Source organism: Arachis ipaensis, chromosome B9 (assembly GCF_059453495.1).
Source record: "Arachis ipaensis isolate K30076 ecotype BB chromosome B9, ASM5945349v1, whole genome shotgun sequence".
Taxonomy (NCBI): Eukaryota; Viridiplantae; Streptophyta; class Magnoliopsida; order Fabales; family Fabaceae; genus Arachis; species Arachis ipaensis.
In genome coordinates this window covers 116,189,128-116,333,306 of record NC_142444.1, presented here as the reverse complement: position 1 = coordinate 116,333,306, position 144,179 = coordinate 116,189,128, and the positions used below count along the sequence as shown (strand labels likewise).

Genomic DNA, 144,179 nt, shown 5'->3' with positions numbered 1-144,179 from the left:
CAAAAAGGAAAAGTTGAAAGAAAAATGTTGATTGAGCCTTGGTGCCGACTGTATAGTAAGAACGACGATACGTAATGCTCACTTGAATCATTGAGTACGATCTAGTGAGGACGGCGAATACAAGATGCTCATGGAGGGAATGTTTTGGTTTTCGTATGAGGACGACGAATACTAAACACTCATAGAGGGAATGATTTCCGAATATAGAGATGGCAATGCGTAGTGCTTATTTCAGAGATGTGGTCGAGTGCAGGTAGCTAACTGACACATGAGCTCATGACCTGCTGGTACGGAATTTATAATTCACAAACTAACCGGCAAGTGCACCGGGTCGTACCAAGTAATACCTCAGGTGAGTGAGGGTCGATCCCACGAGAATTGATGGATCAAGCAACAATAATTGAGTGATAGGCTTAGTAAGGCAAACAGAAAGTAATATTTGGAATTCAAAAGACATTAAACAATATAAAGAATATTGAAGAAAGACAAGTAAGTGAATTGGGAATAAACTATGGAGAAAACAGTTAAGGTTTCAGAGTTATCTAATTTTCCGGATTAACTTTTCTTACTAACTATTTTAATCATATAGGATTTAATTTATGACAAACTATATGTGACTAGACCCTAATTCCTTAGACCTTTCTAGTCTCCTCTAAAATTCATCAACAGCCAATTCTTTGGTCAATTAATTCCAATTAGAGGGTGATAATCAAATTACAGTTTATATGCCATAAAAACTCTAATTACCCAAAAATAAAAGGATTATATGTCACGTATCCCGTTAAATCCAGATAATTAAAATTTAGGAGAATATGTTTTCAAGCTGTTGTTCAAGTAAAGAGTTTTTCCAAGTTATACAAGAACTCAAATATAAAGAGGGTCATACTTCCGTTCCACCTAAATTCATAAGATAAAGAGCGAAAACAATTCTTAAATTATAAATCCATACATGAATTAAAATAGAAAAAGCAATAAAATCAATCCATACAAATAGACAGAGCTCCTAACCTTAACAATGGAGGTTTAGTTGCTCATGGTTAAGAGAATAATAAGGATTGTAAATTGGAATAGAATAATGTTGTGTTGGAATCACCCTGTTGGCATCCCTTTTTATATCTAATCCTAATTAATTTAAAATCTATCTTCTAAAATAATATCTTTTCCTATTTTTAAAATTAAAGTTTAAATCAGAATTAATTAAAGCAATCAGCATGTCTTCAATTGATGGATGGGGAACACTTGCTTCGTAGGGTCCGCGCCTAACTTGGAGTGGGCATAACCATTCTTATGTGAATCTCCCTTGAGTTTCTGCTATGCTCTGGCTCTAGTCTGTGTTTCTGGGCCGAAAATTGGGTCGAAACTCGGCCTGAAATCGCCTCCAGTGTTTTTTTTTGTTTTCTGCATGTTGCGCATGTCACGCATATGCATCAGTCACGCGTACGCGTCGATATCCTTTTTCGCGTGTCACGCGTATGCGTCAGGTACGCGCACGCGTCGCTGAGCAACTTTGCTTTTCACGCGTACGTGTCAAGTACGCGCACGCGCCGCCATGGATAGCTCCAAATCACGCGTACGCGTCAGGCACGCGCACGCGTCGCTCTTCGCTGGTCAGCTCCTTGGTTTCTTCTCTTTCTCTGCAGAAACTCCATCAAATTCATCCGAATGCTACCTAAAATAAACAAAATTGCACAAGACTCAAAGTAGCATCCATAGTGGCTGAAAGATAATAAATTCTTGATAAAACTTAACAAATTAAATGCAAATTCACTAGGAAAAGATAGGAAAGATGCTCACGCATCACAACACCAAACTTGAATTGTTGCTTGTCCTCAAGCGACCAAAATAATATAACTTTAGGATGTGAATTTGCACGAGAATGAGTGTTCATTTAAGCTCATGTCTCTTCTTATAGTGGGGTTTACAACTGCAATCCTGAATAGTTTTGGCATCTCACTCTCCTTTGAATTAAAAGGATGTTAGTGTCATTCGGAATTAGAATCCGGATAATATTATGAGTCCTCTGATCTTTTGTAACTCAATTTAACCCTTGAACACAGCAATTTTTTCTTTTCTTTGGTGCTTTGCACCTTGAGCCTAGCCGTGACTTTAAATGTTTTATCTCAAGCTTTACTTGACACAGAAACACTACAAGCACTTAACTGGGGAACTGATGAGCGGATAATTTATACGTTTTTTGGCATTGTTTTTAGTATCTTTTTATTATATTTTAATTAGTTTTTATTATATTTTTATTAGTTTTTAAATAAAAATCACATTTCTGAACTTTACTATGAGTTTGTGTGTTTTTCTGTGATTTCAGGTATTTTCTGGCTGAAATTGAGGGACCTGAGCAAAAATCTGATTCAGAGGCTGAAAAAGAACTGCAGATGCTGTTGGATTCTGACCTCCCTGCACTCGAAGTGGATTTTCTGGAGCTACAGAAGTCCAATTGGCGCGCTCTCAATTGCGTTGAAAAGTAGACATTCTGGGCTTTCCATCAATATATAATAGTTCATACTTTGTCCGAGATTTGATGGCCCAAACAGGCGTTCTAAGTCAGCTCAAGAATTCTAGCATTTAACTCCAAAACTAGCACAAAAGCTGGCGTTTAACTCCAAGAAAAGTCTCTACACATGGAAGCTTCAATGCTCAGCCCAAGCACACACCAAGTGGGCCCGGAAGAAGATTTATGCATTAATGACTTATTTCTGTAACCCTAGGCTACTAGTTCTCTATAAATAGGACCTTTTACTATTGTATTTTCACACTTTTTTTCATCTTGGTTCTTCTGGTTCCCTCTCTGGGGCCAAAGCCAATGACCTCCATTATCACTTTTATATTTTCAACGGTGGAGTTTCTACACACCATAGATTAAGGTGTGGAGCTCTGCTGTTCTTCATGAATTAATACAATTACTATTGTTTTTCTATTCAACTCAAGTCTATTTCTTCTCCAAGATATTCATTCGTACCCAAGAACATGATGAATGTGATGATTATGTGACACTCATCACCATTCTCACCTATGAACGCGTGACTGACAACCACTTCCGTTCTACATGCAAACAAGCTTGAATGTGTATCTCTTGGGTTTCTAATATAAGATTAGAACCTTCGTGGTATAGGCTAGAATTATTGGCGGCCATTCCTGAGATCCGAAATGTCTAAACCTTGTCTGTGGTATTCTGAGTAGGATCTGGGAAGGGATGACTGTGACGAGCTTCAAACTCGCGAGTGTTGGGCGTGTGACAGACACAAAAGGATCAATGGATCCTATTCCAACATGATCGAGAACCAACAGATGATTAGCCGTACGGTGACAGTGCATTTGGAATGTTTTCACTGAGAGGACGGGAAGTAGCCATTGAAAACGGTGATGTCCAACATAAAGCTTTCCATGGAAAGGAGTATGAATGATTGGAAGAAGGCAATAGGAAAGCAGAGGTTCAGGAGGAACAAAACATCTTCATACGCTTATCTGAAATTCCAACCAAAGAATTACATAAGTATCTCTATCTTTATTTTATGTTTTATTTAATTATCAATTCTCCATCACCATCTGAATCCGCCTGACAGAGATTTACAAGGTGACCATAGCTTGCTTCAAGCCGACAGTCTCCGTGGGATCGACCCTTACTCACGTAAGGTATTACTTGGACGACCCAGTGCACTTGCTGGTTAGTTGTGCAGAATTGTGACAAAGTGTGATTCACGTTTGAGAGCTCCAAGTCATTTGGCGCCATTGTTGATGATCACACTTTCGTGCACCAGGAACTCTTTTTGGAGTTTTGATTTTTCTTTCAGCTACTCTCAGACAGTGGTGCTCAAAGCTTTTGGCATACTCTTCTAATTGCAATTGATCTCGACTCTAAATGTTTTGTCTCAAGGATTACTTGACATAAGAACACCACAAGCATATAAATAGGGAAACAACTCTTTGAGCTTTTAATCATGTTTGACCTCCCTAGTCATTGATGTTCAGAGCCTTGGACCTTCCCCCTTTTTTTTTCAATACTGTTTCTTTTGCTTCAAGGATTAAATTTTTGTTTATTTTAGAGAAATCATAATAATTCTCTAAATCCTTGTTTCTTGTACATTAACATTCTTTGATTCAAATTTAAATATGCACTGTTCATGTCATGCATTCAGAATCACAGAAAATACCACCACATCTAAGTAAATAAGACTATTCTTCAATATAAACTCACTTTCTCATGCAATATATCACTTCTGTATTTTTTATTTGAATTCAAGCTCAGTGAGTAATACATGAGACATCTTTTCGGAATTAAAGCAATTAAGAGAAAACTAAACTAGACCTAGGATTCTAACTAATAAAGGATCATGCAACAAACAAAGCAAAATAGCAGAAAACCGGAACATAATATAGTAAAAGTGGGAAAGAATATAGAATGAAAGGAACTCAACCACCTTAGTTATCCTAGCGGTCGTTTTATTCTTCAGGTTGTGCTCCTCCTGTGAAGATGATTCGCCTCCCTTTGGTGCCATAAGAATAAACAGAAAACTTCTAAGCGAAGCGTCAACACCAAACTTAAAGGTTTGCTTGTCCTCAAGCAAAGAAGAACTGAAAACAGAAAGAAACAACTATTATGATGAAAGAAGAATAAAAGGATAAAAGAACAAGAGAGAATTAGGATTGGGAGAGAGAGAAAGAAAATTAAAACTGGGTGGCGAACTAGTGTAGTTGTGAGGCGAAGGTGACGCGTACGCGTACAGCACGTGTACGCGTGGGTCACGAATTTTCCTTAATGACGCGTGAGCGTCAAGCACGCGTCCGCGTGCCCATGATTTGTGCGATTCACGCGAAGCCAACCACGCGCACGCACAACTCTCTGTTCGCGTGGCTTGGGAACCAATAATTTCATGTGACGCGTGCGCGTCAAGCACGCGCACGCGCGGATGGCCATTTGTGCAGATGACGCGCACGCGTCAGGAACGCGTACGCGTGAACAAGTTTTGTGTTTCTAGCACACTTCCAGCCCCAAACTAGCATAACTCTTTGCCAAACATTTATTTACGTCAATTTTTAAGGTCACGCGTACGCGTCGATGACGCGTACGCGTGGGCTTAGCTTGTTTGTGCGAAAGGCATCATTCCTGTGCCACGCCCGCGCAACTCTCTATTTATTTTTATTTTTCATGCACACCCATCTGACGCATACGCGTCAGCAACGCTTGCGCGTCGGGTGCTCTCTCTTTTTTTTTTGTCCGGCTCCTGTTCTAAGATAGCTGCATGATCTGAAAAATAGTGAAAACTTAGTAAAAATCAAATAAGGAAGAAAACTTCTACTACGAAAAATAGCTAAGGATACGAATTTATCGGGTTGCCTCCCAACAAGTGATAAACCTCGATTTCGTGGTTTATCTTGCGCTTATTTTGGGGAATTTTATCAATATTTCTCACACTTATTCACAAGAAATGCATGGTTTTGTGTTCATTTCCCAATATTACTCTATGATGAAAAACATGCTTATTTTGCCTTGAAATTGCCATATTTTAATCCTCTTCTATTGCCATTAGATGCCGTGATGTTTTTGTTGAGTAATTTCAGGAATTATAGGGTAGGAATGACTTAGAAGAGAGGGAGAAAGCATGTACAAAAAGGGAGGGACATGAAGAATTGAAGTCTTGAGAGCAGCAGCATCGGCGTGCCCGCGCACTCCACGCGAACGCGTGGATGAGATTGGCTGGAAGCGGCACGAAAGGATGGACGCATCCGCACAGATTGGAAGATTCCTATCGACGCGCACGCGCAACTGGCACGCACACGTGGATCACAAAAGTAATCGGCGCGCGCGCACGCATGGCGCGCACGCGTGGGAAGCTGCACGTGACCTCATTAAGAGAAATCGTGCCTGGCGATTTCTGAGGCTAAGGAGGCCCAAATTCAAGTTGTTTCTGCATGGAAAAGACCCAAGGATGCTAGGGAAAAAGGGAGAGATGACTCATTTTACACTAGGACACAATTTTAGCTAGTTTTTGGTTCTTTGGTTATTCTAGAGAGAGAAACCCTTGTTCCTCTCTAGATCTAGTTTCCATTTTGATCTTCCCTTGTTGATTTGTGAATTGGATCTTGTTAATTACAGTTTTAATTGTTCAATTTGAATTCCTTGTTACAATCTTGCTTACATTTAGTGATAATTTTATGATTCTTGTCAATTGTCATTTTATGCCCATTTCATGAATGTTGTGAATCTTGACTTGTTGATGTTACATTGATGATTTCTATGTTTAATCTTGTTGATTACTTAATTGTATGTTGATAATTGTTAGTGGGTATTTGTGGAATTCAATTTAATTGCTATTTTGAACATGTCTTTTATTAATGCTTACCAAGTGTTTGATGAATTGTTTACTTTGATTATGGAGTAGTCTTTTCCACTCTTGGCCTAGGTCAAGGGAATTGGGTAAACTTGAGTCATTGGGTCTAATAGATTTGATAATTTCGGAGCCCTTGGTGGTCAATTTGATACTCATTGACGCCAACCCACTACTAATTTAATTAGTAGGTAGGTTGGGACTTATGGGTTGATGTGGCCAAAGCCATTTGACATACCTCAAGTCTAGGGATAGATATCACATACCTAAGACTTTGGGGGTAGACTTAATGAGCTTGGTTCCTCATAATTGTCAAGATATAGTTGTTGGACAAGGATTGTGATCCCAATTCCCATGCCTAGTCAAGAGTTGCTTTTGTCATTCATATTTGAAAACCAATTTCCAATTTCAATTGCCTTAGTTATAGTTACTTGTTTGGTTTAAAGTAGAATTGAGTAGAACATTGCTTGTTCATTGGAATTGCTCAAGTTTTGCGTAGGTAGTTGAATTAGTTTATTGCAATTTAAGATTACTTGCTTGTTAAGATTTCCATTTATTTTCATGCTCATAACTCACAACCCCGGATTTCTAACCAATGTCGAAGCACATGTTTGCCCATTCCTTGTGAGACGACCCGAGGTTTGAATACTTCGGTTATTTCTATTGGGGTTGAACTTGTGACAACCAAATCCCTCTTCTAAATTTGACCCCCCGAAGATTGTTGTTGGTAGAGCTATACTCACGACGAGGTGTTATTAAAGAGAAATCTACCAACACACCGCTGGGGCGTTGTCAAATTTTTGGCGCCGTTGCCGGGGAATGGTTGCAACATATGCCTTGATATTGGTTATGTGAATATGTGAATATTGTAGACATTTTGTTCTTTCAATACTTAGCTATAGTTTAAAATTCCTTTGCATTTGTACTATGACTTTCAAGTTTGATGACTCGATCTCAACCGAATTCTAGCTTAGCCAACTTTGATCCCGAGATTGAAAGAACTTTGTTACACACTCGGCAAGCTAGAAGGCGATTGGACTACACGCCTAGTACTTCGGCCTCTCTTGAGGAAAACACCGAATCACTAGACATTACCGAGAGTGACTTGGAGTTCGCTACTTCCTATTCTTCTGTTAGCACTACTAATACATTTTTGCATCCTACAGGTGAGCCACACATGGCGGAGTCACGCCGGATCACTTTGCATGAGCAAGGAGCTCCGGATATCATACTTCAACCATTACAAGCAAGGTATCCTAACCTTGATCCAAACTTTGAGTTGAAGAGTAGCTTGATAAATCTACTTCCTAAGTATCATGGGTTGCCGGGTCAAGACTCCATCCGACATTTGAAGGATTTTCATGTTGCTTGTTCTACGGCTCGAAGGCATGGAGCCGATGAGGTAGCCATCATGGTTTTTGCCTTTCCTTTCTCTCTTGAAGCGCAAGCAAAAACATGGTTCTATTCGCTACCAGATGATATTGTGACTAATTGGGATTTCTTGAGAAGAGAGTTTCTTGACAAGTTCTTCCCACCGGAGAAGACCAAGTACATCCGGAAAGAGATTTCGGGCATAATGCAAAGAGACCAAGAGAGCATGTATGAGTATTGGTCTCGATTCAAGAGGTTATTGGAGTCATGTCCACATCACGGAATGACCACTCGCTTGCTCATTAGCTACTTTACCGGAGGTCTTTGTGCGGAAGATAGAAGATTGCTTATTGCCTCTAGTGGCGGATCCCTTTCGAAAAACAAGACGGAAGGAGAAGCTTGGGATTTGATAAAAGATGTCGCCGAATATACACAACACACAAGAGTGAGGAGTAACCCCTTTAAGGGTGTGGTAGAACCGCCCCCCTCCGAAGCAAGTCTAACCAAGGCACTTGGGGATATGACCACCATCCTTACACAAATTCAAAGAGATCAAAGGGAGTACTGCTCCATCAAGGCCATCCAAGCCCCTCCTCTGGTTGCTCAACTTGAAGGCCCTCCTAGGATTTGTGGTTTGTGCTCTAGCACCACACATTACACCGACCAATGCCATCAAATCCAAGAGGAACATGCTCTTGTGGTAGCCAATGTGAATTACAACAATCGCCCACCATACCCTCCTCAAGGTCAAAACAACTACCATCAAGGTAGTAATCAACATCAAGGGTGGAGAGACAATGCGCAAGGAAGCAATCAGAACCAAAGATGGAACAACCCTTCTTCTCATCACAACAACAACCAATCTTCATCCCAATACCACCATAACAACACCAACTACCAAGCCAACCAAAACCAAAATAACTACACCAAGTACCAAACACCACACCATAGACAACAAAACCAAACTCCTACATCTTCCAACAATCAAGTTGATGAGCTTAGAGCCGCTATGGAAAAACGAGATGAGATCAACAAGGCTCAATTCGAGGCCTTGAACACTCAATTGGCCAACCTCACCAACATGCTCTCAAAGATGAACATGTCAAGCCAACCACCAACTCCCAATAACAACACCACTCAACCCTCAAGTTCCTCCAACCTTCCATCACAACCCCAACCAAACCCAAGAGGCGGGCTCAATGCCATTACTCTACAGTCGGGAACTACATTGGAGGAGATACCCCCAAGAGTCATGGGAGAAATGCATGAGGAAGAGGTAGTTGTTGGAACTCCACATGAAGAAGAGGTGGTAGACAAAAGGCATGAGGAAGAAGGAGTAAACCTCAAGGAACCCAAGAGGAAAGCTATAGTCGATGAATCAATTCCTATTCCATTTCCTTCCATGGTGAAGAAAGCAAAGAAGATACCGGAATTTGATTTAGACATGCTCCGAGTGTTCAAAAAGGTCGAGGTAATCATACCACTCCTTGACGCTATTCAACAAATCCCCAAGTATGCAAAATTTTTGAAAGACTTGTGTACACACAAGGATAGAATAGGGGAATTGGAAACACTATCCTTGGGTAGCTCAATTTCTTCCTTGATGGAGCCTATTCCAAGAAAATGTGGTGACCCTGGACCGTGCTTAGTGTCTTGTTGTATTGGTGGATACACTTTTCATGATTGTATGTGTGACTTGGGAGCTTGTGTTAGCATCATGTCGCTTTCCATCTATGTGCGGTTGAATTTAGATCCATTGAAGAAATCGGCGGCGAGGTTTGCCTTAGCCAATAAAAGTGTGATCACAGTAATGAGGATAGCTGAAGATGTACTTGTGGCAATTAAGGTTTTGGTTTTTCCGGTTGACTTTTACATCCTTGAGATGCCTCCAATGAAAGGTAAAAGCTCATCCTCGGTCCTACTTGGTAGACCCTTCCTCAAAACCTCCAAGTTCAAGCTAGATGCCTTCACCGGTATATATTCCTTTGGGGTTGGAGACAAGACTATCAAGTTCAATTTAGAGGAAGCCATGAAACATCCTCCCGAAGAACACTCTATGCTCCGATGCGATATAATTGATGAAGTGGTAGCGAAAGTACAAGAAGAAGATCATGACAAGTTGTGCTACCCTACCGTTGAGGAGATGGATGACCAAGAGGATGAACCTAAAGAAGTTGTCAAGAATGAGTCCCATGAGCTTGATGAAAAGGAACCTCATCTTGAGGTAACAAGTGAATTGAAGCCCCTTCCCTCCCATCTGAAATATGCGTTCTTAGAAGACAACTGTGGGTTTCCAGTTATTATTGCTAGCGAGCTCTCAAGTGAAGAAGAGGAAAAGCTCCTAGACGTTCTAAGAAAGTACAAGAAAGCAATAGGATAGAGCCTTGCAGATATTGTGGGAATTGACCCACGTAAGTGCATGCATAGGATATTTCTCCAAGATGGAGCCAAGCCGGTTCGGCAACCGCAAAGGAGGCTCAACCCAACCATCCTCGACGTAGTGAAGAAAGAGGTCACCTGACTACTGGATGCGGATATCATATACCCTATTTCCGACAGTGAGTGGGTGAGCCCGGTTTAAGTTGTCCCCAAGAAGTCGGGCATCACAACGGTCAAGAAGGAAGACGGAGAAATGGTCACTAAAAGAGTACAAAATGCGTGGCGAGTATGTATTGACTACAGAAGATTGAACGCCGCCACACGGAAGGACCATTACCCCTTACCCTTCATCGATCAGATGTTAGACCGCTTGGCAGGTAAATCTCACTACTGTTTTCTTGATGGATTTACTGGATATTTTCAGATACATATTGCTTCTGAAGATCAGGAGAAGACCACATTTACATGTCCGTTTGGCACCTTTGCCTATAAAAGGATGCCATTTGGACTATGTAACGCACCCGCTACTTTTCAGAGGTGCATGATGAGTGTCTTCTCCGATCTAATGGAGAATTGTCTAGAAGTTTTTATGGACGACTTCAGCGTTTATGGTATCTCATTCGATTGTTGTTTAGAGAGCTTGGCCAAGGTCCTAGCTAGATGTGTTGACACCAACCTTGTCTTAAATTTTGAAAAATGTCATTTTATGGTACGACAAGGCATAGTGTTAGGACATGTAGTCTCTAGTGAAGGCATTTCTGTGGACCCGGACAAGGTCGATGTTATCACTACTTTGCCTCACCCCTCATCCGTGAGGGAGGTCCGCTCGTTTTTGGGACATGCAGGATTTTACAGGCGCTTTATCAAGGACTTCAGCAAGATTGCTTTGCCATTGTCGCGCCTACTCCAAAAAGATGTGGATTTTGAGTTTGACAGTGAATGTGTAAAAGCTTTTGAAGAGTTGAGGAAAGTTCTCACCATAGCACCGATTGTGCGAGGCCCCAACTGGACGTTGCCGTTTGAGATAATGTGCGATGCGTCAAACTATGCTGTGGGTGCCGCGCTTGCACAGTGCGAGGGTAAACTTCCTTACGTCATTGCTTACTCTTCTAAGACACTAGATGCCGCACAATTCAACTATACCACTACCGAAAAAGAACTCTTAGCCATTGTTCATGCTTTAGATAAATTCAGATCTTATTTGCTAGGTTCAAAGATAGTGGTATACACGGATCATGCAGCTTTGAAGTATTTATTGACAAAGAATGAGTCAAAGCCTAGACTCATACGTTGGATCTTGCTTTTGCAAGAATTCGACATTGAGATTAGGGACTGGAGTGGATCTCAAAACCTAGTTGCGGATCACTTAAGCCGCATTGAGAATTTAAAAACCGATCCATTTCCGATCAATAACTCATTCCCATTGGATAGTTTGCATGCTGTGTCGGCTAGTTTTCCTTGGTTTGCTCCAATGGCGAACTACTTGGTTGCAAGAATCTTCCCTCCTAACTTTTCAAAAAAACAAAGGGACAAGTTGAGGAGTGATTCCAAATACTATATTTGGGATGACCCTCACTTGTGGAAGAGAGGTGTAGACCAAGTACTCCGAAGGTGTGTCCCGGAATCCGAATTTCAACCAATTCTGGAAGCTTGTCATTCGTCCGACTGTGGTGGCCACTTTGGCCCACAAAGGACTGCTAAAAAGGTGTTGGATTGCGGATTCTGGTGGCCAACCTTATTCAAGGATGCTAACCGGTTATGTGTGTCTTGCCATCAGTGTCAGAAGTCAGGAAACACATCCCAAAGGGATGAAATGCCTCAGCAACCTATGTTGTTCTGTGAGATATTCGATGTATGGGGCATTGACTTTATGGGACCGTTTCCCAACTCTAGTGGGTATCTATATATTCTATTAGCGGTTGACTACGTGTCAAAGTGGGTGGAGGCCGTGCCTACCCGCCTTGACGACGCCAATACCGTTGTTTCTTTCATTAGGAATCACATTGTATGCCGTTATGGGTCGCCACGAGCAATCGTGAGCGACCAAGGATCCCACTTTTGTAACAGGAAGGTAGAAGAATTGCTCAAGCGCTATGGAGTGTCGCATAAAGTTACTACTGCTTATCATCCGCAAACAAATGGGCAAGCGGAAGTGTCCAACCAGAAAATCAAGAGAATCTTGGAAAAAAGTGGTCAATCCACAAAGAAAGGATTGGAGCCTCCGGTTAGGAGATGCACTATGGGCATACAGAACAGCCTACAAGACTCCGATAGGGATGAGTCCCTTCCGGATCGTCTATGTTAAGGTATGCCATCTTCCGGTGGAGATTGAGCATCGAGCATATTGGGCGGTAAAGCAGTGCAACATGGATTTAGCCAAGGCGGGTGAAGCTAGGAAGTTACAACTAGAAGAGCTTGAGTGTTTGAGGAACGAGTCATATGAGAATGCCCGAATTTACAAGGAAAAGACTAAAGCATTCCATGACCATCACATTCGGAAGAAGGACTTTCAAGAAGGAGATGAAGTCCTCCTCTACAACTCAAGGCTCCGATTTATGCCTGACAAGCTCTGTTCTAGATGGGAAGGACCTTTTAAGGTGAAAGAAATGAAGCCCTACGGAGTGGTGGAATTGTTTGATCCCAAAAGTGAAGCAACTTTCAAGGTGAACGGGCATAGAGTGAAGAAATATCATGGTTGCAAACCTCCAAGGGAGCTAGAGGTGTACATATTGGAGGATGCACCAGGTAGAGATGAAGCTTAAGAAGAGGACCGTCCAACTTAAGGACGTTAAAGAAAAGTGCTTGGTGGGAGGCACCCCACCGTGGTAAGATCTTCCTTGTTTATACCATCTTTTAGTATCTTCAGTTCTTTGAATTTTATGATCTTTTGATGATTGATTGAGTGCTTAGGAATGCTAGCTTTGTTGATTCTATTAGATAGGTAGAATGTTCATATAGATAGGTTGTGAAAAGAGATAAAGAAAACAAAAAATTTTCTATGAAAAAGGGCACCGACGCGCAAGCGCACAGTGCGCGCGCGCGCCGGTTGCGAATTCCCATTTTCAGGCCAAAAACCCGAGAGTCAGGCCAACTTTGTGCCCAACTCGCGCCAGGCACCCACGCGTTCGCGTACATGCCGCCTGCGCGCACCATTGCCAGTTGACCATCGACGCGCAAGCGCACAGTGCGCACGCGCGCCGATGGAGCTATATGGAATCTCTGGTACAAAAACTAGAGAGTTGTGCCACGATTGGGCCAACTTTGTGCCAAAACTGACGCGTCCGCGCGTAGTGTGCGCCCGCGCCAGCTGTAGAATACCACAAGCACGCGTCTGCGCATGGTGCGCGTCCGCGCGCATGCCTCCCTGGGTCACCCTGGTACAAAAACCAGAGACTTGAGCCAGGTTTGTGCCACTTTTATGCCTGGGGCACAACTCCTCTCGCGCGCGCGTGCCACTGATGCGCACCCGCCCTCAACTCATACCTTCACCGACGCGTCAGCGCACCTTGCGCGCGCGCGCCGGTTGCGCGAGTCAGTTTTATACTTCGCGCCGTTTCACTTCCTTTCTCACTCACACTTCTTTTTCTTTCTTAGTTCATTCTCCCACTCTCTCCATCATTTCTCTTATCTTCTTCTTCTTACACAAACCACCACCATTGTCTCCAGCCACTCACCGGTGACAACCACCCTTTTCCGGTGGCGCTACACTTCTCCTATTTCCTCTCTCATCTTCGCAAAAGAAGATTCAACCTTGCTTTTTCATACTCCTCAAGGTTTAACTTCTTTCTTTCCTTTACTTCCACTTTTCCTTATACTATTTCTTTTAAGTAGATGCTTATTGTTACCTTACTTAGTTTCTCTTTTACTTGATGATGATGTTTCTTGTTTTTGTTTGCTTATTTTCCCTCTCTTTTCTTTATTTCTCCATGGATGTTGAATTTGAACTTAATTTGCATTACTAGATCTTTTGTCACTCTTTTACCGTTGTGTGATGTTTATGTGATGATTGATGTTCTATTATGGGCTTTGAATTGGTTTGGTATCTCATAATTGCTCATTGCTTGATTATTGCACGCCAAGTGTTCGAGAAGATGCACACATACCATTTTGGCTCAATTTAGCCATGTACTTTCAATTGGGTGCTCCCTCCTCATTCACTTGTTTCTTCTTGAATGCATTGAGTCTAATTTGTGTGTTTCAAGTTTATACTTACCAATTCCATATTAATTGAACTTGACTTGTTTTTTATTAAGGATGCTTGAGACTACTCTTCTCATGCCTTTGCATGCCTTACTTTCTCTTGTATCCCATAACAAGTGACATACCTCTTGCTTTCATAGTCATCATGGGCATTACAAGTCACTTGCATGTTTTCATCAAATTGTTTCTTGGGTTTAATATTTTTCTTCTTTCTCTTCCTTTTTAGGATGGCCACCAAGAAAGGCAAAGAGATAGCTCCAAGGAAACCGGCCACAAAGAGGGCACCCCAAAAATCAAATTCTAAGGTGCGTTCTTCAATAGGAGCCAAACCCTTATCAAAGAACGGAAAAACACCCGCTCCTATTGATGAGAATGACAAGGGCAAACTGGCAAGAGACTCTTCAAAGTTCCCCAACTGCTTCTGTGAACTTAAGTTCCCTTCCATAGCCGTAAGGAACTATCATCCTGAGCATCTACTAGCTCCACCGGACAAGGTTGTGCCTTATATTCTACCCCGAATTGAACAGCGAGGATGGGAGTTTCTCTTGAGGAAACCAAGAGAAATCAACCTCTCTTAGGTGGAAGAATTTTATACTAACTACCACCTTCCCTCTCTTCAATCGGTATACGTGTGCCGTAAGCAAGTCTCAGTTTTAGAAGAGGCTATTCAGCAAGTACTTAATGTTTTACCAGTGCCAGGTGCCATGGATGGCTACCAAAAAGTCCTACGCCAGCGAGAAGAGTATGGATTCGATTGGGACTCGATCCTCCGAGTCATTGCTGAGCCAGAATCTTTTTGGATCCAAGGTCGACTGCGGATGAGGCCCAAGAGTATTGACGCTCGCTTCCTCACTGTGGAAGCTAGAGCTTGGGCCCAGATCATATCTCATGATGTGCTAGCTAGCACTCACAAGTCGTCCATCACGGCGGACCTTGCCTTGCTTGTTTGGTGTATTCTCACGGAGAAGCCGGTGAACATCCCACCTCTTGTCAAGCAAGCAATGAGTCAAGTTCACGACCGGGGTAACCTGCCATTTCCAGCTTTGGTATCTGACTTAGTCGCTGCTGCAGGTGTTTCTTGGGAAGCCAAGGATAAGAAGATTATGGTTCCGGCTAAGGGCGATGTGGTCCCAAGCGAAAAATATATATATCTTCCCATGAACAAACCAAGCCTCGATATGGTCCCGCCACTTCTTTTTCCTTCTAGCTCATCATCACCACCACTGAGATCCACACATCAAAGGATAGAAGATCTTCACCGGAAGCTTGATAGATATGAGAGGCGTAACCACCGCCGATATACTTACATCAAGAAACTTCTGCATTGTGTTACCCCTAGCATGGATGAACCTGAGATATTCACATACACCTCGAACCCAAGCGATGAAAATTCTGATGGAGGGGATAGTGAAGACTCCGGTCCCGACCGTCCCTTGCGTATCATTCGTAGCACGGAGGACCGTGCTAATTTCTAAAGTGTGGGGAGGTCGTTCGACTGATCTCCATGGGTAACACTCTCTTCCCCTTAATACCCATGGATTTATCTTTCTCTTTTTATATATTGCATGTGTAGTTAGTCTTGCTTGTAAATACTCTTTGCATGATGGTTAGGTTCTATAGAGTTACTTGGTCAAAACAATAACTTTCTTTCCAAGAAACTGTGTTCTGGGTGACCTACCAAAATTTTAAAAATTTCTGCAGTAAACTTGCTTTAAGAATGTATTTTGGAACAAAGTGATTGAGTTAAGAACACAAGCATGAAAGTTTTGAGCCTATTGCATGGTTACATCTTTTAACCATTATTTCCATTCTTGTGTGCATATCTCTCTCTCTATGAGTGTGATCCTTGCTTTGTCTAATTCTATATGTCCATTGCTTTGTGTATGAATGCATTTGCATGATTGAGGCCATCATTTCAACAGTCACTTTTCCCAAATAGTCTTAACCCTTATATCTACCATTGCTAACCAATTTTGAGCCTTTGATAAACCCTCTTGTTCTTAAACAGAGCACATCAACAACCCTAAGTGAAAAACCATGAATGTCCCTGAATTTGAATCCTTGATTGGCTTAGGTAAGTTAGGATGTGTATCATTCAAATAAGGGGGGTACACTTTAGAAATTCGGGTAGATATATAGGCATGTAATTGTAGTGTAATTGAAAATTTTAGGATTTTGGGAACATACTCATGTGCTAAATGATTACACCATATGCATTGACACTTTGGTTCACAAAGAAACCCCAAAGAAAAGGGGATGATGATAATGTCAAAAAAAAAAAGAGAGAAAGAAAGCAATGAAAGGGGACAAAAATGCCCCAAGATAAAGTAATAAAAATAATGCATATAGTAGGAGGATTGAAAGAATGCATGAGTATGTAAAAAGGGTAAAATTCAAGGGTAGCTAGGAATGTATTGTAGTTGTATAGGTTGTTTTAGGTGTCTAGTGGGATCTGAGGTTGATCAAGGACTCAAATTTTAAGCCTAATTAGCCATATACATCCTTACCTTCACCCTAGCCCCATTACAACCCATGAATAAGACCTCATGATACTTGTAAGCATGCATTATGTAATTGTTGATTGATTAGATGAAAGACAAATCTTGGAAAGCATGATTAGGAGGAGATTAAGTGATGAACCCTATACACTTGAGCGAATAGAGCGGATACACTTCCGGTGAGGGTTCGAGGCTCAATGCTTGCTCCCGGCTTTCACAAGCGTTCGTTTAGCAAGTTATAAGCACTCCATGGTGATGTTCAATTTGGTAGGATTCATGAATTGCATACTATTTTCACCCTATATGCTCACATGTATTCTTGAAGGATGGATTCACTTTTGACCAAGTAGGTAGATGATTTTACACTAGTTGCATGCATTCGTTTAGGTACTTAGCATTTCATAAACTCTTTCCCATCATAATCTTTGGTCTTTTTATTTTAAGCATGAGGACATGCTTGGTTTAAGTGTGGGGAGATTTGATAAATCCCGATTTCGTGGTTTATCTTGCGCTTATTTTGGGGGATTTTATCAATATTTCTCACACTTATTCACAAGAAATGCATGGTTTTGTGTTCACTTCCCAATATTACTCTATGATGAAAAACATGCTTATTTTGCCTTGAAATTGCCATATTTTAATCCTCTTCTATTGTCATTCGATGCCGTGATATTTTTGTTGAGTAATTTCAGGAATTATAGGGTAGGAATGACTTAGAAGAGAGGGAGAAAGCATGTACAAAAAGGGAGGGACATGAAGAATTGAAGTCTTGAGAGCAGCAGCATCGGCGCGCCCGCGCACTCCACGCGCACGCGTGGATGGGATTGGCTGGAAGCAGCGCGAAAGGATGGACGCATCCGCGCAGATTGGAAGATTCCTATCGACGCGCACGCGCAACTGGCGCGCACGGGTGGATCACAAAAGTAATCGGCGCGTGCGCACGCATGGCGCGCACGCGTGGGAAGCTGCACGTGACCTCATTAAGAGAAATCGTGCCTGGCGATTTCTGAGGCCAAGGAGGCCCAAATTCAAGTTGTTTCTGCATGGAAAAGACCCAAGGATGCTAGGGAAAAAGGGAGAGATGACTCATTTTACACTAGGACACAATTTTAGCTAGTTTTTGGTTCTTTGGTTATTCTAGAGAGAGAAACCCTTGTTCCTTTCTAGATCTAGTTTCCATTTTGATCTTCCCTTGTTGATTTGTGAATTGGATCTTGTTAATTACAGTTTTAATTGTTCAATTTGAATTCCTTGTTACAATCTTGCTTACATTTAGTGATAGTTTTATGATTCTTGTCAATTGTCATTTTATGCCCATTTCATGAATGTTGTGAATCTTGACTTGTTGATGTTACATTGATGATTTCTATGTTTAATCTTGTTGATTACTTAATTGTATGTTGATAATTGTTAGTGGGTATTTGTGGAATTCAATTTAATTGCTATTTTGAACATGTCTTTTATTAATGCTTACCAAGTGTTTGATGAATTGTTTACTTTGATTATGGAGTAGTCTTTTCCACTCTTGGCCTAGGTCAAGGGAATTGGGTAAACTTGAGTCATTGGGTCTAACAGATTTGATGATTTCGGAGCCCTTGGTGGTCAATTTGATAATCATTGACGCCAACCCACTACTAATTTAATTAGTAGGTAGGTTGGGACTTATGGGTTGATGTGGCCAAAGCCATTTGACATACCTCAAGTCTAGGGGTAGATATCACGTACCTAAGACTTTGGGGGTAGACTTAATGAGCTTGGTTCCTCATAATTGTCAAGATATAGTTGTTGGACAAGGATTGTGATCCCAATTCCCATGCCTAGTCAAGAGTTACTTTTGTCATTCATATTTGAAAACCAATTTCCAATTTCAATTACCTTAGTTATAGTTACTTGTTTGGTTTAAAGTAGAATTGAGTAGAACATTGCTTGTTCATTGGAATTGCTCAAGTTTTGCGTAGGTAGTTGAATTAGTTTATTGCAATTTAAGATTACTTGCTTGTTAAGATTTCCATTTATTTTCATGCTCATAACTCACAACCCTGGATTTCTAACCAATGTCGAAGCACATGTTTGCCCATTCCTTGTGAGATGACCCGAGGTTTGAATACTTCGGTTATTTCTATTGGGGTTGAACTTGTGACAACCAAATCCCTCTTCTAAATTTGACCCCCCGAGGATTGTTGTTGGTAGAGCTATACTCACGACGAGGTGTTATTAAAGAGAAATCTACCAACACACCGCTGGGGCGTTGTCAACAAGCGCTTCTTTACCGTCACTAGCTTGACGGTCAACTCCTCTAAGGAGGAGGATCATAGGAGCTCAGCTCTTCACCCCTTACTTTGAACTTCTTTCCTGTGTCTCCATAAATCAGTTCAATATACTCTAGAGAGAGGATTCTGTTTACTGTATAAGTCCGCACTGGATTGCTAGTCAACACCACCTTCATTCCTGGGGAGAAACCTTCAGTGGGATCTTTTTGTTTCTCCATCCCCTGGGTATTTTCTTCTTTTTGGGAACCTCCTCCTTAGTGGATGATGCATTCCCAACACCAAACTTAGGTTTGATGTCAGGAGGAATTTTATTGTTTGTCACCAAAGGAGGTTTGAGCTGCAGATTCTGCTGTCCGTCATCAGGGGGTTCTTGAAGGTTTGGATCAATAAGTTTAGTCTGCATGCACCTCTCTTCTTCACCTGTTGAATGTATATCTTTGAAGCATGAAAGACCAGTTGCTCATTATGCACTCTAAGCACTAATTCACCCACTTCTACATCAATCAGAGCTCTCCCAGTGGCTAGGAATGGTCTTCCTAGAATTATAGAGGCATTCTCATCCTCTCCTGTGTCAAAAATCACAAAATCTGCTGGGAGGAAGAACTTACCCACTTTGACTAAGATATTCTCCACTAATCCGTATGCAGACTTCATAGATTTGTCTGCCATCTGTAATGCTATCTTCATGGGTTGTGCCTCTTGGATTTGTAGCTTCTTCATCATAGACAGGGGCATTAAATTGATGCTTGCTCCCAGATCACATAACGCTTTCTCAAAGGTTGTACTCCCAATGGTGCATGGAATTTGAAAGCTCCCTGGATCTGGTATCTTTCTTAGTAAGTGATTCTGAATGATGGCACTGCATTCTTTAGTCAAGACCACTGTCTCATCTCCCTTTAAAGGCTTCTTCTTTGACAACAACTCCTTCATGAACTTGACATAAATAGGCATTTGCTCCAAAACCTCAGCAAAAGGAATATTGATTTGCAACTTTCTGAAGATTTCCAAGAACTTTGAAAACTGCTTGTCATTGGTCTCCTTTTGAAGTCTCTGAGGATATGGCAATTTAGGCTTGTACTCAGAAGCCTTTGGCAGTGTGGGATAAGTGTCAAGGGAGTATGGAAATGGGTTGTCCGCACGCTTTGGAGGGACGTGCTCTACTTCTTCATTCTTCTCCTCTGGAGCTTCTTTTTCCACTAACTCTCCATTGACCTTGGTCTCAGAGCCAGCTACTTTACCACTTCTCAATTGAATAACCTTGCAATCATCTTTTTCAATTAGCTCCTTATTAACTTGTGCTTTAATACTGGCCACTTGTCCACTTATCAAGGTGATAGCCTTGCATTCCTCTCTTGGATTTGGAATTGTGTTACCAGGAAGGCTATTAGTAGTCCTCTGATCAATTTCATTAACTCTTGTGGCTATTTGACCCATCTGAATCTCCAAATTCTTGATTGATGCTCTGGTTTCCTGCACAAAACTCTTCATCATTTCCCAATTAGAATCTTCTTGGGATTTAGAATTTGTCTGTAGAGGTGGTTGTTGCTGCTGAGACTGAAATTGGCGGTTATTGTAATTGTTCTGTTGGAAGCCACCCTGAGAATTATTGTTGAAGTTCTGAGGTCTCTGAGGTTGGTCTCTCCATCCAAAATTTGGGTAATTTCTCCACCCCTGGTTGTAGGTCTGAGAAGAGGGATCATTATTGGGATTCCTAGGACCACTCCCCATGTAATTGACCTGTTCAAAAGAGGGTTGAGCATAATCATAAGTATTATTTTGCATAAAGTTACCTGCCATGTCATAGGAGACTTCCTGTGGTGGATTTTGGGTGTTGATAGCTGAGACTTGCATGCCACCCATCTGTTGAGTAAGTAGATTTATTTGCTGAGACATAAGCTTGTTCTGAGCAAGAAGAGCATTAACAGCTTCTACTTCTAACACGCCTCTCTTCTGAGAGGTCTCAGAGTTCACAGGATTCCTGTTAGATGAGTATAAATATTGGTTGCTAGCAACCAATTCAATAAGCTCAATAGTCTCCTCTGGTGTCTTCTTCTTGTGCAATGAACCCCCTGCAGAGGTATCTAAGCTCATCTTGGACATCTCACCAAAGCCTTCATAAAAGATATCTAGTTGGGTCCATTTGGAGAACATGTCCGGAGGGCATTGCCTAGTCAGTAGCTTGTATCTCTCCCAAGCTTCATAAAGAGTTTCACCCTCTTTCTGCCTGAAGGTCTGAACCTCCAACCTAAGCTTAGTCAGCTTCTTTGGTGGGAAAAATTTAGTGAGAAACTCAGTAACAACCTTTTTCCAAGTATTCAAACTCTCCTTTGATTGTGAATCTAGCCATAGCTTTGCTTTATCCCTCAAAGCAAACGGGAAGAGCATGAGCCTGTACACCTCTGGGTTCACTCCATTTGTCTTCACGGTATCACAAATCTGCAGAAAATCAGATATAAACTGATTTGGATCTTCATGAGGAAGCCCATGATACTGGCAGTTCTGTTGCACCAGGGTGACCAATTGTGGCTTCAACTCAAAGTTGTTTGCAGCTATAGGGGGTACCACAATGCTTTTTCTATAAAGATCCGTAGTAGGGGCAGAGTAAGAGCCAAGCACTCTCCTTTGTTGATCATCCCCATTCGGATTTGCCACATTTGCATTACCAGCAATATTATAATCCATAGTGGACTCTGCAGCCTTGTAAAGTCTTGCTTGTTGTAAATGTCACCTACAAGTCCTTTCAGGTTCAGGATTAAAGTCTAACAATGGTTCCTTGTCCCTGTTCCTACTCATAAATAGCCAAAAGACAAGAAAAAATGAGATTCTCTACGTCAGAGTGCAGAGAACTCCCAGTGAGGTAACCTATTTAAAATAATCAAATAAAATTACTAAATAAATAAATAAAAATTTGAAAATTAACAGGAAAAATAAATAGGAAAAATAAAATTAACTAGGTGACACCAAACTTAATTTCAGAAATTAAGAAAAAATATTAATACTGTTATTAGAGAAAATTTTGAAATTAATGAGGCAAAATTTAAATAAAATTAAAACTAAAACGCCTAATCTAAGCAATCAAACAACTGATAGTTGTTAATCACAATCAATCCCCGGAAACGGCACCAAAAACTTGGTGCGGAATTTATAACCACAAACTAACCGGCAAGTACACCGGGTCGTACCAAGTAATACCTCAGGTGAGTGAGGGTCAATCCCACGAGGATTGATGGATCAAGCAACAATAATTGAGTGATAGGCTTAGTCAGGCAAACAGAAAGTAATATTTGGAAATTCAAAAGACATTAAACAATATAAAGAATATTGAAAAAAGACAAGTAAGTGAATTGGGAATAAACTATGGAGAAAACAGTTAAGGTTTCAGAGTTATCTAATTTTCCGGATTAACTTTTCTTACTAACTATTTTAATCATAGGATTTAATTTATGGCAAACTATATGTGACCAGACCCTAATTCCTTAGACCTTTCTAGTCTCCTCTAAAATTTATCAACAACCAATTCCTTGGTCAATTAATTCTAATTAGAGGGTGATGATCAAATTCCAGTTTATATGCCACAAAAACTCTAATTACCCAAAAATAAAAGGATTATATGTCACGTATCCCATTAAATCCAGATAATTAAAATTTAGGAGAATATGTTTTCAAGCTGTTGTTTAAGTAAAGAGCTTTTCTAAGTTATATAAGAACTCAAATAGAAAGAGGGTCATACTTCCGTTCCACCCAAATTCATAAGATAAAGAGCGAAAACAATTCTTAAATTATAAATCCATACATGAATTAAAATAGAAAAAGCAATAAAATCAATCCATACAAATAGACAGAGCTCCTAACCTTAACAATGGAGGTTTAGTTGCTCATGGTTAAGAGAATAATAAGGATTGTAAATTGGAATAGAATAATGTTGTGTTGGAAAAGAATTATAAAGTTCTTTAATTAAGTCTGCGTTCTCTCCTTTTTCTTTTCGTTGTTTCTTTCTTTTAAAACCAAAATCAGCTCTTTGTGACATTCTCCAAAACCTTTTAAAATAATTTCTCTTAAACCAATTCTTCTTTTAAAAGACAAAGGGAAACTATTTATTAGTTAAACCTGTTAGCAAGGTCTCAAGACTTTAGGGGAGCGACAACCAATCTCATTTTCTTGAGTTCATTATAAATCCTTAACAATCACTGTTTTCTTAAACTGATGAATTTAATCAAATAAAGTTTCTAAATCAAATCAAAATCAAGTCATACAAATTAGAAGTTTCGAACCAATTTCAAAACCAAAACCAATCCCAATTTCATCCTTAAAACTAATTCTTCAACTTTTTCCAAGACGTCGCAAAATGAAACCATTCAATCGAAATTCAATTACTTTTAAAGTTCACTAAAACTCCTCCAAATAAAATTTTTATGTCAAATTCAAAACATAAGCTCTTTTCATATTTAAATTAACTTTAAAACATAATACTCTTTTTTTCTAAATAATTTAAAGTCGTAAAATAATTCTTTTCAAAATAAATCGAACTCAAAATATATACTTTTCTTAAATGGATTAAACTCGAAACATAAGTATTTTCTTAATCAATCAAACAATATAGCTTCTTAAATCTAATATTTTTCTAAATAACATTTCAAATAAAGTCTTAAATTTTATAACAAAACTTCGGCAGCATCTCCTCTAAAACTTGGACTTTGCTACCCTTCTTGGGTCCCATCCTAACTATTTCTCAAACTCTTTCAAATCATTTCCAATAAATCAAAATCATTTTTAATATAAAAAATATTTATAAAATCAAACCAATTAAAAATCAAACCGCCTCCAAAATCAAACCATTTTCATATCTTAATCATATTATCAATTCATCAATTCTTTTCTTATTAAATCTCAATGCCATCATCAAATTTCACTGATTCTACTTGATCACCAACAACATTTCAGCCCCAAATTTATCAAAATAATTTGGTTCTTGGCTTCATTTAAACCGACCAATCCCAAACTAATCACAAATATCAATATATCACAAAATTCAACATAAATTCAGTCAAATTCAATCAATAATCAATGAAACAAATATTCACTTATCAAATTCATATTTAATTATTATAAAGTTACCAAAACCCTACCTCCATATGAAATCAAACCAACGGGACCTCCGGAGAAACTTTCTGACCGTGGTGCTAAAGAGAAAAACGTCAGGAATCGTCTGTGCCTCCTAGAACTCCAGTTGGCCGAACTCAAGGGGTAGAGGAGTTACGTCATCGTCGAATTCCACCGATCAAAAGTGACACCAACACATAGAGAAGGAGAATACGAACACTTTTACCAGATTAGATTTTTTATTGGAGTTACAGATCGCAAGAAATCAAAGCCGGAAGTTCAGTGGGAGTTACGGATCTCTCTCTCGGTCACTCTTCTCTCTTGTCACCATTTGCATGCAAATGAGCTTAATAATAATAATAACCTCATATGATATATATATATATATATATATACATACACTAAGGAGCTTTACTTAAAGTAACTTAGGAACTTTATGTAATAGTAATAGTAATAGTAATGATAGTAGCGTAGTAGTAATAATAATAACAAGAGTATATAAAGTTAAATGTATATGAGTTACTAATATAAATGACATTAGTAACTTAGGAATATAAAGATATTTGATGGAGCTTTAGTAACTCTAAGCTCATCAAGAAATAACAATAATTAATATTTATAATAAAGTAATTTCTAAAATTAAGAAATTCTAATTTATAAAATAAATTATAACTTATATTTATATTTTTAGAATTGAGGGTCGTTACATTCTACCCACCTTACAAAAATTTTTGCCTTCGAAAATTGATACATGATGAAAGAAGTTCAAATTAGTTTTACTTTTGAACACATTAGAAAAAAAGCAAAATATTTTGGCATATATAATACGTAAATATAAGGAAGAAGCTTTAAGGTTTCAACATATATATATATATATATACACACACACTTATACAGTTTTCAAATCCAGAATATTCTTATAGCTTAAAAATATAGGGAAAAAATCTAGCGCAAAGCGGAAAATACAAGATAGTTGACAAACCCCAATTTGACGGTTTGTTTTGCATTGAATTTAGAGCATTTTGATAACCTTTTGTCACATTTAGCCTAGGAATTAGCATGATTTTGTTATCTCTCCCATATTTGTACTTAAGTGTAAAAACATGCTTTTCAAGCCTTATCTTGATGAATTCCAATTCTTCTTTGATTCCATAAAGATGCCTTGATGTGTTTGCTAGTAATTCCAGGATTGAAATAGGCTAGGCAGGAATCAAAGGAAGCAAGGAAGAAAGCATGCAAGTGGAGAGAAGCACAAAAAGTCAAAGAAGCAAAGTCAGCCGTGCACGCGTACGCGCACAAGGCGCTCGCGCGCACATTGCGAAACAGGCCAAGGACGCGCACGCGTACCATGCGCGCACGCGCCAATGATAGCACATGACCTCATTAATGCAACACGTGCCTGGCGATTTGAGAGGGTTTCTGAACCCATTTTTGGCGCCAAATTGCTAAGGGAAAGGAATAAAAGGATGAAGGATTAAGGGGAAATGAATAATCATCATCATCATGGAAGGAGAATAACCATCACTTCCAACTAACTAATCACTTTAGTTTAGGGTTTTAGAGAGAGAAGCTCTCACTTCTCTCTAGAATTAGGATTAAGGTTAGGTTTAGTTCTTAGATCTAGGTTTTAATCTTTGCTTTCTTCCACTTCTATCTCTCAATTCTTTGTTGCTACATTCAATCTTCTTTTACTCTTTTGTTGTAATTTCCTTTATGTTGTTCTTATATTTTGTTGTAGATCTAGTATTGTTCTTTCTACATTCTTCCAATTCAATAAGAGGTAATTCATAATAAATGTGTCTTCTTTACTTTTCTATTGTTGATCTCTTGTTTTTGTAGTTGTAGATTCCTTTAATTCTTGCAATTAATAATGTTTACCTCTATTGCACTCTGTGTGTTTGTTGAAATGTCTCCTTCAGTTTTAGTATAGATTTTGTTCCTCTTGGCTATGGTAGAGTAATTAGGGACGCTTGAGTTATCTAATTCCTTTGTTGATTGATAATTGGAGAGACTGCTAATTGGTTTGCAGTGCACTAAAGCTAGTCTTTCCTTGGGAGTTGGCTAGGACTTGTGGCTTAAGTCAATCCATCCACTTGACTTTCCTTTAATTAGTAAGGGTTAACTAAGTGGTAGCAATGAACAATTCTCATCACAATTGAGAAGGATAACTAGGATAGGACTTCTAGTTCTCACACCTTTCCAAGAGCCTTTTGTAGTTTTTAGTTTATTTTCATTGCCATTTACTTTTCGTGCTCCCTATCCAAAACCCCAAAATAACTCATAACCAATAACAAGACACTTTATTGTAATTCCTAGGGAGAACGACCCGAGGTCCAATACTTCGGGTTATAAATTTTAGGGGTTTGTACTAGTGACAAACAACTTTTTGTATGAAAGGATTATTGCTTGGTTTAGAAACTATACTTTACAACGAGAATTCATTTGTGAAATTCTAAACCGTCAAAAATCCATTCGTCAAAATGGCGCCGTTGCCGGGGATTTGCAATGGTGTTATGTTATTGGTTATTGTACATATGTGAATAGTGTAAATAGTTTGTCTTTTGCTTGTTTACTAGATTTTGTTAGTTTTATTTTGTTTTTTTCATAATGAATTCTCACTTTGGCTATGAGTTTGGCTCTAAGTGTGTTGTAGGAAATGTGGACTTTAATGGCAACATGTACCAAGGATGGAACACTCCAAGATGGGAGGAGCCTCAAGGAATTGATCACTCCTATTGGCATCAACCTCCGGACACTTATAGGTATAATTCTCATCCTAATGCATGTCAATTCAATGGCTATGGTGACTCCTTTTATGACAATCAACCACCACCATATGCCTATGAATCTTATCCTCAACATGATGCTCAACCATACTCACAAGCCCCTTTCTACCAAGTACCTTTATGTGACCCTTATCCATCATATAACCAATCACCCATACCACATCCTTGTGATCATTATGAGCAAGAACCTTTAGAACCACCACAACCTTATCAAGATTACTACCATGAACCACCTCAACCCTCACCATATCCATACCCTTACCAAGAAGAACCACCTTCCTACTATGAAACCTCTCTCCAAAATAATGAACCTTCCTATTCACCCCAAGCCCCAATAGACGATCCTCTCACTTTATTACTCCAAGGACAAGAAGCCATGAAACGGGATACACTTGAGTTTGTGACCAATTTGACCAAGGTAGTGCACACTTTAGCCCACCAATGCTTGAATACTCAAGGTACTTCCATAACCACACGTGAAAAGTCAAAAGAAGAGCAAAGCATGAAGGAAAAATTGGAAAATTCGGTGGAAAAAGAGGAGTCAAATTTTGTATTGGAGCAACTAGAGGAAGCTATAAACAGTGAAGAAAAGGAAGAAGTGGTTGAAGATCTCGGAGATGTTGAAAGTCCAAGGGAATGTAGCACCATGGAGAACTCTTCCAAGAAGCTTGATATTGATGTTGAGGAGGGTGCGCAATCTCCAAGACATATCATCGTTGGAGACTTGGAAGAGGTTTATCAAGAAATGGATTCAATCATAGATGAATTGCTCTCTACAATGGAATCGTCCCCCATTGGACATGGAGTTGAAATTATAGAAGAGTGTGCACAACCTCCCAAGGAAGATGAGAAGGGCATGGTGTATATTGAAATTGAAGAATATGAAGAGGTTGATCAAGAGATGACCTCGTTCATTAATGAATTTCTATCCAAAATTGAATCGCCTCTCATTAAACAAGATGAAGTTCTTGAAGATAACACCAAGCCACATAACAAGAAGGGAAAGGTTGAAATCAAGGAAGCCCGCAAAGAGGTGGAAATACATAAAGAAGAGCACAAGGAAGTAGACCTTGCATTGTCTAAGTGTGGGGAGGTCTCCCTTCCCAAGTCACCATCCAACACAACATTCAAGTGGGTAAAATTCTTATCCATAAGCTTCACTTTCTCGCTTGAATATGGTTTGATTGAAACGGATGGACAACTTAGAGTTCTTTGTGGAATTAAAAGCAAGAATGAGTTGTGTAGTGGTTGCAAGTTAGGAATTAGGCTCATTAAGGTCAAGGCCTCAAGGTATAGGGATGATGTTGGGACAAGGATTGCTTTATATGGATCTAGGAGGAAGCATTGGTGGAGTAAGGAGAATTCTCTGTGTCAATCACCTTTATGTCAACCGCTCATCCGACAAAACCATGAAACTCAACTAACGGATGGGTGTGAAGACAAGATATGGGATCCCGGTTCGCTATGTGAAGACCAACTATGGGGACTCATATCTTGGGTAGAACTTTTCCCAAGCTTGATGAATATGGTTGGAAATTCTGTCAACCAATTGAGAAGCAAGGATCCTTAGAGATTCAAGGATGAGTACAAACATAAGCCACCATGACAATAAGCTTCTCAAAATGTCCAACTTAAGGACTTAAACTAAAAGTGCTAGGTGGGAGAAACTCCACCATGGTAAACTCTTTCCATTCTCTTTTAAATTTACCTAATAAGTGACTTGAGTTACCATTGTAGGTAGATGTTTCATACAAATTTGTTTGTACAATTTAATTGTTAGCTTAGTCACATGCATGTTGTGTTTAGTAGTAGATGAATAATACCAAAAAAAAATTGCATTTTGTGAATTGTATGATGGTTGAGTGAATAAGAGTTGGGAACACTAAGGGGAGCACCCAGCAAGTTTTTTTTTTCTGAAAAAAAAAAAAAAGAAGAGGAAGAAAGGGCGTGGACGCGCGCGCACACCGTACGCGTACGCGTCCCTACGCGCATGCACCACGAGCCACACTCCCGAGAGTTGGGCCTCTCTTGGGCAAACATTATGCCTTGAGCCCAACCTGACCCACGCGGACGCGCACTACGCGCGGGTGCGCCACCTATTAGAACATGGAAGTTCGCGCGGACGCGCACCTGCCGCGTCCGCGCCGATTTGCTGTTGCAAATGACTGGGCCAAACCCCAGAGAGTTGAGCCAATTCTGGGCTAGCTCTAGGCCCCAGGCCCAACCCGATCTGCGCAAGCGCATGCATCGCGCCAGCGCGCCACTTCACAATTCGTCAATATACGCGGACGCGCACTTGCCGCGCGCGCGTCCTTGCGTGGTGCCACCAAACTAGGCCATGGACCAGAGAGTTGGGCGTGCCTCAGGCCCATTCTAAGCCTCAGGCCCAATCTCATGTACGCGTGCGCGCAAGGTATGCGCACGCGCCCCTGCCTAATATGCCACCCCACGTTAGCGCGCACTGTACGCTCACGCGTGGTTCTCCATTCTCCTCAATGGGCGCGGATGCGTACTTGCCGCGTGCGCGCAAATCTAGTGGCGCGACTCCCAGGCCATTCTCCAGAGAGTTAGGCCTGAGTTGGGCCAACTCTAAGCCCCTGGCCCAACTCCATGCACGCGTGCGCGCACGGTACGCGCACGCGTCCTTTCCTATTTCTGCTCATCCCCGCTTAAGCGCGTTGTACGCACACGCGTAGGGGTCCACATTCTCTCCATGGGCGCGGACGCGCAAGGTGCGCGTGCGCGCCGATTCAAAAATAAGGATAACTCTAGCTCGCGAGGCACACTGCGCAGTCGCGCACCCCCAACTCTCTCTTCCTCTAACGTTCCATTTTCCCCACCATTCTTCACCTTCTTCTTCTCCCGACCGGCCGTCCTCCGGCGAGCACTCCGTCCCCGTCGCCGCCGCTGCCGTAGCCTCGTCCTTCCCCCCTTCTCTCTCACCACCGGTGTTCTCTCTCTCTTTCTCACTCCTCTCTTCCTCCCCCCGGCCAAACCGTCACCGCGCCACCATCTCCGCCGCCGCGCCATCATCACCGCCGGCTACTCACCCTCAACCTCTCTCCCTCTCTCACTCACCCATTTCAACTCCGCCGCCCCTCTGCCATAATCGCCGCCGCCCCTCTGCCATCACCGCCACCGTTGACGGCGGCGCAATTTCTGATTCTGTGGCCCCCTGCTCCCGAATTCCCTTTCCATTCTTAGTTCCCTTCTGCCCCCAGGTTCCTGTTCCATTTCTGCTATCTCTGTTTCTATTTTTCCTTTTTATTTGTTCGATTATGTTAGTTCCTGGAAATTGCATGTTAGTTAGCTAAATTCAAATTTTGTATGTTAGGTTAGATAGATATAACTGCTATTAGGTAGCTAGGGCTGGATAGAGAATTCTAGGCCTGATAATTGCTCCGTATGTGCCTATCTGCTGCTTGTTTCCTTGGGTACGGTATGTTGGTTTTGGGTTGATATTCCATGCAATCTGTGTTGCCAAATAATATCTGTTTGTTGCTGTGCGTGATTGATGTTAATTTTTGTGCTAATTGTGCTATTTTGCTATCCGGGAACGTCCAATTTTAAGCCGGAATGCTGCCCGATTTTCAAGGAAATTAATTTTACTTTGGTCTTTATTTCAATTTTGGGCAATCTCCACTTCCTTTTGACTTCCCGGACTTGCATCAATCATCGTGAACATAAACCACAACTTTTCTTTTCATGACGCATAAATATCATCATATCACTAACCTACTTTTCTAACTTACTAACTTCTTTAACCATTCCACTTCCACTCACCTTTAACCATCTTTAACAAATTCCTTCAACTATATGATGATATTATTGCCTTGTGAATATGAGTTGTTGACTTTCATGAAGCTTGCATTTTTGGTTTACTTGTTCACTTTTGCATATTCATTGCAACATCATGATTGTTCTTTGTCATTTATGACCTGACCATGTTTCTTTGCTACATGCTAATTGTTATATATATTCTATCACATTTTTCAGGATGTCGGATAAAGGCAAAGCCATAGCCACCGCCTCTAAGAAGAGAAAACACTCTACCCCCTCCATTCCTTCCATCTACAAGAACTATGCTAAGAATTCACTGCATGACGAGGATAAAGAGAATCAGCAGTTGCCTTCTACCAATCCTGACAAATTCCCCAATCTCTACTGTGAGCTTCGGTTCTCTAGATATCGAACCACGAAGCTAAATATTGAGAAGAAGTTGCTCCTACCTAATGATGTGAGACGGCGTATTAACGGTCGGATCCTTGAGTTAGGTATTGACTTTGTTGACCGGGATTTGGGTGACATCAATATATCTTGGGTGAAGGAATTCTACTGCAATTTTTTCCGTCCGACCTTGGATTCAGTTCAGGTGCGGGGTAGAGAGATTATGCTCACCAAGACCGCCATTGGGGAGGCATTACATTGCCGTCACATTCCGCATGACCAGTGTGCCCATCATCAGGCTGAGATAGCCATCCATACCATGACTTTTGATTATGAGGCGCTTCGGCGCGTGATTGGGTTACCGGATGCTTCATGGGTTATGGATGCGGGCAACACCAAGCCAAAGGGGATGTTATTCACTCATTTGACTAGGGAGGCCAGGACTTGGCAGATGATCTTCGCCCACTACGTCCTGCCTACCACCCACTTTTCTGAGGTCCCCATGGAGATGCTTCTGCTGATCGGGTGTGTTATGGAGGGGAAGGATGTCTCCTTCCCTAGACTTATCCGACAGTGCATGTGGCGGGCGCATATTCGTGGCCTACTTCCATTTCCTACATTGGTCACGAGTATGGCAGCCTTAGTTGATGTCCCGTGGTCAGATGATGATGTGCGACCACCACCAGTTGATGCAGATGACAGGGAGGTTACTATCCCTTGGGGTGTTTGGGTGCACGAGAAGCCACCTGCTAGCCGCCGCTCTCGGGCTAGAGCTGTCATAGGGACACCCTCACCACCAGCCCCTACAGCTGGCCCATCATCTTCTACGACCGCAGCTCCTTCACCATCTACAGACCCTCCAGCAGCACCTGAGCCTACCTATCTCCTAGTCCAGCGTCTCTTCCGGTTCTTAGAGCGAGAGCGACACCATGTCAGACGCCGGTTGGATCGGATGGACCAGGCACTTATCTCTCTGGGCGCTGAGCTACCTCCGCTTCCCGATTCTCCGGCCTCCGATGAGCAGGATCATCAGGAGGAGGACGCGGAGGCGCCGGTTCAGCAGGATGCCCCTGACACTACAGAGCCACCTCAGACTCAGGAGGAGCCCGTCCCTCAGCCGGTCCCACAGCCACAGTCAGAGCCGGAGCCTATCGTTGTACCTCCCACTGATCCTCCGGTTTAGCATCGAGGACGATGCTTGGTTTTAAGTGTGGGGAGGGCACCGGTAGCATTATTTGGGAACCGGTGAACTTTTCGGCCTAGTTATCTCATTTTGCACATTTTTGTATATATTTTGATGCATTTCTAGTTTGCTTTGGATACTTTTATTGCTTATTTTGATGCTTTTGGATATTTTTAGATGTTTTGGATGAGAAATTCCGTACTTTTAGTTGGATTCTTCTTTATACATTTTGTTTATCTTGTTTTTAGTTTGTGGTTGTGATTAGAAATCATGTTTTAAGTGAAACTTAGCCACCCTTTTTGTATAAGAAATTGGTTCTAAGTGAAAAAGAAAAGGGTGAACTAAGAAAATTTTTGAATTTTTCAATCACAACAATGCTTAGTCAAACATTGAGGTTTTTCAAGGAGCTTAAATATAGGGCATTAACCCAATTGATTGAAAAAGAAAATTTTTTGAAACTTGCTTGAATTTCATACCTTGTGAAGCATGTATTGAATTGAGAACACAAGCTTGTGAGACTTGAGCCTATTGATGTGGTTACATTTTATAACCACTTATTTTCCATTCTTGTGTGAAATTGTTCTCTTTCCATGATTGTGATCCTTAATTTGCTTGATTCTATATATCCGTTTAATTCTTGTGTTTGTGCATTTATATGATTGAGGCCATTATTTCATTTGCCACTTACCCAAATAGCCAACCTTTTACTCTCCATTGTTAGCCAATTTTGAGCCTATACTTGACCAACTCATTCTTATTTTAGCTCATTACAAGCCCAAGGCGGAAAACCAATGAAAAGTCCTTGTTTGGATCTTTGATTAGCCTAGGCTAGTGAGAGTGTGTATTATTCAAGTTGGTGAGGCTTGGGAACATTGGATGGGATAAAAAAGGGCAATACACTTTTATGTTTAGGAATTGGGCACATATTCATGTATTAATCAAATGTAGAGACCTTATGCATTGATGTTCTTGTATTTAGTTTGAAAGAAGAAAAAGAAAAAATATATATATAAAGGAAAGAAAAAAAATGATGAAAAGAAAAATAAAATAATAGAAAAATAAAGGGAATAAAAAAAAAGAAAAAAAAAAGAGAAAAAAAATGAAAGGGGACAAAATGCCCCAAAGTGATGTCAATGAAAAGGAATCAATGCATAGGTGTTGTGAATCAAATAAAAAATGCATGAGTATGTAAGAAAAAGTGAAGAATGGGTAGTTAGAATAGCTCGCATTTGTATAGGTCATTAAATAGGTTAGGTGGGAAAGCCTATGCTAATCAAAGATTCAAATCCTAGTCCACTTGACCATAAATGATCCTACCTTGACCCTAACCCCATTACAACCTAAATGAAAGACCTCATGATGAATGTATGCATGCATTGAATGAATGTTGATTGTTAGAAGAAAATCAAATTTTGGAAAACATGATTAGAAGAGAATTGAGTGAATTAACCCTTAAACACTTGAGTGAATAGAGCAGATACACATCCGGTAAGGGTTCAAAAGTTCAATCACATGTGTTCACCCATATTATCCATATTCTTGCAAGTTTGAACTCTTTTTGACAATTCAATACAATTGTGGGTTGGACTTAGTTCCTATATGCCTAGCTCTTGTGCTTATGCATGCTCTCTTGGGAATTGATTTGTTTGAACTAAGCATTTCCAATTGCTTTAGATAATTGCATTTAGATAGGACTCATATAGTTTAGTTGCATTCAATAAATGTCATAACCCTTAGTCCCTTCTTATTTTAGCATGAGGACATGCTAAGGCCTAAGTGTGGGGAGGTTGACAAACCCTAATTTGACGGTTTGTTTTGCATTGAATTTAGAGCATTTTGATAACCTTTTGTCACATTTAGCCTAGGAATTAGCATGATTTTGTTATCTCTCCCATATTTGTACTTAAGTGTAAAAACATGCTTTTCAAGCCTTATCTTGATGAATTCCAATTCTTCTTTGATTCCATAAAGATGCCTTGATGTGTTTGCTAGTAATTCCAGGATTGAAATAGGCTAGGCAGGAATCAAAGGAAGCAAGGAAGAAAGCATGCAAGTGGAGAGAAGCACAAAAAGTCAAAGAAGCAAAGTCAGCCGTGCACGCGTACGCGCACAAGGCGCTCGCGCGCACATTGCGAAACAGGCCAAGGACGCGCACGCGTACCATGCGCGCACGCGCCAATGATAGCACATGACCTCATTAATGCAACACGTGCCTGGCGATTTGAGAGGGTTTCTGAACCCATTTTTGGCGCCAAATTGCTAAGGGAAAGGAATAAAAGGATGAAGGATTAAGGGGAAATGAATAATCATCATCATCATGGAAGGAGAATAACCATCACTTCCAACTAACTAATCACTTTAGTTTAGGGTTTTAGAGAGAGAAGCTCTCACTTCTCTCTAGAATTAGGATTAAGGTTAGGTTTAGTTCTTAGATCTAGGTTTTAATCTTTGCTTTCTTCCACTTCTATCTCTCAATTCTTTGTTGCTACATTCAATCTTCTTTTACTCTTTTGTTGTAATTTCCTTTATGTTGTTCTTATATTTTGTTGTAGATCTAGTATTGTTCTTTCTACATTCTTCCAATTCAATAAGAGGTAATTCATAATAAATGTGTCTTCTTTGCTTTTCTATTGTTGATCTCTTGTTTTTGTAGTTGTAGATTCCTTTAATTCTTGCAATTAATAATGTTTACCTCTATTGCACTCTGTGTGTTTGTTGAAATGTCTCCTTCAGTTTTAGTATAGATTTTGTTCCTCTTGGCTATGGTAGAGTAATTAGGGACGCTTGAGTTATCTAATTCCTTTGTTGATTGATAATTGGAGAGACTGCTAATTGGTTTGCAGTGCACTAAAGCTAGTCTTTCCTTGGGAGTTGGCTAGGACTTGTGGCTTAAGTCAATCCATCCACTTGACTTTCCTTTAATTAGTAAGGGTTAACTAAGTGGTAGCAATGAACAATTCTCATCACAATTGAGAAGGATAACTAGGATAGGACTTCTAGTTCTCACACCTTTCCAAGAGCCTTTTGTAGTTTTTAGTTTATTTTCATTGCCATTTACTTTTCGTGCTCCCTATCCAAAACCCCAAAATAACTCATAACCAATAACAAGACACTTTATTGTAATTCCTAGGGAGAACGACCCGAGGTCCAATACTTCGGTTTATAAATTTTAGGGGTTTGTACTAGTGACAAACAACTTTTTGTATGAAAGGATTATTGCTTGGTTTAGAAACTATACTTTACAACGAGAATTCATTTGTGAAATTCTAAACCGTCAAAAATCCATTCGTCAATAGGCTCGATGTAGAAAGGTTACAAGGCAGGTTGGTATTAGAACGACGGGTATATCGTTTGCACACTGAACTCATACCAACTTTAGAGTTTCATCTGCCTAAGCTTCAACATGACGTAACTTCACCATTTCCAACCATACCATATTAAACAGATTCTCGCGAATTCTCAACCTCATCAAACACTCCGCAACCCACTAACAAGCACAAGTCTAACATCAACTAAACTCCATCGCAAGAATCAAGCTCTTCAAAATCCTGTGACGTCGCACACTTACAAACTCCACCTTTCGCATCCACACAACGTATCCTAAAGAACTAACATATCGCTTGCTATATCTAACGATCGCACATGTCACCAAAACAAGTCTCAAGTCACTCAAAAGGATACAAGACTTCAGAGAAAGGACAAGCAATAAGGACAATGTTCACAAAGATTTCTACGTTTCTCTTTGATGCATCAACAAGTCCAAAGTTACATCAGAGAATACATACGCCAAGAAAAGGAGTTTAAACAGCACAAGGCAGATGTCCAAGGAATCGCACGTTACTCTAAAACAAGCTTGAGTTACCTAAAAGGATATCAAACTTAGGAAAAGAAGAACAAAATTTATGGACGGGGTTCATAGGAATTCAAGAGAATGTTTAAGAATACTATCAACCAGGGAATAATTCAAAATGTAAGGTTCGAAATAAGAATTTCAAAAGAACCAAATTCAATCGGAATGAGATATACATAAGATGCAAGACATGAGGCAAAAGAACCAAACTGCATCTTAAGAAAAGTAGATATCTCAGGGAATTCAAGTAAACGTATGCAGTTAAGATCAAATGAAAATAGCATATGAACAAGGAATAAGATTGGGGAATAATTAGTTCACTCTTCAAGAAAGAAACCCCAAATAAAACTTTAAGATAAACCATGGAAGAACAAGATACGTGACCAAGCAACCCCAAGATGCAACTTCTAACGTTCCCAAAACCCATAATTCGCATCACCTATTAATTCCATTTTGTCTATGACAATCCATTAGTGTTTCTGTATACACAAATCATCAGTATTAAGTTGGCCAAACCTGATACCATGAGAGATGCAATGGTCGACTAACAGCATTAATCAATAGACAATCATGCATTTGAAACTCAAACTCTTGTCATTAGGACAAGTCCTACTGCATGACAGACACCCAGAGTATGCAGTAAAGCATAGTCAGTCCATTTCCAAGGCTCTAACGGGAATAGACTGCTCTGATACCATAATGTAACACCCTAACTTTAAGCACCTCATGATCGTACTAAAAGTCCAAGCGCTACTAACCTCTATTCCTTTAATTATTTACTATGTTTATTTAATATTGAGCTTTCGCGAATACGAAACAAAACTTTAATTAAGAAAATCAAATAGTTTTTACTTTCACTTACTTAATCACAAAGATATATATTCACATAGCATAATATACATAGACTTATTCAAAGACCCTCAAATACAATTCTTACCCCTCTAAAAACCAAAACAATAAATGACGAGGAAAAAATAAAATCTAAGAACTCAATTTGTAAACAGAATCTTCTATGCTCTTGTAGTTCCACACTAAACCTTCGTACCTGTAGCTGAAAGGGGTGGAAATAGGGGGTAAGAACTGGGGAGTTTCTTGTAGGGTCGGGGTGTATAGTTATATCCATTTTATATATACTTGGTCAGCAACAACAGTCAACAAAGTACGAGCCAATTCAACAATTATAGAACACAAAACCTAATCACAAGCACACACAATCATAGAAAATACACTCACAAACAAATATGCGCAAACAAGTATGATGCATGTCTATCCCTAGTGCAGGTAATGAGCTCATCTGTCGGTTTCGACCAGCTCCTGACGCAACTCAGCAACCTTTGTCTGAGTTTGGTTTTCAGTGTCATAACCTCTGTAAGCAACCTCTGTCTTATAGGTGCGACTCTCTTGAGCCAGTGTATGCAAATATAACCTCTGTAAGCAACCTCTGTCTTACAGGTGCGACCATCCCCTAAATTGGCCGATGTATCTCTGGAAGCAAATCTCGGTGGACTCACCACCATATCTCTACTTGTTTTCAGCAGGTACATAATCATCTTAGCTCATTCTTTCTTTCGTTTCTTTTATTCCTACTCTCTGCTCTCCTGTGGGAGAGGTTCTTTAGATTCTTTTAATCTGTTCTCTCTGCTCTTCTGTGGTAGAGGTTTCTTTAATATTTTTCTATCCTTTTCTTTTCTTTTTTCTCCTTTCTTTCTTATCGTTCATAATATAAATCATCCTCACATTGTTCCCTCGCCTTTTCCTAAATTTCTTATGGAAAAGAATTATAAAGTTATTTAATTAAGTCTGCGTTCTCTCCTTTTCTTTTCGTTCTTTCTTACTTTTAAAACCAAAATCAGCTCTTTGTGACATTCTCCAAAACCTTTTAAAACAATTTCACTTAAACTAATTCTTCTTTGAAAAGACAAAGGAAACTATTTATTAGTTAAACCCATCAGCAAGGCCTCTAGACTTTAGGGGAGCGACAACCAATCTTATTTTCTTGAGTTCATTATAAATCCTTAACAATCATTATCTTCTTAAACTGAATTTAATCAAATCAAAATCAAGTCATACAAATTAGAAGTTTCGAACAAATTTCAAAACCAAAACCAATCCCAATTTCATCCTTAAAACCAATTCTTCAACTTTTTCCAAGACGTCACAAAACGAAACCATTCAATTGAAATTCAATTACTTTTAAAGTTCACTAAAACTCCTCCAAATGAAATTCTTAAGTCAAATTCAAAACAGAAGATCTTTTCATATTTAAATCAACTTTAAAACATAATACTCTTTTTTTCTAAATAATTTAAAGTCGTAAAATAATTCTTTTCAAAATAAATCGAACTCAAAAGAAGTACTTTTCTTAAATGAATTAAACTCAAAACATAAGTATTTTCTTAATCAATCAAACAATATAGCTTCTCAAATCCAATCTTTTTTTAAATAACATTTCAAACAAAGTCTTAAATTTTATAACAAAACTTTAGCAGCATCTCCTCTAAAACTTGGACTTTGCCACCCTTCTTGGGTTCCATCCTAACTATTTTTCAAACTCTTTCAAATCATTTCCAATAAATCAAAACCATTTCTAATATCAAAATATTTATAAAATCAAACCAATTAAAAATCAAACCGCCTCTAAAATCAAACAATTTTCATATCTTAAATCATATTATCAATTCATCAATTCATTTCTTATTAAATCTCAATGCCATCATCAAATTTTGCTAATTCTACTTGATCACCAACAACATTCCAGCCCCGAATTCATCAAAATAATTCGGTTCTTGGCTGTATTTAAACCGACCAAACTCCAAACTAATCACAAATATTAATATATCATTAAATTCAATATAAATTCAGTCAAATTCAATCAATAATCAATGAAATAAATATTCAATTATCAAATTCATATTTAATTATTATAAAGTTACCAAAACCCTAGCTCCGTACGAAATCAAACCAACGGGACCTTCAGAGAAACTTTCTGACCGTGCTGGTAAAGAGGAAAACGTCAGAAATCGTTTGTACCTCCTAGAACTCCAATTGGCCGAAATCAAGAGGTAGGGAAGCTACGTCACCGTCGACTTCCACCGATCAAAAGTGATGCCAACACGTAGAGGAGGAGGATACAAACACTTTTACCGGATTAGATTTTTTATTGGAGTTACGGATCGCAAGAAATCGAAGCTGGAAGTTTAGTGGGGTTACGGTTCTCTATCTATCTCTCTCTGTCACTCTTCTCTTTTCTCACAGTTTGCATGCAAATGAGCTTAATAATAATAGCCTCATAATAATAATAATAATAATAATAATAATAATAATAATAATAATAATAATAATAATAATAATAATAATAATAATAATATAAAGTTAAATGTATATGAGTTACTAATATAAATGACATTAGTAACTTAGGAATATAAAGATATTTGATGGAGTTTTAGCAACTCTAAACTCATCAAGAAATAACAATAATTAATATTTATAATAAAATTATTTCTAAAAATAAGGAACTCCAATTTATAAAATAAATTATAACTTATTTATACTTATATTTTTAAAATTGAGGGTCGTTACATGTTATTTATGAATTTCTTGTTGTGTGATTTATGTGTGAATTGCTTGTGTGTTCATATTGTGTGTTTTGCTTGTGCTTGTTACTATATCAATAGGATAAAACTGACGTGGATTGGGTTTGTACGTGTTAAGAATTTAAAAAAAGTAATTAATTATCTAAAGTAAAATCAAAAGCATTTTTAAAGGCTTGATAAAAATAATTTTCTTGAGTAAGTTAATTATTTGCATTTTATTCTTTACTTTTACGGCATTCACATTCTCTACTGAAAATGTGTGGATCTGTTCTCAGTCCAAATTTTTTAACTCTTTTAGTGACAGATGTGAAGACTTATTATGAAGTTGTGAAAGCATATAAGAGCTAATTGCGAGTTAAGTTGTTGTAGAATTTATTGTTCCCTTGCCTTTATTACTTGAGGTTTTTATTTCTCTACAGAAGAGTAGGTATTGTATTTGAGTTATATCTAAATTTATTGGAATAACTATAATATATTATTATTAGTAATTATGTGAATATATATTTGCATGAACATATTTCGCCTAATGAATAGATGTTATAATGTATTATTAATAATTCTATGTATATATATTTATTTGAATATATTTGTGGCCGATGGTTGATGAAAAAGAAAAACAAAATTTATGGACTTTTTCTTAAATCTATAAATAACTTAACGTTGTAAAGGCTCAATAAATAGATAATTAAATAAAAATATGTTAGTAAAACCTTTCTTTTAGTATGATTATGACACGCCAGAGGTTGTGTCGTTACATAAATCACTATAGAAGAATGATGTGTTCACATCCAATTGGTGTAAATGCCACTGCTTTACAATTGAAATTGCCATCACAACTGTGAAAGTATTCATTTTCACAATAGGACTAAATGTATCTTTATATTCCATTCCATGAGTTTGAGAAAATCCTATACCACAACCCGTGCCTTGTACCTCTCTATGGACCATCTGGGTTGAGCTTGAGTTTAAAAACCCATTTGCACCCCGTTACTTTCTTACCATCAGAGAACTTAGTCAGAATCCAGGTCTTATTTTTCTTTAGAGCAAGAAGTTCATTATCTATGGTTAACTTTCAATTATCATCTGTAACAGTTTCATCATAATTCCTATGTTCTACATGCATGAGTTTATCTAATGCATATGTTTTAGGTACAAGTGACACCATTTTTGATGTAACTACTTGTGAGATGGGATTTTGTAGTGATAGATTGGGAGTAACTGAATCAGTTATAGAAGTTATCATGCAATGAAAATCTTTTAAGTATGTTGGTGACCTTTTTGTCCAATTTGATCTTTTAAGATCAGTATGGTATGGATAAATTATTCTTGAGACATCAAATGTTGAGCCTCTAAGGATGAATCTAAGTGAGTATTATTATAATCATTTGGAGCTAATTGATTTATGATAAACTCACTTGAGTCAGAAACAATGGCTATGAGATGCAACACTTGGTGTATCATTGTGTGATGTCGTATCTAATATAACATTATGTGATATAGGTGCATATGTGAAAGTGTTCTACAATGTTTTACCAAAATAGTCATTGTAAGTGATGTCAAAAGGGTCTGTAAATGCAGGTATGCTAGTTGGTGTGTGCTTTAGGTCTTGGCCTGGTTTAGATAATACACTTGATGTAAAAGGCATGACATTTTCAGAAAAAGTAACATTTCTAAAAAGAAAATTTTCTCCCTTTGATAGATCATATAACAAATAACTTTTTATCCCTGTTTTATATCCAAGATGTACACATTTTTTGGCCTTCTTATCAAGTTTTTTCTCATGAGCAGTCAAAGTTGCAGCATATACCAAATAGTCAAACATCCTAATGTATTCAATTTCAGGTAATTTTTCTTTCAAATTTTCATAAGGAGACACATTTTGCAAAAGAGTGTTTGGTATATGATTAAGAATGTGTATCGCTTGTGCTCCTGTATATGCCCAGAAATATTTTGGCACATTTGCTTGAAATATTAGTGCTTTATTTAGTTATTTTTAAAATGTGTTGATGTTTCTTTTCTACAATTTTGTTTTGTTGAGGAGTCTCAACACATGTTGTTTGATGCACTATGCCTTTAGAATTGTAAAAAGAATTTAACTTAAATTCAAGGTCATTATCTATTCTAATTTTTTTTACAGAAACATTGAATTGTGTTTGGAGAAGATTTACAAAATTTTTCAAAAGAAAAGCTGTCTCAACCTTTGATTTCATGAAAAAAGTCAAATTATATCTACTTTTGTCATTAATTATAGTAAAAAAATATTTGTGTCCTCCAATGGAGACAGTTCCAATGTGGCCCTAATATCTATATGTACTAACTAAAGCAAATTCATAGACTTAGACATATTAGAAGGAATAATTTTTTTTTTGTTTTGCATAGTGACATGAGTCACATGGTCCAAAGGATCCTTTATTTTCAAAAAATTATTAAGATTTTTGCATCACATTTATTCTCTAAGGTGGGATGTATCTTAATCTAAGATACCAAATTGCTTCTGAATCATCTTTGTTGGAGTTGCAAGGCAATACCATAGATGACAATGCTAATATAACGTTTGTTGCTGTGATTGGTTTTAACTCCTCAAATGCATATAATCACTTTTTTGTTCATCTATTCCAATCTTCTTCTTAAAAATTTTATCCTATATATCACTGTTAGAATCATCGAAAATAATTTTGCATTTTAGATCACCAGTTAACTTTGACACCAAAATTAGCTTGAACTTAAATTTTGGAACAAACAATGCATATACTAAATGAAATTGTGTAGTGAACTCTATGGCTGTATTTGTTTCTAAGAACAGGACAAAACAAGACATAAATGACAGCGACACAAAATTTAGTGTCCTTGTATTCTGTTTAGTAATAAAATAGAATAAATTATGAAAATTTAATTTATTCTCATTTTTTTTCATTCAAAAAATTTGAGAAGAAAAATATAATAATAAAAAGTATAATTATAAAAAATTAACAAGCATAATAAAAAAAATAAAAAATAAATTATGTCCCTTGTTAGTGTCTCTGTGTCCTTCCTGTTAGGATGGACACAAAATACACTAATTCAGTGTCTCTGAACATAATGTCTTTGTTTATATCTCATCTGTCAAATACGATTTTGTATCTATGTGTCCTTGTCTTAATGTTCTGTCTCTGTAAACAAACGCAACCTATGATACTAGTTATATCTGTGACAGTTTGAGTTCCACAGGTATGTTTATATGCACATATTTAATGTAGTAGAGACTTTTAATTGCTTGAATTGAATATGAAACATAGTCAATGGCTCCTGAGTCAATGACCCAAGAGTTGTGGCTAATGGCATGAGAAATGCAATACATTGGCTACATGGTAATGTAATGGTTTGATTATGACTTTGCTGTTGCGATTTTTGCTTCTCTAAAAATGCCAATAATGCCAACTTTTGGTCTGCAGAAAATATTATCTTAAAGTCATTCTGAACTTCCTGAGGTACATTGTTGATTTCTTCATCTTGCTCATTAGTAATTATATTGTTCATTATACTTCCCCATTTCTAGCTCTCATATGGTGTGAAAGACCATTTTTTTGTAATATGTGTCCTCTGTATGACCATTTTTGTTACAAAAAACATATTGCTTGTATCATTGAGTTCTGCCTTCTTTTCCATATGAGGTTCTACCACCTCTATCCCATCTCATATTCTGGCTTGCTTAGGGTTCATAGTAAAATTTGACTTTGCACCTGTACTGGCCATCTAAGTTTTACATTCAATTGGTTCTACATTCTATTTTTTTTTTGCTGCAGAAGTAATAAGAAGGCAACATCAACATGGGAAAGCAGCTTCATGTGCATTACTTGTGATCTTACAACAGCATATTGATTACTGAGGCCTCTCAACAGTCTTACCACACACATATTTTATTTGTACTTCCTCACAATTTCAAGTCCAGACCTCTTCAACACATAACTTGCATGTTGGTACGGGAGAAAAATGATCAATTCTTCCCAGAATTCCTTCAATTTGTTGAAGTATGCAGTGATGCTCAAATCACCTTGCTTGGTCGCAAACAACTCTTCTTGCAACTCAATTATTCAAATCATCCTACCAATATCTGTGCTTTAAAGTTCCATATGTCAGCAGCAATGTTTATCTACATGACACTTCTTGCTATCTCATCCTGCTCGGCCGCTCTGCTTAACGTCGGGTTAGCGAACTAAGTCTGTCAAATCTCTTTTTTTATAAATTATTAAATATTAAACAATATATATAATTTCACAACCATTTCAATAAATTTATAATTTCTAAAGACATAAAAAAATTATAATTTCTAAATTCACAAATATTAAAGTATTTATCATTAGAAATATGTAATAAACATAATCATAAACCAAGTTTTTAAAACAAAATAATAAAACTAACATTGTCCAAAGCAAAACAAATAATTGTCCAAAACATATAATTAAACATTTTCAAGTTTATAATCAATTAAATATAAAACATAATCTAAAATATAATTTAAAACATCTTTAATTATCATCTTCATCCTCTTGTAGATCAATAACATTATAGAAATTTTTAAAAAAATGGCCCTGACAAAAAAATTCCTGGCCCGGTGGAAAAGTCCATCCTGCCCGCCGAAGCCCACCAAAGTTCATGGATTAGGCGGTACGAGTTAGACAAATTTTTTAAATTTACCGGATTCAAATTTTTAGTCCAATCCGTCTTTTTCGATGAATTATGCAGACCGGCCCAGCAAATTTTGGCCCGTTTGCTACCCCTAATGCCAACCATCAAAAGTTAAAAAAATAAAGGTAATATGTACCCAAAAAAAAAATAAAGGTAACAAAGATCAATCTTATTATCAAGGTTGTGAGAACCAGACCGGTCAATAAACCGGTGAGGTCACTGGTTCAATGGTTCACTGGTTCGATCGAGTTCAACCGGGTTTAACCGGTTTAATTAAATATTAAATAAAATTATTAAAAAATCTAAAAATAATTTTAAATATATAAATTCAATAATTTCTAACTTAATAAAATTTAAAATTTCACATAATAAATTATCCATAACTTAATATTAGAGGTTCATAAATAACTTCAAACATCAAAGTTTATAATTAAACAACTTCATAGATCATTAAGGAAGAGAAATATAGTGATACTAAAAATTTGAAAAGTGCCACGTTCAATTCTTAAGTAGCAAGTTTAAAAACAGAGCAATTTCTAGAAATTTGAGCAGCAAGTAGCAGCAAAATACAAGCACATGAATCCAAAAATTGTAATTAACATGAGAAAAGCATGGATTGCATGTACAGAGGCAGCATCAAAACTTAATTTCACAAGTACAGTTCAGCAGGACAACAGGTAGAATCAGGTCACATGAAACAGAAACAGCACAGCAATGATCACACCAACATCATTCAGTAAACAAGCAGTATTAAGCCATGTTGGATAATCAAGAACGGAGCAATTATCAGGCCTAGAATCCTCTAACCACAACCTAGCTACCTAACAGTATATATATCTATCTAACTTAACAAACAGAATTAATCAGCAATCTAACTAAAATTAACAACAGAATTAATAAAAGAAAGTAAAGAAATAGAGCAGGAAGCAGGGATGAGGCAGGGGACCTGGAATGTAGCAGAGACAGATTGGAAAATGGAAAGGGGAAGAAGAGCAGAAGTAGTGCCGCCCAGAGTTGGTGGTGGCGGCGCAGAGAGCGGCGGAACGATGCAGGGCAAAGAGATTCAACTTCTCTCTGTGGCAGTGACGAGAGCTGGGGGGGTGCAGAAAATCATGAACAAATAACCTCAGCAAATCAAAAATCAAAATCAATTCATCATGAACAAATAACCTCAGAAAATCAAAAACCAAAATAATGAAGCAGCAAACAAATTCATCATGAACAAATAACCTCAGCAAATAAAAAAACAAAATCAAGCACAGAAAATCAAAATCAGAAGGCAGCAAATAAATCAAAATCGCAAACAAATAAATCATAAAAACAAGCACAGAAAATCAGAAGGAGGCGAGCTCATAAATCAAAATCAGAAGGCAGTAAATAAATCAAGAACAGAATATTACCGGGGGCGAGTAACGGCGACGAAAGAGGACGCGGTGTCGGCGACGACCAACGAGTAGGCGAGCTCGGCGACGACCAAGGAGGAGGCGAGCTCGGCGACGACGAAAGAGGAGGCGAGCTCGGTGACGAAGCAGGGCGCGGTGGTGGTTGCAATGGTCAACGTCGTCGCTGCTGCGGCTGCGGGATGCGGCGGCGATGGCGGTGGGCTGCTCGATTGGTGGTGGTGGGCTGGTGGCAGGCTGATGTCTATGAGACTACGAAGAGGGCTGATGGCTATGGGTGCTGAACTGCTTGGGTGATTTCTGGAAACTGATTAGGATTTAGGGCTTCGTTTACGTTTAGGTGTTTTCTTTCTTTTTTTTTAAAAGAGCCAAAACGACGCCGTTTAGCATTTCAACTTTCAAATCAAAAACCGCTAAAAAACTGGACGGTTCTCCCGGTTTACCAGTTAACTGTCGATTTGACCAATTTTTTACCAATTTTTGTCAGACGGTTTCTGACCTTACTCGGACCGACTAAGTGACCAGTTCCTGGTTAATCCGATTAAACCGGCCGGTCCGGTTCGATTTTCAGAACCATGCTTATTATACAAAGATCTAAAATAAAAGATTGTAAATGACGTGGGTCGCCACGCTGTCGGCACAATTTAAGATTCCTACGCTGTTCTCTTCCCTGGAAAAGAAAAAACACTACACAAGCACACGACAAAATCGTGAATTGGTGCACGCAAAATAGGAAATTTGGGGTTCCTTCCGTCTGGATTCCAATTCCGTCGACCAATTCCGATTCTATTCGCAATCTCCTTGGAACCGGTTTCAGGTTTGATCGATTTCTTCGTTCTTTCTTTTCCCGCACTTTTATCGATACCCATACCCTTGACATTGATTTGATCCAACGGAAGTTGGGTTCTTTTTTGGTTGAAATTTAGATTTTTAGATACCCTTTTCTCTCAAAGTTAATGGGATTTCATTGGAATAGCTAATTGGTTTGCGTGATTATTGATTAAGTGATTAATCTGAAGAAGATGGGGGCAATGGCATCGCGGTTCTGGTTCATGTTGTTCCCTGCAAAGGAGTATAAGATTGTTGTTGTTGGTTTGGATAATGCTGGGAAGACCACTACCCTTTACAAGTTGCATCTTGGTGAGGTTGTCACTACCAACCCTACTGTTGGTAGCAATGTTGAAGAGGTTGTCTACAAAAACATTCGATTCGAGGTGCCTTTCACTTACTTAACCTTCTTTCATCAATTCACACCATTCACTTTGTTTTAATGTGCTTATCTTGCTTCAATGCTTCCCTTTCATGTAGCTGTTGTTTACTTATTTAGTATTGTTGGTGATTGGGTAGGGGTTTGTGTATCTGTATAAATGTTTCTTCTCAGTCTTTCATTTGATAGAACATATACAGCAAAAAGCCTTATAAATATTTTACATTTTCTGGGTGGGATTGAGTGGGGGTAGTATGCTACACTAGAAGCCTTATTTAGAGTTGGTTAGATATAGTTACCAGTTGTTACTCACTTTTCTCGTCGTCAGTAAAATTCACTTCTAGTTTTTTGTTTTTTATATTGAAAATCTTGTTCTGGAGATAGTTGGATGAAACATGTGTACTGAAGATAGTTCTTGACGAAATTTGTGGATATTAATCAGTTTTCATGTGTTATTTCTCTGTTTTCTAAGACTGTTTTGGATACTCTTAAGTCTTATGTCTCAAAATATCAAATCACCATTTTTGGCCTACTAAATTGAATGCTGGGTGTTTCTGTTTGTGTGGGAATGATCTCCTCTCAATAGTTTACATACAAAAGAGGGTCATCCTTGCATGGATACAAAAGGTATTAGCCAAGAATCAAGATGGAAAAAAAAAAGCTTACTTAGCTATAACAGTGCATGCCAATCTCTGAATATTCGCTAAAGAAACATTTCATGAGCACTGAAGTGATCCCAAATTAAATCAACAGTTGAAAAGGAAGACATCTCCTTATGGCTTAAAACTATGTTTCTACTTCTATTCTTTTGGTTTTGTAAAGGCTGACAGTTTCAACCTTCGTTTGAGTTCTTGCTAATTATTTTTCAAATTTGTCCTGTATTCCTGGTGACAATTTTACATTGTGCATATTTTCATGAAGTTAGCATGTTGTAAAACAGTTCCAAGCTTTGCCACTGTACATGTTGACCGTATTACTCACTCTGTTTTCTTCATTTCAGGTTTGGGATCTAGGCGGACAAGAAAGACTCCGGACATCATGGGCAACATATTATCGAGGAACACATGCTGTGATTGCGGTGATAGATAGTAGCGATAGAGCAAGGATCTCTATTATGAAGGATGAACTTTTCAGGTTGCTGGGGCACGACGAATTGCAGCACTCAGTCATCCTCGTCTTTGCCAATAAACAAGATATCAAGGATGCCATGACACCTGCTGAGATCACCGATGCGCTATCTCTTCACAGCATCAAGGATCATGATTGGCATATACAAGCGTGTTGTGCCCTCACTGGAGAAGGGTTGTATGATGGTCTCGGATGGATTGCCGGGCGAGTAACCGGCAAGGCACCATCATGATTGTAGGATTTGCGGGAGTCTTTTCAACGAGATGCATTTTTCATGTACTGAATTGATGTGATTACTGATCAGTTACAAAAGTATATGTATCATTTATACCTTGAAGAGTCGACCATTCAAGCCAAACAAGTGTCTTTGGATTAGTTATGAAAGATTATTCAATAGTTGACTATATATGTATACAATATACTTGAAATTTTAAAATCGATTATGATAGAATTTGTTTTATGTTTGGATGTTAAATAGCTAGAATACTTTAAAAAAAAAAAACGTACTCTCTTTTTTACTTTATTTTATTTTATTTTTTGAAGCTAGAAGGAGAAAATTCCTTGATGGACTTTTATCATGGTCAGTTAAAGTACAATGATCCATACCAATTCTTTATCTAATGTCATTATATGGTTGCAAAATTATACAAATACACCTTCAAATGCCTATTCTAAAATTACACAAATTACAATTTAAATTTCTATTCCAAAATAACACAAATTACAAAACTATCAAGCTTCTTCAATTCTCCGGATTCAACATTATGTGGGTCAATACCACCATCTTGGAAGTTTTGTTCAACTAGGTCCTTTGTAGCTGCAACAGGTTGATGCTGGAATTGAGTATGCAATGAAACTAAATCATGCTCCTTTTGCACATGCAACAATGTACAGAGTCAGATGGAGGAAGCATCATGACTAGTCTGTAAAATACATTACTACATTGCTGTCATTCACCTGAGATGTTGGTTACTATTTCCTTACTGCTGTTAGGCTTTCTTCTTTACACTTAGACAGAGATCCACCCAAATGAAGAGGCAAGTATTGGAATAATAAAGCAAAGTGGAGATTGGGAATCAACATTTGCAATTTATTTATAATTGTCATTACTAAACCCTAAAACCTAAACACACATGCACAAAACAATGTCAGTTGGACAACTTGATCATGCCGAACTTGTTTTGAGAACTACCAACCCTGGACTTGTAACCCTATAAATTATGCAGCATGGCATAATAGAACAAAGGATCACATTAGAGTGAGAAAATCACCATAATTGACCAATTTTTTTTACCTAAACCAGATTTACTCGATTCTGGTTTTAATATAACATCTTATCCAAATAATCTTAATCTTCAACTTTAATTATAAAACCTAACAAACGCTGTTTGGTCTGCCAGTCTGCAAGGACCAAGTTTGGATTAAGAACAAACTAAGCATCATACACAACAAATTTCCACTAGTTTCAAATAATGCAAAATTAAGACGATCTATTAATAAATTAACAATATTACCAGAAACGCCAAGAAACCTCTAAGTATGATTTTGAATGTTATAAAAGGTATTAGCTAATTATTAGCTAGTTATAATTATTGGCAATGGCAACCATTGTTAAACCAAACTAGATTTTTTCAAAATTAAGGTGGTGGGAAGCACCATTCCTGCTGCACCATTGTTAAATATGGCTTATTTCTGTGTACTCTTGTCTATTTCTATATACTCTTGGAGACGATGATAATAATTGCCAACTTGCCATTGACCGCCGGCGGTATTGTCCAATATTCAACTTTCCAATTTTTTTTTCTCACCCAGTCTGATATTTATGGAGGGTGCGACGAACTCTAACTAAATGCCAAAAAAAAATGAAAATTAAAGTTTGATTACTTTTTTTTTGATAAAATAATGATTTCTTTTAATTTAAAGTAGAAAAAAAAAATCCATAATTTGACCCTTAACAAAGAGAAAAGAGAAAGAAGAAAAATATAATATATATTTGTTACAAGGCAAGTCTGCAAACAAAAGTTTTGTATAATTCAATTGTGTTATTGATAACAAATATAATAAAAAACAAGGATTGAAGAAAAGAAAGTAAAAGAAGCTAGACTACTGAAATTCCATCTCCTCATCCAAAGCAAACAATTCAGTTTGAGAAATCCTCCTCTGTAGCAGCCTTGAGAACAGAGAAATCAAAGCGGTTGGCATAAGGATCCCAGTGGAAACCAACCTCATGGCCGGACTTGAGAGACCTTCTTTTGACAAAGTCTTTAATCCAATTGGCCATGAAGACATAGCTTCTAGAAGAACCCCATCTCTTGAACACAAGACTGTGCATTGACTGTGTGTCAACGTCCCATATCTCGACCTCCATTCCTTCTTTCTGGTTCTCGTCGTACCCCAACACCGCTGCCACCAGCGGCTCCGCCATCTCCTTCGGAAGCAACAGCCTACTCAAGCTCCCCACGTCGCTGCTGTTCAGCACCTTCTTCAGCTTCCATGGATCGTCATACATCATTAGCTCAGTTGAACATCCCCATGAAAACGACGGTTTCTTGTTTTCTTCCCTTTTTCTCTTCTTGATTCTCTCCAAACATGAAGAGGTTTGTTCACGACATGCATCCACCGCCATTGATAAGCAAGTGAAAGAATCATAATTTTCTTGATCACAAGAATCGCATTCCGCTCCACTTCTCAATCTCAAATGCAAGCAGCAACTCTTTCTCTTCTTTATCATCATTCTTGGATTATAATTATCACTTTGCATTTCTTATTTGAAAGAACCCATACTCTCCTATATATACTAATTTTAAGGAAGTCAAGTTTCAAGTACCATTTCATTTATCATTCATATCTAAATCTTTTAATCAGTTATATCATTTATCTAAGTAATGATATCAATCATTTAATATCTTATCTTTTTTTAAAATGAATACATCTTTTGAGTTTTATCAAAGATAAATTTTTTCTGTTAAGAGGTTTCAGTTTCCCGTTTTTGCTTTTGGGGTCTTCGACCCTCCTTTCTCTGAAAAAAAAAAAAAAATTATTTATATTGAAACACAATTAAACATATTCATTGAATTAAAAAATTTCTTTTGATTTTTTGTTTATTTTATCTTATTTTATAATTATCAGTTTATTAAAATTAATACCATATTATGAAAAATGTGTAAGAAAATTTTATTACGTTTTATATAAAAATTTGATTATTCAACTATGATAGATTTAATCATTCTATTTGATTATCCTGGTAATTAGTAATTTTATTAAAAAATATATAAAATAATATGTATAATATATTTAAATACATGATGTCAAATTTGGTAATTATTTTTGTGTTTCTAAAATATTTTTTCTGTTTTTTTTAATTAAAAACAAAAAACAAAAATAAATGTAAATACTATTTGAATCCGTTTAAAATTCAAAAAGAAAAAGAAAATTCATCTTCAACTCTTATAGTTATATATGCGGTAATATTTGTTCAAAGAAACTTACTTTTCATATCTCTTATTTTTTTGATGTTTAATTTATTTCAATTATCCTATGGTATTTTAGATTCACATATTTATTTTCGTAAAATTTTTCAATGTCTCTCGTGTTAAAATTTAATGGTTTTATTCTAAAAATTTGATTACAAGTAGACTTTTGCAGACTTCAAATATACATAAATACGTGCCAATGCGTAAAACTCGGGTTCGAGTCTTCTATCTTTGGTAAAAAAAAAAAAAAATACATAAATACGTAATATATATAAATACATGACTAATTTGATAATTGATATTTATCAAATATTTGTGTAAATCAAAATACATATTTTTGCAGACTTTTTTATTGTATTTTAATTGGTATAAATATGCTATTTTTCATAATTATCTTAATAATATACCACTTGCAAATTAAGATTCCTATAAAAATAATGAGAAAGGTTTACAAACAAGTTAAAAGGATTTTTCCCTAATAATTGTCTTTCTCCTTGTAGTTGAACATTAAGTCAATTATATTGCAAATAGAACTGTCTTCTACATGCCTAAAACGGGGAACAAAAAGGACATCTGTATTGTATATACATTTCCCCTTGCTTTCCTGAATTATCTTTTATCTTTCTAATTTACAGAATTTCCATAATAAAACTATGTTAGATGTTACTTATTTTACAGTTTTACTAACTATCATCCAAAGTAAGTCACTGTTACTCTTCGCCATTCCTGTCAAATACTACTCAACAGGCTGTGGTTGACTGCTACCACCATCACCAGTCTGTTCCGAGTATGCCAAAATAATGAGCAAACCATCAGACCAAACAACTATTTTGTACTGCTTTCGAACTTGGTGACCTCTAACATGAGCCTGTAAAAGAAGAAGCAAGTCAAATGAGGAAGCAAATAAACTGAATTGATGAAATGCTAATGCAAACTGACCAACCCGACACCGAGGACAGAGGCAGTAAGAATTGACTCTGCAAGGCAAATCAAGGAAATGCCTAATACTAAATGAAATAACAGTATGTTACATTTAAAGAAAAGCTACAGCCATCACAACAATTTGAGGGTTGTATATAAAGAAGCATATACTATGGAGAAACGAAAGGAAAGAATTGTAAAAACTCAAAAAAAAATAAAAAAATAAAAAAATAAAAAATAAAAAATCACCTACAAGACAAGCATGACCTTGCTGCTAGTAAAATACATTCTATGTGCACAAGTACCTGAACTTTTACAATGCGGTTGCATATTCTCGAAAAATCTTTTCTTCCCTTCCACCCGCGGTATCTCTTTTGAATCTTTAAAGCTGCAGAATGCAGATAATCCTCAAAATGACCCATCTTCTGAACCTTGTTCAAAGAATCAGCAACTTGGTCAAGTGCATCTTCAGAAATATCACTGCTATTCTTGGCTAGTTGTCTTTGACAGAATGATCTTGCTCTAAAGGCTGCTTAGATTGAAGCAGCAGCATAAGCTGATTTTTGAAAAGCAGCGAGCGACTCTCTTAGATAGCACTGCTCATCCATTGTCATCTTTGATGAATCAGTATCAGCAGATTCAAATGCATTGTCAGTTGCTAAGTTTGTGGCAATGTTGTCCTTCTCATTTTCATTAACAGTTAATCTAGACAATTGATTTACAAGATCTGCCTCAGCCAGGTATCCAGCAATACCTTTATATCCTCTACTTGAATCTAAATCAGCTGCTGTTTTCCCTCGAGGAAAGGCTGATTTTGGGTCATCAACAAGACCTGGGACTGCACCTAATTTGACTAGTGCAATTACAGTTTCCTCTCTGAAGAGAATGAAAAGAAAACAGAGTCAAGATGCATAGTCATTATACTAATATAGATATACCACAAAATATGGTGGCAATGATTAAAAATAGACTAACAGAGATCTAAGTGTTAAAAACTATAGACCCCTTAGCATGAAATATGGCATACTTTTCTATCATAGATGAAAGTGAAATATAATGGCTGAACAGAAAATTAATATAGTACATCAAGAACATAATTTAATTTAACCAAAGAATAAATAGCAATGTGATGATGCAAACACGAAACAAACCCTATATATATACCTTGCATTAAAGTGAAAACATCCCTAAAATTACTAATATAAATAGGCACAAGAAAATAGTTTCCCATAGAATCTGGCCTCCTAAAATGTGATGCCCAGTGAAGTCCTGTTCTTCCATGAGCATCTCTGAAGTTAGGATTAATACCAGCATTAACTAGAGGGGCCATAGCCCACACATAACCAAGACCAGCAGCCAAATGTATAACTCCTTGGCCTTCAGCGTCCAACATGTTCGGCCCTTTTCCTCCTTCATGAACCTTAAAGACCAACCATTTAAAAAGCTTGTCACTAACTAATCTCTGAAATAACACATCCCTAGAGCTCATGTGATTGCTTTCACCGATCTGGAAATTCTTATTTTTGTCTTTTTTAATTTTACAATTTTCACATTTGGGAACAGAGCATTTCCAACCCACACTGTGAGGACCCAAGTTTAAAATTTTAAGTAGTCGCACTTCAAGCCGTACCTCATCTTCTGGTTTGATTTCATTACCCACATGGCTCACAGATTTAGTTGGATTTTCAAGATATTCAAATTCTCTGATCTCACTACAGGCTAGCCTGTTACTGCAGGTTACGTAGAATTGGAGAATGCAAAGGAGTTTGACACTGTATCACATTCTCTGCCAATACTTCAGCCGAAACCTCAATTTCACCAAACATACATCCCCATTTTGTCTCAATTGAAATTCTTAATATATAAAAGTAGATAATTAAGTTTATTCATATTATTTTTAAGACATCTTTCTTCTCCTATTAATGTTATGTTAGCAACATTGTTTATTTGACAAAATTTTAAAATCAATTACTCAATTTTTACCAAATCATCTATTATTTTCAAATCAGCAAAAAAAAAATAAAAATAATACAATAATTACCAACGACAATAATTAGAAATTAATAGCGTCTAACTAAATTTATAACTTACAAAGACATTAAATCCATATTTCTATATTTATTATATATTACCGTTGTAAACAACACAATAAATTTATAATTTTAATAATTAATTTATTAATTTTTATAAATAACTCATTCAATGCAATAAACATCCATATTACAAATGTCATAATAATATTATTAATCATAATAAATTTTACGTTATAAATATTCAAATTCCATACTATTTGAGCTACTTATATAAGTCTCTTATTACTATTCTTTCAAATAATATCAAATTTAGTACAAAAAATTTATTTCCGAACTACACACCATCTCAAACTTACTCAATGGAGATAATTATATTGAATGTGAAAAGTGTAAAAAGAAAGTATATGAAAAAGAAGATAACTACATTTGTGACGCATGTAATCAAACACCACACTATCCAACAATAAGGTAACTCTATATATTTTTCATAATCCCATCTATCAAATTATTAGTTACTAACTCAATACTTATTTTAGGTTCGAAATTCAATTAAAGGTTTCAGATCAAAGTAGTACAACAACTTTTGTACTATTTGATGGCGAAGCAAAAAAATTATTGGGTACCACTGTTTCAAATCTAATAGCACTCCAGAAAAGTAATGACATTGAAACACCACCCCAATTGAAAAATTTGTGCAACCTCACTTATACTTGAAGTCAATGTAAATAATTTTAATCTTAAAGAAAGTTATAAACAATACACTCTTACCAAGACATTTGTTCCAACAAAAAATACTGAACCTCAACACTCATTACAACAAAGAATAAATTACCATTTGTATCCATGAAAGATACAAACGTTGACAAATGTATCCATATAAGAAGAAAACGACAATTGTACCCACAGAAGATAGTTTCCGTGTGCCAAGAATACCCTAACGGACCAATTGTGTAACCAACGTCCAGGTACTCTTATAATTGTCGTTTTATTTTTATATGGGTACATTTGTCAGCATCTGTATCTTTTATGGGTACAAATGGTAATTTATTCTTACAACAAATAAAACAGGTAATACAAAAAAATCACTTATTTTAGTTATTTTAGACATTATTTTTATTTCTAATTTAAATTATTCATTAATTATAGGAATTAAATTCGCCAACACTAATATCATTAGATGAAGATCACATACCATCAAGAGATTAAGGAAAAAGAAAACTATATAAATTCAAGACACATATTCGAAAGAAGAATATACTTGCAAAGATGGAACAAATAACACAATAAAAAGTACATATAACTCAACAATTTATAAAGAACATGTCTTCACAAGAACCTACACAGAAAGAAGAAAGTAACAACTCTAACAACAACCATTAAAAAAAAAAGGAGAACGAAGGCCACATAAGAAGACTAAATTCATCAACTAAAACAAATACAAAAATCAAACCACCAAATAAAAATGTCATTTTGTACATACAACTCTAATATCCAAATTTTTTGTATTATAAATTATTTTAAATAAAATACCTTTTAATTTAACTTTAATTTACACATTTAATTTAATTCTACAAAATATAACAATTTTTAATATTTATTATATATTATCATTAATTTATCTTCTTGCGCGTCGTGTGGGGCTCATTCTAGTAAATAAATAAATCAGAAACCATATCTCGTCTAAGTCATGAACGGGGAATATATAGTGCTATGGAAAACCAAAAATCATTACTGACCTTTGTTCTAACCCCAGCATATGCCCAGAGCAAAGTCAATGATACTAAACAGTTGTTCTTGGGACTTAATGAGTCCATATCCAAGTGCATGCCTCGTAAACTAGATACCTCCTTATCCTCATTATTAGCATCAAGTGATTTCCAGTAATTGCCAGAAACTGAAGCCATCAAGGAATTGTTACAATCTCCACCTATCTCCTTATCCATCCACCATCCAAAACAATCAAGCTTCTTCAATTCCCCATATTAAACATTTTGTGGGTAATCATTGTCCATACCACCATCTTGGAATTTTTCTTCAACTAGGTTCTTTGTAGCTAAAACAGGATGATGATGGAATTGGGCATGCAATGAAACTAAATCATGCTCCTTTTGCGCCTGTGACAATGTACAAAAGAGAGTTACATGGAGAAAGCAACATGACTAGTAAACCATACACAGACAAGAAACAGTGTCAATCGGAAAACTTGTCAAGCACAGAATTTTCGTATACATTTATCACAAAACTGTAAAATACATTACTATATTGCTGTCATTCACTTGAAATGAAATGGCTAATATTTTCTTACTGTTGTTAGGCTTTCTAGTTTCTATTTAACACTACTCTACTCTACCCAAACTATGAGGCTAGTATTGGAATCTGTTACGGATCCGGCCCACGAATTCCATACCCGGAAGGATCATTGAATTTGGTTACCCGGTTCGACCCGTCTCACCATTCTAGAAGGCCTGGAACCGGCCCGCTAGAGCTTCTAACCAACTATCAAATTCAAATACCTCTCTTATCTTAACTGGATAAGATAAGATAAGATAATTACCACCTCCTATATAAAGGGGAGCCCCAGGCCCCCTCAGGTACGTCATCCACTCTACACACCTTATACCTCTCAGATCCATTCTGACTTGAGCGCCAGAGTGTCTTTGTAGGTACCACCCCCCATTGCTCCAGTCAAACAATCCGGCATCCGCCTCGACCTGCAAGTTCCTGATCCATCTCTCAACCCGTACCGGAGGCATCCAATACATTAGCGCCGTCTGTGGGGAACTTGCAACGTTGAGACGGAATGGCGGATGGATTCGAAGAGCAATTTCCGAGCCACCACGATAACTCCCGAACAAGGAACCCGACTCCCGAACACCAAGAGACTACAACTCATGGAAGGATAGCGAGCACTATTTGCCAGACCCCGGCGCAAAACAAGGAGAGCGGTCCTGAAATACCGATTGCCAAAAACCTGGGAGAAAAAGCAGCTCAGATAATCCAAGACCTCTGTCTCCGAGTACAAGAACTCGAGAGACGAGTCCCAGCTAAGGAAAAACACCACATCGAGGACGCAAGTAATGCGACGTCTCGATCAAAGTCCCGCCATGAGGCTAGACACAGCAGGTCGCTCGAACGACGACATAACAGGAGATACGATCGCAACGCCTCTCGCAACCGACGACATCAGCACGACGCGAACGGCAGAAGACACGCCAGGTCGTCCGATCGGCGGCACGGCAAAAGGCACAACCGTAGCGCCTCTCGCGACCCAAGCCCTCGACACGACACCGATGACGACCGAAGACATCGAGAAGCCAAATGTACGAGAAGCGACCATGTAATCATGGGAGCTACCCCCTTCACTGAAAGAATCCAGAAAGCAAAACTCCCCAAGGGTTTCAACAAACCTACAGACATGAAGTACAACGGAACCAAGGACCTCCAGGAACACCTAACAGCCTCCGAAGCCAGAATGAACCTGGAAGGGGCCCCCAACGTGGTTCGATGCAGAGCCTTCCCAGTAACCCTAGCTGGACCCGCGATTAAATGGTTCAACGCCCTTCCCAATGGATCCATAGGCGGCTTTCCCGATATCTCGCGGAAATTCATGGCCCAGTTCACCACCAGAATCACCAAAGCCAAACATCCCATAAGCTTATTGGGAGTTACCCAGAGGCAAGACGAGTCCACGAGAAAATACCTTGACCGATTCAACGACGAGTGCTTGATGGTAGACGGACTCAGTCGCAAGCCTATGCTTAACCAATGGACTCATGAATGAAGACTTCCGGAAGCACCTCACCACCAAACTGGTATGGACCATGCACAAAATCCAGGGCATCGCCAAAGAGTACATAAACGACGAAGAGGTAAGCCAAGTTATAGCCGCCAATAAACGGCAGCACGACAACATACAGCACGGCACCGCGGCACCTCGACACATCCCCCCACCAAGAGAAAACCAGAAGAAACATCCCAAATCAGCAAACATAAACTGACCTCCCAGAGAAAAATTCTCTAACTACACTCCCCTAACAGCCTCGATCACCGAGATATACCACCAAATAGCAGACCGAGGTATCCTCCCGAAGGCCTGACAACTCAAAGAAAGAACCGGTGGCAACAAAACCCTATACTGTGACTACCACCGAGGTTATGGACATAGGACACAAGACTGTTTTGACCTAAAGGACAGTCTCGAACAAGCAATAAGAGACGGCAAACTCCCCAAGTTCGCCATGATTATCAGGAAACCTAAACGTGCAGAAAGTGACAGATCACCAGAAAGAGAAGGACGTAACCCGAGAACGTAGAGACAACCCCCAGGGAAAGCCCAGAGATAGACCCGACCATAATCATAAACATCATCACAGGCAAAGACACCCTGGATAAATCGAAATCAGCACTCAAGAAGGATCTCAAAGTCCTAGCAGTCAGAAACCAAACACCGACCACCACCACCGGTAGGGCGGTAACGTTCTCCCCCGAAGACTGCCAACACGGGATCTCGGCAAAAGACGCCCCCTTTGTCATCTCGTCAAAGATCGGAACCGGGCTTGTCAGAAGAATACTGGTGGATACGGGAGCAGACTCTAACATCTTTTTCAGAGGAGCCTTCGATAAACTCGGACTCCGCAATGACAATCTACAGACACACCGCAACGGAGTCACTGGGCTCGGAGACAACTTCCTCAAACCAGATGGTTCCATCGTCCTCCCCTCACCATAGGGACGGGAAACCAAAGAAAGACAATCCTATCCGATTTCGTAGTCCTCAAAGACTCCACCGCCTACAACGTCATCCTTAGAAGAAAAACAATCAACGACTTCTCCGCTGTCATCTTCACTAAATACCTTCACATGAAGTTCACAACAGAAGACGGCTCCATCGGAACCATCCACGGAGACCGAGAGATCGCAGTAGAATGCGACAACGCCAGCCTATCCCTGCGAAAAAAATCCCGCAATGTGGTCGGCATATTCTTAGCCGACCTGGATGCCCGACAAGACGGACAATCTAGGCCGGTACCAGAAGGGGACATGGAGAAATCGCAAATAGAGCAAGCCAAAGAAGAATACACTTTCATCAATAAGAACCTCCCATACGATCTTAAAGAGGATCTCTCACGACTCCTAAGATAAAGCAGAGACTTGTTTGCATTCACACCTGCCGATATGCCAGGAATAGATCCTGACCTAATGTTTCACCGACTAGCCGTAAACCCCAAGGCTAAACCTGTGGCACAGAGGAGACAAAAAATGTCTCCCGACCGAGTAGCCGAGGTTAGAAAATAGATTAAAGCCCTCCTCGAAGTGGGCTTTATCAGGGAACTGCCCTATACAACCTGGCTGGCTGATGAGCGGATATTTTATACGCTTTTTGGGGGTAATTTCATATAGATTTTAGTATATTTTAGTTAGTTTTTAGTTTATTCTCATTAGTTTCTAGGCAAAATTCATATTTCTGGACTTTACTATGAGTTTGTGTGTTTTTCTGTGATTTCAGGTATTTTTTGGCTGAAATTGAGGGAGCTGAGCAAAAATCTGATTCAGGCTGAAAAAGGACTGCTGATGCTGTTGGATTCTGACCTCTCTGCACTCAAAATGGAATTTCTGGAGCTACAGGAGTCCAAATGGCGCGCTTCCAATTGCGTTGGAAAGTAGACATCCAGGGCCTTTGAGCGATATATAATAGTTCATACTTTGCTCAAGGATAAATGACGTAAACTGGCGTTCAACGCCAGTTTCATGCTGCTGTCTGGCGTCCAGCGCCAGAAACAAGTTACAAAGTGGAGTTCAACGCCAGAAACAGGTTACAACCTGGCGTTGAACGCCCAAAACAGCCCAGGCACGTGAGAAGCTTTAGTCTCAGCCCAGCACACACCAAGTGGGCCCTAGAAGTGAATTTCTGCACTATCTGTCATAGTCTACTCATTTTCTGTAAACCTAGGTTACCAGTTTAGTATTTAAACAACTTTTAGATATTTATTTTGTATCTCATGAAATTTTAGATCTGAATTTTGTACTCTTTGACGGCATGAGTCTCTAAACTCCATTGTTGGGGGTAAGGAGCTCTGCTGTGTCCTGATGAATTAATGCAAGTAATTCTGTTTTCCATTCAAACATGCGTGTTCCTATCTAAGATATCCATTCGCGCCTAACTATGGAGAAGGTGATGATCAGTGATACTCATCACCTTCCTCACTCCATGAACGTGTGTCTGACAATCACCTCCGTTCTACATCCGATTGAATGAATATCTCTTAGATTCCTTAATCAGAATCTCCGTGGTATAAGCTAGATTGATGGCAGCATTCATGAGAATCCGGAAAGTCTAAACCTTGTCTGTGGTATTCCGAGTAAGATCCTGGGATTGAATGGCTGTGACGAACTTCAAACTCACGAGTGCTGGGCGTAGTGACAGCCGCAAAAGGATAGTAATTCCTATTCTGGTACGATTGAGAACCTGCAGATGATTAGCCATGCGGTGACAGCGCACCTGGACCATTTTCACTGAAAGGAAGGATGGTAGCCATTGACAACGGTGATCCTCCAACATACAGCTTGCCATAGGAGGGATGTGCGTGTGTGAAGAAGAAGATAGGGAGAAAGTAGAGACTCAAAGGACGAAGCATCTCCAAAACTCCAATATATTCTCCATTACTGCACAACAAGTATTTAATTCGCACTCCTTTATTTTCTACAATTTGAACTGATAAACATAATTGACTTTCTGACTAAGATTTACAAGATAACCATAGATTGCTTCAAACCAACAATCTCCGTGGGATTCGACCCTTACTCACGTAAGGTATTACTTGGACGACCCAGTGCACTTGATGGTTAGTGGTACGAGTTGTGAAAAGTGTGATCCACAATTCGTGTACCAAGTTTTTGGCGCCGTTGCCGGGGATTGTTCGTGTTTGAACAACTGACGGTTTATTTTGTTTCTTAGATTAGGAAAATTTTTCTTTTTGGTTTAGAGTCTCTTATTATTGTTCTTGGTTAAAAATATCCTTCTTCAAAACAAGTGTTACATTTATTGCCCAATTGGCTAGAGTGTTGGTTTATGTTCTTGATGATTGGGCACCAATTTTATTAAAAATCTTTTTCAAAAAATAATTTTTCTATTAAATCCTGTGCCAAACTCTAAGTTTGGTGTTTTCTTGTTGATTTTTCTTTGTTTTTCGAAAATTTTGGTTTGGTTTTCTAAAAATTTTAAGTTTGGTGTTCTTTATTCATGTTCTTGTGTTCTCGTGAGTCTTCAGAGTATTCTTGAGTTTTCCTTGTGTCTTGATCTTAAAATTTTGAAGTTTGGTGTTCCTTGGTGTTTTCCCTCCAAAATTTTCAAAAACAAGGAGCATTAGATCTAAAAATTTTAAATCTTGTGCTATCTTACTGTTTTTCTCTCTCCTCTTTAAATTTAAAAATATCTTTTCTCTCTATTTTAAAGTAAATTTTCAAAATTTGCCTTTAAAATTCAGATTTTTATTTCAAAATTTAAAACCTTTTTCAAAAATCATCATATCCTTTTCAAAACATCCTAACCACTTTCTCTTTCCTCATTTTTTTCGAAAATTTTCAACCATTTTTATTTATTTTATTTTAATTTATTTTATTTTCGAAATAAATAAATAAATAAATAAATAAAAATAATTTTTTTTATTTTACATCATCTCCCTTTCTCCATCATGGATCTAAGTGGAAATGAACAGTCCAGGAGGACTCTGGGGTCATATGCTAACTCCTCTACTGCTTCATATGGGAGTAGCATCTGCATACCCTCCATTGGAGTCACTAGCTTCGAGTTGAATCCTCAGCTCATTATCATGGTGCAGCAAAATTGCCAGTATTCCGGTCTTCCACAGGAAGAACCTACAGAGTTTCTGGCATAATTTTTACAAATTGCTGACACAGTACATGATAAGGAAATAGATCAGGATGTCTACAAACTATTACTGTTTCCATTTGCTGTAAAAGATCAAGCTAAGAGATGGTTAAATAACCAACCTAAGGCCAGTATAAGGACATGGAAACAGCTGACAGAAAAATTCCTGAATCAATACTTTCCCCCAAAACGGATGACACAGCTAAGGCTGGACATCCAAGGCTTTAAACAAGGAGATAATGAATCTCTTTATGATGCCTGGGAGAGATACAGAGAGATGCTACGAAAATTCCCCTTTGAAATGTTTTCAGAGTGGGTTCAGTTAGACATCTTCTATTATGGGCTTGCAGAAGGAGCTCAGATGTCTCTAGATTACTCAGCTGGTGGATCTATCCACATGAGAAAGACAATTGAAGAGGCTCAAGAGCTCATTGATACAGTTGCCAGGAATCAATATCTGTACCTAAGCAGTGACCCTTCCATGAAAGAAGAGGTTAAAACAGTAACTGCTGAACTTAGTCCTGTAAAACAAGCTGCTGAATTCAATCAGCAATTGGACTTTCTAACAAAGCAGTTAGCCGAATTCAAGGATAAACTACAAGAGACAAGGATGGCTAATATAAATATGGAAGAACAATTGAAGCAAACAAAGCAGCAGCTGTCAAGACAAATAACAGAAGAATGCCAAGCAGTTCAATTAAGAAGTGGGAAAATATTAAATACCCCACCTCAAGGCAGCAAAGAGCTAAGGAATGAGCAAACCACCCAAAATTCACCTGAGGACAGTAAGAGCCCAGGGAAAAGTAATTCTGGCATTAAAATGCCAGCAATCTAGTAGAAGGCTGGCGCTGAACGCCTAGACAATGCCCAAGACTGGCGTTCAACGCCAATAACAAGCAAGGACTGGCGTTCAACGCCAGAAACAAGCAAGGATCTGGCGCTGAACGCCCAAAATGGGCAAGATCTGGCGCTGAACGCCCAAAATGGGCACAGTTCTGGTGTTCAGACGCCAGGAACAGACAAGGAGTTGGCGTCTCGCGTCACTCCAGCTTCTAACTCTGGCACCCAATTGCCAGTAAGGGATCAGACACACACAAGTGCTGATGACAATCCCTCTAAAAAGGCTTCTTCAACCACTTCTGTAGGCAACAAACCTACAGCAACTAAGGTTGAGGAATATAAAGCCAAGATACCTTATCCTCAAAAACTCCGGAAAGAGGAGCAGGATAAGCAATTTGCTCGCTTTGCAGATTATCTCAGGACTCTTGAAATAAAGATTCCATTTGCAGAGGCACTTGAGCAAATACCTTCTTATGCCAAGTTCATGAAAGAGATCTTGAGTCATAAAAAGGATTGGAGAGAAACAGAAAGAGTTCTCCTCACTGAAGAATGCAGTGCAGTCATTCTAAAAAGCTTTCCTGAAAAGCTTAAAGACTCTGGGAGTTTTCTGATACCATGCATATTAGAAGGTAATTGCACCAAGACAGCTTTGTGTGATCTTGGGGCAAGCATCAACCTAATACCTGCATCCACTATCAGAAAGCTAGGCTTAACTGAAGAAGTTAAACCAACCCGGATATGTCTCCAACTTGCTGATGGCTCCATTAAATACCCATCAGGCGTGATTGAAGACATGATTGTCAGAGTTGGGCCATTCGCCTTTCCCACTGACTTTGTAGTGCTGGAAATGGAGGAGCACAAGAGTGCTACTCTCATTTTAAGAAGACCCTTCCTAGCAACTGGACGAACCCTCATTGATGTCCAACAAGGGGAAATAACCCTGAGAGTCAATGATGATGAGTTTAAGTTGAATGCTGTCAAAGCCATGCAACATCCAGACACATCAAAAGACTGCATGAAAGTTGATCTTATTGACTCTTTGGTAGAAGAGATCAACATGGCTGAGAGTCTCGAATCAGAGTTGGAAGACATCTTTAAAGATGTTCAGCCTGATTTGGAGGATTCAGAGGAGATAAAAGAGCCTCTGAAATTTCCTCTGGAAGAGGAAAAACCTCCTAAACCCGTGCTCAAACCATTACCACCATCCCTGAAATATGTATTTCTGGGAGAAGATGACACTTTTCCAGTGATCATAAGCTCTGCTTTAAATCCACAGGAAGAGGAAGCACTTATTCAAGTGCTAAGGACACACAAGACAGCTCTTGGGTGGTCCATAGGTAACCTTAAGGGCATAAGCCCAGCTAGATGCATGCACAAAATCTTATTGGAGGATAATGCTAAACCAGTGGTTCAACCACAGAGGCGACTAAATCCAGCCATGAAGGAAGTGGTGCAGAAAGAGGTCACCAAATTACTAGAGGCTGGGATTATTTATCCTATTTCTGATAGCCCCTGGGTGAGCCCTGTCCAAGTCGTCCCAAAAAAGGGAGGCATGACAGTGATTCATAATGAAAAAAATGAACTGGTTCCTACAAGAACAGTTACAGGGTGGCGCATGTGTATTGACTACAGAAGGCTCAATACAGCCACCAGAAAGGATCATTTTTCTTTACCATTCATAGACCAGATGCTAGAAAGACTGGCAGGTCATGATTATTACTGCTTTCTGGATGGCTACTCAGGCTATAACCAGATTGCAGTAGATCCCCAGGATCAAGAGAAAACAGCATTCACATGTCCATCTGGAGTGTTTGCTTATAGAAGGATGCCATTTGGGCTGTGTAATGCACCTGCAACCTTCCAGAGATGCATGCTCTCTATTTTCTCTGATATGGTGGAAAAATTCCTGGAAGTCTTCATGGATGACTTCTCAGTATATGGAGACTCATTCAGCTCCTGTCTTGATCACCTGAAACTTGTTCTGAAGAGATGCCAAGAGACCAACCTAGTTTTAAACTGGGAAAAATGTCACTTCATGGTGACTAAAGGGATTGTCCTTGGGCATAAAATCTCAAACAAGGGGATAGAGGTGGATCAAGCAAAAATAGAGGTAATTGAAAAATTACCACCACCTGCCAATGTTAAGGCAATCAGAAGCTTTCTGGGGCATACAGGATTCTATAGGAGGTTTATAAAGGATTTTTCAAAAATTGCAAAACCTCTAAGCAATCTGCTAGCTGCTGACACGCCATTTGTGTTTGACACAGAGTATCTGCAGGCGTTTGAAACGCTGAAAGCCAAGCTGGTCACAGCACCAGTCATTTCTGCACCAGACTGGACATTACCATTTGAGCTAATGTGTGATGCCAGTGATCACGCCATTGGTGCAGTATTGGGACAGAGGCATGACAAGCTTCTGCTCATCATTTATTATGCTAGTCGCGTTTTAAATGATGCCCTGAAAAATTACACAACCACAGAAAAAGAATTACTTGCAGTGGTTTATGCCATTGACAAGTTCAGATCATACTTAGTAGGATCAAAAGTGATTGTGTATACTGACTATGCTGCTCTTAAATATCTACTCACAAAGCAGGATTCAAAACCCAAGCTCATTAGATGGGTGTTGCTTCTGCAAGAGTTTGATATAGAAATAAGAGACAGAAAAGGAACAGAAAACCAAGTGGCTGATCATCTGTCCCGGATAGAGCCAGTAGAAGGGACGTCCCTCCCCTTTCTTGAGATCTCTGAGACTTTTCTGGATGAGCATTTATTTGCCATTCAGGAAACACCATGGTTTGCCGATATTGCAAACTATAAAGCTGCAAGGTTCATACCCAAAGAGTACAACAGGAAACAAAAGAAAAAATTAATCACTGATGCAAAGTACTACTTGTGGGATGAACCCTATCTCTTTAAGAGGTGTGCAGACGGAATAATCCGTAGGTGTGTTCCTAGAGAAGAAGCACAAAGGATCCTATGGCATTGCCATGGATCTCAATATGGAGGCTATTTCGGAGGTGAGCGAACAGCCACCAAGGTCCTCCAATGTGGCTTCTATTGGCCCACACTCTATAAAGATTCCCGAGAGTTTGTACGTAACTGTGACAGTTGCCAAAGAGCTGGTAATCTGCCTCATGGTTACGCCATGCCTCAACAAGGAATCTTTGAGATTGAGTTGTTTGACGTATGGGGAATTGACTTCATGGGACCTTTCCCACCATCATTCTCAAACACTTATATCCTGGTGGCCGTTGACTATGTATCAAAATGGGTTGAGGTCATTGCCACACCCACCAATGATACTAAAACAGTGCTGAAGTTCCTCCAGAAAAATATCTTCAGCAGGTTTGGGGTCCCTAGATTACTAATCAGTGATGGGGGCACTCACTTCTGCAACAAACAGCTTTACTCTGCCATGGTCCGGTATGGGATTCGCCATAAGGTGGCGACTTCATATCATCCACAGACTAATGGACAAGCTGAAGTCTCTAAAAGAGAGCTAAAAAGAATCCTAGAACGGACTGTAAACACCCGTAGAAAGGATTGGGCAAGAAGCTTGGATGATGCTCTGTGGGCATACAGAACAGCATTCAAGACTCCTATAGGGACCTCTCCATACCAACTGGTCTATGGTAAGGCATGTCACCTGCCCGTGGAACTGGAACATAAAACCTACTGGGCAACTAGATTCCTGAACTTTGATGCCAGATTAGCTGGAGAAAAAAGATTGCTCCAGCTAAATGAGCTAGAGGAATTCAGATTCAATGCTTTCAAAAATGCCAAGCTTTGTAAAGAAAAATAAAAAAAGTGGCATGACAGAAAGCTGTCATCTAGAATCTTTGAACCAGGACAAAAAGTTCTGTTGTTCAACTCTAGGCTCAGGCTATTCCCCGGGAAACTGAAGTCCCAGTGGAGGGGACCATATGTGATTACAAGTGTATCACCATATGGTTATGTGGAGCTTCAAGATATTGATTCTGATAAGAAGTTCATTGTCAATGGACAGAGAATCAAGCACTATCTTGAAGGCAATGTTGAGCAGGAGTGCTCAAGGCTGAAGCTAGACTAAAAGCTCAGCAAGGTCCAGCTAAAGACAATAAAGAAGCGCTTGCTGGGAGGCAACCCAGCCATGGGGCATCAATCCTCTAAGCATTTTGCCCTATTTGTATTTTTATTTGTTTATATAAAGTTCACTGATCCTAAGATAAAGAGTCAATTGTATAAGTTCATAGGGTTACAGAAGGATTCTGCACACAAAACAGAGAAAAAGAGCTCACTGGCAAGAAAACGCCAATAAAAGTCTGTTTTGGGCGTTCAACGCCCAACAGAAGCATCCACTGGGCGTTGAACGCCAGTAAGGATAGCCATCTGGGCGTTAAACGCCAGAAAGAAGCTCTTTCTGGGCGTTTAACGCCAGATTTACAGCATTCTGGGCGTTCAGAAAAATGCCCAGTAACAAAGGACTTCCTGGCGTTCAACGCCAGAAAGAAGCAGCAGCTGGGCGTTGAACGCCCAGGAGAGGCAGCATTTGGGCGTTCAAACGCCAGGATGGTGGGGAGGAGGTAAATCCATTTTTTCTTCATATTTTTCATTTTAATCTTAATTTTCATGCTTCAATTCATGATTTCTTGCATAAACATGTTAAGAACCCTGATTTCTAAAATCCCTAATTTCTAAAAACCCTACCTTAAAAATATCAAATGTATCTTAATCCATAAGCACAAACCCTCTTTTTCAAATTCAATCCAACTCTTTTTCAAATTTTCAAAACAAATCTATTTTTTTCAACTAATATCTTTTTCAAATCTCCACATTATCTTTTTCAAAATCTAGATTTATCTTTTTCAAAAATTTTTCATATCTTTTCAATTTTAAACTATATCCTCTCTCATCATATCTTCTATCTTATCTTTTCCAAATCAATCTTTTTATCATATCTTTTCGAACCCACCCCCCTCCCTTTATATATGGGTTTGGCCTCCACCCTCCTCCATCAACAATTGCACCTAGCTCTCCTTCTATCCCTCTCCTTTCTTTTCTTTTGCTTGAGGACAAGCAAACCTCTAAGTTTGGTGTGTTTATCCGTGATCACTAAGAGCATGGCTCCTAAGGGAAAACAACCCACTTCAAGAGGCAAGAAAGAGAGCGTTCCAAAACCACTTTGGAATCAAGGTAAGTTCTTATCTAAAGAACATTCAGACCATTATCATAAAATAATGGGTCTAAGATCAGTGATCCCGGAAGTTAGATTCGATCTGAAAGAAGACGAATATCCGGAGATCCAGGAGCAAATCCGAATCAGGAACTGGGAGATCCTAGCCAATCCTGAAACGAAAGTGGGAAGGAATATGGTCCAGGAGTTCTATGCTAATATGTGGCATACAGACAGGCAAAGACTATCTGGATCTGATATCTATGATTATCGAACCGTGGTCAGAGGAAAGATTATTCATACCCACCCTGACAAGATCAGAGAGATCTTAAAGCTACCTCAGCTGAAAGATGATCCAGACTCCTTCAATAGGAGAATGATGAGAACAAACAAGAGCCTGGATAAGATTCTAGAAGACATATGCATCCCTGGAGCCAGGTGGACCACCAGCACGAAGGGTGTTCCTAATCAACTCAAAAGAGAAGATCTCAAACCAGTGGCCAGAGGCTGGCTGGACTTCATTGGGCATTCTCTGCTGCCCACTAGCAACCGTTCTGAAGTCACTGTTAAAAGAGCAGTGATGATCTATTGCATCATGATGGGAAAAGAAGTGGAAGTTCATCAACTGATTTCAACTGAATTCTACAAAATTGCTAACAAAAATTCTAAAGAGGCCAGGTTGGCTTACCCAAGCTTGATTTCTCTGCTCTGCAAGGACGCTGGAGTAAGGATGGGAGTAACTGAGTATATCTCAATTGAGAAACTAATCACCAAAGCATCAATGGAAAAACAACAAGCACAGGATGACCCCATCAGGAAGAAAACACAGAAATTTCTCCCAGAAATCCCTCAATCTGAATATTGGGAGTATCTTGAAACATCAGTTACCAAGATGCAAGAAGCTATGGAACAAATAATAAAGGAACAGAAGGAACAAAGTCAAATTCTTTGCTATTTGATTAAAGAACAGGAAGAGCAAGGGCGTGACTTGAGGGAATTAAAGCGCCAGAAGTTATCTCTTGAAGGACCAAGCACCCCACAGATCCGAGGAACATCCACTTCCCAGAACAAAGGTTGTTAAATTCCAATTTCTGCTTTAACTCTGTGATAGTTGTCGTTATAGGAGTTTACCTTAGGAGTCATATAGTAGTAATTAGTGTCTATTTTGATTTTATCTCCAATTAAGTTATAGTCTATTTTTCTCATCATCAACAAACATGAATAAAATAGCAGATCTTTTGAATAAGAGGCAATAAAATTCGAGTTTTAATAAGAAAAATTCTAATTAGTAACATGTGGTGGCAATGCTTTTTGTCTTCTGAATGAATGCTTGAACAGTGCATATATCTTTTGAATTTGTTGTTTAAGACTGTTAAATATGTTGGCTCTTGAAAGAATGATGAACATGAGACATGTTATTGATAATCTGAAAAATCATAAAAATGATTCTTGAAGCAAGAAAAAGTAGCAAAGAACAAAGCTTGCAGAAAAAAAAAAATATAATAGAAAGAAAAAGAAAAGCAAGCAGAAAAAGCCAAAAGCTCTTAAAACCAAAAGGCAAGGGTAAATAAAAAGGATCCCAAGGCTTTGAGCATCAGTAGATAGGAGGGCCTAAGGGATAAAATCCTGGCCTAAGCGGCTAAACCAGGCTGTCCCTAGCCATGTGCTTGTGGCGTGAAGGTGTCAAGTGAAAACTTGAGACTGAGCGGTTAAAGTCAAGGTCCAAAGCAAAAAGAAGAGTGTGCTTAAGAACCCTGGACACCTCTAATTGGGGACTTTAGCAAAGCTGAGTCACAATCTAAAAGGGTTCACCCAATTATGTGTCTGTGGCATTTATGTATCCGGTGGTAATACTGGAAAACAAAGTGCTTAGGGCCACGGCCAAGACTCATAAAGTAGTTGTGTTCAAGAATCATCATACTGAAATAGGAGAATCAATAACACTATCTGAATTCTAAGTTCCTATAGCTGCTAATCACTCTGAGCTTCAATGGATAAAGTGAGATGCCAAAATTGTTCGGAAGCAAAAAGCTACTAGTCCCGCTCATCTAATTAGAATCTGAGCTTCACTCAAAAACTCCGAGATATTATTGCTTCTTGACTTATTAGTCTTCTATTTTATTTGTCTAGTTGCTTGAGGACAAGCAACAGTTCAAGTTTGGTGTTGTGATGAGCGGATATTTTATACGCTTTTTGGGGGTAATTTCATATAGATTTTAGTATATTTTAGTTAGTTTTTAGTTTATTCTCATTAGTTTCTAGGCAAAATTCATATTTCTGGACTTTACTATGAGTTTGTGTGTTTTTCTGTGATTTCATGTATTTTCTGGCTGAAATTGAGGGAGCTGAGCAAAAATCTGATTCAGGCTGAAAAAGGACTGCTGATGCTGTTGGATTCTGACCTCTCTGCACTCAAAATGGAATTTCTGGAGCTACAAGAGTCCAAATGGCGCTCTTCCAATTGTGTTGGAAAGTAAACATCCAGGGCTTTTCAGCGATATATAATAGTTCATACTTTGCTCAAGGATAGATGATGTAAACTGGCGTTCAACGCCAGTTCCATGCTGCTGTCTGGCGTCCAGCGCCAGAAACAAGTTACAAAGTGGAGTACAACGCCAGAAACAGGTTACAACCTGGCGTTGAACGCCCAAAACAGCCCAGGCACGTGAGAAGCTTTAGTCTCAGCCCCAACACACACCAAGTGGGCCCCAGAAGTGGATTTCTGCACTATCTGTCATAGTCTACTCATTTTCTGTAAACCTAGGTTACCAGTTTAGTATTTAAACAACTTTTAGATATTTATTTTGTATCTCATGACATTTTATATTTGAATTTTGTACTCTTTGACGGCATGAGTCTTTAAACTCCATTGTTGGGGGTGAGGAGCTCTGCTGTGTCCTGATGAATTAATGCAAGTAATTCTGTTTTCCATTCAAACATGCGTGTTCCTATCTAAGATATCCATTCACGCCTAACTATGGAGAAGGTGATGATCAGTGACACTCATCACCTTCCTCACTCCATGAACGTGTGTCTGACAATCACCTCCGTTCTACATCCGATTGAATGAATATCTCTTAGATTCCTTAATCAGAATCTCCGTGGTATAAGCTAGATTGATGGCAGCATTCATGAGAATCCGGAAAGTCTAAACCTTGTCTGTGGTATTCCGAGTAAGATCCTGGGATTGAATGGCTGTGATGAACTTCAAACTCACGAGTGCTGGGCGTAGTGACAGCCGCAAAAGGATAGTAATTCCTATTCCGGTACGATTGAGAACCTGCAGATGATTAGCCGTGCAGTGACAGCGCACCTGGACCATTTTCACTGAAAGGAAGGATGGTAGCCATTGACAATGGTGATCCTCCAACATACAGCTTGCCATAGGAGGGACGTGCGTGTGTGAAGAAGAAGATAGGGAGAAAGCAGAGACTCAAAGGACGAAGCATCTCCAAAACTCCAACATATTCTCCATTACTGCACAACAAGTATTTAATTCGCACTCCTTTATTTTCTACAATTTGAACTGATAAACATAATTGACTTTCTGACTAAGATTTACAAGATAACCATAGATTGCTTCAAACCAACAATCTCCGTGGGATTCGACCCTTACTCACGTAAGGTATTACTTGGACGACCCAGTGCACTTGCTGGTTAGTGGTACGAGTTGTGAAAAGTGTGATCCACAATTCGTGCACCACTGGCTAACGTCGTGCTAGTCAAAAAAGCTAATGGGAAGTGGCGGATGTGTGTCAACTACACAGACCTGAATAAATCCTATCCAAAAGACGCTTTCCCCTACCAAATTTTGACGGGCTGGTAGACGCTGCATCCGGCCACCAGTATCTCAGCTTCATGGACGCATATTCCAGATATAACCAGATACCCATGCACCGACCTGACGAGGAGAAAATGGCCTTCATCACTCCCGACGGCACTGGTGCACGAAATCACAATCACACTTTTGCAATTCTGTACAGCTAACCAGCAAGAGCACTGGGTCGTCCAAATAATACCTTACGTGAGTAAGGGTCGATCCCACGGAGATTGTCGGCTTGAAGCAAGCTATGGTTATCTTGTAACTCTTAGTCAGGATATCAATAATAATTCTCAGTTTTAATTGGAGTAAGTAAAAGAACATGGATTAAATGATACCTGTTATGCAGTAATGGAGAACAGGTTGAGGTTTTGGAGATGCTCTGTCTTCTGAATCTCTGTTTTTCTACTGTCTTCTTCTTCATGCACGCAAGTCTCCTTCCATGGCAAGCTGTATGTTGGTGGATCACCGTTGTCAATGGCTACCATCCGTCCTCTTAGTGAAAATGGTCCAGCTACGGGTTTCGTAGGGCTAATCATCTGTCGGTTCTCACTAGTGTTGGAATAAGATCCATTGATCCTTTTGCACACTGTCACTGCGCCCAACATTTGTGAGTTTGAAGCTCGTCACAGTCATCCCTTCCCGGATCCTACTCGGAATACCACAGACAAGGTTTAGACTTTTTGGATCTCAAGAATGCTGCCAATTGATTCTAGCTTATACCATGAAGACTCTGATCTCATAGATTTGAATGCTCTGTTGTCAGGAGAGACAATCAAACTCGTGAACCAGGAACCAAAGAAATACACACTCAATCTAAGGTAGAACGGAAGTGGTTGTCAGGCACGCGTTCATAGGTTGAGAATGGTGATGAGTGTCACGGATCATCACATTCATCATGTTGAAGTGCAAGTGAATATCTTAGAATAGAAACAAGCGTGATTGAATGGAAAACATTAGTAATTGCATTAATCCATCGAGACACAACAAAGCTCTTTACCCCCAACCATGGAGTTTAGAGACTCATGCCGTAGACGATACAAAATTCAGATGTAAAAATGTCATGAGGTACAAAATGAATCTCTAAAAGTGGTTTTTATAATAAACCAGTGACCTAGGTTTACAGAGAATGAGTAAGCTAAGATAGATAGTGCAGAAATCCACTTCCGGGGCCCACTTGGTGTGTGTTTGGGTTGAGCATTGAAGCTTTCACGTGCATAGACTATTCCTGGCGTTAAACTTCAGCTTTTGTGCCAGTTTGGGTGTTTAACTCCAACTTTTATGCCAGTTCTGGCGTTTAACGCCAGAAAAGGGTAGAAAATTGGCATTTAGACGCCAGTTTGCGTTATCAAAACTTGGAAAAAGTATGGATTATTATATATTGCTGGAAAGCCCAAGATGTATACTTTTCAACACAATTGAGATCGCGCCAATTGGGCTTCTGTAGCTCTAGAAAATCTATTTCGAGTGCAGGAAAGTCAGAATCCAACAGCATCTGCAGTCCTTTCTCAGCCTCTGAATCAGATTTTTGCTCAGGTCCCTCAATTTTAGCCAGAAAATACAGAAAAATACACAAACTCATAGTAAAGTCCAGAAATGTGATTTTTGCATAAAAACTAATAAAAATATAATAAAAAGTAACTAAAACATACTAAAAACTACATGAAAATATCACCAAAAAGCAAATAAAGTATCCCCTCATTACAACACCAAACTTAATTGCTTGTCCTCAAGCAACTAGATAAATAAAATAGGATAAAAAGAGGATCAAGTTGCAATAGAATCCTGAGAGCAAAACTCCCCAAGGGTTTCGACAAACCTACAGACATGAAGTACAACGGAACCAAGGACCTCTAGGAACACCTAACAGCCTCCGAAGGCAGAATGAATCTAGAAGGGGCCCCCGACGTGGTTCGATGCAGAGCCTTCCCAGTAACCCTAGCTGGACCTGCGATTAAATGGTTCAACGCCCTTCCCAACGGATCCATAGCCGGCTTTCCCGATATCTCGCGGAAATTCATGGCCCAGTTCACCACCAGAATCACCAAAGCCAAATATCCCATCAGCTTATTGGGAGTTACCCAGAGGCAAGACGAGTGCACGAGAAAATACCTTGACTGATTCAACGACGAGTGCTTGATGGTAGACGGACTCACGGACTCAGTCGCAAGCCTCTGCCTAACCAATGGACTCATGAATGAAGACTTCCGGAAGCACCTCACCACCAAATTGGTATGGACCATGCACAAAATCCAGGGCATCGCCAAAGAGTACATAAACGACAAAGAGGTAAGCCAAGTCATAGCCGCCAATAAACGGCAGCACGGCAACGTACAGCACGGCACCGTGGCACCTCGACACATCCCCCCACCAAGAGAAAACCCGAAGAAACATGCCAAATCAGCAAACATAAACTGACCTCCCAGAGAAAAATTCTCTAACTACACCCCCTAACAGCCTCGATCACCGAGATATAGCACCAAATAGCAGACCGAGGTATCCTCCCGAAGGCCCGACAACTCCAAGAAAGAACCAGTGGCAACAAAACCCTATACTGTGACTACCACCGAGGTTATGGACATAGGACACAAGACTGTTTTGACCTAAAGGACAGTCTCGAACAAGCAATAAGAGACGACAAACTCCCCGAGTTCGCCATGATTATCAGAGAACCTAAACGTGCAGAAAGTGACAGATCACCAGAAAGAGAAGGACGTAACCCGAGAACGTAGAGACAACCCCCAGGGAAAGCCCAGAGATAGACCCGACCATAATCGTAAATGTCATCACAGGCAAAGACACCCCGGATAAATCGAAATCAGCACTCAAGAAGGATCTCAAAGTCCTAGCAGTCAGAAACCAAACACCGACCACCACCACCGGTAGGGCGGTAACGTTCTCCCCCGAAGATTGCCAACACGGCATCTCGGCAAAAGACGCCCCCTTTGTCATCTCGGCAAAGATCGGAACCGGGCTAGTTAGAAGAATATTGGTGGATACGGGAGCAGACTCTAACATCCTTTTCAGAAGAGCCTTCGACAAACTTGGACTCCGCAATGACAATCTACAGACATACCGCAACAGAGTCACTGGGCTCGGAGACAACTTTCTCAAACCAGACGGTTCCAGCGTCCTCCCCTCACCATAGGGACGGGAAACCAAAGAAAGACAATCCTATCCGATTTCGTGGTCCTCAAAGACTCCATCGCCTACAACGTCATCCTTAGAAGTAAAACAATCAACGACTTCTCCGCCGTCATCTTCACTAAATACCTTCTCATGAAGTTCACAGCAGAAGACGGCTCCATCGGAACCATCCACGGAGACCGGGAGATCGCAGTAGAATGCGACAACGCCAGCCTATCCCTGCGAAAAAAATCCCGCAACGTGGTCGGCATATTCTTAGCTGACCTGGATGCCCGACAAGACGGACAACCTAGGCCGGTACCAGAAGGGGACATGGAGAAATTGCAAATAGGGCAAGCCAAAGAAGAATACACTTTCATTAATAAGAACCTCCCATACGATCTTAAAGAGGATCTCTCACGACTCCTAAGACAAAGCAGAGACTTGTTTGCATTCACACCTGCCGATATGCCAGGAATAGATCCCGACCTAATGTTTCACCGACTAGCCGTAGACCCCAAGGCTAAACATGTGGCACAGAGGAGACGAAAATTGTCTCCCGATCGAGCAGCCGAGGTTAGAAAACAGGTTAAAGCCCTCCTCGAAGCGGGCTTTATCAGGGAACTGCCCTATACAACCTGGCTGGCTAACGTCGTGCTAGTCAAAAAAGCTAATGGGAAGTGGCGGATGTGTGTCGACTACACAGACCTGAATAAATCCTGTCCAAAAGACGCTTTCCTCTACCAAATATTGACGGGCTGGTAGACGCCGCATCCGGCCACAAGTATCCCAGCTTCATGGACGCATATTCCGGATATAACCAGATACCCATGCACCGACCTGACGAGGAGAAAATGGCCTTCATCACTCCCGACGGCACTGGTGCACGAAATCACAATCACACTTTTGCAATTCCGCACAGCTAACCAGCAAGTGCACTGGGTCGTCCAAATAATACCTTACGTGAGTAAGGGTCGATCCCACGGAGATTGTCGGCTTGAAGCAAGCTATGGTTATCTTGTAACTCTTAGTCAGGATATCAATAATAATTCTCAGTTTTAATTGGAGTAAGTAAAAGAACATGGATTAAATGATACTTGTTATGCAGTAATAGAGAACATGTTGAGGTTTTGGAGATGCTTTGTCTTCTGAATCTCTGTTTTCCTACTGTCTTCTTCTTCATGCACGCAAGGCTCCTTCCATGGTAAGCTGTATGTTGGTGGATCACCGTTGTCAATGGCTACCATCCGTCCTCTTAGTGAAAATGGTCCAGCTACGGGTTTCGTAGGGCTAATCATCTGTCGGTTCTTACTAGTGTTGGAATAAGATCCATTGATCTTTTTGCACACTGTTACTGCGCCCAACATTTGTGAGTTTGAAGCTCGTCACAGTCATCCCTTCCCAGATCCTACTCGGAATACCACAGAAAAGGTTTAGACTTTCCGGATCTCAAGAATGCTGCCAGTTAATTCTAGCTTATACCATGAAGACTCTGATCTCATAGATTTGAATGCTCTGTTGTCAGGAGAGACAATCAAACTCGTGAACCAGGAACCAAAGAGATACACACGCAATCTAAGGTAGAACAGAAGTGGTTGTCAGGCACGCGTTCATAGGTTGAGAATGGTGATGAGTGTCACGGATCATCACATTCATCATGTTGAAGTGCGAGTGAATATCTTAGAATAGAAACAAGCGTGATTGAATGGAAAACAGTAGTAATTGCATTAATCCATCGAGACATAGTAGAGCTCTTTACCCCCAACCATGGAGTTTAGAGACTCATGCCGTAGACGATACAAAATTCAGATGTAAAAATGTCATGAGGTACAAAATGAATCTCTAAAAGTGGTTTTTATAATAAACCAGTGACCTAGGTTTACAGAGAATGAGTAAGCTAAGATAGATAGTGCATAAATCCACTTCCGGGGCCCACTTGGTGTGTGTTTGTGCTGAGCATTGAAGCTTTCACGTGCATAGACTATTCCTGGTGTTAAACTTCAGCTTTTGTGCCAGTTTTGGCGTTTAACTCCAACTTTTATGCCAGTTCTGGCGTTTAACGCCAGAAAAGGGTAGAAAATTGGCGTTTAGACGCCAGTTTGTGTTATCAAAACTCGGGAAAAGTATGAACTATTATATATTGCTGGAAAGCCCAAGATGTCTACTTTCCGACGCAATTGAGATCGCACCAATTGGGCTTCTGTAGCTCAAGAAAATCTATTTCGAGTGCAGGGAAGTCAGAATCCAACAGCATCTGCAGTCCTTTCTCAGCCTCTGAATCAGATTTTTGCTCAGGTCCCTCAATTGTAGCCAGAAAATACCTGAAATTACAGAAAAACATACAAACTCATAGTAAAGTCTAGAAATGTGATTTTTGCATAAAAACTAATAAAAATATAATAAAAAGTAACTAAAACATACTAAAAACTACATGAAAATATCACCAAAAAGCGAATAAAATATCCCCTCATAACAACACCAAACTTAATTGCTTGTCCTCAAGCAACTAGATAAATAAAATAGGATAAAAAGAGGATCAAGTTGCAATAGAATCCCAGTGTTTTAAGTGAAGCTCAAATTCTAATCAGATGAGCGGGGCTAGTAGCTTTTTGTTTCTGAATAGTTTTGGCATCTCACTTTATCCTTTGAAGTTCAGAATGATTGGCATCTATAGGAACTCAGAATTCAGATAGTGTTATTGATTCTCCTAGTTTAATATGTTGATTCTTGAACACAGCTACTTTATGAGTCTTGGCTGTGACCCTAAGCATCTTGTTTTCCAGTAATACTATAGGATACATAAATGCCACAGACACATAACTGGGTGAACCTTTTCAGATTGTGACTCAGCTTTGCTAAAGTCCCCAGTTAGAGGTGTCCAGAGTTCTTAAGCACACTCTGTTGCTTTGGATCACGACTTTAACCACTCAGTCTCAAGATTTTCACTTGGACCTGCTTGCCACAAGCACATGGTTAGGGACAGCTTGATTCAGCCGCTTAGGCCAGGATTTTATGCCTTTAAGCCCTCCTATCCATTAATGCTCAAAGCCTTGGATCCTTTTTACCCTTGCCTTTTGGTTAAAGGGGCTATTGGCTTTTTCTGCTTGCTTTTTCTTTTATTTATCTCTTTTTTTTTGCAAGCTTTGTTCTTCACTGCTTTTTCTTGCTTCAAGGATCAATTTCATGATTTTTAAGATTATCAATAACATTTCTCTTTTTTCATCATTCTTTCAAGAGCCAACAATTTTAACATTCATAAACTTCACTATAAAAAATATGCACTGTTCAAGCATTCATTCAGAAAATAAAAAGTATTGCCACCACAATTAAATAATTTTGAATTCTTCTCTTAAAAACTTAAAATAATTGCATCTTTACTCAAAAGATCTACTATTTTATTCATGTTTAATGATGAAGAGAAAAATAAATTATAGCTTACTTGGAGATAAAAATAAAATTAAAAATAAAGACCCTAATTACTAATATTCATATAATTCTTAAGATAGGTTTCTAATAATAAAAGTTATCACAGAGTTAAGATTAGGACTCAACAACCTTTATTTTAGGAGATGGATGCTCCTTCAATCTGTGGGGTGTCTGGTCTCTCAAGGGAGAGCCTCTGGCGCTTTAGCTCTTGTAGCTCACGCCCTTGCTTTTCTTGCTCCTTAAGCAGTTTGCAGAGCATGCTATTTTGATTTTGCTGTTCTTCCTTAAGTTGATCCATAGCTTCTTGTAGCTTGGTGACAGATGCTTCTAGGCGGGTCCAGTAGTCAATCTGAGGAATTTTTGGGAGGAACTTCTGCGCCCTCCTTTTGATGGAGTTATCTTGCAATTGTTGTCCTTCCATTGACTTCTTGGTGATTGGGTGCTCGACTGGGATGAACTCATCTACTCCCATCTTCACCCCAGCATCTTTACATAGCAGAGAGATTAAGCTTGGGTAAGCCAATTTGGCTTCAGTGGAGTTCTTATTTGCAATTGTGTAGATCTCACAAGAAATCAGATGATGAATCTCCACTTCGTTTCCCAGCTTAATGCAATGAATCATCACTGCTCTTTTGACAGTGACCTTAGAGCGGTTGCTAGTGGGCAGTATAGAATGCCTAATGAAGTCCAACCAGCCCCTAGCGATTGGTTTGAGATCTCCTCTCTTGAGTTGGTTTGGGACACCTTTTGAGTTGGTTATCCACTTAGTTTCAGGGAGCATATGTCTTCTAGAACTTGGTCCAAACGCTTATCTACTGTCACCATTCTCCTATTAAAGGATTCTAGATCATCTTGCAGTTGAGGTAGCTTGAAGACCTCTCTTATTTTGTCAAGGTGGAAGTAAATAATCCTCCCTCTGACCATAGTTCGAAAGGTATGGAAGGCAGTTCCAGTCATTCTCTGCTTATCTGTCAGCCACAGATTTGAGTAGAATTTCTGAACCATGTTTCTTCCCACCTTTGTCTCAGGATTAGCTAGAATTTCCCAGCCTCTATTTCGAATCTGCTCTTGGATCTCCGAATATTTGTCTTCTTTCAGATTGAATTTAACTTTCGGGATCACTGACTTCAGACCCATTATTTTGTGGTAATGGTCTGCATATTTTTTGGTTAAGAACCTCTCTTGATTCTAAAGTGACTTTGGAGTATTCTCTTTCTTGCCTCTTGAAGTGGTTTGTTTTCTCTTAGGAGCCATGATCTTAATGAGTCTTAGCTCGGTGATCACGGAAAAACACACCAAACTTAGAGGTTTTCTTATCCTCAAGCAAAAGAAAGGAAAGGAGAGGAATAGGAGGAGAGTCAAATTCGAGTTGTGGAGGAGAGGGATGGCCGAACGTGTATTTAAAAGTGGAGGGGTGGGGTTTCAAAAATTTTGAAAAAGATATGATAGAAAGATATGATTGGTAAAAAAAATGAATCATGATATGAAAAAGATGAGATTTTAAAATTCAAAAGATATGAAAAAGATATAAAGAAGTTAAATCTGAAAATTTGTTGATGCATCTAAGAATTAAGAGAATATATGATGAGTTGGAAAAGATTTGAAAAGGAATTGAAAAGATAAATGAATTTTTGAAAAAGATTTGGAAATGATTTGAAAGAAAATTGAAAAGGGATTTAGAAGATTATTAAATTTTTGAAAATTGAGTGTGAGTGATGAAAATTTGTAACTTGTTTATGCAGAAAAGTATGAATTAAAACATGAAAGTTTGAAAAAAATTTGAAGTGGAAACAAAATCTCCTCTCCCTGCCTTTTTTGGCGTTAAACGCTCATATGTTGGCCATTGTGGGCGTTTAACGCCCAGCCAGGTACCCTGGCTGGCGTTAAATGCCAGAAATCTTTTATCACTGGGTGTTTTTCTAAATGTCCAAGATGCTGTAACTCTAGCGTTAAATGCCCAGAATGGTGCCCATTCTGGCGTTTAACGCCCAGGAAGGTATCTTTACTGGCGTTAAACGCCCAAAATACCTCTTACTGGCATTTTCAAACCAGTGAGCTCTTTTTTTCTTTGCTTTGTGCTCTGAATCCTTCTGTAACTCTGTAAACTTTTACATTTGGACAAATAACCTTAAAGATAATTGATATCAAACTCTTATAATTATTATTTAAATAATAAGAACCTTTGCTAATGACTGAGTTGCCTCCTAGCAAGCGCTTCTTTATTGTCTTTAGCTGGACCTTTACTGAGCTTTAGTCTAGTCTCACTTTTGAGCATTCTTGCTCAACATTGCTTTCAAGATAATGTTTGACTCTCTGTCCATTAACAATGAACTTTTTGTCAGAGTCAGCATCCTAAAGCTTTACATATCCATATGGTGACACACTTGTGATCACATATGGTCCCCTCCACCGGAATTTTAATTTCCCAGGGAATAATCTGAGCCTAGAGTTAAACAGCAGAACCTTCTGTCCTAGCTCAAAGACTCTGGATGACAGTTTCTTGTCATGCCACCTTTTTGCTTTCTCCTTGTAAATTTTTTCATTTTCGAAAGCATTGAGTTTGAATTCCTCTAGCTCATTCAACTAGAGCAATCTTTTCTCTCCAGCTAACTTGGCATCAAGGTTTAGAAATCTGGTTGCCCAGTAGGCCTTGTGTTCCAGTTCCACTGGCAGGTGGCAGGCTTTTCCATACACAAGCTGGTATGGAGAGGTCCCTATAGGAGTTTTGAATGCAGTTCTGTAAGCCCATAGAGCATCATCCAGACTCCTTGCCCAATCCTTTCTACGGGTACCTACAGTCCATTCAGGGATTTATTTTAGTTCTCTATTTGAGACTTTAGCCTGCCTATTTGTCTGTGGATGATATGGAGTTGCCACTTTGTAGTTAATTCTATATCGGATCAGAGCAGAGTCAAGCTGTTTATTGCAGAAATGAGTCCCTCCATCACTGATTAGTATTCTAGGGACACCAAATCTACTGAAGATATGCTTTTGGAGGAACTTTAGTACTGTCTTAGTATCATTAGTGGGTGTGGCAATTGCCTCTACCCATTTAGATACATAGTCTACTGCCACCAGAATGTAAGTGTTTAAGTATGATGGTGGGAAAGGCCCCATGAAGTCAATATCCCATACATCAAACAACTCAATCTCTAAGATCCCTTGCTGAGGCATGGCGTAACCATGAGGCAGATTACCAGCTCTCTGGCAACTATCACAGTTACGTACAAACTCTCGGAAGTCTCTATAGAGGGTAGGCCAGTAGAAGCCACATTGGAGAACTTTTGTGACTGTTCGCTCACCTCCGAAATGTCCTCCATATTATGATCCATGGCAATGCCATAGGATCTTCTGTGCCTTTTCTCTAGGCACGCATCTGCGGATCATTCCGTCTGCACATTTCTTAAAGAGATATGGTTCATCTCACAAGTAGTACTTTGCATCAGAAATTAATTTTTTTGTTTGCTGTCTACTATACTTTCTGGGTATGAATCTCATAGCCTTATAGTTTGTAATGTTTGCAAACCATGGTATTTCCTGAATAGCAAAGAGTTTCTCATCTGGAAAGGTTTCAGAGATCTCAGTTAGGGGAAGAGACGGCCCTGCTACTGGTTCTATCCGGGACAGGTGATCAGCTACTTGGTTCTCTGTCCCTTTTCTGTCTCTTATTTCTATATCAAACTCTTGCAGAAGCAACACCCATCTTATGAGCCTGGGTTTTGAATCCTGCTTTGTGAGTAGATATTTGAGAGTAGCATGGTCAGTGTACACAATCACTTTTGATCCTACTAAATAGGATCTAAACTTGTCAATGGCATAAATCACTGCAAGCAGCTCTTTTTCTGTGGTTGTGTAATTCTTCTGTGCATCATTTAGAACACGGCTGACATAGTAAATGACGTGCAGAAGCTTGTTATGCCTTTGTCCGAATATTGCACCAATAGTATGGTCACTGGCATCACACATTAATTCGAATGGTAATGTCCAGTCTGGTGCAGAAATGACAGGTGCTGTGACCAACTTAGCCTTCAGAGTCTCAAAGGCCTGCAAGCACTCTGTGTTAAAGACAAATGGTGTATCAGCAGCTAGCAGATTACTCAGAGGTTTTGCGATTCTTGAAAAATCCTTTATAAACCTCCTTTAGAATCCTGCATGTCCCAGAAAGCTTCTGATTACCTTAACATTGGTGGGTGGTGGTAATTTTTCAATTACCTCTACCTTAGCTTGATCCACCTCTATTCCTTTGTTCGAAATTTTATGCCCAAGGACAATTCCTTCAGTCACCATAAAGTGACATTTTCCCAGTTTAAAACCAGGTTAGTCTCTTGGCACCTTTTCAGAACAAGTGCTAGATGATCAAGACAGAAGCTGAATGAGTCTCCAAATACTGAGAAGTCATCTATGAAGACTTTCAGAAATTTTTCCACCATATCAGAGAAAATAGAGAGCATGCATCTCTGAAAGGTTGCAGGTGCATTGCACAGACCAAAAGGCATCCTTTTGTAGGCAAATACTCTAGATGGACATGTAAATGCTGTTTTCTCTTGATCCTGAGGATCTACTGCAATTTGGTTATAACCTGAATAGTCATCCAAAAAGCAGTAATAGTCATGACCTGCTAGTCTTTCTAGCATCTGGTCTATGAATGGTAAAGGAAAATGATCCTTTCTGGTGGCTGTATTGAGCCTTCTGTAGTCAATACACATACGCCACCCTGTAACTATTCTTATAGGAACCAGTTCATTTTTTTCATTATGAATCACTGTCATACCTCCCTTCTTTGGGACGACTTGGATAGGGCTCACCCAGGGGCTATCAGAAATAGGATAAATAATCCAAGCCTCTAGTAATTTAGTAACCTCTTTCTGCACCACTTTCTTCATAGCTGGATTTAACCGCCTCTGTGGTTGAACCACTGGCTTAGCATCATCCTCTAATAGGATCTTGTGCATGCATCTAGTGGGTGATGCCAGGGCATTTTGGCGAGTTTCACTGACCTTTTCTTTACTATTTTTAGGGTAGTTTCATGCATTTTCTTAGGAAATAAGTTAGTTTTGGGTAGATATTCACTTACATCTTGATTCGAGCATACATTGTGCACCTTACATGATTTCATGAGGATTTTGCATGAATTTAATGACAAATTGGATGTTGCATTTCCCATGACTTGGATTAGAACTTTGATGCACTTTATTGCTTGATTTCAGGACAAAGGAAGCAAAGAAGAACCACATTAGTGGCTACGTTAGTTACACTAATGTTAACACTAACGTGGAATGGGAGTAACTTGCAAAGTTAATGAGAAAAATAATTGCCAATAACGCTCTCGAAGCCATCATTGCCCACGTTAAGAGTCACGTTAACTAAGTTAACGTGAACTCTAACGTGGAAGAAATGAAATGAAGCCAATGTTAGTGACACTTAACATTATCACTAACGTTGGACCAAGCTCATAAGTGGCCACGTTAGTTGCCACGTTAACTTGGTTAACGTGGCCTCTAATGTTAAGAAGTAAAGGGGAAGCCAACGTTAGTGACATTCAACTTTATCACTAACGTTGGCCAAGTCACAATAAGCCACGTTAACTCCCACGTTAACCTAGTTAACGTGGAAGCTAACGTGAAGAAACAAGGTGGTCGACAACGTTACTGACACCAAACATTGTCACTAACGTTGGAAGGAACCCACACAAGTCCCAATAAGCCACGTTAACTCCCACGTTAACTTAGTTAACGTGGAATTTAACGTGAAGAAGGGAGGTGATAGCCAACATTAGTGACACCCAACATTGTCACTAACGTTGGAATGAGCCCACATGGCCACGTTAGAAGCCACGTTAACCTAGTTAACGTGGACTCTAACGTGAGAAATATGGGCACATTGGAACGTTAGTGACAATGGTAAGTGTCATTAACGTTCTCGAAGGTTGGCAAGCCTACGTTAAAAGAGCCACGTTAACTAAGTTAACGTGGACTCTAACGTAGGGAAGGGGGAGACTTCTCAACGTTATTGGGAAAGGCAAGTCCCAATAACGTGTGCGAAGGACAAAGAGGCAACGTTAGTGGCAACGTTTGTGCCACTAACATTGAAGTTAACGTGGCTCTTACTTGGGTGAGGAAGGTTAGTGAAAAAGGTGATTGTCACTAACGTTCTCGAACCCATCTTTTCACTGAACGTTAACACCACTAACGTCCTGAGCTAAAGTCTCTGCCCACTTCACACTTTCTCTTTGCAAGTAAAGCCAAGCCCAATGAAGAAGGGAACTGCTTCAAACTCAAGATCCAAAGGCCCATACCCAAGACTTGAAGAGCCAACTAGAAGAACAGAAGAGTAGTATATATAGGAGTAGCTTTGAATTAAATAGAGAGTTGGAAATTATAGGGAGTCTCTTGGCATAGAACTACTCTCTGTATTTTACTTTCTCTGCACTTCTAGTTTCATCATGTATTCTCCATCTTTGTTTTCATTTTCCAGAGCTATGAACAACTAAACCCTTTCATTGGGTTAGGGAGCTCTGTTGTAATTTGATGGATCAATACTAGTTTTCATTATTCTTCTTCTATCTTTTCTCTTGATTTTACTTGAAAGCTTTCGATCTTTATCCAATTGGGTAGTTATCTTGGAAAAGAAGCTATTCATACTTGGATCTCTTCTGAACCTTGAAAGAGGAATGAAGAGATCATGCTAGAAATGCTTTCTCATGCTGGACCAAATTGGGTTTGGATGGATATGTGACTATATTCCTCTCAACACTTGATTTGGGAAATGCATGTGGTATAATCAGTGACCATACTTCATCTCTTCTCATGAGCAATTGACCACGGAATTGGCTATTGATCAAGATCTGAGAGATTGAATTACAAGAAATTGTAATTCGATCACTTAAGATTGCCAAGGAGATCAATGAGTGCATTGATTGAGGAAGAGATGAAAATGAAATTGATCCGGAGAATGCAACATCTCCTGAGCCCAATGAACTCTCCATTTTTGATCTTACCCATTGTCTTTAATTTCTGTCATTTACTTTTATGAGCAATTTCCCCCATTCCCATTTAAGATTCTGTAATTTACTTTCCTTCATCTACATTCAGCTCTTTATTTTTAGCAATTACTTTTCTGTTATTTACTTTTCCGCCATTTAATTTTCTGCAATTCTCAACTCAAATTCTAATTCACTCAACTAGAACATTCCTCTAATTTAAGTTCCTTGATCAATCAATCCCTGTGGGATTCGACCTCACTCTATTGTGAGTTTTTACTTGACGATAAATTCGGTACACTTGCCGAAGGAAATTTGTTATGAGACAAGTTTTCCGTGCATCAAGTTTATGGCGCCGTTGCCGGGGATTGATTGTGCATCAACAATGATTAAATTGGAAGATAACTAGATTGAGCATTTTTGTTTTGTTTGATTTAATTTTCTGTTTCAGTAATTTACTTTCTGTTTTAGTTAATTTCTTCCCTTTCCCCTACTTTTTCTTTGTTATTTACAATTTATTTCACTAACCCACTAACTGTTTGATATATTGCATCATTCACATTAACAGTAATTCTGACAGAAATACTTTCTGCATCTATTTTCCTTGCTTGTACTTGTTGGTTGTATGACTGGGAGAAGAAGCGGGGCTTCAACTTCCTTTGATTCTGAACCAGAGAGGACCTTCTTGAGATTAAGAAGGGAAGCAAGAGGAAAAAGAGTAGTTGGTGCTCAGGAAAAGGAGGAATACTTTGAACCAAACATGGAAGAAAACATGGAAAACCATCATGAAGAAGAGACTCACAACCATGGCGGAGGAGGTCGAGCAAATCATGCTGGGGATGATAGAAGAGTTTTAGGCTCTTACATCAATCCGAACCCAGAAAATTGTGGAAGTAGTATTCAAAAGCCAACCATCCATGCCAACAATTTTGAACTAAAATCACAGCTCATCACCCTTGTTCAGAACAACTGTTCGTTCGGAGGGAGTGTCCAAGAAGACCCCAATCAATATCTAACCACCTTCTTGAGAATATGTGACACAGTGAAGTCTAATGGTGTTCATCCTGACGCCTATAGACTACTCTTATTTCCATTCTCACTCAAGGATAAGGCAGCCAAGTGGCTGGAGTCTTTCCCGAAGGAGAGCTTGACAACTTGGGAAGATGTGGTGAACAAATTCTTAGCAAGATTCTACCCTCCTCAACGAATCAATAGGCTGAGAGCTGAGGTCCAAACTTTCAGGCAACAAGATGGTGAGACTCTTTATGAAGCATGGGAGAGGTTTAAGGACCTAACAAGGAGGTGCCCACCAGATATGTTCAATGAATGGGTGCAGCTGCACATTTTCTATGAAGGCCTGTCATATGAATCAAAGAAGGCAGTAGACCATTCATCCGGAGGATCTTTGAACAAGAAGAAGACCATTGAGGAAGCCATAGATGTCATTGAAACTGTAGCAGAGAATGACTACTTCTATGCTTCCGAAAGAGGGAACACTAGAGGAGTGATGGAGCTAAACAATGTAGATGCTCTGCTGGCCCAAAACAAGCTCATTACCCAACAGCTGGCTAACCTCACCAAGAAGATGGAGAGGAACTAAGTAGCAGCAATCTCCACTTCATCAACAACCCAAGAAGGAGTGAATGAAGAAGCAGAAGGTAGTCAGGAGCAAGCCAACTACATTGGGAATTCACCTAGGCAAAACCATGATCCATACTCCAAGACCTACAACCCTGGATGGAGGAATCACCCAAACTTTGGGTGGAGAAATCAACAAGACCAAAGCCTTGATCAAAGACGCCCAAATCCCAACAATGCAAGCCACCAACATTTCATATCTAGACCATATCAACACCCTAATAACAACACCTCTCCACATCCACATCAAAACCAAAATAACTTACCTCATCCTTCCACCTCTAATCACGATCTACAATCATTTGATGACAGACTCTCAAGGATTGAGAATATACTTGAAGGAATAGGCTAGGAGATTCAAGACAACAAGGTGTTCAAGGAGGAAGTGCGAGCCAGTTTCAAGAACCAGGGAGACACAATCAAGAGGTTGGAATCTCAAGTGGGGTATCTCTCTGAGCAAATTCCCAAACCCACAGATGGATTCCCAAGTGACACAGAGAAGAATCCGAGAGGTGAAACAAAGAAAGTAAGATGGGAAGATTGCAAGATGGTCACTATAAGTGATAAGGAGACTAAGGACAAGCCAAGCAAGATGTCAGAACAACCTGAAGATACCTCAGTAGAGAAGAAGGAAAAAGATCATCAAGAACCAGAAATCTCACAACAGGAGCTGCTGAGACTCTATACACCTTTTCCCCAACTGCTCAATGGTGCTGTGGAGAAGAGAATATACTCAAGGTTTCTAGATTTGTTTGCATATCTGCATGTCAACATATCATTCATCAAGACTATTCAACAAATGCCTGCATACATCAAGTATATGAAGGAGCTGCTTCCCAGGAAAAGCTCACTCAAGGGAGGCCAAACTATAGTGATGAACAAGGAGTGCAGTGCCCTCATTCAACCACAGTTGCCTACGAAAAGAAAAGATCCAGGGAGTTTTCATGTCCCCTGTGCCATAGGAGAAACAATGTTTGATAAAGCACTCTGCGATTTGGGAGCAAGCATCAACTTAATGCCCTTATCCCTAGTGAAGAGGCTGAAGATCAATGAGATAATGCCCACAGATGTAGTCATAAGGCTGGCAGACAAAACTAAAAAACAAGCAATAGGAGTGGTGGAAAATGTATTGGTAAAGGTTGGGAAGTACTTTCTTTCCACAGACGTTATCATCTTGAACATGGAAGAGAGTCACACTCACCCAATCATATTGGGAAGACCATTCCTAGCTACAGCCAGAGCACTCATAGATGTGGAGCGAGGGGAGCTAATATTGAGGATCCATGATGAGCGACTCAGCTTTAATGTCTTCAAACTCTCACAAGAATCAGACCAAGAGAACAAAGAACCAAGCAAAGATCATAATGAGATGCTGACAGAGGAAGCAAGCACTGAAGCACAACCAGCCCATCTGGGAAAGCCCTTTGTTGATAAACAAGGAAATAAGCAGTTGTCACAACTCAAGGAAAAGCTGGAGGAACCTAAACCACCAGAGACATGTGAAGACAACAACAAAATTCCCTTAGAAGAAGAAGTCACCAAGAGCAAGGCAACATCAAAAGGGACAAAGAAGAAGGTACCAAGGGGGTGGAGGAACAAGAAGATCCCTACGGAAGACTTCTCTCCAGGGGATAAAGTGATCTCAACTTACTTCCCAGATATCCCCCCTAATCTCCCCACTGTACCATCTCAGTTACCTAAGGTCTTCACTATCAACAGAGTTCTCTCCTTGGAACATGTAGAGATCATTGATACAACCAATGGATATAAGTCCAAGGCAAGAGGGGAGGACTTGAAGCATTATCAACCTCCCTGATGAAGGAGAAACGTCAAGCTAGTGACGCTAAAGAAGTGCTTCATGGGAGGCAGCCCATGTTTTATATGCTTTTAATAGTGAATAATTCAATATTCATGAATTCCAACCCAAACTCGACAAACACTTGGTGAAATCCTTGTTATGCAGTATATAGTGAAGAACAAGTTTGGTGTTCAAAGCATGCCAAGAAAGCATGAATGCAACTGAGAGTATGCTAGTCTTGGAGTTTTGAACAGAATTTTTCATTACAGTGCTACAAACTAAGTTTGGTGTCACCCCATGGTGCCACCAATGTGCATATAAGGATACACAGTTAGTTAGTTAATTGGAGTTCATGAATAAACAAAATCTTTTCTTCTCTTTATTATTCTAGCCATAAAGTTTAACTTGTTTTTTTTTTTTACTTTTCTTATTTGATCTTTATAGGGAAAAGGAGAGGAGCATTGAAGGAGATTGATTGGACAATTAAAGGAGAAAGGTTCGGCCACTTCATGAAGAGAAACTACACACTTGTCTCAAGAAGGAATGCATTGGAAAATATTGCCATGCAACATTGAAGAAAGGAGACTCTTGAAGATCGAACCAATAACCCTTATAAAGTGATGATCCTTGTCCTTTCTCCATGCACAACCCTAACCGTCCATCAAGCAACCATTCCATCAATCCACACCCTCCATTCACTCACAATCTCCATATATAAGTGAGTCCTAGTGCATACGTACCCCTCACACTCAAATTCCCATTCTTCACACCTCTCCATTTCGGATTCCCTTTCACTCCCTTCATTGCATTCAACCCTAAACAACCAAAAGTCTCCACACCATTGCCAACTTCACACATTAACCCTCATTCATGGCATCTTCGAGCTCTAAAAGAAGGAAGAGAAAGGAACCTATGGAGCAACACCCGTATGATGAAAAGAGATTTAGAAGCTTGCACCATGCATTGCAATACGGGTGGATGGTGGATAAGGAGATCATTTATGAGCTGGGATTTCAAGTTAGGAAAACTGAGTATCCCGAAATCACAAAGAAGGTAGAAAAGAGAAGATGGGAGCTCCTCACTGATCCGGTCATTAAGGTGAATGCAAATCTTATAAGAGAGTTTTATGCAAATGCGGTCCGATATGATAAGGCAGATGAGTCATATACAAGCTTTGTGAGAGGAAAGATTGTGGATTTTGGTCCCATGAGTGTCATGAGGGCATTAAAGCTGCGGTCCATACCATTTGAAGAAGAGAGTTACCATTCAAGAATGGACAACAACCCTAATCATGACCAGATTGTGCAAGACATTTGTGTACCAGGAGCTGACTGGGAAAGATATGCAGATAGGAGACCAAGGTTCATCAAGAGACCAGATCTCACCCCGGAAGTAAAAGGGTGGTTCGAAATTGTAAGGAGGTCCATCCTCCCAGCAGCGAATAACTCGAAGGTGAATCTCAAGAGAGCCACACTGGTACACTGTATACTCAAAGGAGGAGAGATCAAGGTTCATGAACTCATAGCAGAAGGCATTAGAAAAATGGCAGAGAAAAGCAACTCAAGAGGAACGTTAGGTTACCCCAGCACTATTTACCGACTATGCAGGAAAGCTGGGGTGGTGTTTGAAGATGAGGACCCCGTGTGGATAAAAGAGGGCATTCCAATAACCGTTCGACGAATGCATGCTACCGCATCCCCCTGCCTCAAAGGAAGCAAAGGAAGAGGCCAGCCCCTCAAGTAGTAGAAGGACAAGTCTTAGAGGAGCAAGCACCAGCCACCTTGGATAGGCACGAATTGCAGGAAGCCATTGATGGGCTATCTCGATAATATTTGGAAAGCCAAGGAGCACAGAGAGAGCTTCAACTACAGATGATGGGGCAGCAAGAGGAGTCACTCTCAAGATGGATGACTCAATAAGGGGAGTGGCAAAAGCAAATGATGGATCAGCAACTGAGTCAAGGACAACAATGGAGTGAAACATTCCACAGGATGGAACAAAGACAAAATGAGCAACAAGAATCCATCCAGAGGCTAATCAACATCCAAGCACATTAAGGTGCACATATACATGAGATGCATTGAAGACAAATAGAACAGGCAGAACTATTGGATGAGCAAAGGGCATTCGCAGAAGGAGTTTACCTAAGCGAGACTGGGCATCATATAAATACTCAAGCCAGGCTCGATTACTTGGTAGGACAGCTGCCTATATTGCATCCAGGAATCACAAGGTATGAAGAAATGAGGGATGAATTAGCACGAGAAGATAGGCAAAAAGTGGAAGAGAGTCATGAATCAGTGAGGAAGGCACTTGAGGATTGGAAGCAAGCAAGATTGGCACGGATGCGAGGGAATGCAAGAGGACACAAAGAAGACAAACAAGGAGGAAAGCATGGGCATCCACAAGAGTAAAAGATGGTGGAGTTCCTTCTTTGGTCCATCTTTCTCTATGCTTTAAATAAGGAAGATCTTGTATGAAATAGAACATGCTTCCATAATAGTTTGAACCTTTTAAATTCTGTCTTTTAAACTTTTTTTTTGAATAGGTCTATGTTTGCTAGTCTCTATGTCACTGCATCATCTCTTTACTTACTTGTATGCTTGTCCCTTTGAATCAAATGAAAAAGAGAATGAGTGTTTCAAAAGACCAGAGAGGAGTTCATACTATGGAGTAAGTTCATGAGTTTATGGTATAGTCATAAGTTAGCTAAGTTAGTTCAACCACAAGGTGGAAAGACAACTATCTGTCATGAATATTATGCTTTGAACACACCCCACGAGACTAGCTAAATAAGAAGATCCTAATAAGAAAAAGGGAAAAGAACAATAAAGGTTGAAAAATAAAAGAAAAAGAGTAAGCAATAAGGCTAGGCACCAATGGTTTTAATCTTGAGGCATGTGTCTGTGGTGCTCCTGTATGAGGGATCTACTTGGATGAATAAGCTCTTAGGGGTGCCTTATCACTTGGTAACTTGGGTTAACTAACTCGGGATTATCAGCTGAAAGTCCACTATCAAGAGTAACCCTCACTACAGAGCATTTAGTAACCCAAAGAGGTGCTGGACACCAAGGTCTCAAGAAAAGAAAATAAATAAACTATATGCCTGTGGTGTGTATGTATGGGGGAGAGACTTAAGCAAGTAAGTCCTTAGGGGTGCTTCAACACTTAGCACCTTGAACCAACTGGTTCGGGAGTGTTGGCTGAAAGCTTATTTTAAAGAGTTGCCCCCTTACAGAGCACTTAGCCTAAGAACAAAAATAAGCCCTGAAATAACAATAAAAGGATCAATGAATAAAAGTCTCATGGGATGCAATCACAGTGAATATTCTAGGACATGATAAAGGTCTGAAAGCCAGGAATGAACCTAAGTTGCTATGCATGAAACCACCATAAAACCAGGGACATGACTTCCACAAGAATGATTCATTTCTCTTGGCATTCCATTCATCATTCTCTTGTTCCAATACTTGCTTAGGGACAAGTAAGCTTTAAGTTTGGTGTTGTGATGCCAGGGCATTTTGGCCAGTTTCACTGACCTTTACTTTACTATTTTTAGGGTAGTTTCATGCATTTCCTTAGGAAATAAGTTAGTTTTGGGTAGATATTCACTTACATCTTGATTCGAGCATACATTGTGCACCTTACATGATTTCATGAGGATTTTGCATGAATTTAATGACAAATTGGATGTTGCATTTCCCATGACTTGGATTAGAACTTTGATGCACTTTATTGCTTGATTTCAGGACAAAGGAAGCAAAGAAGAACCACATTAGTGGCTACGTTAGTTACACTAACGTTAACACTAACGTGGAATGGGAGTAACTTGCAAAGTTAATGAGAAATGTAATTGCCAATAACGCTCTCGAAGCCATCATTGCCCACGTTAAGAGTCACGTTAACTAAGTTAACGTGAACTCTAACGTGGAAGAAAGGAAATAGAGCCAACGTTAGTGACACTTAACATTATCACTAATGTTGGACCAAGCTCATAAGTGGCCACGTTAGTTGCCATGTTAACTTAGTTAACGTGACCTCTAACATTAAGAAGTAAAGGGGAAGCCAACGTTAGTGACATTCAACTTTATCACTAACGTTGGCTAAGTCACAATAAGCCACGTTAACTCCCACGTTAACCTAGTTAACGTGGAAGCTAACGTGAAGAAACAAGGTGGTCGACAATGTTAGTGACACCAAACATTGTCACTAACGTTGGAAGGAACCCACACAAGCCCCAATAAGCCACGTTAACTCCCACGTTAACTTAGTTAACGTGGAAGTTAACGTGAAGAAGGGAGGTGATAGCCAACGTTAGTGACACCCAACATTGTCACTAACGTTGGAATGAGCCCACATGGCCACGTTAACCTAGTTAACGTGGACTCTAACGTGAGAAATAGGGGCACATTAGAACGTTAGTGACAATGGTAAGTGTCACTAACGTTCTCGAAGGTTGGCAAGCCTACTTTTAAAGATCCACGTTAACTAAGTTAACGTGGACTCTAACGTAGGGAAGGGGGAGACTTCTCAACGTTATTGGGAAAGGCAAGTCCCAATAACGTGTGCGAAGGACAAAGAGGCAACGTTAGTGGCAACGTTTGTGCCACTAACATTGAAGTTAACGTGGCTCTTACTTGGGTGAGGAACGTTAGTGAAAAAGGTGATTGTCACTAACGTTCTCGAACCCATATTTTCACTGAACGTTAACACCACTAACGTCCTGAGCTAAAGTCTCTGCCCACTTCACACTTTCTCTCTGCAAGTAAAGTCAAGCACAATGAAGAAGAGAACTGCTTCAAACTCAAGATCCAAAGGCCCATACCCAAGACTTGAAGAGCCAACTAGAAGAACAGAAGAGTAGTATATATAGGAGTAGCTTTGAATTAAATAGAGAGTTGGAAATTATAGGGAGTCTCTTGGCATAGAACTACTCTCTGTATTTTACTTTTTCTGCACTTCTAGTTTTATCATGTATTCTCCATCTTTGTTTTCATTTTCCAGAGCTATGAACAACTAAACCCCTTTCATTGGGTTAGGGAGCTCTGTTGTAATTTGATGGATCAATACTAGTTTTCATTATTCTTCTTCTATCTTTTCTCTTGATTTTACTTGAAAGCTTTCGATCTTCATCCAATTGGGTAGTTATCTTGGAAAAGAAGCTATTCATACTTGGATCTCTTCTGAACCTTGAAAGAGAAATGAAGAGATCATGCTAGAAATGCTTTCTCTTGCTGGACCAAATTGGGTTTGGATGGATATGTGACTATAATCCTCTCAACACTTGATTTGGGAAATGCATGTGGTATAATCAGTGACCATACTTCATCTCTTCTCATGAGCAATTGACCAAGAAATTGGCTATTGATCAAGATTTGAGAGATTGAATTACAAGAAATTGTAATTCGATCACTTAAGATTGCCAAGGAGATCAATGAGTGCATTGATTAAGGAAGAGATGAAAATGAAATTGATCCAGAGAATGCAACATCTGCTGAGCCCAATGAACTCCCCATTTCTGATCTTACCCATTGTCTTTAATTTCTGTCATTTACTTTTATGAGCAATTTTCCCCATTCCCATTTAAGATTCTGTAATTTACTTTCCGTCATCTACATTCAGCTCTTTATTTCTAGCAATTACTTTTCTGTTATTTACTTTCTCGCCATTTAATTTTCTGTAATTCTCAACTCAAATTCTGATTCGCTCAACTAGAACATTCCTCTAATTAAAGTTGCTTGATCAATCAATCCCTGTGGGATTCGACCTCACTCTATTGTGAGTTTTTACTTGACGACAAATTCGGTACACTTGTCGAAGGAAATTTGTTATGAGACAAGTTTTCTGTGCATCAGTGGGGCTAATGCCCTTAAGGTCACTTATGGACCACCCAAGAGCTGTCTTGTGTGTCCTTAGCACCTGAAGTAGTGATTTCTCTTCCTGTGGCTTTAAGGCAGAGCTTATGATCACAGGAAAAGTGTCATCTTCTCCTAGAAACGCATATTTCAGGGATGGTGGTAGTGGTTTGAGCTCAGATTTAGGAGGCCTCTCCTCTTCCTGAGGAGTTTTCAGAGGTTCTTCCATTTTCTCTGGTTCCTCCAGATCAGGCTGAACATCTTTAAAGATGTCCTCTAGCTCTGATTCGAGACTTTCAGTCATATTGATCTCTTCCACCAAGGAGTCAATAATATCAACGCTCATGCAGTCAATTGCTGTGTCTGGATGCTGCATAGCTTTGACAGCATTTAACTTGAACTCATCCTCATTGACTCTCAGGGTCACTTCCCCTTTTTGGACATCAATGAGAGTTCGTCCAGTTGCTAGGAAGGGTCTTCCTAGAATAAGATTTGCACTCTTGTGCTTCTCCATTTCCAGCACAACAAAGTCAGTGGGGAAGTCAAATGGCCCAACCTTGACAATCATGTCCTCAATTATGCCTGATGGATATTTAATGGAGCCATCAGCAAGTTGGAGACATATTCGTGTTGGTTTGACTTCTTCAGTCAAGCCAAGCTTTCTGATAGTGGATGCAGGTATTAGGTTGATACTTACCCCAAGATCACATAGAGCTGTCTTGGTACAAGTACCCTCTAATGTGCATGGTATCATAAAGCTTCCGAGATCTTTAAGCTTCTCTGGTAAGGATTTCAGAATGACTGCACTGCATTCTTCAGTGAGAAAAACTTTTTCAGTTTCTCTCCAATCCTTCTTATGACTTAAGATCTCTTTCATGAACTTAGCATAAGAGGGTATTTGCTCAAGTGCCTCTGCAAACGGGATCTTTATTTCAAGAGTCCTAAGATAGTCTGCAAAGCGGGCAAATTGTTTATCATGTTCCGCTTGGCGGAGTTTCTGAGGATAAGGCATCTTGGCTTTGTATTCCTCAACCTTGGTTGCTGCAGGTTTATTTCCTATAGAAGTGGTTGGAGAAGCCTGCTTAAGGGGGTTGTTATCAGCACTTGTAGGTGTCTGATCCCCTATTGGCATTTGAACGCCAGGATTGGGTGCTTTTTGGGCATTTAACGCCAGATTGCCACCCTTTTCTGGCATTTTAACGCTAGATTTGGCTACCCATTGGGCGTTTAACGCCACTTTCTTACGTTTTTCTGGCGTTTGAACGCCAGAATCATTCTTCTCTGGGCTCTTACTGTCCTCAGAAGGATTTTAGACAGTGGGTTGGTCATCCTCTATCAGTTGTTCCTTTCTTGGCTTTCTGCTGCTTTAAGTTGAGACATTCAATGTCTTCCCACTCCTTAATTGAACAGCTTGGCATTCTTCTGTTATCTATTTAGATAGCTGCTGTCTTGTCTGATCCAATTGTGCTTCCATATTTTGGTTGACATTTTTAGTGTCTTGGAGCATCTCCTTGAATTCTGCAAATTGTTTTGTTATAATGAGCAATTGCTGATTGAGTTCAGCAACTTGTTCTTGAGGACTAAGTTCAGTGGATACTACTTTAGCCTCTTCTTTCAGGGAAGACTCACTGCTTAAGTACAGATGCTGATTTCTAGCAACTGTATCAATGAGCTCTTGAGCCTCTTCAATTATCTTTCTCATGTGTATAGATCCACCAGCTGAGTGATCTAGAGATATTTGAGCTTTTTCTGCAAGCCCATAGTAAAAGATGTCTAACTGCACCCACTCTGAAAACATTTCAGAGGGGCATTTCCTTAGCATCCCCCTGTACCTCTCCCAGGCATTGTAAAGAGATTCATTATCCTCTTGTTTAAAGCCTTGGATGTCCAGCCTTAGCTGTGTCATCCTTTTTGGAGGGAAATATTGATTTAGGAATTTGTTTGACAACTGTCTCCATGTTCTTATACTTGCTATGAGTTGTTTATTTAACCACCTCTTAGCTTGATCTTTTACAGCAAATGGAAATAGTAATAATCTGTAGACATCCTGATCTACTTCTTTATCACGTACTGTGTCAGCAATTTGTAAGAACTATGCTAGAAACTCAGTAGGTTCTTCCTGTGGAAGACCAGAATACTGGCAATTTTGCTGCACCATGATAATGAGCTGAGGATTTAGCTCAAAACTGCTTAATTTGATGGGAGGTATACAGATGCTACTCCCATATGCATCCGTAATGGGGTTAGCATATGACTCCAGAGTCCTTCTGGACTGTTCATTTCCACTTAGGTCCATGACGGGGAAAAGGAAATTGATGTGAATTGCAAATAAAATATATTTTTATTTTTATTTTATTTAATTAAAAACAACCCGAATAAATAAAAAAGAAATAAGATAAAATAAAATAATTAGAAATTAAAATATAAATTTCGAAAACTAAAATAATTACTTAATTAAGAAGATTTGAAAAACTTGGATATGATTTTTGAAAGGGATTTTGAATTTAGAGATTTCAAAACTAAGATAAGATAGAATAAAAATTTCTAAAATAAAAATATGAAATTTTAAATGAAATTTTTGAAAATTCAATTAAATAAATATGAAAGATATTTTTGAATTTAATGAGGAAAGAGAAAAACAATAAAATGACACCAAACTTAGAATTTTTAGATCAAAACAAAGAAAACAAACAGGAAAACTTTGAATATCAAGATGAACACTGAGAGCAACTTTTGAAAAATTTTTAAGAAAATAGAAACACAAAGGACACCAAACTTAAAATTTTTTATACTCTGAGCACTAATAATTCAGAAAAAAATGAAAGAGAAATAAACTTATGCAATTGACACCAAACTTAAAATATGAAACTAAACTCAAACAGAAAACTAAATTATGAAGTTATTGGTTTTGAAAATTTTTGAAAATAATTTAGAAAAATAAAATAAGGATTTTAAAATTTTAACCAAAAACAATAATAGAAGACTCTAAACCAAAAAGAAAAATTTTTCCTAATCTAAGAAACAAAATAAACTGTCAGTTGTCCAAAGTCGAACAATTCCCGACAACGGCGCCAAAAACTTGGTGCACGAAATCACAATCACACTTTTGTAATTCTGCACAACTGACCAGCAAGTGCACTGTGTCGTCCAAGTAATACCTTAAGTGAGTAAGGGTCGATCCCACGGAGATTGTCAGCTTGAAGCAAGTTATGGTTATCTTGTAACTCTTAGTCAGGATATCAATAATAATTCTCAGTTTTAATTGGAGTAAGTAAAAGAACATGGATTAAATAATACTTATTATGCAGTAATAGAGAACAGGTTGAGGTTTTGGAGATGCTCTGTCTTCTGAATCTCTGCTTTCCTATTGTCTTCTTTTTCACGCACGCAAGGCTCTTTCCATGGCAAGCTGTATGTTGGTGGATCACCGTTGTCAATGGCTACCATCCGTCCTCTCAGTGAAAATGGTCCAGCTACGGGTTTTGTAAGGCTAATCATCTGTCAGTTCTCACTAGTGTTGGAATAAGATCCATTGATCCTTTTTCACACTGTCCCTGCGCCCAACATTTGTGAGTTTGAAGTTCGTCACAGTCATCCCTTCCCGGATCCTACTCGGAATACCACAGACAAGGTTTAGAATTTTCAGATCTTAAGAATGCTGCCAATTGATTCTAGCTTATACCACGAAGACTCTGATCTCACATATTTGAATGCTCTGTTGTCAGGAGAGGCAATCAAACCCGTGAACCAGGAACCAAAGAGATACACACTCAATCTAAGGTAGAACGGAAGTGGTTGTCAGGCATGCATTCATAGGTTGAGAATGGTGATGAGTGTCACAGATCATCACATTCATCATGTTGAAGTGCGAGTGAATATCTTAGAAGAGAAACAAGCGTGATTGAATGGAAAACAATAGTAATTGCATTAATCCATCGAGACACAGCAGAGCACCTCACCCCCAACCATGGAGTTTAGAGACTCATGCCGTAGAATATACAAAATTCAGATGTAAAAATGTCATGAGGTACAAAATGAATCTCTAAAAGTGGTTTTTATAATAAACCAGTGACCTAGGTTTACAGAGAATGAGTAAGCTAAGATAGATAGTGCAGAAATCCACTTTCGGAACCCACTTGATGTGTGTTTGGACTGAGCATTGAAGCTTTCACGTGCATAGGCTATTCCTGGCATTAAACTTCAGCTTTTGTGCCAGTTTGGGCATTTAACTCCAACTTTTATGCCAGTTCTGGCGTTTAACGCCAGAAAAGGGTAGAAAGCTGGCGTTTAGATGCCAGTTTGCGTTATCAAAACTCGAACAAAGTATGGACTATTATATATTTCTGGAAATCCCAAGATGTCTACTTTCCAACGCAATTGAGAACGCGCGAATTGGGCTTTTGTAGCTCTAGAAAATCCATTTCGAGTGCAGGGAGGTCAGAATCCAACAGCATCTGCAGTCCTTTCTCAGCCTCTGAATCAGATTTTTGCTCAGGTCCCTCAATTTCAGCCAGAAAATATCTGAAATTACAGAAAAACACACAAACTCATAGTAAAGTCCAGAAATATGATTTTTGCATAAAAACTAATAAAAATATAATAAAAAGTAACTAAAACATACTAAAAACTACATGAAAATATCACCAAAAAGCGTATAAAATATCCGCTCATCAGGCACATACTGTTACACAGTCATGCCCTTCGGCCTAAAAAACACCGGAGCCTCCTACCAAAGGCTCGTCAACACGATATTCCAAAACCTGTCTGGGACCAAGCTGAAAGTCTACATAGATGACATGCTCGCCAAGGCCGAATTCGGCAAGCAACTCATCAGCGACCTTGAGCTTATAATGAACACCCTAAGGAGACACCGAATGCGCCTTAACCCGACAAAATGCGCCTTCGGAATGGAAGCAGGAAAGTTCTTCGGTTTCATGATCACGCAACGCGGGGTAGAGGCTAACCGCGAGAAATGCAGAGCCGTCCTCGAAATGGCAAGTCCAAAAAATCTCAAAGACATCCAGAAACTTACTGGCGGACTGATAAACCACTATTTTATGGTTTATCTTGTGCTAATTTGAGTGGTTTTTGTCAATTCTTTGCTCACTTATTCATATAATTTGCATGGTTTTACAATTCCTTCTTGATTTTGTGATGTAATTGAAAACATGTTTCCTAGGCCTTTAACTATTAATTTTAATTATCCTTTATTATCATTCGATGTCGTGATCTATGTGTTGAGTGTTTTCAGGCTTTATAGGGCAGGAATGGCTTAGAGGATGGAAAGGAAACATGCAAAAGTGGAAGGAACATGAAAAAGGAAGTTTTGAAAAGCTGGCAGCGACACGTACGCATGGGCGACGCGTATGCGTGCCTAGCGCAGAAGATAAGCGACGCGTACACGTGACTGACGCGTACACGTGACAAGGAACTTCGCCAAACGACGTGCATGTGTGACCTACGCGTACGCGTGACATGCGCCACGTGCAGAAAGTTGCAGAAAGCGCTGGGGGCAATTTCTGGGCTCCTTATGGCCCAGTTCCAAGCCCGAAAAATAGAGAATAAGAGCTGCAGAATGGGGGAATAGAAGAGACAACTCATACAGAATTCATTTACAATTTAGGTTTTAGGATTTCTCTTAGTTTTAGGTTTATTTCTTCTCAATTCCAGGTTCAATGTTCCTTTAATTTAGTTTCTCTTCTACTTTTATTTACTCTATCATTATAGTTTATTTATTTTCCCAATTTGGTTTATGAACTCCATGTTAGATTTGATTTCTTTATTTAATGCAATTTGAGGTATTTCATATTTATGACTTTAATTTAGCTTTTTACATTCTTTGCTTGAATTGATTAATTGGAGATGCTTGAATTATCAAACTCCTTTGTTGATTGTTAATTGAAAGTTGCTGGTTGATTTGGATCCCTCTAAGCTAGTCTTTCCTTAGGAGTTGACTAGGACTTGAGGAATCAAATTGATTAGTCCACTTAACTTTCCTTTATTTAGTAAGGGTTAACTAAGTGGGAGCAATGAACAATTCTCATCACAATTGATAAGGATAACTAGGATAGGACGTCCAGTTCTCATACCTTGCCAAGAGCTTTATTAGTTATTAATTTAATTCTTGCAATTTGCTTTTTCTTGTTCTCTTATTTACAAAAACCCAAAAAAATACTATCTCATAACCAATAATAACTACACCTCCCTGAAATTCCTTGAGAGACGACCCGATGTTTGAATACTTCGGTTATTAATTTTATTGGGTTTGCTTTAGTGACAACCAAAACTTTTGTACGAAAGGATTATTGTTAGTTTAGAAACAATACTTGCAACGAGAACTTATTTGTGAATTCTTTACTAGCAAAAATCCGTTCGTCAAAATGGCGCCGTTGCCGGGGAATTGCAAACGTGTGCCTTATTATTAGTTATTGTGAATAATTTTGCTTTTTTGTTTCTTTGTTAGTGTTTCTAGTTTTAGGAGTTTATTTTCATAAATTTTTATTAGTTTTTATTTCTCTGACTACTATGAATTCTCACCCTTTTGGCTATGAGTTTGGTTACAATCAAGTTGCAGGAAGAGGAGACTACAATGAAAACTTGTATCAAGGATGGGTGGTATGCGAAATTGTTACTCTGAAGTTGTAAAATTTGTTGTTCGTTCTCTCCCTGGCTATGGCGCCAATAACTGGTGCACAATACCATGATCCAAACATAACTTCACAACTTCGCACAACTAACCAGCAAGTGCACTGGGTCGTCCAAGTAATAAAACCTTACGTGAGTAAGGGTCGATCCCACGGAGATTGTCGGCTTGAAGCAAGCTATGGTCACCTTGTAAATCTCAGTCAGGCGGATATCAAATGGTTATAGTATTTTCGAATAATAATAATAAATAAATAGAAAATAAAGATAGAAATACTTATGTATATCATTGGTGAGAATTTCAGATAAGCGTATAGAGATGCTTTCGTTCCTCTGACTCTCTGCTTTCCCGCTGTCTTCATCCAATCAGCCTTACCCATTTCCATGGCAAGCTTTCTGTAAGGGCATCACCGTTGTCAATGGCTACATCCCATCCTCTCTTGTGAAAAAGGTCCAAATGCTCTGTCACGGCATGGCTAATCATCTGGAGGTTCTCGATCATACTGGAATATGATTCACCCTCTTTTTGCGTCTGTCACTACGCCCAGCACTCGCGAGTTTGAAGTTTGTCACAGCCATCCCTTCCCAGATCCTACTCGGAATACCACAGACAAGGTTTAGACTTTCCGAATCTCAGGAATAGCCATCCATGGGTTCTAACTTATACCACGAAGATACTAATAACTCGGACTCGGTCTCCTGTATTAGATATCTAAGAGATATTCATTCTAGCTTGTTTGCATGTAGAACGGACGTGTTTGTCAGGCACGCGTTCATGAGTGAGAATGATGATGAGCGTCACATAATCATCACATTCATCATGTTCTTGGGAATGAATGGATATCTTAGAAGCGGAATAAGTTGAATTGAATAGAAAAACAGTAGTACTTTGCATTAAATCATGAGGAACAGCAGAGCTCTACACCTTAATCTATGGAGTGCAGAAACTCTACCGTTTGAAAATACATAAGTGAAAATGGTCTAGACATGGCCGAATGGCCAGCCCCCAAACGTGATCAATAGATCAAAAGATGGTTCAAAGATGATCCGAAGATGTAAATAAAAAGTCCTATTTATACTAAACTAGCTACTAGGGTTTACAAAAGTAAGTAATTGATGCATAAATCCACTTTTGGGGCCCACTTGGTGTGTGCTTGGGCTGAGCTTGAAGTTTACACGTGCAAAGGCTTCTTCTGGAGTTGAACGCCAAGTTGTAACGTGTTTTTGGCGTTCAACTCTGGTTCGTGATGTGTTTCTGGCGTTTAACTCCAGATTGCAGCGTAGAACTGGCGTTCAACGCCCTTTTGCGTCGTCTAAACTCGGTCAAAGTATGGACTATTATATATTGCTGGAAATCCCCGGATGTCTACTTTCCAACGCAATTGGAAACGCGCCATTTTGAGTTCTGTAGCTCCAGAAAATCCACTTTGAGTGCAGGGAGGTCAGAATCCAACAGCATCAGCAGTCCTTCTTCAACCTCTGAATCTGATTTTTTGCTCAAGTCCCTCAATTTCAGCCAGAAAATACCTGAAATCACAGAAAAACACACAAACTCATAGTAAAGTCCAGAAATGTGAATTTAACATAAAAACTAATAAAAACATCCCTAAAAGTAACGAGATCCTACTAAAAACATACTAAAAATAATGCCAAAAAGCGTATAAATTATCCGCTCATCACAACACCAAACTTAAATTGTTGCTTGTCCCCAAGCAACTAAAAATCAAATAGGATAAAAAGAAGAGAATATACTATAAATTTCAAACTATCAATGAAACATAGCTCCAATCAGATGAGCGGGACTTGTAGCTTTTTGCCTCTTGAATAGTTTTGGCATCTCACTTTATCCGTTGAGGTTCAGAATGATTGGCATCTATAGGAACTCAGAGTTCAGATAGTGTTATTGATTCTCCTAGTTCAGTATGTTGATTCTTGAACACAGCTACTTTATGAGTCTTGGCCGTGGCCCTAAGCACTTTGCTAAACCATAACTGGGTGAACATTTTTAGATTGTGACTCAGCTTTGCTAAAGTCCCCAATTAGAGGTGTCCAGGGTTCTTAAGCACACTCTTTTTTTTTATTTTTGCTTTGGACCTTGACTTTAACCGCTCAGTCTCAAGTTTTCACTTGACACCTTCACGCCATAAGCACATGGTTAGGGACAGCTTGGCTTAACCGCTTAGGCCAGGATTTTATTCCTTTAGGCCCTCCTATCCACTGATGCTCAAAGCCTTGGGATCCTTTTTATTTACCCTTGCCTTTTGGTTTTAAGGGTTATTGGCTTTTTGCTCTTGCCTTTTGGTTTTAAGAGCTTTTGGCTTTTTCTACTTGCTTTTTCTTTTTCTATTTTTTTCGCCATTTTTTTTCTATTTTTTTCTGCAAGCTTTTGTATTCACTGCTTTTTCTTGCTTCAAGAATCATTTTTATGATTTTTCAGATTATCAAATAACATGTCTCCTTGTCATCATTCTTTCAAGAGCCAACATATTTAACATTCATGAACAACAACTTCAAAAGACATATGCACTGTTCAGGCATTCATTCAGAAAATAAGAAGCATTGTCACCACATCAATATAATTAAACTAAGTTCAAGGATAAATTCGAAACTCATGTACTTCTTGTTCTTTTGAATTAAAACAGTTTTCATTTAAGAGAGGTGATGGATTCATAGGACATTCATAACTTTAAGACAAAGTTACTAAATACTAATGATCATGTAATGAAGACACAAACATGGATAAGCACGTAACATAGAGAAAACGAAAAATAGAGAATGTAAGAACAAGGAATGAGTCCACCTTAGTGATGGTGGCGTTTCCTTCTTGAGGAACCAATGATGTCCTTGAGCTCTTCTATGTCTCTTCCTTGTCTTTGTTGCTCCTCCCTCATTGCTTTTTGATCTTCTCTAATTTCATGAAGGATGATGGAGTGCTCTTGATGTTCCACCCTTAATTGTCCCATGTTGGAACTTAATTCTCCTAGGGTGGTGTTGATTTGCTCCCAAAAATTCTGTGGAGGAAAGTGCATCCCTTGAGGTATCTCAGGGATTTCTTGATGGTGAGCTTCCTCATGCGTTTCTTGAGCTCCATGAGTGGGCTCTCTTGTTTGCTCCATCCTTTTCTTAGTGATGGGCTTCTCTTCCTCAATGGGAATGTCTCCTTCTATGAAAGCTTCAGCTGAGTAACATAGATGGCAAATAAGATGAGGGAAAGCTAGCCTTGCCAAGGGGGAGGACTTTTCGGCTATTTTGTAGAGTTCAAGGGAGATGACTTCATGAACTTCTACTTCCTCACCAATCATGATGCTATGGATCATGATGGCCCGATCCACAGTAACTTCAGATCGGTTGCTAGTGGGAATGATGGAGCGTTGGATGAACTCCAACCATCCTCTAGCCACAGGCTTGAGGTCCAGTCTTCTCAGTTGAATCGGTTTACCTTTTGAGTCAATCTTTTATTGAGCTCCTTCCACACATGTCCATGAGGACTTGGTCCAACCTTTGATCAAATTTGACCCTTCTAGTGTAGGGGTGTGCATCTCCTTGCATCATAGGCAAGTTAAACGCCAACCTCACATTTTCCGGACTAAAATCTAAGTATTTCCCCCGAACCATTGTAATATAATTCTTTGGATTCGGGTTCTTACTTTGATCATGGTTCTTAGTGATCCATGCATTGGCATACAACTCTTGAACCATTAGGATGCCGACTTGTTGGATGGGGTTTGTTAGAACTTCCCAACCTCTTCTTTGGATTTTATGTCGGATCTCCGGATACTCATTTCTCTTGAGCTTGAAAGGGACCTCGGAGATCACCTTCTTCTTGGCCACAACATCATAGAAGTGGTCTTGATGGGCTTTGGAGATGAATCTTTCCATCTCCCATGACTCGGAGGTGGAAGCTTTTGTCTTCCCTTTCCCTTTTCTAGAGGATTCTCTGGTCTTAGGTGCCCTCAATGGTAATGGAAAAATAAAAAGCTTATGCTTTTACCACACCAAACTTAGAATATTGCTCGTCCTCGAGCAAAGGAAGAAAGAAGATATGAAGAAGAAGAAGAATTGGAGGAGAGGGAGAGAGGTTGTGTTTCGGCCAAGAAGAGAAAGAGAGGGTTGTGTTGTGTGAAAACGAAGAAGAATGAAGGGGTTTATATAGTGAAGGGAGAGGGGTTAGGTTCGGCCATTTAGGGTGGGTTTGGGTGGGAAAATAATTTTGAATTTTGAAGGTAGGTGGAGTTTATGAGGTAGGTTTATGGGGAAGAGTGGATGGATGTGAGTGGTGAAGTGGTGATAGGGAAGAGAGATTAAGGTGATTGGTGAAGAGTTTTGGGGAAGAGTGTTTATTGGGAAGAGAGAATGAACATTGAGAAGAGAGAAGAGAGTGAGTGGTGGTAGGTGGGGATCCTGTGGGGTCCACAGATGCTGAGTTGATCCTGTGGGGTCCACAGATCCTGAGGTGTCAAGGATTTGCATCCCTGCACCAATTAGGCATGTAAAATGCCTTTGCATGCAATTCTGGCGTTTAAACGCCAAATTGATGCTTGTTCTGGGCGTTCAGCGCCCAGATGCAGCATATTTCTGGCGTTGAACGCCAGCTAGATGCTTGTTTCTGGCGTTCAGCGCCAGCTCTTCCTCAGTGTGCATTTCTGGCGTCTGAATGCCAGGATGCTGCTTGTTTCTGGCATTCAACGCCAGATCCATGCTCTGTTCTGGCGTTGAACGCCAGCTAGATGCTCCTTACTGGTGTTTAAACGCCAGTAAGTCCTTCCTCCAAGGTGTGATTTTTCTTCTGTTGTTTTTGATTCTGTTTTTAATTTTTCTATTTATTTTGTGACTCCACATGATCATGAACCTAATAAAACATGAAACAACAACAAAAATAAAAATAAAATTAGATAAATAAAAATTGGGTTGCCTCCCAACAAGCACTTCTTTAATGTCAATAGCTTGACAGTGGGCTCTCATGGAGCCTCACAGATGTTCAGAGCATTGTTGAGACTTCCCAACACCAAACTTAGAGTTTGACTATGGGGCTCTGGTTGACTCTATTTTGAGAGAAGCTTACTGTGCCTCTTTTCCATGTTTACAGAAGGATGTCCTTGAGTTTTAAACTCAAGGGAGTCCTCATTCAATTGAAGGACTAGTTCACCTCTGTTAACATTAATCACAGCTCTTGCTGTGGCTAGGAAGGGTCTTCCAAGGATGATGGATTCATCCTCATCCTTCCCAGTATCTAGGATTATGAAATCAGCAGGGATGTAAAGGCCTTCAACCTTTACTAACATGTCCTCTACTTGTCCATAAGCCTGTTTTCTGGAATTGTCTGCCATCTCTAATGAGATTCTAGCAGCTTGCACCTCAAAGATTCCTAGTTTCTCCATTACAGAGAGTGGCATGAGGTTTATTCCTGACCCAAGGTCACATAGAGCCTTCTCAAAGGTCATGGTGCCTATGGTACAAGGTATTAGGAACTTTCCAGAATTCTGTTTCTTCTGAGGCAATCTCAGTTGATCCAATGCGGTTAGTTCATTGGTGAACAGAGGAGGTTCATCTCCCCAAGTCTCATTACCAAATAAATTGGCATTCAGCTTCATGATTGCACCAAGGAACTTGGCAACTTGCTCTTCAGTAACATCCTCATTCTCTTCAGAAGAAGAATACTCATCAGAGCTCATGAAGGGCGTAAGGAGGTTTAATGGAATCTCTATGGTCTCTAGATGAGTCTCAGATTCCTTTGGTTCCTCAGAGGGACACTCCTTGTTGATCACTGGACATCCCAGGAGGTCTTCCTCCTTGGGATTCACGTCCTCCCCTTCCTTCAATGGCCTTGCACTCTCCTTTTGGATTTTCTTCTGTATTGCTTGGGAGAGCATTATAAGGGGTTTCAGTGATCTTCTTACTCAGCTGGCCCACTTGTACCTCCAAATTTCTAATGGAGGATCTTGTTTCATTCATGAAACTCACAGTGGCCTTAGATAGATCAGAGACTAAGTTTGCTAAATTAGAGGTATTTTGTTCAGAGTTCTCTGTTTGTTGCTGAGTGGATGATGGAAAAGGCTTGCTATTGCTAAACCTGTTTCTTCCACCATTATTAAAGCCTTGTTGAGGCTTTTGTTGATCCTTCCATGAGAGATTTGGGTGATTTCTCCATGAGGGATTATAGGTGTTTCCATATGGTTCACCCATGTAATTCACCTCTGCTATTGCAGGGTTCTTAGGATCATAAGCCTCTTCTTCAGCAGATGCCTCTTGAGTACTGTTGGATGCAGCTTGCATTCCATTCAGACTCCGAGAAATTATATTGACTTGCTGAGTCAATATTTTATTCTGAGCCAATATGGCATTCAGAGTATCAATTTCAAGAACTCCCTTCTTCTGAGGTGTCCCATTACTCACAGGATTCCTCTCAGAGGTGTACATGAACTGGTTATTAGCAACCATGTTAATGAGTTCTTGAGCTTCTGCAGGCATTTTCTTTAGGTGAATGGATCCACCTGCAGAAGTATCCAATGACATCTTAGCTAATTCAGACAGACCATCATAGAATATATCCAGGATGGTCCATTCTGAAAGCATGTCAGAAGGACACTTTTTGGTCAGTTCCTTGTATCTCTCCCAAGCTTCATAGAGGGATTCACCTTCTTTCTGTCTGAAGGTTTGAACATCCACTCTAAGCTTACTCAGCTTTTGAGGAGGAAAGAACTTGGCTAAGAAAGCCTTGACCAGCTTATCCCAAGAGTTCAGGCTATCTTTTGGTTGAGAGTCCAACCATATTCTAGCTCTGTCTCTTACAGCAAACGGGAAAAGCATGATCCTGTAGACTTCAGGATCTACTCCATTAGTCTTAACAGTATCAAAGATATGCAAGAATTCAGTTAAGAACTGAAAAGGATCTTCAGATGGAAGTCCATGAAACTTGCAGTTTTGTTGCATCAGAGAAACTAATTGAGGTTTCAGCTCAAAATTGTTTGCTCTAATGGCAGGAATTGAGATGCTTCTTCCATGTAAATTGGAATTAGGTGCAGTAAAGTCACCAAGCATTCTCCTTGCATTATTATTTTCAGCTGCCATCTCCTCTTCCTGTTCGAAAATTTCTGTAAGGTTATCTCTGGATTGTTGTATTTTAGCTTCTCTTAGTTTCCTCTTCAGAGTCCTTTTAGGTTCAGGGTCTGCTTCAACAAGAATGTTCTTGTCCTTGCTCCTGCTCATATGAAAAAGGGGGAACAGAAAAAATAATAATAATAGGGATCCTTTTTACCCAGGTATAGAGGTTCCCCTGTGTGAGTAGAAGAAGAAAAGAATGTAATATAAAGAAGGGAAGAAGAGAAAATTCGAACACAGATGGAAGAGGGGGTTCAAATTTGGGTGAGATGAAGTGTTAGTAGATGAATAAATAAATAGAAGGAGATGAGAGAGAGAGAGGATTTTCGAAAATAAAATTTTGAAAAGGGGTTAGTGATTTTCGAAAATTAGGAATGAAATCAAATTAAAATTGAAAATTGAAATAACTATTTAATTAAAAAGAATTTTTGAAAAAGAGGGAAGAGATTTTCGAAAATTAGAAAGAGAGTTAGTTAGGTAGTTTTGAAAAAGATAAGAAACAAACAAAAAGTCAATTAGTTAGTTGAAAAAGATTTGAAAATCAATTTTGAAAAGATAAGAAGATAAGAAGTTAGAAAAGATATTTGAAAGTCAAATTTTTGAAAAAGATAAGATTTTAAAAAAAAGATATGATAGGAAGATATGATTAGAATTAGTTTTGAAAAAGATTTGATTTTTAAAATCATAATTAATGACTTGACTCACAAGAAATCACAAGATATGATTCTAGAATTTAAAGTTTGAATCTTTCTTAACAAGTAAGTAGCAAACTCGAAATTTTTGAATCAAAACATTAATTGATGATGTGATTTTCGAAAATATGATATAAAAATAAGAAAAATAAAAAAAGATTTGATTTTTGAAAAAGATTTTGAAAAAGATAAGGTTTTCAAATTGAAAATTTGATTTGACTCATAAGAAACAACTAAGTTTTTTAAAAAGTTTTGAAAAAGTCAACTCAAATTTTCGAAATTTATGAGTGAAAAAGGGAAAGATATTTTTTTTTTGAATTTTTAATGATGAAAGAGAAAAACATGAAAAGGACTCAATGCATGAAAGTTATGGATCAAAACAATGAATGCATGCAAGAATGCTATGAATGTCAAGATGAACACCAAGAACACTTTGAAGATCATGATGAACATCAAGAACTTATTTTTTTGAAAATTTTATATGCAAAGAAAACATGCAAGACACCAAACTTAGAAATCTTTCATGTTCAGACACTATGAATGCAAAAATGCACATGAAAAATAAGAAAAGACACAAAACAAGAAAACATCAAGATCAAACAAGAAGATTTACCAAGAACAACTTGAAGATCATGAAGAACACTATGAATGCATGAATTTTCGAAAAATGCAAAATGAATATGCAATTGACACCAAACTTACAATTTGACTCAAAACTCAAACAAGAAACATGAAATATTTTTTATTTTTATGATTTTCTAATTTTTTTTTGTATTTTTCGAAAGTTATTTGAAAAAGAAAAATAAGGATTCCAAAATTTTTAATATGAATTCCAGGAATCTTTCAATGTTGGCCTAAAGCTCCAATCCAAGGGTTGGGCATGGCTTAATAGCCAGCCAGCTTTAGGATATAAATCAGGCATGCAGCAACAGGTGGATCAGCAACAGCTAGCTTGCTCTTGTGATGGTGGTTTGGAAGCCTCAGTCTAAAAGAATTTAGACATGGCTTTACAGCCAGCCAGGCTTCAACATGCTTCATGAAACTCTAGAATTCATTCTTAAAAATTTTGAAGAACAAATATTTTATTTTATTTTATTTTATTTTATTTTATTTTATTTTATTTTTTTAATATTAATTGGGAAAAACGAAAAAGAGGAAAATATTTTTGAAAAATTTTTTTTGAAAACTTTTTGAAAATAAAATAAGAAGAAAATTACCTAATCTGAGCAACACGATGAACCGTCAGTTGTCCAAACTTAAAACAATCCCCGGCAACGGCGCCAAAAACTTGGTATGCGAAATTGTTACTCTGAGGTTGTAAAATTTGTTGTTCGTTCTCTCCCTGGCAATGGCGCCAATAACTGGTGCACAATACCATGATCCAAACATAACTTCACAACTTCGCACAACTAACCAGCAAGTGCACTGGGTCGTCCAAGTAATAAAACCTTACGTGAATAAGGGTCGATCCCACGGAGATTGTCGGCTTGAAGCAAGCTATGGTCACCTTGTAAATCTCAGTCAGGCGGATATCAAATGGTTATAGTATTTTCGAATAATAATAATAAATAAATAGAAAATAAAGATAGAAATACTTATGTATATCATTGATGAGAATTTCAGATAAGCGTATAAAGATGCTTTCGTTCCTCTGACTCTCTGCTTTCCCGCTGTCTTCATCCAATCAGCCTTACCCCTTTCCATGGCAAGCATTCTGTAAGGGCATCACCGTTGTCAATGGCTACATCCCATCCTCTCTTATGAAAAAGGTCCAAATGCTCTGTCACGGCATGGCTAATCATCTGGAGGTTCTCGATCATACTGGAATAGGATTCACCCTCCTTTTGCGTCTGTCACTACGCCCAGCATTCGCGAGTTTGAAGTTCGTCACAGCCATCCCTTCCCAGATCCTACTCGAAATACCACAGACAAGGTTTAGACTTTCCGGATCTCAGGAGCCATCCATGGGTTCTAACTTATACCACGAAGATACTAATAACTCGGACTCGGTCCCCTGTATTAGATATCTAAGAGATATTCATTCTAGCTTGTTTGCATGTAGAACAGAAGTGTTTGTCAGGCACGCGTTCATGAGTGAGAATGATGATGAGCGTCACATAATCATCACATTCATCATGTTCTTGGGAACGAATGAATATCTTAGAAGCGGAATAAGTTGAATTGAATAGAAAAACAGTAGTACTTTGCATTAAATCATGAGGAACAGCAGAGCTCCACACCTTAATCTATGGAGTGCAGAAACTCTACCATTTGAAAATACATAAGTGAAAATGGTCCAGGCATGACCGAATGGCCAGCCCCCAAATGTGATCAATAGATCAAAAGATGGTTCAAAGATGATCCGAAGATGTAAATAAAAAGTCCTATTTATACTAAACTAGCTACTAGGGTTTACAGAAGTAAGTAATTGATGCATAAATCCACTTTCGGGGCCCACTTGGTGTGTGCTTGGGCTGAGCTTGAAGTTCACACGTGCAGAGGCTTCTTCTGGAGTTGAACGCCAAGTTGTAACATGTTTTTGGCGTTCAACTCTGGTTCATGACGTGTTTCTGGCGTTTAACTCCAGACTGCAGCGTAGAACTAGAGTTCAAAGCCCTTTTGCGTCATCTAAACTCGGTCAAAATATGGACTATTATATATTGACCCGGATGTCTACTTTCCGACGCAATTCGAAGCGTGCCATTTTGAGTTCTGTAGCTCCAGAAAATCCACTTTGAGTGCAGGGAGGTCAGAATCCAACAACATCAGCAGTCCTTCTTCAACCTCTGAATCTGATTTTTGCTCAAGTCCCTCAATTTCAGCCAGAAAATACCTGAAATCACAGAAAAACACACAAACTCATAGTAAAGTCTAGAAATGTGAATTTAACATAAAAGCTAATAAAAACATCCCTAAAAGTAACTAGATCCTACTAAAAACATACTAAAAACAATGCCAAAAAGCGTATAAATTATCCGCTCATCAGGAACCATCCTCAACATCAGTCAAGCCATCCACAAGGCGGGTCAAGAGGATCATCGAGATTGATAAAACCGAGAACGCCTTTTCAACAAGGGACACTGCGCGGTTCACTAACCGCTACTGTGAGCACCAAGGCCATGATTCCGCAGGATGATCAGTATGTCCCCAATGGAAAGTATATCAGACCCCCAGCAGCCACTACCAGTCGGATTGCAGACCCGGCCGAAGATATTCCTTCTCCTTCCACATCACAAGCACCTTCAACAAATCAGCTGCTCTTTCAGATACATCAGAGGTTGGACCGGCTAGACCGGCAGGCAAAGTGAATGGAGTGCCGTAACAAGCACCGATTTATATACCTCAAGGAACTGATTATTGGCAACCACCCACCTGAGGGAGAACCAGACACTCCGGACTCCACCTCACCTACCAGCACCGGGAGCCATGACGACCCCGACTGTGGAGATGCTGTTACCAGCCCCCCTTTGTTCCTAACTGATGGCACCGAGGACGGTGCCAAGCTTTAAGTGTGGGGAGGTCGGTCAGTACCTGACTCTTGGAGCTAATTGCTTTTTCTTAACACCAATAGGTTATTATTTTTTTCTTTTATTAGATAGGATATATTGCATAATAATAAGTGTTTGCATGTATGTTCTACTCGGTTGAAAAATAATAAGTTTCTTTTTAAGACCCTATTTTTGAAAATTTCACTAATTCAAATTAAAATTCTATGTTAAACTTGTATGAAGATTGTAATTTGGAACATGAATTATAGCTAAAGAACACACAACCCAGTGAGATTTTGAGCCTAATTGTATGGTTACATGATTTAACCATTATTTTTATTCTTGTGTGTTTTCTCTCCTCTATGATTGTAATCTATGGTTTGTTCCGTTCTATATGTCCATTGTTTAATGTATTCATGCATATGTATGATTGAGGCCATCATTTGTTATTAGCTCACTATCCCAAATGGCCTACCATTCTAATTACCTTTGTTCGCCACTTTGAGCCTTCTCTATCCCCTTTTGTTCTTTATGTTACCACATCACTAGCCTTAAGCGGAAAAATAATGAACTACCCCAATTGAATCTTTGGCTAGCTTAAGATAGGGATTGTGTGTCAATTTAAGTGTGAAAAACTATAGGAACTTTGGTTAATAAGAATGTGCATTGCTTAATTGATGAATATTAAGAATTTGAATGCTACTCATGTGAAATTATGAAAACCAAATGCATTGATGTTGTAATGCTTTCAATAAAAAAAATCCAAATTTAGGGGAATGAAAGCACCCCAATGTTAAGTTCAATAAAAAGATCAATGCATGTGAGATAAAATAGAAGAACATTTAAATACATGAGTAGGTGAAAAGCACAAAAAGTGAGACTATGGGTAGTTAGGCATGATTTTAGAAGCATAGAAAATGTGTGTACGTTAGGTGAGAACTTAGGTTAATCAAGGATTCAATTCTTAGCGCACTTGGCCATACATGAATCCTCACCCTTACCTAAGCCCCATTACAACCTTGAAAAAGACCTCATGATGTTTGCATGTGTGCACTAAATATTTCTTGATTGGTTAGATGAAGAACAAAATTTAGAACGCATGAATAGAGGAGACTAGAGTAGATTACCCTATACACTTGAGTGATTAGAGTGCATATACACTACCAGTGAGGGTTCAATGCTTGATTCTATGTTCCCTACTTTCATGAGCTATCTTCTTACAAGTTTACCTGTCTCTTATTGTGTGATTTGAATTAGTGGAATCTGATTTATTTCTGTCTTGAAGAACTTTTTTACTTTTAACCAAGTAGACAGAATCATCTTAGCATATAGTTGCATTCATAGATTGCATATCATGAGTCTTACTTTTCCCCATTCATTCCTTTTGTCTCCTTGAGCTTAGCATGAGGACATGCTAATGTTTAAGTGTGGGGAGATTGATAAACCACTATTTTATGATTTATCTTGTGCTAATTTGAGTGGTTTTTATCAATTCTTTGCTCACTTATTCATATAATTTGCATGGTTTTACAATTCCTTCCTGATTTTGTGATGTAATTGAAAACATGTTTCCTAGGCCTTTAAACTGTTAATTTTAATTATCTTTTATTATCATTCGATGGCGTGATCTGTGTGTTGAGTGTTTTCAAGCTTTATAGGGCAGGAATGGCTTAGAGGATGCAAAGAAAACATGCAAAAGTAGAAAGAACGTGAAAAATGAAGTTTTGAGAAGCTGGCAGCGACGAACACGCATGGGCCACACGTACGGGTGCCTAGCGCAGAAGATAAGCGACGCGTACGCGTGATTGACGCATACGCGTGACAAGGAACTTCGCCAAACGACGTGCACGTGTGACTTACGTGTACGCGTGACATGTGCCACGTGCAAAAAGTTGCAGAAAGTGCTGGGGGCGATTTCTGGGCTCCTTATGGCCCAATTCCAAGCCCGAAAAACAGAGAATAAGAGCTGCAGAATGGGGGAAACACAAGAGACAACTCATACAGCATTCATTTACAACTTAGGTTTTAGATGTAGTTTCTAGAGAGAGAGGCTCTCTCCTCTCTCTAGGTTTTAGGATTTCTCTTAGTTTTAGGTTTATTTCTTCTCAATTCCAGGTTCAATGTTTCTTTAATTTAGTTTCTCTTCTACTTTTATTTACTCTATCATTATAGTTTATTTATTTTTCCAATTTGGTTTATGAACTCCATGTTAGATTTGATTTCTTTATTTAATACAATTTGAGGTATTTTATATTATGATTTTAATTTAGCTTTTTACATTCTTAGCTTGAATTGATTAATTGGAGATGCTTGAATTATCAAACTCCTTTGTTGATTGTTAATTGAAAGTTGCTGGTTGATTTGGATCCCTCTAAGCTAGTCTTTCCTTAGGAGTTGACTAGGACCTGAGGAATCAAATTGATTAGTCCACTTGACTTTCCTTTATTTAGTAAGGGTTAACTAAGTGGGAGCAATGAACAATTCTCATCACAATTGATAAGGATAACTAGGATAGGACGTCCAGTTCTCATACCTTGCCAAGAGCTTTATTAGTTATTAATTTAATTCTTGTAATTTGCTTTTTCTTGTTCTCTTATTTACAAAAACCCAAAAAAAAAATATACTATCTCATAACCAATAATAACTACACCTCCCTGCAATTCCTTGAGAGATGACCCGATGTTTGAATACTTCGGTTATTAATTTTATTGGGTTTGCTTTAGTGATAACCAAAACTTTTGTACGAAAGGATTATTGTTAGTTTAGAAACTATACTTGCAACGAGAACTTATTTGTGAATTCTTTACTAGCAAAAATCCGTTTGTCACCGACTTACCGCACTATCCCGTTTTCTAGGGGCATCGACACAGAAGGCAATCCCTTTCTTCAAACTAGTGAAGAAAGGAACCCCCTTCAACTGGGAAGCAAAATGCAAAGAGACATTCCAACATTTCAAGAAAGTTGTAGCTGAACCCCCGATTCTCACCAAACCCTAAACAGGAGAGACCCTTTACCTATATCTCTCCATAACGGAAGAGGCACTCGCAGCGTCGCTTATCCGAGAAGACGAGAATAAGGCCCAGCGACCCATCTACTTCATAAGCAAAGTCTTACAAGACACGGAAACTCGCTATTCACGCCTTGAGAAACTCACCTTCACACTCCTCACAGCCTCCTGGCGTCTCCAACAATATTTCCAGGCCCACCCCATTACGGTCCGAACTGACCAAGCGGTCTGGCAAGTCCTACAAAAGCCCGACCTAGTGGGGAGGATGCTTGCATGGTCCATCGAACTGTCCCAATTCCAAATAAAATTCGAACCCCAGAATGCGATCAAAGTGCAAGCCCTAGAATATTTCATTGCCGAGATGACGCCAGGAAATCCCACCCTCGAAACGTGGAAGCTACACGTAGATGGCTCATGGAACACCACTTCCGGAGGAGCCAGAGTGATACTCGAAAGCCAGAACGGGGTCGTAATCAAACAATCTATTCGGTACGAGTTTCCAGTCTCAAACAACCAAGCAGAATATGAGGCTCTCTTAGCCGGCTTAACCCTAGCCAAGGAGGTCGGGGCAAAAATCTTGGAGGTATGCAGCGACTCACAGGTAGTCAGCTCCCAAGTCAACGGAGACTACCAAACACGAGACCCCCTACTCCAACAGTACCTCACCAAAGTAAACAAGCTAAAGAAAGAATTTGATCGTGTAATCATACAGCATGTCCCCAGGGAACGAAATGCTAGGGCAGATCTCCTCTCGAAACTAGCCAACACCAAGCCAGGACAAGGTAACCGGTCGCTAATTCAGGAAGTCGTCAGAACACCGTCTGTATCAGCCGCAGCCAATGCCGTCCTACCAATCTCCAACCAGGATTCATGGACCTACCCTATTCTACAATACCTCCTCGACGAAATGCTGCCCGAGGACTCCAAAGAAGCAAATCGGATAAAAAGGAAAGCCGCCAATTACATTGTCATAAGAGGACAACTATACAAACGAGGATTTCACAACCCCTGCTCAAGTGCATCGAGCCCGGGGACACAGAGTACATACTCCGCGAAGTCCATGAAGGCTGCTGCGGCCATCACATCGGAGGCAAGGCATTGGCCCAGAAGATCATCCGAGCCGGATACTTCTGGCCCACAATCATTAAAGACTCTATACAGACAGTCAAAAACTACGACAAATGCCAAAGGCACTCAGACTACCACAAAGCCGCCCCACACCAGCTCAACATTATAACGGCGGATCGGCTGTTCAGAACTTGGGGCATCGACCTCGTCGGCTCCTTCCCAACAGCCCCAAGACAACTTCGGTATATCATAGTCGCAGTAGACTATTATACCAAATGGGTCGAAGCCAAACCCCTGGCCTCTATCACGGCAGCTCAATGCCGTAAGTTCCTCTGGAGACATATCATAACACGGTTCGGCATCCCGAAGGTCGTAATCTCGGACAACGGAACCCAGTTCGCCGACAAAAAGTTCAGGAAATTCCTAGAAGGACTACATATATCACAACGCTTCAGCTCGGTAGAACACCCCTAGACAAACGGGCAAGTCAAATCCGCAAACAAAATAATAGTCAAAGGACTCAAAAAATGGCTTGACGAAGTCAAAGGACTCTGGGCCGACGAGCTCGGATCTGTACTCTGGTCGTATCGGACCACCCCCCAAAGCTCCACTGGGGAGACCCCTTTTCGCCTCACATACGGGGTAGAAGCCATCATCCCTATCGAGGTCGGGGACCCTAGTCCAAGAAAAACCATCGGGGGAAACGACAAAAATGCCGAGCGAGACCTCACAGACGAGATCAGGTCCATAGCCCACATGCAAGAGCTAGCCTTAAAACAAAAAATCAAGATAAGGTACAATCACGGCGTAATATGGAGAGACTTCTCACCCGATGACCTGGTCTTACGACGAAACGACATCGGAGCTCCCAAGCCAGGGGAAGGAAAGCTCACCCCTAATTGGGAAGGCCCATACCGAGTCAAAGGAATAGTCAGGAAAAAGGGGCCTACAAGCTTGAAAAGCCCGACAGAACCGAGATCCCGAGAACCTAGAATGCCATCAACTTACGGCGATATTACAAGTAGGCATACCCCACACCTTCAAAATTTGTGTTTTACTTATCTTATTTTATGTTCGTTGTTAGTTGTTTCCGGGTACTCTTTCCCCACGAGGGTTTTAGTGAGGCCCAAAAATCAATAAAATTCCATTAATTTTATTAATACTTTCCTTACATTCTCCCCCTAAACGACATAAACACACGGCCACTACTGGAAGACTGATCACCCCCAGGGCCCAATAAATGGATATCCACAAAATAATGATTACACGACCTCGCGACGGTCCACTCATCCCAAACAATTCGGGAACAAAATAAAGTCAAATAAACAGCTCAAAACCAAACATGCAAAAAATAGCCCGAACGGCCAAAACAACACAAAATCAAAGTTTAAAATCACAGTACACGGTCATACGGCCACACAGGCAAAACACCAAATATAAAAACTACAAGTCCTCAAGATCCAATACAACAAAATACAAGGAAAAAGCCATTAAAGGTCGACGATCTGGCCATCACGGACAGTCTTAAAAGCCCCCATCACAGACACGTCCACGTCCGGCGCCAGAACCGAAACCTGAGCCCTTATCGTCTCCTCAGTAGCAACAATGGCATCATTCACATCCACCAGCAACTCTCCCTTTTCCTTCTTCAAGGCAGCAACCTCGGCCTTCAGGGTATCCACCTCACCAAGGAGCACAGCAGCCTGAGACTCAGCATCGGAAGCCCTCTTTCGTTCCTCACCCAGCTGAGATAAAAGTGAAGTCTCAACCTCAGAAAGACGGAGGATCTCGGCCCCAGCTTCCTTAGACGACTTCACTGCCCTCTCTCTCGCCACCTCAGCAACCTCAAGCTGCTCTTTCAGCTTGGCTACCTCGGCTTGTGAGTGGCACAGCTTCTTATCCAGCAGACCGACCTGGGCCATCGCGGGCTCAGCCTTCCAAACAATAACAGTAGATCAGAGAAGGGAGCGATATACCGACTTGGCCTGAAAATCCATGTCGCAATCATCGAAAAACCCCTCAATACTGGGCGTTAGATGCTAATCAATGAAATTCGAAGTGCCGATCTATCACAGTAGGCACAGCACTATCCTCCTCCAGGTTCTCACTGCTAATCTCCTCAGGCCTCTTTCGCTTCCGAGAAGCCTCGGCAGCCGAGACCACGATTACCTCCTCCTCTGGCAAATTCATAGCACCTGGCAAAGCCTGAGCACCAACCTTGACCCCAGCCGAGATCACCTCCTGTGAAATAACCTGGGAGTCCGCGGTAGGTTGAGACAAAGGGGTAGAAGGAGAAGCTGACGATCCCTCCTCCCGATCCATAGCAGCCTTTAATCTTGCCAGAGAGGTCAATCCACAAGCCATCTTAATTGAGAAAAGAAAAAAAAAACATAAGTCTCAAAATCGGCAAAACAGACACAAATAAAGAAAATAATAAACACACACCAATATATGTTCGGCAGGCCACGGGATCCCCCATGACGTCCCGGGGATTTAGTGGTCGTTCCCCAAACAAATGCCAGAGGATACCAGCAATATCCTTATCCTCCGGAGACAAACCATCGTATGTGACTTTCGTCAAAACCGACGGCCCGGCGTCGAAGTTCCAATATGTCGGGATCCGATGCTCACCTTCTAACGTCAACCAAAAAGGATGATGCCCCCGAACGGGGTGCACCTTAAAATACTCCCTCTTGAACCCGTGAAAGGAGTCTTCAAACAAACCAAGTATACGCCGATGGGGCTGAGCCCTAAACGACATATACCCTTTCTTGTGCTTCCCCTCCTTGGTCAGAAGAGTGCATAAGAAAAGGAAGAGGAAAACAGGAACGGAAGCCAAAAGCTCGAGGTATTCACACACAAGCTCAAAAGAGCGAACAGCCGCCCAGCAGTTCGGATGGAGCTGAGACGGTGCCACAGAACACCGACTCAGCAACTCCTGAACAAAGGGCGAAAAGGGGAACCGAACACTGAGACGAGTGAACATCGACTCGTAGACCCACATCCAGTCAGGAACGGTCGGAGAATCGAGGTTCAAATAACAAACCCTCTCATCGACATTGGGGAGGGCGAGCTCATACTGACGCTCAGCATCGCCACCCTTGCAAATCGCCCCCTGATCACGGAGCCTCTAAAGATCCGCCTCCGTTATCCGCGATGGAACCCCCCAAACATCGCTAGTCACCCATGCGTAACGGGAGGGAACACCCCGAGAGGGAGCTACTAGAGTGCCCACACCCTCATTTTTCTGCCAATTCATACCTAAAACAAGGAGGAGCACCACCATCAGCCTACCAAAACTACGCAAAAATAGGAAAAACTAGCCAGAAACCTACTACTCACTACAATCCACGCAGCGGTGCTCGACCCTCTAAAAAAAAACCACTACCCAAAACGCGGCACAAAAAAGCAGCAGTAATACTGAATAAGCAAGGAAAGCAAGTAACAAAGCAAAGGAAAAAAGAACACCAACCTGATAGTCCGAACGGAAAGCTTGAAAAGTACTGAAACAAGGAGCAGAAGCACGACGGTAGAACCCCGACGGCAAGAAAGCAAGAGCACGGTAGTGATAAAACAGGGAAAAATCCAGAGCAAAAGAAAGAAAAAAGAGAGAAATCCACAAAAGAGAGGAAAAAGAACTGAGAAAATGACACGAAGGAGGGAACAAAAAGCAAAAGAAACCAAAACGGTTTCAAAACAAGAAAAAGACGGAAATAGCCCCAGAAGAAAGCAAAGGCACGAAGGGGCAAAGTTGGAAAGCAACCCAAAACGTCCCCTCACAATAAATGCCCCTCTTCAAAAAATGCAACTGACAGCATGCCTTAAATGAAACAGGCGCAGGAATATGAAAAGCTCACACCAACCAATGACACGAACTCCAAAGATGGCGAACCCTAGCAAAATCAGGCACTCTGAGCCAACACGCCGATCCCCCGCAACGAACGGGCCCATCAACCAGAAGACCAGTGTCGACAAGCCGAGAAAAATCAATGACGACAAGAAACCATCTCCTCCAGCGACGGAGACTGACTTCACTCGCCCTCCCACTGCGGGGGTAACTGTTACGGATCCGGCCCACGGATTTCACACCCGGAATGACCACCAAGCCCAGTTACCCGGTTTGACCTGTCTCACCCTTCTAGAAGGCTCAGAACCGGCCCGCTAAAACTTCTAACCAACTATCAAATTCAAATACCTTTCTTATCTTAGTTGGATAAGATAAGATAAGATAATTACCACCTTCTATATAAAGGAGAGGCCCAGGCCCCCTCAGGTACGTCATCCACTCCACACACCTTATACCTCTCAGATCCATTCTGACTTGAGCATCGGATTGTCTTTGGAGGTACCACCCCCATTGCTCCAGTCAAACAATCTGGCATCCGCCTCGACCCGCAAGTCCCCGATCCATCTCTCAACCTGTACCGGAGACATCCAGTACATAATCATAAAGTAAAGTAGAGATTGGCATCAAAGCTTGCAATTTATTCCTAAACCTGACTTACAGCATGTAAAATTCCTAAAACTTGCTGTATGCACACATCAGTCATGAGCCTATCTCTGAAATTTTGAAGATGCTTATTTATGGGATCTGCTTCTATATGAAGTTCTCCATCATTCATATCAACTGTGGTTCTACTAGTGTTCTCTATTGTTGCACATGATGATAAGCCAGAGCCAGGATAAAAGCTTGGGAGAAAAGATGACCATGAAATAAGAGGGTCCCTCATCAACTCAGCAAAACCTAAAGAACAGAGCAAATAAATTTATAGACCGGAAAATGCAAAGAAAATTGCCAGATAGACAAGCATAGGAGCAAAATATTCATCCCCTTGGACCCAATGAACAAAAACAGTCAAGTAACAAATGGAATTATCTTTGTTCATTTGCCACTTAAATATCACCAGATTAACAACAATAAAATTTAAAAATAAAATAAATATGAATACCTATCTGAAAATATGAATTACTGATACTTTTTTCTTAAAAGTACAACCAGTACTTACCAGTGGCGTCATGTCCAAGCAGCCGTGCATTGTGAGGATTGAAGTGTCAATAGGCCGAGCATGAGACAAGACTTGAGGACCATTCTCTGAGTGCTGATCATCACACACTGAAGGTCGTCCAGCCTGCTCAACTTCATTTACAATTGATGAAACAGATGTTTGAAATACAGATATAGGTGACTCTATTTTGACAGAGGAAGGTGCTGAACTTGTTCGAGAGCTACCAACCAAGGATATTGGAGCTGCAGGGGAATGTGAGATGCCAGACTTGTAACCCTGTAAATTATGCAGCATGGCATAATAGAACAATGGATCACATTAGCGTGAGAAAATCACCATAGTTGTTTTTAAACTACACCAGATTTACTTGATTCTGGTTTCAATATAACATCTTATCCAAATAATTTTAAGGGCAATTTACTGAATTAAATAAATTGGCCCTCAATATTACCAAAATACACATTTTACAAAGTGGATACCAAAATGTATTTTTTCTATAAACTATGTAAACTGTGACAGGGGTATCACGGTTTACAAATGCACATAATCCGCTACAGGGGTGTCGAGGATTACGTTTGAAGAAAAACATCACATAATCCACGGTAGGGGTGTCGCGGTTTTATGTCTGAATTGCAAACTTTCATAAACCACTTTTCTTGCTCTGCATCACCATGCATCACTATACCCCTGGCATTAGTCCTACTGCATTGCTTGATTCTCCCATCATGCTCCTCAATTCTCAAGTTATTTCGCTTTCTTTTTTTTTATATATATATATTTTTTGTTGATTTTTTCAGCGACTTTTTTTATTATTTTGTTTCAATTTTATCAAAAAATCAATTTTTTAGAGCCTGTGATGTTATGTTTATTTATTTAATTTTTTTTATTTTTTCTCAGGTTATGCCTTCTCTAACTATTGGCTCATTTCATTGGCTAATTTCTCTGTCATTTAATAAAGAGAATCTCAATGATGCTTGGTGCATGAATTGTGAATCACACGTTTCACAACGCGTACCACTGACCAGCAAGTGCACTGGATCGTCCAAGTAATACCTCACGTGAGTAAGGGTCGAATCCCACGGAGATTGTTGGTTTGAAGCAATCTATGGTTATCTTGTAAATCTTAGTCAGGAAGCCAATTATGTTTATCAGTTGAATTGCAAATAAGCAAGAGAGCATGGATTAAAGGTTACTTGTTATGCAGTAATGGAGAATATGTTGGAGTTTTGGAGATGCTTTGTCTTCTGAATCTCTGCTTTCCTCTGTCTTCTTGTTCACACACGCACGTCCTCCTATGGCAAGCTGTGTGTTGGTGGATCACCGTTGTCAATGGCTACCTTCCATCCTTCCAGTGAAAACTACGCTCACGCGCTCTGTCACAGCACGGCTAATCACCGGTTGGTTCTCGATCCGGTTGGAATGGAATCCCTTGATTCCTTTGCGTTTGTCACTAACGCCCAGCCTTCAGGAGTTTGAAGCTCGTCACAGTCATTCAATGCTTGAATCCTACTCGGAATACCACAGACAAGGTTTAGACTTTCCGGATTCTCATGAATGCCGCCATCAATTCTAGCTTATACCACGAAGATTCTGATTAAGAGATCTAAGAGATACTCATTCAATCTGATATAGAACGGAGGTGGTTGTCAGGCACACGTTCATGGGTTGAGAATGGTGATGAGTGTCACAGATCATCACCTTCATCACAGTTAAGCGCGAATGAACATCTTAGATAGGAACAAGCGTGTTTGAATAGAAAACAGGAATACTTGCATTAATTCATCGAGACACAGCAGAGCTCCTCACCCCCAACAATGGAGTTTAGAGACTCATGCCGTCAAAGAGTACAAAGTTCAGATCTAAAATGTCATGAGGTACAAAATAAGTCTCTAAAAGTTGTTTAAATACTAAACTAGTAGCCTAGGTTTACAACAAATGAGTAAACCATGATGGATGATGCAGAGATCCACTTCTGGGGCCCACTTGGTGTGTGCTGGGGCTGAGAATTAAGCAGTCCATGTGCAGAGGCCATTTGTGGAGTTGAACGCCAGTTTTTGTGCCAGTTTGGGCGTTAAACTCCATCTTTTGATCCTTTTCTGGCGCTGGACGCCAGAATTAGGCAGAGAACTGGCGTTGAACGCCAGTTTACGTCATCTATCCTTGTGCAAAGTATGGACTATTATATATTTCTGGAAAGCCCTGGATGTCTACTTTCCAACGCAATTAGAAGCATGCCATTTCAAGTTCTGTAGCTCCAGAAAATCCACTCTGAGTGCAGGGAGGTCAGAATCCAACAGCATCAGCTGTCCTTTTTCAGCCTGAATCAGATTTTTGCTTAGCTCCTTCAATTTCAGCCAGAAAAATACCTGAAATTACAGAAAAACACACAACTCATAGTAAAGTCCATAAATATGAATTTTTCCTAAAAAATAATGAAAATAGACTAAAAACTAACTAAAACATACTCAAAACTATATGAAATTAACCCCAAAAAGCGTATAAAATATCCGCTCATCACAACACCAAACTTAAACTGTTTCTTGTCCTCAAGCAACTAGACAAATAAAATAGAAGACTAATAGGTTGAGAAGCAATAATATTTCAGAGTTTTTGATTGAAGCTCAGATTCTAATCAGATGAGCGGGACTAGTAGCTTTTTGCTTCTGAACAGTTTTGGCATCTCACTTTATCCATTGAAGCTCAGAGTGATTGGCATCTATAGGATCTTAGAATTCAAATAGTGTTATTAATTCTCCTATTTCAGTGTGATGATTCTTGAACACAGCTATTTTATGAGTCTTGGCCGTGGCCCTAAGCACTTTATTTTCCAGTATTACCACCGGATACATAAATGCCACAGACACATAATTGGGTGAACCTTTTCAGATTGTGGCTTAGCTTTGCTAAAGCCTCCAATTAGAGGTGTCCAGGGTTCTTAAGCACACTCTTCTTTTTGCCTTGGACCTTGACTTTAACCGCTCAGTCTCAAGTTTTAACTTGACACCTTCACGCCACAAGCACATGGTTAGGGACAGCTTGGTTTAGCCGCTTAGACCAGGATTTTATTCCTTTAAGCCCTCCTATCCACTAATGCTCAAAGCCTTGGGATCCTTTTTATTTGCCCTTGCCTTTTGGTTTTAAGGGTTATTGGCTTTTTGCTCTTGCCTCTTGGTTTTAAGAGCTTTTGGCTTTTTGTGCTTGCTTTTTCTTTTTCTTTCTATATTATTTTTTTTTCTGCAAGCTTTGTTCTTTGCTGCTTTTTCTTGCTTCAAGAATCATTTTTATGATTTTTCAGATTATCAATAACATGTCTCATGTTCATCATTCTTTCAAGAGCCAACATATTTAACAGTCTTAAACAACAAATTCAAAAGACATATGCACTGTTCAAGCATTCATTCAGAAGACAGAAAGCATTGCCACCACATTTAACTAATTAGAATTTTTCTTATTAAAACTCGAAATTTTATTGCTTCTTATTCAAAAGATCTACTACTTTATTCATGTTTGCTGATGATGAGAAAAATAAACTATAGCTTAATTGGAGATAAAATCAAAATAGATACTAATTACTACTATATGACTCCTAAGGTAAACTTCTATAAAGACACTGTCACAGAGTTAAGGCAGAAATTGGAAATTAACAACCTTTATTCTGGGGGAACAGGGGTTCCTCTGATCCTTGGGGTGCTTGGTCCTACAAGAGAAGACTTTTGGCGCTTCAATTCCCTTAAGTCACGCCCTTGCTCCTCTTGTTCTTTAAACATATAGGTCAGCATTTGACTGTGTTCCTTCTGTTCTTTTATTATTTGCTCCATAGCTTCTCGTATCTTGGTAACAGACGTCTCAAGATACTCCCAGTATTCAGATTGAGGGATCTCTGGGAGGAATTCCTGTGCTCTCTTCTTGATGGGATCCTCCTGTGCTTGTTGTTTTTCCATTGATGCTTTGGTGATTGGTTTCTCAATTGGGATATACTCAGTTATTCCCATCCTTACTCCAGCATCCTTGCAGAGCAGAGAAATCACACTTGGATAAGCCAACCTGGCCTCTTTAGAATTTTTGTTAGCAATTTTGTAGAGTTCAGCTGAAATCAGCTGATGAACCTCCACTTCCTTTCCCATCATGATGCAATGGATCATCACTGCTCTTTTAACTGTGACTTCAGAATGGTTGCTAGTAGGCAACAGAGAACGCCCAATGAAGTCTAGCCATCCTCTGGCGACTGGTTTGAGATCCTCCCTCTTGAGTTGATTTGGGACACCCTTTGTGTTGGTGGTCCACCTGGCTCCAGGGATACATATGTCCTCTAGAATCTTATCCAGGCCAATGTCTGCTCTCATCATCCTCCTGTTGAAGGAGTCTGGATCATCCTTTAGCTGAGGTAGCTTTAAGATCTCCCTGATCTTGTCAGGAGTGGTATGAACAATCTTTCCTCTGACCATGGTCCGAAATTCATAGAAGGCAGTTTCAGATAGTTTTTGCTTGTCAGTTTGCCACATATTAGCATAGAACTCCTGGACCATGTTCCTTCCCACTTTCGTTTCAGGATTAGCTAGGACTTCCCAGTTCCTGATTCGAATTTGCTCCTGGATCTCCGGATATTCATCTTCTTTCAGATCGAATCTAACTTCCGGGATCACTGATCTCAGACCCATTATTTTAAGATAATGGTCTGAATGTTCTTTAGATAAGAACTTCCCTTGATTCCAAAGTGGTTTTGGAATGCTCTCTTTCTTGCCTCTTGGAGTGGGTTGTTTTCCTTTAGGAGCCATGATCTTAGTGATCTCGGATAAACACACCAAACTTAGAGGTTTGCTTGTCCTCAAGCAAAAGAAAAGAAAGGAGGGGGATGGAAGGAGAGCTAGGTGCAATTGTTGATGGAGGAGGAGGGGGGCCGAACCCATATTTAAAGGGATGGGGGGGTGGGTTTTCAAAAAATTGGGAAAGATAGGATAAAAAGATTGATTTGAAAAAGATAAGATAGAGGATATAGTTTAAAATTGAGAAGATATGATAGATTTTTGAAAAAGATAAATCTAGATTTTGAAAAAGATAATATGGAGATTTGAAAAAGATATTGATTAGTTGAAAAGATTTTTGAGTGAAAAAGATAGATTTGTTTTTAGAATAGATTTGAAAATAGTTGGATTGAATTTGGAAAGAGGGGTGGTGCTTATGGATTAAAATACATTTGACATTTTTAGTGGTAGGGTTTTTAGAAATTATGGAATTTAGAAATCAGGGTTCTTGACATGTTTATGTAAAAATCATGCATTGAAACATAAAATTTGAAATTAGAATGGAAATACGTGTGGAAAAAATGAATTTGGCTCCTCCCTGCCTTCCTGGCGTTTGAACGCCCAAACACTGCCTGTTTTGGGCATTCAGCGCCCAAATGCTGCTCTCCTGGGCGTTCAACGCCCAGCTGCTGCCATTACTGGCATTCAACGCCCAGTGGGTGCCCCTTTCTGGCGTTGAACGCCCAGATTGCTACCATTACTGGCGTTCAACGCCCAGTGGATGCCCATTTTGGGCGTTGAACGCCCAAAATATACTTTTACTGGCGTTTTCTTGCCAGTGAGCTCTTTTTCTCTGTTTTGTGCGCCGAGGTCTTCTGTAAATGATTATTTACCTTGTTGTCAATGAACTCTATATAAACAAATAAAAATAAAAATAAAAATAGGGCAAAATGCTTATAGGATTGTTGCCACATGGCTGGGTTGCCTCCCAGCAAGCGCTTCTTTATTGTCTTTAGCTGGACCTCGCTGAGCTTTTAATCTAGCTTCAGCCTTGAACATTCTTGCTCAATGTTGCCTTCAAGATAATGCTTGATTCTCTGTCCATTGACAATGAACTTTTTATCAGAATCAATATCTTGAAGCTCCACATAACCATATGGTGATACACTTGTAATCACGTATGGTCCCCTCCACTGGGATTTCAGTTTCCCGGGGAATAGCCTGAGTCTAGATTTAAACAACAGGACCTTCTGTCCTGGTTCAAAGATTCTAGATGACAGCTTTCTGTCATGCCATTTTTTTTTATTTTTCTTTATAAAGCTTGGCATTTTCGAAAGCTGTGAATCTGAATTCCTCTAGCTCATTTAGCTGGAGCAATCGTTTTTCTCCTGCTAATTTGGCATCAAAGTTTAGGAATCTGGTTGCCCAGTAGGCCTTATGTTCCAGTTCCACGGGCAGGTGACATGCCTTACCATACACGAGTTGGTATGGAGATGTCCCTATGGGGGTCTTGAATGCTGTCCTGTAAGCCCACAGAGCATCATCCAAGCTCCGTGCCCAATCCTTTCTACGGGTATTTACTGTCCGTTCCAGGATTCTCTTTAATTCTCTGTTAGAGACTTCAGCTTGCCCATTGGTTTGTGGATGATATGGAGTGGCCACCTTGTGGCGAATTCCATACCGAACCATGGCAGAGTAAAGCTGTTTATTGCAGAAGTGAGTGCCCCCATCACTGATTAGTACTCTAGGGACACCAAACCTGCTAAAGATATGTTTCTGGAGGAACTTCAGCACTGTTTTAGTATCATTGGTGGGTGTGGCAATAGCCTCAACCCATTTTGACACATAGTCAACAGCCACCAGAATATAAGTGTTTGAGTATGATGGTGGGAAAGGTCCCATGAAGTCAATTCCCCATACGTCAAACAACTCAATCTCCAATATTCCTTGTTGAGGCAAGGCGTAACCATGAGGCAGATTACCAGCTCTTTGGCAACTGTCACAATTACGTACAAACTCTCGGAAATCTTTATAGAGTGTGGGCCAATAGAAGCCACATTGGAAGACCTTGGTGGCTGTTCGCTCACCTCCGAAATGGCCTCCATATTGAGATCCGTGGCAATGCCATAGGATCCTCTGTGCTTCTTCTCTAGGCACACACCTACGGATAATTCCGTCTGCACATCTCTTAAAGAGATAGGGTTCATCCCACAAGTAGTACTTTGCATCAGTGATTAATTTCTTCTTTTGTATCCTGTTGTACTCCTTGGGTATGAACCTTGCAGCTTTATAGTTTGCAATGTCGGCAAACCATGGTGCTTCCTGAATGGCAAATAAATGCTCATCAGGAAACGTCTCAGAGATCTCAAGAAAGGGGGGGCATCCCTTCCACTGGCTCTATCCGGGACAGATGATCAGCCACTTGGTTCTCTGTCCCTTTTCTGTCTCTTATTTCTATATCAAACTCTTGCAGAAGCGATACCCATCTGATGAGCCTGGGTTTTGAATCCTTCTTTGTGAGTAGATATTTAAGAGCAGCATGGTCAGTATACACAATCACTTTTGATCCTACTAAGTATGATCTGAACTTGTCAATGGCGTAAATCACTGCAAGTAATTCTTTTTCTGTGGTTGTGTAATTTTTCTGGGCATCATTTAGAACGCGACTAGCATAATAAATGACATGCAGAAGCTTGTCATGCCTCTGTCCCAATACTGCACCAATGGCATGATCACTGGCATCACACATTAGCTCAAATGGTAACGTCCAGTCTGGTGCAGAAATGACTGGTGCTGTGACCAGCTTAGCTTTCAGCGTTTCAAACGCCTGCAGGCACTCTGTGTCAAACACAAATGGCGTGTCAGCAGCTAGCAGATTGCTTAGAGGTTTTGCGATTTTTGAAAAATCCTTTATAAACCTCCTATAGAATCCTGCATGCCCCAGAAAGCTTCTGATTGCCTTAACATTGGCAGGTGGTGGTAATTTTTCAATTACCTCTATTTTTTCTTGATCCACCTCTATTCCCTTGTTTGAGATTTTATGCACAAGAACAATTCCTTCAGTCACCATGAAGTGACACTTTTCCCAATTTAAAACTAGGTTGGTCTCTTGGCATCTTTTCAGAACAAGTTTCAGGTGATCAAGACAGGAGCTGAATGAGTCTCCATATACTGAGAAGTCATCCATGAAGACTTCCAGAAATTTTTCCACCATATCAGAGAAAATAGAGAGCATGCATCTCTGGAAGGTTGCAGGCGCATTACATAGCCCAAATGGCATCCTTCTATAAGCAAACACTCCAGATGGGCATGTGAATGCTGTTTTCTCTTGATCCTGGGGATCTACTGCAATCTGGTTATAGCCTGAGTAGCCATCCAAAAAGTAGTAATAATCATGACCTGCTAGTCTTTCTAGCATCTGGTCTATGAATGGCAAAGGAAAATGATCCTTTCTGGTGGCTATATTGAGCCTTCTGTAGTCAATACACATGCGCCACCCCGTAACTGTTCTTGTAGGAACCAGTTCATTTTTTTCATTATGAATCACTGTCATGCCTCCCTTTTTTGGGACGACTTGAACAGGGCTCACCCAGGGGCTATCAGAAATAGGATAAATAATCCCAGCCTCCAGTAATTTAGTGACCTCTTTCTGCACCACTTCTTTCATGGCTGGATTTAGCCGCCTCTGTGGTTGAACCACTGGTTTGGCATTATCCTCCAATAAGATTTTGTGCATGCATCTAGCTGGGCTTATGCCCTTAAGGTCACCTATGGACCACCCAAGAGCTGTCTTGTGTGTCCTTAGCACTTGAATAAGTGCTTTCTCTTCCTGTGAATTTAAAGCAAAGCTTATGATTACTGGAAAAGTGTCACCTTCTCCCAGAAATGCATATTTCAAGGATGGTGGTAATGGCTTGAGCTCGGGTTTAGGAGGTTTTTCCTCTTTCAGAAGAAAGTTCAGAGGCTCTTTCATGTCCCCTGAATCCTCCAAATCAGGCTGAACATCTTTAAAGATGTCTTCCAACTCTGATTCGAGACTCTCAGCCATGTTGATCTCTTCTACCAAAGAGTCAATAAGATCAACTTTCATGCAGTCTGTTGATGTGTCTGGATGCTGCATGGCTTTGACAGCGTTCAACTTGAACTCATCATCGTTGACTCTCAGGGTTATTTCCCCTGTTGGACGTCAATAAGGGATCGTCCAGTTGCTAGGAAGGGTCTTCCTAGAATGAGAGTAGCACTCTTGTGCTCCTCCATTTCCAGCACAACAAAGTCAGTGGGAAAGGCGAATGGCCCAACTCTGACAATCATGTCCTCAATCACGCCTGATGGGTATTTAGTGGAACCATCAGCAAGTTGGAGACATATCTGGGTTGGTTTAACTTCTTCAGTTAAGCCAAGCTTCCTGATAGTGGATGCAGGTATTAGGTTGATGCTTGCCCCAAGATCGCATAAAGCTGTCTTGGTGCAATTATCTTCTAATATGCATGGTATCAGAAAGCTCCCAGGGTCTTTAAGCTTTTCAGAAAAGCTCTTCAGAATGACTGCACTGCATTCTTCAGTGAGGAGAACTCTTTCTGTTTCTCTCCAATCCTTTTTATGACTCAAGATCTCTTTCATGAACTTGGCATAAGAAGGTATTTGCTCAAGTGCTTCTGCAAATGGAATCTTTATTTCAAGAGTCCTGAGATAATCTGCAAAGCGAGCAAATTGCTTATCCTGCTCCTCTTTCCGGAGTTTTTGAGGATAAGGTATCTTGGCTTTATATTCTTCAACCTTAGTTGCTGCAGGTTTATTGCCTACAGAAGTGGTTGAAGAAGCCTTTTTAGAGGGGTTGTTATCAGCATTTGTGTGTGTCTGATCCCTCACTGGCACTTGAGTGCCAGAGTTAGAAGCTGGAGTGAAACTGGATGCCAGCTCCTTGTCTACTCCTGGCGTCTGAACGCCAGAACTGTGCCCATTTTGGGCGTTCAGCGCCAGATCCTGCCCATTTTGGGCGTTCAACGCCAGATCCTTGCCCATTTCTGGCGTTGAACGCCAGTTTTGGCCATGGTCTGGGCGTTCAGCGCCAGCCTTCCACCACTTTTTTGGCATTTTAGCGCCAGAATTATTTTTCCCTGGGATCTTACTGTCCTCAGGTGAATTTTGGGTGGTTTGCTAATTTCTTAGCTTTTTGCTGCCTTGAGGTGGGGTATTTAATGTTTTCCCACTTCTTAGTTGAACTGCTTGGCATTCTTCTGCTATTTGCCTTGACAGCTGCTGCTTTGTTTGCTTAAACTGTTCGTCCATATGTATATTAGCCATCCTTGTCTCTTGTAACCTTTCTTTGAATTCGGCTAACTGCTTTGTTAGAAAGTCCAATTGCTGATTGAATTCAGCAGCTTATTTTACAGGGCTGAGTTCAGCAGTTACTGTTTTAACCTCTTCATTCATGGAAGGGTTGCTGCTTAAGTACAGATGCTGATTCCTGGCAACTGTATCAATGAGCTCTTGAGCCTCTTCAATTGTCTTTCTCATGTGGATAGATCCACCAGCTGAGTAATCTAGAGACATCTGAGCTCCTTCTGCAAGCCCATAATAGAAGATGTCTAACTGAACCCACTCTGAAAATATTTCAGAGGGGCATTTTCGTGGCATCTCTCTGTATCTCTCCCAGGCATCATAGAGAGATTCATTATCTCCTTGTTTAAAGCCTTGGATGTCCAGCCTTAGCTGTGTCATCCTTTTTGGAGGGAAATATTGATTCAGGAATTTTTCTGTCAGCTGTTTCCATGTCCTTATGCTGGCCTTAGGTTGGTTATTCAACCACCTCTTAGCTTGATCTTTTACAGCAAATGGAAACAGTAATAGTCTGTAGATGTCCTGATCTATTTCTTTATCATGTACTGTGTCAGCAATTTGTAAAAACTGTGCCAGAAACTCTGTAGGTTCTTCCTGTGGAAGACCGGAATACTGGCAACTTTGCTGCACCATGATAATGAGCTGAGGATTCAACTCAAAGCTACTGACTCCAATGGAGGGTATGCAGATACTACTCCCATATGCAGCAGTAGAGGGGTTAGAATATGACCCCAGAGTCCTCCTGGACTGTTCATTTCCGCTTAGGTCCATGATGGAGAAAGGGAGATGATGTAAAATAGAAAAAATATTTTTATTTATTTATTTATATATTTATTTCAAAAATGAAATAAATTGAAATAAAATAAATAAAAATTGAGTGAAGATTTTTGAAAAACTGAGGAGAGAGAAAGTGGTTAGGAAGTTTTGAAAAGGATATGATGATTTTGAGAAAGAAAAAAAGTTTTAAATTTTGAAATAAAAATCTAAATTTTAGAAATATATTTCGAAAAATTTGTTTTTAAAATAAAGAGAAAAGATATTTTTTATTTTTAAGAGGAAAGAGAAAAACAATAAGATAGCACAAGATTTAAAATTTTTAGATCTAATGCTCCCTATTTTCGAAAATTTTGGAGGGAAAACACCAAGGAACACCAAACTTAAAAATTTTAAGATCAATTCACAAGGAAAACTCAAAAACACGAAGAAAGAACACCAAACTTCAAATTTTAGAAAACCAAACCAAAATTTTCGAAAATCAAAGGAAAATCAACAAGAAAACACCAAACTTAAAGTTTGGCACAAAATTTAATAGAGAAAATATTATTTTTGAAAAAGATTTTAAAAAGAGTGTACCAAACTGCCACGGACTTAGACCAACGCTCTAGCCAATTGGGCAGTAAATGTAACACTTGTTTTAAAGAAGGATATTTTTAACCAAGAACAATAATAAGAGACTCTAAACCAAAAAAAAAAAAGAAAAATTTTCCTAATCTAAGCAACAAAATGATCCGTCAGTTGTTCAAACACGAACAATCCCCGGCAACGGCGCCAAAAACTTGGTGCACGAATTGTGAATCACACGTTTCACAACGCGTACCACTGACCAGCAAGTGCACTGGGTCGTCCAAGTAATACCTCACGTGAGTAAGGGTCGAATCCCACGGAGATTGTTGGTTTGAAGCAATCTATGGTTATCTTGTAAATCTTAGTCAGGAAGCCAATTATGTTTATCAGTTGAATTGCAAATAAGCAAGAGAGCATCGATTAAAGGTTACTTGTTATGCAGTAATGGAGAATATGTTGGAGTTTTGGAGATGCTTTGTCTTCTGAATCTCTGCTTTCCTCTGTCTTCTTGTTCACACACGCACGTCCTCCTATGGCAAGCTGTGTGTTGGTGGATCACCGTTGTCAATGGCTACCTTCCATCCTTCCAGTGAAAACTACGCTCACGCGCTCTGTCACAGCACGGCTAATCACCGGTTGGTTCTCGATCCGGTTGGAATGAAATCCCTTGATTCCTTTGCGTTTGTCACTAACGCCCAGCCTTCAAGAGTTTGAAGCTCGTCACAGTCATTCAATCCTTGAATCCTACTCAGAATACCACAGACAAGGTTTAGACTTTCCGGATTCTCATGAATGCCGCCATCAATTCTAGCTTATACCACGAAGATTCTGATTAAGAGATCTAAGAGATACTCATTCAATCTGATATAGAACGAAGGTGGTTGTCAGGCACACGTTCATGGGTTGAGAATGGTGATGAGTGTCACATATCATCACCTTCATCACAGTTAAGCGCGAATGAACATCTTAGATAGGAACAAGCGTGTTTGAATAGAAAACAGGAATACTTGCATTAATTCATCGAGACACAGCAGAGCTCCTCACCCCCAACAATGGAGTTTAGAGACTCATGCCGTCAAAGAGTACAAAGTTCAGATCTAAAATGTCATGAGGTACAAAATAAGTCTCTAAAAGTTGTTTAAATACTAAACTAGTAGCCTAGGTTTACAACAAATGAGTAAACTATGATGGATGATGCAGAGATCCACTTCTGGGGCCCACTTGGTGTGTGCTGGGGCTGAGAATTAAGCAGTCCACGTGCAGAGGCCATTTGTGGAGTTGAACGCCAGTTTTTGTGCCAGTTTGGGCGTTCAACTCCAGCTTTTGATCCTTTTCTGGTGCTGGACGCCAGAATTGGGCAGAGAACTGGCGTTGAACGCCAGTTTACGTCATCTATCCTTATGCAAAGTATGAACTATTATATATTGCTGGAAAGCTCTGGATGTCTACTTTCCAACGCAATTGGAAGCATGCCATTTCGAGTTCTGTAGCTCCAGAAAATCCACTTTGAGTGCAGGGAGGTCAGAATCCAACAGCATCAGCAGTCCTTTTTCAGCCTGAATCAGATTTTTGCTCAGCTCCTTCAATTTCAGCCAGAAAAATACCTGAAATTACAGAAAAACACACAAGTCATAGTAAAGTCTAGAAATATGAATTTTTCCTAAAAACTAATGAAAATAAACTAAAAACTAACTAAAACATATTCAAAACTATATGAAATTAACCCCAAAAAGCGTATAAAATATCCGCTCATCAATGCTCCTGATTCTTACTTCAAGTTGAAAAGTAATTTATTTTTATATAATATCAAATATGAAATAAATTACAATCTTAAAATAATTAATTGCATTTATATAGGTCAACCATTAAAAAATAAGACTAGTAAGTTAATCTATTATTCATCATAACTCTTTTAATTCAGGTAGTACGTACTCAGTACTAAATAAAAAAATTTAACAAATATACTTTTTTAATCCTAAATTTTAGAACTAAATTGACTATAAATTCAACAAATATTTTTCATGTTTGATATTATATAAAAATAAATTATGAACTTAATAAAAAAATTAAATAACTAAAAACGTACCTTTAATAAAAATATAATTTTATATTTAAAATATTAAAAAATACATTTTAAAAATAGACCAGCTGAACATATTTTTATTATTTTCAATATTTAAAAATAAGGTATTTTTAAAAAAAATTTAAATATTAAAAATTGAAAATAAAATTTATTTTTAAAAATAAAAATAAAAAACAAAATCTAAATCTATTCTTAACAACCCCTTCTCTCTTTTGGTGAAACATCCAAGCTTATTATTGTTTAAGTAGAAAGATTTAATATGATCATTCTTTATCTATCCTAATATTCTAATGGAATTCATTTCGCTTGCGACAACAGAAAAATGGCCGCTGCTCTATTTTGTAGGCGTCTCATTTCGCAAGTGTTAGTGGGCAGATATAAAAAGATGATTTCAATCTCCAATTTGCAGGCACCATGACTGAAATGATGTGCAATTCTATTTTTTATTTAAAGAAATAATCATTTTATTTTATTTATTTATATAAAAAAACAAAAACCACAACTTGGTCGTCAAGGGGACTTTCCACTAATGAGATGTCAGACATGGGTAAAGTACTGAAGCTAGTGAAAACTATGTTAAAGTTGAAGGTCCAGGTTAGAAAAATGTTCAACTAGAAACAAAAAACACATACACAGAAACCGCGAGAACCCTGCCGCGGTTTCTAGCCATTTTGCAAAACACACATAAACTGCGACACCCCTATCGCGGATTATATGAAGGTTTGCTTCGAACGTAAATCGCGACACTCTTGTAGCAGATTACGTACATTCATAAACTGCAAAATCTCTGTCGCGGTTTACATAGTTTATGGAAAAAATGCATTTTGGTATCCATTTTGCAAAATGTGTATTCTGGTAAATTTGGAGGCTATAATATTTATTTTAGTAAATTGCCCTAATTTTAAGATAAAAATGCAAAAGAATAGATAAAAAACATACCTCTCTAATATGATGATAATGTACAAGAACAATGTACTCTAACTGCCTGCAGACAAAAACAATGTTTAAGTTGATATGAAAGATGATCAACACTAGCAATTTAAGTGACAAGCCCCTTATGATCCCCTATGGCCTTTTCTAGTTAACCAGAGGATCAAAATGAGTCAGATGCAACTGCAGGGTAGCCTGCTTCGGCCAGTGGCTTTATCAGTTTTCAAAATATATTTAATCTCAATCTTTTATTATAACAAATAACAAACACTTTGTCTGCAAGGTCCAAGTTTGGATTAAGAACAAATTAAACATCATTACAAAACAAATTTCCACAAGTTTCAACTAATGCAAAACTAAGACTTAATGTAACACCCTACCACACAGAATCTTATGCTTAAGTCATAAGACAGAGGTAGTGAGGTATTACGACATCTAAAAAGTTTTATAGCTAGGAGCCATTGAAGAAATGGTAAAGCAAAGTCGTGAAACCAAAAAACGCAACGCTCGTGAATAACGTTTACTTACGTATGAAGAAAAGCTTAAGCGCAAATAAATACATATATACATAAGAGTAGAGAATCAAGGATACATAGTAGTCAAGCTCCAAGCTCAGCCTGCAAAGCTAAGACTGGCTAGAGAATGTAAACATACATACATACATACAATCCCATATTTAAAGTTCTCAAAATAAACCCTAGTTCTCCAACAAAAGCCTCTAAGAGGCACCCAAAGGTATAATACATAAAAGGAGAATTCTAAGCATTTATATATATATAACAAAATATAAAAGCCCAAACTCCTATCTTCACTACAATAGAACTTCAGACGCCTAGCGAGGCGCATCTCGACTTACATCTGAAAAATACAAACATCGTATGGGATGAGAACCAGGGGTTCTCAGCATAGTAAAGGTGCCTACATATATAAGATATAAGGTCTTGGGAATGCCAGAGGCAATCCTAGAATGCCGACATTCTGATTTTAAGACTTCAAGATTTAAAACAAAAACCATAAATAGGATAGTTCTCTAAGGCATTCCTAAACTTAACCGAAACTCTAATAAAATCCCTTAAGTCTCCGCCTTCCTCCAATCCTCCAAACTCTGTAGAATCACAGAGACAAATAAAGTAGACAAAGCAGGCACAAAAAGAATATAGATACAACAATTAGAACATATAGCATATTATAATCACTTAGACATTTCCAATTAATGCACAAGCAAGTAATTCAAACAATATGCACATGATGCATGCCTGTCCTATGGCTGTTGATATCAACTGTCGGTTACTTAGCTAGCCCGACATGTCCTGGTAGCTAACCATGGATAGAACACCACAACACGGGACAGGTATTACCCGTCCACCTATGCCGGTGTTTCACCAAAACCGGGGTAAACATTACTCGTCCACTCTAGCAGGTGCCACATCCTTAACCCAGATAGGGATTACTCATCTATGTACAGGCTAGGACTCGAATAGGAATTACTCATCTATTCTCGGATAGGAATTGCTCGTCTACCCTCGACATGACACATCAGATAGGAATTACTCGTCTACTCTCGCAGTCATAACTCGACATCTCAAAATAATCCACAATTAAACTCAGTTATCATCATTAATCATATCTCAATATCTCAAACTCATAATCATGGCTTTGATAGGAATTACTCGTCCATCCTAACAATCAGAACTCATCATTATCGCTTTAATCACCGTCACACTTTAAGGTCATCATCATTTTCAATCCCAAACTTCCGATGTGCATAACTTCTCCGTTTTAAAACATTTTTCTTCCGTTCTTTGAACGACGTAAACTTTACGAACCCAATTTTCATATAAAATAAGTTTGAAGCAATTTAAGAGTCCGGAAGCCAAGTTATGGCCCGCAGAAGTTCAGATAAAAACCATATTTTTTCTCAAAAACACCAACTTCTATTTTTACTAAATTTTTATTTTCAAACTAAACCACTATCAACCAAGACACTTCCAAAACACTAAAAACCAATACCAAATGCTTATAAACCTTTTATCAATCATTTAACCATTTAAACTATTCAATTCTCAATTCCTCAACTCCTTTAAGATTCTCACTTTAACATACTTCAAATCAATATTCATCACTAATCATATAGCAACAATCATCCAACAAACTGCATTCAATCTCAATTATTCCATTACTCATTATCATAACATTATTATTCATTCAACACATTAACTCATCAACCATTCTCCACATTCATAACACCCAACAACATATCCAATTATCCACATACAATCTCAACACCCATAGCATTACTAAACCACTAAACATACATCAAACATACATTTCAACTTATCTTAAGTCATCTAGCCTAAGTTTTCACAAAATCTTACATATTAAATACGAGAAATCAAAACCATACCTTGGCCAATTTCTCGTAAAACCAGTACGTCACAATTTGTTGCCGTTGCACAAAACCCGAAGCTCCAAATCTCAAATTTGCAAAGTTTCAGCCTCCACCACCAAGATTCCGCAACCAAGCACAACCAAAGCTTCCAATCAACTCAAGGTACTCCAAATCAACAATATTTAATCTAATCCGACAATATATCACTAAAATCAACATTCAAGCTTACTAATTCAATAATCCACAAGGTTCTAAGGGCTCTTACCTTCCTCAAGCATTAATGGAATAAAACCCAATAATTTTTCAAGCTAATTCAAACCTAGAACATCAAAATCACATAATCTATCAAACTCAAAACTCCCAAATTTTCGAAACTGAAAAGGTAGGAACTGGACATGAAATCTCAAATTTCTTACCAAATTGTTGAGTGGGTTTTGTAGAGAATTCCGAGACGAACGCATGGCTGCTGACAGCTCGTCAATCGGAGCTCCGGATCAAAAGTTATGGGTGATATAATGTTGTGATGAATAGTGTTTGGGGTTTACCACTTCCTACCCCCTTTTACTCTATGTGCAGCGTGAATCCCCTTCCATTTGGGGGAAGAGTGGCTGAGTCTAGTTTATGCACATGAGCCTTAAGCCCAATACAGGTCCGGTCCAACCAGTTCGGACCGTTCGGCCCAATTTTGGGTCAAATTCTTTAAAATTTGTGTCAAAATTCGTATTTTAATTAATTCTTCTATTCTAAACTATAAAATTTAATTACAAATTCCTTTGATAAATAATTAATTTAATAGCTAATTATTCACTAATTATGCGAGGTTTACATTCTACCCACCTAATTAGGAATTTTGCCCACAAAATTCGCTCTCTAATCGTCATATATGCGCTCTCAAATTCAACTAAACTCGTAGCATTCATTCTACCACTTTCCAATATCAATTCAAATATCCTTCATATACACAACGTTATAAACTTAACGGAATTCAAGCCTATGCCATACTCATCCGTTTGTATTTTCGTAAAAATTTGGATATAACCTCCCCTAAAAGTGAACTTAGCCACTTTAAAAGTTCCCTAAATTCAACAAGCTACCAACCTCTTCTTAGTCAAAGAATCCTCAAACCTTCAATACTAATATACCTTACCATCAAAATACTCTTTCAAGACTTATACTTAAGTCTATTACCCAAAACAATCTTGATAGTCGAACTTCCTCCCTATTTTAAGAATATTAAGCAAATTTGGAATCATGCAAATTTTATGTCCACGCGACCATCTCGAACTAAAATTTCTAACAAGCTAAGGATCACAATTTGTTGACCATTCTAGCTCTAGAAATGAGGAAAAAACTGTGACTGCTACCTGCTGTCTTTGGTTCAGCGCCCTACTTTCTAAAATTTCTAACAAGCTAAGGATCACAATATGTCGCGAAAAGTCCTTGCGCGAGAATTTTTTTTCTTAATGGAGTTATTCTAGGGATCCTAGACTTTAATTCTGTTTGGGTTCCAAGGAAATAGGATTAAAATTGAATTTTATATAAATTTTTAAAGTTCTACTACCCCATTTTGTAAAATCTGAGAAAATAGCAAGTAGTAGTTGTTTTAGAAAAATCATGAAAAATACAATTTTAGTCAAATGCCTTTCAAATTTGATGGGTCATACTAGACTCATCCATGTTTCATTTAAAACAAGTTTTAGATCAATATCATGTCATATGATAAGGTTATGCAACTTTAAAGAGAGCCTTGTTTTAGATCATGTTGTTCTAAAAATTCAGTGAGCTAGTCACCTTCTAGGTTGTATAACTAATTCTTCAATATTGATATGAATCTGAAATTTGGAATGAATATCCTAGACATGTAGAGATATAAATTTCTTTTAGTTGCAATTTAAAAACTGATCAGAATTAAAAGTTATATATATTGGAAGTTGCTGCTGTAATAACCTGAGAACAGATTCTGCAACAAAAACCACTTAACTTCAAAAATTTATATCTCCCAATCCACATATCTAAAAATTATGAAATTTTTATGGGATGATCCAGACTCTGCAAAGTTTTGTAGAGAATTAATTTCACTTAAAAAAAATTCTAGATTGCTCCCATAATTTTGTACGATTTGCTGCCAAATTCTGCAGCAAATCCTGTAGTAAGCAATTTAAACCTCTCATATCAGCTTTAGTTTCCTAAGCTTCTAACTTCCTTAAACTCATGGTTCTAGCTTTCTTTTGGCCATCCAGACTTGTTTCACTTATTGTCACAGTCCCAAGATTCCATATCATTATTTTCACTGTCACACAAGTATAGATACATACAAACAATCATTCAAAATTTCTGCAGCAGAACTAATTTCTGATAACCATACTTCCAAAATTCACCATAAATCATATATTTAACGAAAGACCTTACAACTTTCCAGTCCAACTCAAATTCCATCAATTAATCACACAAGACATCCATAATTCATTTGCAATTATCTACCAAACTTTTTAGGCATTTATAATTTAAAATTTTTTATTTCTAAAAATATCTCCTACTACTCCTCATTGGAACTATCCAGTGTCAACATTACTGCAAGCTTTTGCTGCGTCACTCTGATCGCTCATCATTAAGAACTTTTTTTTTTGAAAGTAAGAGCTCAACACAATAAAGTGGAGCAGTTAGAACTAGTCAAGCAACACAATCCTACTTAAGAAATAAGTAAAAACAAAACACATAAAAGTCCCCATGTCATCTCCGGCATAGCCATCAACAACAAAAGGGATCAACACCTCTCCACTCATTAACGCTCGTCACTGTCATGTTGATGACTTCTTCAACACCTCTGCTTTGATCCTGGAAAATTCTTCTATTCCTTTCCATCTATATATTCCAAATGACCGCACAAAAGCACCTTAGCCGCTGCTTACGATTCTCCTTACTCCTCGGTTCCTCTATCCAACTGAGATAGTGCTCTTTCATCGAACCCGGATAAGACCATTGATAGCCGAACCTTGATATCCAAGCACTCCACACCTGCCAAGCAAATGCACAGCCTAGAAACAAGTGATATACATGTTCCAATTCGTTATTACATAACACGCATACAGTGTCTTCCTGTCTGATAATTCCAAATCGGCTCAGCCTTTCCTTAGTGTTCACCCTGCCTATTAAAACAAACCAAGCAAACAGCTCCACTCTTAGTAGAACCAAACCTTTCCAAACGGTGCTTGTGAAGTTGTAGCTGGTCACCTCCTCTGGAAGCATTTCAACTTGCATCACCTGCACAAATGAGTTAGTTGAAAAGACATCTTGCCTATCATATTTCCAAACCACTCTATCCTCTCTGTGATTTACTAATTTCACCGGTCTCAAAGCCTCATGTAATTGACTCAGAAGCTCCAATTCCCACTGAAAAAGCTCTCACCTCCATTGGAAATTCCAAATACACTCTATCTTATCCCAAAACCCACAATCCCCAATAACAGATTCACACTAGTTTGAAATAGAGAAAAGCCTCAGAAACTGGTCTTTCAGAGATCCACATAGTAGCCATACATCCTCCCAGAACCGAGTCCGTCACCCATCACCAATCTCCATGGACAAACCTGTAACCATCTTATCCCTTATACGTTCATTCATGATGTGTAGCTGGCATATATCCTTCCAAGGGCCTTCTCTCGTAGGTAGTGCTTGAGTTGACAGCAGCTCATTGGGATTCAGATTATTACACGAACATACAATTTTCTTCCACAGCGGGCACTCTTCCTTCGCAAACCGCCACCACCACTTGAACAACAATGCTGAATTTTGAATCATAGCATCGCCAACTCCCAAGCCACCTAGTTTTTTAGGAGCCTGCACCATTTCCCATCTAACTAATGCCATACCATTCTTACCATCTTCCTTACTCCACAGGAATCTTCTCTGCAGTGAAATCAACTTCTCAGCAACAGCTTTCGGCATTTTGAATAAACTCAAATAATACACTGGCAAACTGTTTAATACTGATTTGATAAGCACCAACTTTCCAGCTTTGTTTAGCACCTTAGCTTTCCACAAGCTGAGTTTCTCCTCCACTTTGTCCATAATAGGCTTTCAAATCTTCACCAACCTCAGGTTTGGATATCCCAAGGTATTTAACTGGAAGAGTGTCCCCCTTACAACCCAGAAGGTTACACATACGCTGGACCCACTGCTCGTCACAATTAATCGGGATCAAACTTGACTTATCAAAATTAATACAGAGGCCTGGCATCAACTCAAAACATCACAGGAGTCGCTTGTAATTCTTGATAGTCCCCTCTTTTGGTGGGCAAAACAGAATAGTATCATCAGCAAACTGAAGGTGCAATAATTCTATTCTATCCCTCCCCACCAACAACGGTGATATATGCCCGTTCCTGATCGCCTCTCCAACCATTCGATGCAGCACATCCACCACCAGTACAAATAAAAAGGGAGAAAGTGGGTCACCTTGTCTCAAACCTCTTTCCATTTGGAAAGGTTTAGATGGCGAGCCATTTAGCAGAACTGACATAGATGCAGTGGCCACACCCTCCATAACCCATGCTCTCCATTTATGCCCGAATCCCATCTTTTGTAACACAATGTCCACAAAACTCAATTTGACTCTGTCGTATGCTTTCTGAAAATCTAGCTTGATTATTGCTGCTTCTGCATTTCTCTGTTTAAGCCAGTTAACTGTTTCACATGTAATAAGTACCCCATCGTGTATTTTTCTTTCCTTGACAAACGCACTCTGAGTCTCCCCTACTAACCCTAGCATCACTGATCTCATCCTTCTGACTAGCACCTTCGAGATGACCTTGTAAACGCACCCCACCATACTAATAGGTCTCAAGTCTTTGATCTCCTTTGCACCGACGAACTTTGGAGCCAATACCACCCAAATAATATTGCTATCAGTCGGTAACCTGGAAGAATTAAAGAACCCCATCACTGCTGCCGTAAATTCAGGTCCAATATCGTCCCAACACCTCTTAATGATGTTCATGTTGTACCCATCACAACATGGCGCCTTAGAAGACTCATAGTCCCACACAGTCTGAGGGCAGCATCTCTAAGGTTACAGCATCTTCCTCATCTATCTTTCCCACCAGACCATCTCTAAAGCCCATCAATGGAGTAGCTTCCTGATGATATAATTCCTTGTAGAACTCTCTGATAGCTATCTTGATTCTCGCTTGATTCCTGACTGTTCTGCCGTTTATCACCAGTGTCTCAATCCTATTGTTCCGTCTTCTTGCTGAAGCCATATTAT

At 39.3% G+C, this 144,179-nt stretch overlaps 2 protein-coding genes, 2 non-coding genes and 1 pseudogene across 4 annotated transcripts; 2 read left to right on the top strand and 3 right to left on the bottom strand.

The window, feature by feature from the left end:
• Window positions 1-46,428: 46,428 nt before the first annotated feature.
• Window positions 46,429-48,595, top strand: LOC107617494 (uncharacterized). The gene is made up of 3 exons (XM_088499538.1): window positions 46,429-46,617; window positions 46,806-47,014; window positions 48,008-48,595. Exons 2-3 carry the CDS (start codon window positions 46,823-46,825, stop codon window positions 48,365-48,367), a joined length of 552 nt encoding a protein of 183 aa, XP_088355664.1. The 5' UTR covers window positions 46,429-46,617; window positions 46,806-46,822; the 3' UTR covers window positions 48,368-48,595.
• A 1,680-nt stretch (window positions 48,596-50,275) lies between these two features.
• LOC107615739 (B3 domain-containing protein At2g33720-like) lies at window positions 50,276-50,896 on the bottom strand. Its single transcript, XM_016317776.3, has one exon. The coding sequence runs from the start codon at window positions 50,894-50,896 to the stop codon at window positions 50,276-50,278; it is 621 nt and encodes a 206-aa protein (XP_016173262.2).
• Window positions 50,897-52,344: 1,448 nt separating this feature from the next.
• Window positions 52,345-142,984, bottom strand: LOC107615740 (calmodulin-binding transcription activator 1-like; annotated as a pseudogene).
• LOC148546028 (small nucleolar RNA R71) lies at window positions 87,010-87,116 on the bottom strand. Its single transcript, XR_015901549.1, has one exon. It is a non-coding gene; the product is annotated as a small nucleolar RNA R71 (small nucleolar RNA).
• Window positions 108,297-108,404, top strand: LOC148546027 (small nucleolar RNA R71). The gene has a single exon (XR_015901863.1). It is a non-coding gene; the product is annotated as a small nucleolar RNA R71 (small nucleolar RNA).
• Window positions 142,985-144,179: the final 1,195 nt, after the last annotated feature.

Coding starts and splice junctions, on each gene's coding strand:
- LOC107617494 (XM_088499538.1), top strand. CDS start 46,823: ATGGGGGCAATGGCATCGCGGTTCTGGTTCATGTTGTTCCCTGCAAAG. Junction 47,015..48,007: donor ACAAAAACATTCGATTCGAG/GTGCCTTTCACT, acceptor TCTTCATTTCAG/GTTTGGGATCTAGGCGGACA.
- LOC107615739 (XM_016317776.3), bottom strand. CDS start 50,896: ATGCAAAGTGATAATTATAATCCAAGAATGATGATAAAGAAGAGAAAG.